This window comes from Epargyreus clarus, unplaced genomic scaffold (genome assembly GCF_041222505.1).
Source record: "Epargyreus clarus isolate Ecla_fem2 unplaced genomic scaffold, WU_Ecla_fem_2.2 ptg000021l, whole genome shotgun sequence".
Lineage (NCBI taxonomy): Eukaryota > Metazoa > Arthropoda > Insecta > Lepidoptera > Hesperiidae > Epargyreus > Epargyreus clarus.
In genome coordinates, this window is record NW_027332228.1 from 8,014,309 (window position 1) to 8,158,487 (window position 144,179).

The 144,179-nt window shown below is 34.0% G+C and overlaps 7 protein-coding genes and 1 long non-coding RNA gene across 11 annotated transcripts; 2 read left to right on the forward strand and 6 right to left on the reverse strand.

The window, feature by feature from the left end:
• Positions 1-3,117: 3,117 nt before the first annotated feature.
• Positions 3,118-62,076, reverse strand: LOC140750695 (uncharacterized). Its single transcript, XM_073084388.1, has 5 exons — positions 61,757-62,076; positions 53,648-53,707; positions 6,358-6,523; positions 5,733-5,854; positions 3,118-5,443 (listed from the first exon to the last, which is right to left on the reverse strand). Exons 2-5 carry the CDS (start codon positions 53,672-53,674, stop codon positions 4,727-4,729), a joined length of 1,032 nt encoding a protein of 343 aa, XP_072940489.1. The 5' UTR covers positions 53,675-53,707; positions 61,757-62,076; the 3' UTR covers positions 3,118-4,726.
• On the reverse strand, positions 26,478-32,376 carry LOC140750751 (uncharacterized). Its single transcript, XR_012103250.1, has 3 exons — positions 28,898-32,376; positions 27,024-28,804; positions 26,478-26,683 (listed from the first exon to the last, which is right to left on the reverse strand). It is a non-coding gene; the product is annotated as an uncharacterized LOC140750751 (long non-coding RNA).
• On the reverse strand, positions 51,144-53,412 carry LOC140750979 (uncharacterized). Its single transcript, XM_073084754.1, has 3 exons — positions 53,061-53,412; positions 52,920-52,955; positions 51,144-52,512 (listed from the first exon to the last, which is right to left on the reverse strand). The coding sequence occupies exons 1-3, from the start codon at positions 53,121-53,123 to the stop codon at positions 51,730-51,732; spliced, it is 882 nt and encodes a 293-aa protein (XP_072940855.1). The 5' UTR covers positions 53,124-53,412; the 3' UTR covers positions 51,144-51,729.
• A 2,298-nt stretch (positions 62,077-64,374) lies between the features above and the next one.
• Positions 64,375-71,057, reverse strand: l(3)mbn (lethal (3) malignant blood neoplasm). 2 transcript variants are annotated; one of them, XM_073084491.1, is made up of 4 exons: positions 71,004-71,057; positions 66,739-66,886; positions 65,885-66,016; positions 64,375-65,794 (listed from the first exon to the last, which is right to left on the reverse strand). In XM_073084491.1, the coding sequence occupies exons 2-4, from the start codon at positions 66,884-66,886 to the stop codon at positions 64,491-64,493; spliced, it is 1,584 nt and encodes a 527-aa protein (XP_072940592.1). In that variant the 5' UTR covers positions 71,004-71,057; the 3' UTR covers positions 64,375-64,490. The 2 variants fall into 2 exon arrangements, with proteins under 2 accessions (XP_072940592.1, XP_072940593.1); XM_073084492.1 differs by having other exon boundaries at positions 70,999-71,054.
• Positions 71,058-91,018: 19,961 nt separating this feature from the next.
• On the reverse strand, positions 91,019-95,926 carry CPR23 (cuticular protein RR-1 motif 23). 2 transcript variants are annotated; one of them, XM_073084751.1, is made up of 3 exons: positions 95,776-95,926; positions 94,646-94,758; positions 91,019-91,449 (listed from the first exon to the last, which is right to left on the reverse strand). In XM_073084751.1, the coding sequence occupies exons 1-3, from the start codon at positions 95,785-95,787 to the stop codon at positions 91,260-91,262; spliced, it is 315 nt and encodes a 104-aa protein (XP_072940852.1). In that variant the 5' UTR covers positions 95,788-95,926; the 3' UTR covers positions 91,019-91,259. The 2 variants fall into 2 exon arrangements, with proteins under 2 accessions (XP_072940852.1, XP_072940853.1); XM_073084752.1 differs by lacking the exon at positions 95,776-95,926 and adding an exon at positions 95,502-95,625.
• Positions 95,927-100,809: 4,883 nt separating this feature from the next.
• On the forward strand, positions 100,810-109,006 carry LOC140750737 (uncharacterized). 2 transcript variants are annotated; one of them, XM_073084437.1, is made up of 3 exons: positions 100,810-102,937; positions 103,027-103,896; positions 103,988-109,006. In XM_073084437.1, exons 2-3 carry the CDS (start codon positions 103,691-103,693, stop codon positions 107,667-107,669), a joined length of 3,888 nt encoding a protein of 1,295 aa, XP_072940538.1. In that variant the 5' UTR covers positions 100,810-102,937; positions 103,027-103,690; the 3' UTR covers positions 107,670-109,006. The 2 variants fall into 2 exon arrangements, with proteins under 2 accessions (XP_072940538.1, XP_072940537.1); XM_073084436.1 differs by having other exon boundaries at positions 100,810-103,896.
• An 8,057-nt stretch (positions 109,007-117,063) lies between these two features.
• On the forward strand, positions 117,064-118,703 carry CPR24 (cuticular protein RR-1 motif 24). The gene is made up of 3 exons (XM_073085007.1): positions 117,064-117,126; positions 117,779-117,903; positions 118,365-118,703. The coding sequence occupies exons 1-3, from the start codon at positions 117,115-117,117 to the stop codon at positions 118,552-118,554; spliced, it is 327 nt and encodes a 108-aa protein (XP_072941108.1). The 5' UTR covers positions 117,064-117,114; the 3' UTR covers positions 118,555-118,703.
• A 2,329-nt stretch (positions 118,704-121,032) lies between these two features.
• Positions 121,033-136,834, reverse strand: LOC140751086 (uncharacterized). The gene is made up of 5 exons (XM_073084919.1): positions 136,635-136,834; positions 135,917-136,041; positions 123,709-123,860; positions 121,849-121,933; positions 121,033-121,241 (listed from the first exon to the last, which is right to left on the reverse strand). Exons 1-5 carry the CDS (start codon positions 136,647-136,649, stop codon positions 121,052-121,054), a joined length of 567 nt encoding a protein of 188 aa, XP_072941020.1. The 5' UTR covers positions 136,650-136,834; the 3' UTR covers positions 121,033-121,051.
• Between the last annotated feature and the right edge of the window lie 7,345 nt (positions 136,835-144,179).

Below are 144,179 nucleotides of genomic sequence, written 5' to 3' on the forward strand. Positions count from 1 at the left end.
TAATAATACAACAATGATATATTGTTAGAGGATGTATTAATTAGTTATCACGTATGCAATTTACTGACATTAAATTAACAAGTAATAAGTATATTTGAAGTTTATCTTGCAAATGCCTTGCTATATCTGTAACCCTGAGAACTAAGTTAAGAACGTCTCTCGGAAGTCTGTCTTCAGTTCCTTGAAGTCAGTTCAAAAAAATTGAAATTTTATAATTAACTATTACAATATTGTCCAGAAAAATATGCCGAAGCCTATATTACTTACCATGATGTCACTTGTCCAAATGAAATTGAATTATAATTGCGATCTCAACGCCCTTATATAAAGTAATGCACTATGCATTGCAAGCAGACTAAACCTGTATTAGACTAATTATTTTGTAATAATTACGCAAATGTTGCTAAGGTCATTAGTGATTAGAAATTAACAATTAACAAAATTAAATGTAAGTATTTAGTAGAATTTTACTTTTTACTTTTTTTGGGTTGCGATTCCAAAACATGGATTTAGGAAATGACAGATAAAATTTATTTTATTTATATAAATTAAATTGTTAAATGTTAGTTAATATACTTATTTTTCGTTTACTGAGATGTTATCTAGTGTAGCATTATGTTTAATATGAATGTTTATTTCAAAATTTACAATGTAATTAAAATCAAGATCATTATAGCTATATTATAGGTAAACAAATACCTAAGTATATGAATATGATTAATGGTTATTTAATGATCCAGATAATTAGGTTAATATAAACTTAACATATGGAATGTGATAAGATTAGTAGAAAAAGTGCAAAAGATAGATTATCTTTGATTTGGCATTTGTTTATTAAAAGGTAATTATAATAATATAACATTATTATTTTCTAAACTAAAAATAATGCTATAACAGTTATTGAAACTAAAAAGCAATAATTATTTGCAATCTAGTAACTTGCGACGAACATTCTAGCGAATACTGTTCTATTTAAGATAGTTAACTATTTAAGATAGTTAAGATGTAACAAATGTCCGTTTGTTTGACCACTTAGGTACAATCAGGTGGACTCCATACTAGTTTGCTAGTTCAACTTCAAAAAAAACTACACATTTTATATAACATACCTGGCACTGAAGAGATATGAGAGAATAAGGACAAAGCAATCAAAATAGTAAATTAATATGTATCTTTACTCGATATTAGTGTAATCTGTCGGCATGACATATAAGTAAATAATTAAAGGATCACAAAATATAAATTAATATGGCCGCTAATTCAATTTTTATTACTTGAACGATTATGATAACAATGTGCAGTTTATATAAAATTCCAAACATCTCCGAATACGAAGTTATTTTCATTTATATCCGGGGTTAACAAGGTAATATATATATTTTTTGAATTTATGATAAAATAAAATAGATTGATTTCTTAAAAGGATTAAAGTATTCATTGTTGATGCTAGGTATTGTGTGGTAATGTTAAATTAAAAAAAAAACTAAAAAAAACTTATCAATAATATTATTCGAATTAAAACTGATAGTTCCAATAAGGATATTTTTTTTTAATTTGCTTATAAATTGGATTAAAGTATAAATAATTCGTTCCTTGATTTTGTAGATGATATTACTGGGCGTGCTTTGCTTGGCTGTCGCGGCTTCAGCTGTTCCGCTTCAGGCTCCAGAATCTGGACGAAACGTTATTTTCTCACCGAAGGGTGTCGAGGCCAATAAAAATGAAGTGACATTTACAATTACTCCTCAACAAGCTGGTTTTAAACCTAAATTTGAAAATGGGTTCTTTTCTGTTCCTAAAGCTCCACAGTTGCCGCCTTTGTACCTTTTTACATTTGAAAAGATGAAATCGAAACCCTCTGAAGGTAATAAAGATGGAACCAAGAAAGATGATGGAGAAGGTAATAAACCAGGAGAAGGGAAAGATACCGAAGATAAACTTATGTTAGTGAGGATTGATGTTTTTACAGACGTTCTTGAACCTTTAGCATCTCTCGTATTTAATGGTTTTAGTGATTTATTTTCTCTATTTTTTTCATCCGATGACGAAGAAGATCGTTCGTATTATATGGTAATGAAACAGTAAGTTCTTTTTAGAAAAATCACATTATATTTTGTGTACTTAATAATATTTTAAAAATGTATAAAGTACAAATAATAAGTATTCAACGATTTTCTCTTGTTTTTACAAGCTTTTTAATTTTTTAATGTAAAAAGCAGTGGCAATTGTATTATCTATTTTTATTTCTTGTCATATTTTAAGATATCAGTATCAATCAAATTATTAAAATACTAAGAAAATTATAAATACTATAAAAAGGAATACAATTGAGAAGATTTTTGTATAATTATTTATTTCCCGAATAGTAGGTGCACATGGCAACGTAAAGCTGAAAGTAATTGTTTGTAGTACGATCCATAGTTGTTTCCTTCACGTGCATAGAGTTAAATAGGTTATTTTTTTAAATTGGATTCGGGCATAGTTTTCTTTGCGTTTCCTTTGTCGTTCATATCTTTATTTTGTCTTTTTTTATAATAGAGGGGTATGACTAAGCTGGAACGCCTCGGATAACTATGTCTCCCTTACCACACCCTTCAAACCAGAACACAGTAGCGCTTAACACTGCTGTTATGAGGTAGAAATAGGTGTGTCGTTGGTGCAGCCGGAATCGAACCACAAAGGTTTATACAACTTTCACAGTCTGATTTGACAAGTTGTAGCCATTAATTTTTTGAACATTTTTTTGGCAAAATAGCTACATTAGACTTAAATAAGATAGATGATTGACCAACAGTATCTGCTTGTACGAGTCTCTTAGGTATTTTGAGTTCGTATCTTGGCTTTGATTTAAAATTGTAAATTACCTACCTACGACCTACCTGATTCCCGTACAGTAATCAAAATCGTAACTAAATGTAATGTCAATAATATCTTTTTAATAATTTACATATTTTAAAATATAACATAATAAATACGAACGTAAACGGAACGGAACGGAATCTTAATTGGTTTATTATGTTCATGTTATGTAATAAAAATACTTACTACTACTACTTACTTATCCTAATTATAATTAATGAGTGGGAATGGAATGATATCATAATAAAAATAACGATCTTTTAATATTTACATTTATTTTTCTATAGTATATCTACATAATATAATTTACAACATATATATTAGTTAAATTAATATATTTATTAATTACATTAATTCATAAGCGTGAACATTATAATCTACTTATTAACTTTATAAACGATTGATTTAAAATAATGACATGGGGTTCTTAAACGGACAAAATTATATTTTCTTTAAAGCCGGTGTTAAATTGACGATTTATCTAACATTGCAAATGTTTATTAAGCGACGGTGACTACTTTCCCATGAAGTTCCCCATTTGCAATACAACTAGGTTTAGGTCATAGATTAGTAAAGATTACTCACTCCTAACAAGAAATTGTACTCAGTTTTGAGAATTGAAATACATAGTTGCGTAAAAAAGTTTTGCCACGTCTCCGTGCTAAAATGTGCCTAAAATATTTGAAATAATTATTTGTTTATCATGTAAATTACGCAGTATTAGTTATTTATTCGTAAATTTTCTCTAAAAATGTTTTTATTTGTCAAGAATTCAAAAAAAGAACTTACTAATAAGCCGTTTGTGGCTTCATTCAATTTCAAGGCGGCGAAGTATCTTTAGTAATCTATGGTTTAGGTATAAAATAATTTAAGTCTCTCACACAAGTCACTGCAACAAGTTGTCATTGTGATACATACATATTTTAGCGACAAAATGTGTATCAACTTTAATGGCAAATTATTCGCAATAACTTGGTTCTTAAATAGAGCGTAACATACACCAAGTTTTAATAAACTATCACCATTAGACATGGTATATGCTACTAGAAAGTTTAAGACCATAAGTTAAGTGAAGTGACATTAAGTTAAACCTGTAATTAGTAAATTAGATAAATATCCTGCGTATAAATAATAATTTAACATTTTTCTTAGTTAATATTACATATTAACTATATAAATGGACTGCTTTTAACATTTCATTTAAGTGAAAGGTAATAATACCAGGGTGGTTCAAATAAATTTCAACAAACTACTTCTAAAACAAACTTACGTGTATGTAAAACATATACCACCGTATTTGGGTCGATAAAATAGTTAAGGAAAGAATTCCTTTCCAGCGCCTACACAAGTTAATTTGCAAGGAAATGGGCAAGTGACGAAGCCAAGTTCAATGTTCTGTAGTTATTTACTCATAGTAGTGGTCGCCATATTGTAGTAGTATTTCCTTTTAAGATATTTTATCGTATTTGATACGATCGACTAACGGTATTTAATACGTACCTAAGTTTAATTTTGCACCATGTTTTTCTTTAAGATAAGTAAATCAAGGAAAGTCATCATAAAAAGTAAATGGCACTGGTTTTATGAATATTATGATGTCGGTAATCATCCATGTATAAATAATATTTATAAAACTAAACGTGCATTGTTATCTGAATAAATTAGAATATAAGCATCAATTTTATTAATAACTTAAATATAAATTTGACTACTGCCTTAAATATAACTGCTAGACGATTATGGCTAAGTTTCGTTCGAAGATCAATCGTTTTGTTATCCCCAATTACATTAGGTGAGTTCGAATTATCTAGCAATACTGATAAATAGAAGGTAACTTCAACACATAACATTAGAGCACAAACGAATGTCAATTTACAGGTCTAGGATCATATGGAGTAGCGTCATGTCCAACGTATCTGTTGTTTTTACGAATTTGGAAACCATGTCCAGGCGCCGTGTTGTAATAAATAACTCTACGAATACCAAAAGGATCGACATATCCGAAGCTTCCAGTCCTTTCATTTGCATCTGTCTCTTCTTCGTGGTACTGTTTAGGAAGGTAATATCTGAATCCGTTTCTTCTAAATGCCACACCATCGTAACCAGGAAATTGGGGCGTGTATCCATCGCCGAGTCTCACACCAGCTTGCTGCCGTCTTGTCCAGTCATCAGCATGTCTATAGGAGTTAGGATTGTAAACATCGTAACGCCTGCTGTCACTGGCGTAGTAACCGTTGTCAATTGAATTAGTGTTAGATAAATCGTAATCGTAAGGATTGGGAGAGGGAGTCGCTTCGTCCGCTGTGATTGGAGGAACTGTAGGCTTAAAGTTAAATGTAGAAGAATCGATGGAGTTTGGCGAAACTTCAACAAATGGTGTCGATGATGGACTCGGATACGCCGACGGTGTATTTGAAGCTTCAGGGTAAGAATGAGGAGGTTCAAATGTTGTAGCAGGTCTCGGAGGCAGCGGCGCTTGTGTTGTGGTGCTCACTTTTGGCGTTCCACGACCATGTGACGCAGGTGCCGGAGTGATTCCGTAGCCAGAATCCGTAGGGGCTGTTTTTGCTATGTTCAAGGACTCCTGGAAAACACATATTTTTCACATTTATAAAAAAAGTCGCCGTAAATAAAATAATGGTAGACTAAGTCTTCATCTTATTGTCACGAACGTTTGTAATCAACTCAAGGAGGTACAAATTGTCATCTATTGTACTTTAAGTTAAGCTTATGTGGAAGAGTTACTTTTTGGTCATAACAAAAATCAGGAAATTGAAAAAGTCGTGCGAAATTGTGATCAAGTAATTTAAGGAATGATGTGAGTAGTTTTTTAGGTAGTAGAATTCTTTATGATTTGACAAAAGAAGACTTACTCCAATTGGTCGATTTTCACCAACGTAAACAGTCTTCGATTTGTAGATTCTGTAGCCTTGATCATCTGCTATGTAATCTTGTAACCTCAGGTACCCGTCTGCTCCCACCCAACCAGTTGTGCCTATAACGAATACAATAGAAATTGGTAATTAACGCACGATTGTTCGGTGTCGTTAATCAAGGAATTTATCAAAACATTATATGTAACTTAAGACTATTATAAACATTTACAGATTTCATATTTTGTACTTGTAAATATGCTCTGTTACATTTCTTCTTTTTTATACTTATTAAAATTTACAATTTATTGAAATGTATTTTTAGGGATATAGCCTTTACATCTTATGCGATGATAATAAGTGTATTAAAAGGTATTATGTTAAACTAAGTGCCTATCAAATTACTAAAGAGTAACTACTAGGTCTATGTGGGAACAAAAGGTGCAGTAATGCTTGTAAACTTGTATTCCCTTGATTTCAGGTGTTTGTGTACATCTATTGAACTGACACAAATTCAAACTATGTTAATATTCGTGTAAAAGAAATTTTATTTGTATTTTTTTCCTGAATGTACTAAATAGGTATACAGTTAGATAAATAATTGGTAAATATCATTTAAACTAACCGACAACAGAACCGTCTTTGAGCCTCCTCTCTTTCCTGTACTGGCCGTTGTGGGTCTGATAGAGGAAGTAGCGTTCATCATCTTCGTCTGTTTGTATGTGAAACTGGTCTGGGTCCTGCTGACTGTTGTACCCATCCAACACCGCCAGAGCCCCGCAAGCGAACATCTGCAAAAGCAAAAATAGACAAACTGAAAATTCTTCCTATATAAGTGTTTTTACTTTTACGGGAAGCTGAGTATAAATATCAAAAGTGCTATAATTAATATATTTTTTTTACTTTTAATTTTACTGGCATGACATATTTATTATTAATATTATTTTTATTATTGATGAAGTATGTAAACTGTTTTATTTAGATATATTATATTATACAAAGTAAGAAAAATATTTAGAAGTTAAATAAACAAAAAAAGTTATGTTACGATTTAAATACAACTAAGGATATGTGTTTAATGAGGACTTGGGTTTATTTAGGATTCACAAAAAATATATTAGTAAAACGGTTTTTGTTGTAAAATTTGCACATTATTCATAATTAAGCATCAAGCTTAATCACCTCCAATTGCTCGAAATGTTTAATGCTTCTGGGTTTTTCTGTTTTTCTGTGATTTTTTCACGTGTACATACTTACCTAATGTTAATGAGCCGTCTCAAATGATATTGTATTTTATTTTACACGAAATCCTACATACGGGGAACTAGCTTGGAGTTAAGGACTAATAATAGGCTCTCGGTAGGTACCTTAAATGTACTGGAACATATCATAAATATACGCCCGTGCTGGATTTGCGTGTAGCAATTAATCGTAGGTAAGACTTGCGTGGGAGTCAGGATTGTAGCAATAGCAACAACAGTTTATTATTGACGATGTCAAGGACTAGCAAAAACAAGTTGCTTCTAGTAACTAAATGGTAATGAAGTTGTGCCTAATTTGAAGCGCACAAAAACAAAGAATGTACATTTTTCATTGCACTGGCCATTATGTCTTTTTGTCGTGTCAAGGCTTCGAGTCGTGTAAGTAATCGTGTCGTGATGAGGTAGTCATGAATTGAACTTTTTTACAATTTTCTTATTAAAGCAGCCATTTTCCTATGACCACATTTTGACGTATTATGTCTTATATTTTAAACTTGTAAGGATAATGTCAAACTCATTGGATAACATCACAGTGTGAAACACAGTAAATATATTTAAAATTTTAAATTATAAACTTGTAAGAAACGTAAGGATTTACCACGAAAAAGACACAAAGATAAGTAGTAGTAAGGAGTTCCTATAGAACAGTAGGTAAATTAATAGAATATGACAAAATGTCTTTCATTTTTTTACTGTAATTCTTAAAACATTACCTATTTATTGTGTTGTGTCCCACGGCATCGCAGTTTTTTATATCTATCGATGTCAATTTACAGATTTGCCAATCCCACACGAATGTCATCTGAGGATGTGCATTACCCGTTAAGTCGGGCAGTGGATTGTGGGAAACAATGGGTATGGTACGAATTAGAGACGGAATCGCTAATTTATTGAACAATAGCTGGCAGTAACTGAACCACGAAGGTCACAGTGTGGCAACGTAACGCACGGAACACCCTACTCATTAGGGAAATGAACACTCAACAAAAAGTAATTAAAATAATGCTAATTGATTCGACGAATATTATTTTTACTAGAAATGATGATGCATTTGATTACAATTAAATTTGTTTGATGAATAAATTGCATTGTACAATGTAAATCGTCCGTTGTGTATACTATTCGTTATCTGATTAAGCATTCTTAATGATTTTCAATTAGTTTCAATATGTTAAGTAGTTAGCCGGACATTAGTGTTCCATTGTACAATTCTAGTTAAAACAAACACTATAAGGAAGAACTCAAGAATAATAGATGAAACTGTAAAGTATCATTTTGTAGTTGATAATCGCAAACCTCATAGAATAATAATATAGGTATACGATCTACGAGGCTGATGAACAACCTCGGGGACACATACGTGGGCTGGTAACTAAGGACCTACGCGGAAACACCTCACATGCATGTCTGATTAGGTATGGTGACTCTGCAATGGGAAAAACTTAGCTGATTCTCGCATTGATGTGTAAACTTAAATAATTAGCAATAGGTCTTCCGCAATGTGTGTTTGCTTTTGCAAAGTAAAAGGCGTAGGTAGGTAGGTATTGTTACGGCAAAAAAGTTGGTGAAGTATGACAATATTTGCGTAGTGAATTCGGAAAGTGAATCATGCCTGCATGACTATTAGTGTGTAAAACCTAAAGCGGGGACTGATTCATGATAATCTATATTTGGATATTCTAGGAAGCATAGTGTGGGTGTAAAAGGAAATTAAACTGGACCGCAAAAATATGGCTATTTTATTAGACCACAAAACTTTTTACGCTATACTTTATACTTTATATTCCTTCTTAAAGGTAGATTTCTTCAATATAGAATTAAATTATTCATACTGATTAATATATACTAGAGGCTAACACTAAATATATTTACCTTATATCTAGGTAGGTAATTTATTAGGTAGGTACTTATTACGATACTTTATTATTCTACGAAACTATGGTATTTCAGAAAATGAAAAAATATACCTAAATTTTTATCTGCTAGTTTTTATAATGACATTAAAGAAAGGTACTTACTATAGCTTATTTATAATACGCGACATTGATCACGTAGCTTCAAAGCAGATGATATGTTATGCCCGTAATCAGGTTGAAAGTTAAAATATTAAGTAGTTTAGACGTGGTTCACATACAAATAATAGTATGCTGATTCTAATGTAAATTCCAAGTCGTTTCATTCTATTTACATTTTTGTTATCTGATTAAGAATATTTGAAATAAATTTATTCCATATTTGAGCATTGTTTCCAGGAAAAGTTTAGTTTTTATAATGTTTCAAATAAATATCAAGTAAACTTTGGTAAGAGAGTTATTTAAAAAAAAATACTAATTGCGCGTGTGCGGTTAAAAAGACCCCTTAACACCTCCTTTTGTTCACCTTGTATGGTAAATAATCCTAATTCTATTATGATTTAAAATAGTTAAATGTATATATACATATTTGTATATGTAGGTCAACTTTTAAACATAATATTTACGCTATGTATCAAAACATATAGTGTGTTGTCAAATGTATATTTTGTATAAACTTAGAGTCTGTTATTATATTTATAAACGGAACAATAAATGTAAATTAGCTTGTCTAATTACGTTTCAGCATTAATATCATTAATTGTTTTTGTTTTCATAAATGGCAAAACTACTATTGTTGTTTTTAATGGTTTCAAGATGTTATCTTTACGCTTCTTAGCGAATTAATGATTCTGCCTTTTTTGTCAAATTATATTTTGAAGTGGTAGTAGTTAGGTATACTACAGGATACGTATTTTTTAGATGTCTTATATCACTTTTGAGTATAGAATTCAAATTTTATATGCGACAGTGGTACCACAATAATTCGCATACTTCTACAACTAAAACCATTTCTATGCGAGTTCCTAAACAATTGACGCGTGTAAGAATGTGAAGGAATACGCCTAAAGGCCTTATTTTTGCTCGCAGTGAAAGCTTTACATCCTTTATTGCAATACTAAATTTGCAACCGTCAACCTATAAAAGACATCAACGCGATATCTCTTATTTCAAATTATCTTTTTGCTTCCGATTAAAGAAATATTTACTTAAACCAATTAATGTGATCTTGTATAAGAAGTTATGAAATATTAAATATATACTAAATGTAGTAGGACCAGTGATGTTTTAATTTTGTAGAAATTGAATTTGAAAGATGTTTTCGTTACAGTTTTCTGTCTTATTCTGTGTTTTAAATTTCGATTACCGTAGCATTGCAAAATATTTTTATGTATTCGAAATAGTATTATCCAGCAGCGATAGATTACGTTGCATAAAGTTACCAGTTTAAAGATTTAAAAAAATGTTTTCGATGCAAAAACAGTTTTACAAACGATATTGTCGTAAACAGCGGCAATAGTATTAACTGTGTCGCCACCATTTACGCCCACCACGGACTACAAAAATAAAATGAAGTTTATTACATGAACTCTAATACCGATATTACGAACGTAAAAGTAGAACATTGATTCCGGAAATTATATCATAAGGGCCAGCGATGGATTATTACGACACCAATCGTTGCTAAGGTTTCGTACACATGTATCCAAGTTCTGCCCCATTTAAGGACCTCCTTACGGCATTGTCTTACGTAATCGCTTGATTAATGTATGAACAAGCACGATTATTTTTCGTGACTCATTTGGCGTTGGATAAACACGTAAAATGAGTGACACTTGTTACGCTTTGATAGTCATGCAAATCTAACAATTAGGGCTTATCATACTGGTAATATTAAACAGGTTAAGTATAAAGGTTTTTCTGTATTTTCTGAAAATACAGTAATACGGCTGGAAGCTTTATTTCATTGTAAGAATAGTAGTATTCGAAATTGTTATTTTTTATTTACCTTTTAAATGCTTACTATCTGTTATACTTATAAATAAATCCTAAAAGGCTTACTGACTTAACTTGTAGTTAGTAATAAAATACTTTGTACTTTTGAAGGTGGTAGAACCCTTTGTGGTTCGACTCCGGCGGCACCACCGCCACACCTGTTTCTACCTAATAACAGCAGTGTTAGGCGCTGCTGTGTTCCGGTTTGAAGGGTGTGGTAAGGGAGATAGGCTTTTCCGAGGCGTTCCAGCTTAGTCCTCAGGGGTAGCGGCGCATCTGTGGCCGACCTCAGGTAGGAATATCTAATCCTATCTGGGGTTGATTACAGATGTCCATGGGCGGCAGTAGCCACTTACCATCAGGTGGACTGCATGCTCGTCTGCTACTCTCATATTATAAAAAAAAAAAAAAAAAAAAAAACTTTGTAGATTGTAAATACATATGTAGGTATTTCTTGAGGGAAGACCAAGTTAAAGCTAAAACTATTAAAACCGAAACAGAAGTCCATCAAGTAGGTAATAAACGTTATAAGTTATAAGTTTCACATCAAAATTCAAATATTATATAATAATAATTAGAATGATATATAATTAAAGACGAAAATAATATTTTAACATTAAAACTACCACCCGTAATGTATTTTGCGTAATTCCGAAAATTTAGGGTCACGTAATAAATTGGGTACTTATGTAAAGAGGAGCCTTCTAATGAGAAGTGAAATTTTTGGAACTGGGAAATTTGACAAAGGTTAATAAAGAAATTATATAAGGCTAGGCTTGCCAAAATTTCTAAATTATGATGGTGTTTGAATGAGTAATTAACGAATTAGCGTGACGCTTACCTAATTGAAGATTATGCAAAGAGTTTAGGTATGTAGCTGAATATTTAATTGTGATAATAAATAGTTAAATTAATACTATTATAGCAACATGTGGTTTAACTGAAATGTTTTTATATTTCATATATCGTTTATGTATTTATTTATAATTATATATTTATTTTAAGTTATGACCTAAACGTCAGTTCTTCAGCTTCATGTTCAGCGTAGCAGAGTGGTAGCTTTACCGGTTTGACACGCAGATGGTTCTGGGTTCGATTCCCGACCAGACAGGTATCTAAATGAGAGTTTCGGTTTTGTGTTCTGGGTTTCGGGAGTTTACACACAGTGAAACAGAATAGTTGCTTTGTTATAAAGTATGGCAATAATTTCTAGGATTACGTATATAAGGGATTAGATATCTCAGGGTTTGTTTTGTTTGGAATTAATAACAGGATACCATTTCACTATCACGAGGATAGCATGTTGAATTCCAAACACTCTCTTACAATTGCAGCGTCTCTTTAATTAAAAGAAATATTCTGGTTTCTCGTTAGTATAGAATCAATCCAATTATATATCTTTAACATCCTTATGCATATAACATCAAAGTCATTAAAATATAAGTATTATCTCCTTTGAGTCGTCACATATAGCCTCCCACAATGTTATACACAAGGTAATGATAATTTCATTACCACGTGTCCATAATAATATTGTGTGGGATGACATGTCGTGCAATTTAATCTACTTGACATGTCATGATTTGACCGCCAATTAAAATATTCACGTGTGGTCACCTATTACTCATTTATTTCCGGTGACAAAATTTTGATAGGTTACTTATGTTCCTGCTGTTGTAAGACATATTTTATATTTTAAAAGTTGCTAACATAGATAAGTATAGATATCTCACCGCCTTGTAATTGAAGGAAGCCATTAAATGACTTAAACGGCTGACATTTCTGTCATGGTGTAATTTACACGGAACAAAACCGACATGCTCAGTTAAGACACGAAATCGAAGAAAAAGTGCGGAGAAATATCGTTTCATTCGTAAATGATCTAAAAACTATATTTTTTTAATATTTTTCAAACACGAAAATAGATGACAGTAACAATTGTCAAAAGTTACATTTTCTTGTTATTTGTGAGTAATCTTTACCAATCTATGGTTACTAATAAAAGACAAGGAAATGTGTGTATGCATATGTTATACAAATCGAATCGAATAATAGGACATTTACATGTCACTTGTTATTCACATATTTCCAGTGACAATGACAATTTGGTAGGTAGGTTACAAATATTTTTACAGGAAAAATAAGTATTTTCTTGTAAAAATATTTATAAAATGACAATGTTGAAATGATATAGAACTGATAGCAAACGCTCATCATGTCCAAAGTTTGAAGTGGAAATGATGAATCGTGGGAAAGTGGAAATTATACGATTAAAGCTTAAAACTGAAAAATTTACTGTTTTGGCGTTTTGTCAACCTAATTTTATGTTAATTTTATAAAAGGGAAATGTGTACTAAAACGATTCATATAAAAATCAACATTAAAATTGATTGAGAATAGAAATCCAAATTTTATTTTGCTTTTACATTATCTGACATAAACATTTATTTTTAGATGTTTTCTAACATGGTACGTACTATTACCGTATAATCAAATCTTCATCTAAATAAATTTCAAATGTTTATGAGCTACTGTAGGACATCCGGTTTAGGCAGGTAAAGCTTGATTTAAATTGATGTCTGCTGATCTTGATGTAGGATTGAAGTCCACTAATTCAAACTGCGATCACGACAAAACCCATAACAACGTTGATGTAAATAAATCGTGAGTTCCCATTGCATAAAAAATGTAAATTAGCCTTTGTGTTGCTTTTAACTTAATTTAGGCTTACATGTCGTTACGTCATTTAACATGCATTTATAATTAGTTAATTAGGTAACTTTCCTTCATATAATTCAAATATATTCAGTTCAAGCCCTTAGGCACTAGACTAGCCAATAGTGCTTACGTGCTTGTCATTATTTGACACGTTTCCTACATTCTAAAACTGGCAATGGTAATCTTACATCATTAGGCTTCCTTTGGAATTCATGCATGTTGAATACATACGTCTCTACGAGTAGCTATAGTTCTGAACTTTGAATTTAATATAATCATCAACCTATTATAGTCCAACGGTTTCCCATAACGAAAAGGGTTCCAGCCCTAATCCAGACAAGTCATGTGCATATTGATAGATTTTGCATATCTTTTAAGAAATATATATATACCTATAACAGGCATGTATTTTTTTCGATATTGAGTTGGGATCAGTTTTTATTCTTACCACCAAATTATTACATTTTTTTGTTAACGAGGATGAAACCTGTGGGATTCTTACCGCACTAACCCAACGGTGAACGTCCTCGACGCTACGTTGAGGACTCCGGTATCTCCAAAGCAACGCAACCGGAATCCTCTAAGCATCTTGCCCAGCCGGGCTCTACCCTGGTGAGTATAAAACCCGCCAAACCATGTAGTGTGTACGACGGTATGCGGCCACATATACTGCCGCCCATCCTAATAAATACTTCGAGCTCCCACCCTTGCCACCCACGACCCCAGAAGTCCCCTTTTAGTCGCCTCTTACGACTGTCAGGGGACACCGTAGTCCTATTCTGCTCCCGGAAATACAGGGACAAGGTTTCTGTTACCTACTCCTAAATTAACATACCCACTAATATTAATTTACGAATTCCTTTCTTACTTTTTGGGTAATAATGGAGTCACGAACAAGTACACTGTAACGTCCGTGATTCATACGCCGTCGCGACGATACCCTAAAATGGAGTTGAATTAGACCTGCTACTCGGTAGATAGCCTAACCAACGTAATGGGTTTTGTGCAACTGGACTACACGAGTGTACGCCTACGGGTGTATATTTAGCAATTTATTTTGTAACAGCAACATTGAATGTTAAATAACCGATCGTCAACTTTGATGAGTTATGCACGAAGATGATATTATCTATTTGATTTTTTTTAAGTTTAAGAAATTCAGTGTGGGCCGGTAGTATTAAGAATGGTAGTAGTATTAAGTTAAAATTGTCAATTGCCTAGAATGATAGAGTCCTAGTAGTTCCTACTACTAGGACTAGGTATCCTCCTGGATAGTGCCTTACTTTTCTCGTATGAAGGTTATGTTAAAGAAATAATTCCTATGTGACTAGTGCCAATATACTTTTTAGGGTATTAACAAGTCTGTGATCGGTCAATTATGGAAATTCTGCTCTTTTCGGAGTTGATTACAGATGTCAACTGATTGCATGATGACGTCATAAAAATTGGACTGAATCAAATTAAAAGTTAACTTAGTACTATTACAAAAAGGAACTAGTATTTGTACAGTGAAACTATTATCAATTATCGATTTACACTGACAAATATCACGATTTGCTAAACATGAAAACGCATTTTAGCGTAACATTTCCGCGTAGGCTTAAAATGTTTTACCAAATTTTATTCCAAACATGGTTTACGGAGTACGGCGTTATTACTATCAATTTACAATTAAAATACGAGACCAATGAATATTATTAGTGTGACGCGCGCGTCAAGATATGAGATCAGCGCGCAGTAAGCGGTGGGCGAAAAGAGTTATTTAACCGTGCGTATTGCAGGTTGAAAATATGCTTCGCGGCTTAGGCAGGTAACACACGAGCGATTTTTCAGTGCAGACATTGACTAAACAATATCACTAGTATAATCTTGTCGAATTATCGCAGAGATAAGCTTACAACATTGTAGCATTATTTGGTCAATTCTGTTGTATTATAAAGTCGTTTTTTAATTCGTAAAAATAGCGTTAATAATACCTTATATTTCTTATTCAGATTACATTTTATATAGCTTTACAAAACAACGTTCAAACTTTGACAGTTTTGTGTCGCGGCGATAAAAAAATCTAATAATCGCAGCGACTTATTTGCGACATCGACTCGAAATAATCGCTCGTGTGATAAGTACCTTAATGTACAGAGATTATTAAAGGTTGTAGTACTGGCTCATGTCCGTCGCGGCTGTGGGCGCCTCCCACGGCGCTGTGTGGGTTCCTAGGGAGCGTAAGTCCGCATTGCGAACTGCTCTAACCTTGGAAGCCATGCTTATCAATCTACATTCCGAAATGTATCATGTCATCTGGTATTATCTTCTTAATCGAGAATTAGGCATTACCTACTGACTGAATGACTCACAAATTATTATTTTGTACACTGCGATTAAAATCAGTAACATATATTACTGAAAGTCGGTAAATTCTTCGGTACGAGTATGATTTTACTGATACGTTTATTGTCTATCACACAAAACGGTATTTTTCGTTAAATTTCTAAAGACTTTATTTGAGTTTTGGTATTGTTGAAAGATACTTAAAAAGTCATTAAATCGTTTGTTCGTTAAAAAGCATCACAATCTTAACTAGTATTGTCGCGTCTTATTGTCGTTAAACCGAAAAGGCTTCTAAAGGGTAATGTTAAAGTATTTGTTCGTCTGACAACTGTCTAAAATATATACATAGGTAGGTTTATAGATACAATTTTTTAGAGTACTCCATATGCTACTGCATTTAAAATCATTTTTATTATAATTATTAAAAATATGTATTCCAATACTTCGTATTGCAATCCTGTATCCAAAGTCATGCAACTACCTATAGGTATAGCGCCAATAGACCGGAAGTGAAAAGGAAGACTGTTACCTACGAGATATTACTAAGGTATTTATAATTACTGTGCAATGTAAAAGTTTGTGTATAAAATTTCCAACAACAACATCCGCTCTAAATATTTTCTCAACCGAAATACCTTCGAAGTAACTACCAAAGTTACATATTGCAGTTAGGAAAACAATACTTTTTTTCACATATTAATTACTCTTAATCGCAACCCGCATAATGAAGACTCCGTAAAGATTACGTGTTTATGGATAAGATAACGTGATACGATTATTGTTCCCTACACTAGCTTCCCCGGAAGCTAGGAAAGCGACGCTCCACAATGCGCGAGGTTCTCACGCGATGAAAGCCATCTGACGTAATCGCTTGCGACGCGACAAGGTTACCAACCTTAAAATATAATAAAATAAATAAACTTAATAAAATAAGTATTACTTTTTTACAATTATTTTATTTATAATTAGTCTTATTAAGAATTTAATAAATGTGTAATATCTTTGCCTGTTTTGTAATATTAAGTTTTGTTACATTTTAATCTTGTGCTATTAGAGCTTAACCTTTAGATCTTCGTTACTTAAATAAATAATAAATTATTTACTTGTCTTGTATTTATATAAATAAGTGAGGACATATGTCTTTTTGATATGTTTCTATTTATACTCACATAACAGGTACTTGAATATCAACAGATATTATAATCGTATACATATGATCTGACAACTATATAAAACTGAAAAATAAAACTTGTTAATAAACATATTATCTGTAAATCATTAATATAACCTTCATACACAAGTATTTTATTAAAGATCAGGATCGTTAATTATAATTACTACCTACTGCACATGCAGAGCAAAAAAGTATTTATCCTACGTCCAACAATGAGTCAATGTAAATAAGATTTTGATTTACGTTAATTAAGGAAATAGGACGTGGAAATATTTTGCCTTGGGCCGGCATGTTGGAAAATAATTGGGTTATGATATGTCGTATTTATGAGACCGTAAATGTTCTTGCAATTATTAAATCTAATGTTCTCGGTATTTTAAGTTGTGTTGAAACTAGCTGAGAATTTTGCTAACATTCCTTCAACGAAATATTATGTTCTATAGAAATACTAAGAACAATTTATGTCAGAATTGGGTACGCAATCATAGCTATATTGATAAATAAAATAAGATATGGCATTGCGTATAATCTTACAGAATATAATTAATAACGTATAAATATTTGTACGAGTATGTCAAATATTAAGTACCTTTTTGTAAATAAACTTTTAAAGCGGTTTTTAGTCATAGATATACAAACTTTTCATAACACTTTGTTTAAGTTACACAATTACACATCTCGATTAATTCATTAAGGTACTTATACAGAATGGAAAGATAAAACATAACATACCTAAATAGGAAATATTTCTTTTAAATATGTAAATGGACTGTTCGCAGGTACAAACTGTTTAAATTGTGAGTGCGATATCGACGTTTTGGGGTCAACTTGAAACTCGAAACACATAACTAGGTACTACGTCCGGTTAGCCACTAACATTTGCACAAAATATTTTTTGTCCAAGCCATACGTGGACATTGGACAGTCTATTCCGTCCCAATTTGCAAATTTTGCAATTGCATTTTCGCATGACTTTCAAATCAGTAGGTACTTAAAATGATCTGTGTGATTCTCATGGCACTGGTTGTATAATAATCGATAAAGTACGAGTCGGTCTTGTAATCTTGTAATTGTAACGAGGGTTCCAACAACCATACCTTTATTTTTTACTTTTTATTTTTTTTGTAATCGTTGTTGTAATAGCGGCAGTTTGAATTGTATATCTATTGCGATTCAAGAGATAGAGTCCGTATGACAGAGATACATCATCATCATCATCATTATCATCAACCCATTACTGTCCCACTGCTGGGCATGGGTCTCTTCTCTGAAGGAGAAGGACAGATATGTTGTGTAAAGTAATAGGTTCGTTTTAACTTTGGATACGGAATCTCAAAAACCACAAAAGTTTGCTTTGGGTCACACAGTTTTGCATTCAGATGCATTTTACCAATTACCCAATTAGTGTAACATCATGTAACTATAATCTTGCGAATCTTTCATCATTAACACCACAAATATATTATAACGAGATATACCAAACATTATTATGACACGCAAACCTCAGCAGAGTTACTATTACTTAAATTTAGTCCGATTTTGTAAAGCCAAATGACTGTTTGAATTTTAATAAGTAGGTACCTAGTTACTATTCATGAAACCCTTTAGAAATAATGTGTAAGACCTAGTTTACTGTATTTCTAAATTTTACTAATTAAAGGAAATACCTATATATTATGCTCATAAGTAGGTACGTTACTGATCTATTTCTATTGCCAAAATTGATGTTGAAATAAAGTATGACTTAAAAAAAATGACTTAAATTTAAATAACATAAATCCTTCCACAAAAAGGATTATTATTTAAATTTAAGTCATATTTTTTTTAAATAATAAAAAAATAACACAAAGAGTTGCATTTTATGCATATTGTGTAGTTTTTACATACGTTATGATTATAAACGAATGAATTCTTGAAATACCGAAGCGTGCATAGCTCCGTGATCTGTAGATATAAGGCATAGTAAATACGAGTATTCTTTTTAAAAGTTTTTTCTTAGGTGTGTAAAAACTTTTAATTAGCACTTGGTCGGCGCGGTGGACTATGGCTTAAACCCCCTCTCTCACTCTGAAAGGAAATCAGTACCCAGTAGTGGCACAATAACGGGTTGACGATGGCGTCAAAGATTTTAATGGTTCACTACTGAAGGATACAATTTAAGCGGTTAAAAAATAACTATAAGGAGCAAGTCACTAATCCTTCATCGAAATACAAATAAAGCTTACATCAAATTTAATAACAGCCTAATTATAAAAAGCACAACAATAGATCTATAACGACGGGCCTATTGTAGCACCATATATTATTAGGCTAAGAATCCACGGCATTGTGCCATATGTAATACGAAGTCGTCAGCAAGGCTTGCACGCGACGTAATACATTCAAAATAAAAGTCACGAGCGTGCTCCAAAGAAAGAATGCGTGTGAGCGTTGTGTACGATAAATAAATACATGTCCGATCGGAAGTCCAATACGTAAACTGATGCATCAATGTTACACAATCCTGTTGTGCAACATTGTGACACCTCGGCACGCGCTGACCGCCGAAACAAACGCTTTCTAATTGGGTATTATTGTACTTAAGATATTAATCGGAATTGTTACTATCGTACTCGATAACTTTTACTTTTCAGTAAAAAGCGGAAGAGGTGTCTCTTACGACACGACACGACACGACACGACACGACACGACACGACACAACAGTTACGATACGACAGTTTTACTTTAAGTAACATAATTTTATTCGTGTACAAGTAGCTTGACTACAGTCTAGTTGATTTGCTCATTGGTGCCGATATATATGGATTATCAATTCCAAGTGGGACAATCTTGAAGATGAACCTAAGTGATGAATAAGTTGGATCCACTCACGTAAATGTCTTTCTATCGGACCACTCCTTTCTTCCAAAACTCTTTAGAGATCACTTCAGTTATGATACAAAAAGTAATCAGTGCCTTTGTCCAGCTTCACGTAAAGTGCAAGGAGTTCTATTACATTTATTGAATTTTGGCACATTTTCATAAGAATAGAAATTTAGTTACTATTCGCGCATTATAAAGATCATCTTAACGTCCAGCGTTGTAGGGTAGTGTAGATCCGACGCCCAGTCAAACTTAATCGAAAAATTAATATACTTATTTGAAGCAGGTTTTCCTTATTTGAAGCAGGCTAATAAAACTACACGTAGATGAAGGCATATATAGTAAATAAACATAAATTTTACCGACATTTCACCGTTTCCTATACGGCGTCCATCCGGCATTAGGAGGAATTGACGTTTAAATTTAACATGTATCTATACAGCATGCCTTAAGGAGTCGCATCGTAACTTTCCACGTGAACGAACCCTTGAATCTTGTTTTAGAAAATGAGAAGCGTTTGAATCATCTGACGAATGTGAAAATTTCCTAGTAACGGTAAATAGCGAAACGAGCCATGTCAGTGGACGCTTGGCATGACAGGACCAGTCGCGAAGGATGACTCCGATCACTTTCTAGAGAACCTTTCCAACACTGAGTTTAACGTCAGTTTTGCAAATAATTTCGTGCTCTGCTTACATTATTTTGAACCACACAAATACATGTACGTTTTAACTTTGTGTCTTCTGAGTTTGCGTGGAATTTTGTTACTTATTTTACTCTACCTTCTCGATGAGTTAGTTTTGAAATTTTAAAAATATCGCAGATTCCGAGAACAATGCAAAAAAGACAACACGAAATCAATTGATAAAATTACATAGCTACTGGTATTGTTCCCAAAACCTTATCGATACTATAATATAAGTTTAAAAATAATTCGATATTCAAGTAATTTAACTAGTGAGCAAACGTTTAATTTCCTTATAAAAATAACATTATTTAACTTTATAATATACGTATTAAATCGTACTAATTTATTATAATGAATTGAAATAAAAATATATAGCTATGTCATGTCAAAAATATTGGCAATTGGGAGAATAAAATGGTACAATTTGCAATATCCGTAAAGTTTATAGCCGTTACACTTTTCACAACAAGTCGTTTTGTTTTATTAGAGCAAATCACGTTACAGTATTAACAACAGCAACAGAGAGCAGATATTGCGATAACCCACCAACATAGTTGGTTAATAAATCAAGTGGTTGATGTAGCAACACATTAGATATAGCCGTTTATAAACGCAATGACAAATAGATTTGAACTCAATGTCGTAACAGGAAATACTATTAACTGTATGTTGATTTTTGAATTGTTAAGTGGACGTAGATTAATTAGATTAGTGATAGCAAAACATACATGTTTACTACTATTAAATACTTATTAATGCAGTTAGAGACGTAGTAGTAGTTAAGACTACATTTCTTAATCGTATTAGATTAAATTAATTCCTAATTTACATACTAGTGCTAAGCAGTACGGGCCGACATAAATAAAAGCGGTGCGGCGTTTTGCATTTCGTTTAGCATGCTGTGTTCGAAATCATTTTTCAAGCTAAGAGCTTTTTTTTTTCTTACCTCGGTCAACAAATAAGTTTGGCAATACAACGAGGTAATGCTGCTAGTGTCTTGGGTACACTACCGCGGGGCAGAGATATGGCTCATTTATTTTATTTATTATAATTTTAGTTATTTTCTGTTTACTGTAAATATTTTTATTTGTTTTCTTTTTTAATTAAGTTTAAGTTATATAATATTGTGATAAGGTTTAAAAGCTAAAGCCGGGATATGCGGCGCGTTGCACATCGCAACTTACTGCGTTGTGATAGGCAGCGTCGCCGATTTTGACGGCGCTGTAACGATTTCATGTATTAGTACCTATAATAATAATATAATCATATGAAATTCCAAGCCCAAATTTAAAATTTGTGATTCTCTGATGTTTCTAAGTATTGGAAATAAATTATCACTCGTATATACACTGTCGCGACACCTTGTTAGCGTCTAGCAATCAACACTTGCCTAGCGTGATAGACGGAAAGACGGTTGTGATGACGCCATAATGGAGGAATGCGAGGAGATAGATGCATTCTCAGCCTAAAATATCAATGAATTAAAGAATATATTTTAATTAGATATAAAGAATGAAATATACTTGATCTTGCTACGCTGTAAAATTTCATGTGACAATTGATTATACGCTGCTTAATATGTGCATATGTAATATGAATATTTGATTCTTGCACTGCATTATTGAGATGCGTGTGTTAGTCATTAGGTATGTGACATTGAGATTGTCGATAGTACCTAGTGATTTGTAAAGGCAGCCTTGAGGCCGGACACTCTTGGGTGAATTTATTAACAAGGCGAGATCTGCATTGTTTTTCGGTACTCGACCTCCAATTTGGTAAGCTTCGTGATACCATTGTATTTCTTGTAAGAATTGCTGTGAATTTAATGTTAACAAGATATAAAGCATAATTGATTCAAGCTTTAAATATTTTAATTATGTTTCAAATTATCAAGTTCTTATTATACACTTGTATCAAAAGATCATGCAGTACACCTGATGACAAGCAGCTGTTGCTAAGGGGCATTTATTATCAATATCAGATAGAAAATAATACTACCCGAATTATGAACCCGAACGGAGATGTATTGTTAGCTCTAAGAACTAAGTTGAAAAACCTCGTACGAGTGCCTCTCCACCACACTCTTCAAATTCAAAGACAGCAGCGATTACCACCTTGTTGTTGGCAAGACAGAAATAGATGTGGCGGTTGTATCCTTGAAGGGCTCTACATTGAACAGTATGACAGTGTAGTTTTGTAAGTTTTGAATTAATCATGACCTCAGATGGCAACGGACCCTTCGGCATTTGATTCAGTTAATATATTCGACAGGTATTTATACATAGTATCCCTAATACACTCAGGTAGAAGACCCCTCAGGTAGATTGGAGAGAAAATATTGCTCTTAGAATGTCTAAATATAATTTAGGTACACATCGTCCAAATTTAGATCGATTTGAAGGAAATCAACCTATTACAATGTCATCAATATGCCATATATTTGATCCATTTATGATCATATATTATCTTTGTTTTTCTATTCTGTTTTTGTTCCATATTGTGGGCGTAAAACAGACACATTGATAAATAACATTGCTTTATATTCCTAACTATATAAATATAGTGCGGTGAATTAATAGTAATTACAAAGATTGCATAATTGTATACATTGTAAATTATACAGACTGTATCTAAATAAAGGTAGGTACATCACTATTTACTACTCGTACGTAGGAGTAGTAAATAGTGGTGGAGTAGTGAAACATACTTGTCGTAGAAAAAATATAAACAAACATCAAAAAATATAAATTCATTAATTTAGTTTTTTCAATTCAAATTACAAATTGAGGTCTAAGATCGCCTCATACGTAAATTAGCCGACATTCATATTCTCAACGAAACGCAAGAAATACTTTACACTAGAAAAAGGTGTGCGGGAATGCCTCCCCTTTCAAACTATATTGGTTCTTCCAACTCTCAAATTATCAATTCATTCATTTTCATATTACGTGTTAATTCAATTTAGACTCATATGGAAATCCTGGACTTAATGTTATTATTATTGTATTATTATATTATTTAGTTTGTCTGAAGTAGAGTGGTCATGACAGTGCATTTAAAATCAACCTTTTGGGTAATCCTGTTTGAGGTCGATCAACTTTAAACACTCACGTAGGAATAGCTTTCCTCAAACCTCTAGTTTAAACCAGACTGGTTATCATGAATAAGTATAACATATATTTGTTCTGAAAGAAGTGTAAGTGGTACCCTAAACACTATTATTTTGTAGTATTAGTTGGTTATTAGCAGTTCCAGTCTAATGGTTTGAAACCCGGCCTCTCGATCAGAAGGTCCGAGGTTCGAATCACATGCACCCTTAATTTTTTTAATGTACATATGTCCCAATATACATTAATTTTCACTACCTGAAACAGTGAAGGATGACGTTGTGAGGAAATCTAAGCGCCTGAGAGTTTTAAGAAAAAAATCTTAAGGTTGAAATCTACCATTCTGAACTTAATTTCTCAATCCGAGAGGCCCGGCCTCTCGATCAGAAGTTCCGAGGTTCGAATCACATGCACCCTTGATTTTTTAGTGTATGTCCCAATATAACTTAATTTTCACTCCCTGAAACAGTGAAGGATGACATTGTGAGGAAATCTAAGCGCCTGAGAGTTTTAAGAAAAAAATCTTAAGGTTGAAATCTACCATTTTGAACTTAATTTCTCAATCTGAGAGGAGACAGCACTGAGACAATAATGGATCGACGACTTGACTCTTATTAACTAGTTATTACTTAATTAATGTAAGTAATATGACGGTACAAAAAATGCATCCGTGGTCGTAGGCGCATCTAAATTGCATCTGTCGTGTTTGAATGAACGTGGGTACTTTTGGCAGAGACCTCGCGTTAATAATCCATTGTTATCGTGGATAGGCGTTTACATACTGTAGGTATTGTGATCCAAGGCAACTTTACTAAATGGACTGGTGTAAAAATTTGTTATGCATATTCATTTGGTAATCTACAAAGAACAATAAACAAAGCCGGGATTTACTACGCGGAAGTCTTATTTATAAGTAATGTTTTGTTTTAATTAATATTATATGAAGCGCATGTTTAATGTAAAACATATAGGTGGTAGAATCCTTCGTGAAGAGTTGAGTGTGAATTGAATTGAGCACCACCGCCATACTTATTTCTGTTTAAAACAATAGTGTTAGCGCTGGTGTTTTTTGTTTGAGGGCGTGGTAAGGGAGGGAGTAGTAGCAATGCTTCTGTAGCCGACGAGGCGGTATACACAAGCAAGCCACTCTGTAAAAAGCATGAGATATCAAGCCTGCCTTCTTTATATATTACGGAAATTTGCTTACTGGTCCACAGATATCCGGAATATTTAAAATATCGGACCATTCCACTAGGACAGTACGATATCCAAATAAATTGCTTTTACCTAACTGTGCACTAAAACTGTATCGAAACCATTTACACTGCATGGCCATTAAATGTTATAATAAATTACCCGAAACCTTAAAACTTTTGACTTTTAACACTTTTAAGACAAAATTGACAAAATGGCTAGTAAATAAATGTTTTTATACCACGAATGAATATTTAGAAATAAGTAAAATTGACATACAAATTTAATATATATTTTTTAACTATTTGAACAATAATACATTTTAATAAATTAATTGTAATAATGGTATTATTTTGTAAGAATATAATGTTAATATGTACACCTTATAAAGGTAGAATAAGAGACAATGTAATTTATAAATTAAGATCATTTTATGTACCTTATCCTTATGCAAATAAAGAAATTGAATTGAATTGAAAGAAAAAGACAATCTAATTTTAAAAAAATGTATTCAATCAAGGAATGCCTAATTAAAATTGATACAAGAAACAATTTTATCCTTTGATTCGACCCCCTGAGGGGAGGCTCCGCTGGGTTGCTACTTTTATTTTGCCGCTAACGAGCAAAGGGACTGTATGCCCTTTTAACACTTCGCTTTCATTAAAACTTGTTCCAATTCCCGTTAGCGGTGATGATCTTGCGGTTGGTATACGTATGGTATGGTTTTTAGGTAACTAAATTATAGACTGTAGAGATACTCTTTGATCAAAATACTTGCCACTGTCTCACTGACTGGGCATAACATTATAATGCCATCAAAAACAATGCTTGTAAAAAAATCCAAGTCTCGCCATTCAATTCTTCTACCGTAAAAAGTCTTGAGATCTATGTAATACCAAGCCGGTAATGTATGCAGTCCCTACTTAAGAGACCTTCTGTCTTAAGGTATTATCTCACTATCTAACCTAACAACATCTCATGGGACCATACCAATTTTAAAAATATTTTATGTTCTAAATAAATTAACGTGGCAATCGTACTGCAAGTCACATTGTGTTTTCATCTTATCATATCGCATCACACAAGTACGATTGCCACGTCAATTTATTTAGAACATAAAATATTTTTAAAATTGGTATGGTCCCATAAGATGTTGTTAGGTTAGATAGTGAGATAATACCTTAAGACAGAAGGTCTCTTAAGTAGGGACTGCATACATTACCGGCTTGGTATTACATAGATCTCAAGACTTTTTACGGTAGAAGAATTGAATGGCGAGACTTGGATTTTTTTACAAGCATTGTTTTTGATGGCATCTCATTCCTTTTTGTAGATATTTCTACTCTTTTCCTTTCCGGTACCTTCCACTAGTTGAATCTCAACAACAGATTTTTTAAAGGCAATTAAATTGTTTAGGTAGTCTTTGTAGTTATGTAAATAATCTTGCCATTCATCATCACTTTCATTCGAACATGACAATAAATTAAATCTAAAAAAGTTACTATTTTGACAACTGAAATTATGCCCGTTATCCTCAGGAAAAACATTCTAAAACATCTCTACTGATTGTGATTTATTTATTTATTTATTTATTGGGATTTAACGTGTCTTCGTATTAAATAATCGACATCCCTTACTTTCTTCTGAATATCCGACAAAAATCATTGGTAATCTTTCACTGACTTCGTCGGACTCCGGTTTTTGATATAAACCACAGTATTTACTGCTCTTGCTCAAATTAGTTTCAATTTATAATAGACTTCTGACTTCTGAAATGAAATGAAATATTTATTTAATAATGATAACATCAGTTTTAGACTTGTCGCATATACAATAATAGTTCTGTTAGCTGTTTCAACCACAACAATTTGTTTAGGGGTATACAGTATCGCCTTCTAATGTAGAATTCCATTTGTTGATAAGAAAATATTGAAAGCTCTATTACAAAATGTCGTCCCACCATCTGATCTCATACATTTGTTCGACTTGCTAGTTCCTTTTTCAACACTTTATATTTTTTAAATTTCTTAAAGACTCACTCTTATGTTTTAGAAAATAAACATTCATCGTGTCATTCGAGAATAATAGTCGATAAATAATAACATGTACCTTGAACCGTTGAGTGAACTAGCTTCCATGGGACTACATAAATCTGTATGTACGATCTCCAGTATATCGTTCGTTCGCGTTCAGAGGTTTGGAAATGGTTTCTTACTAGTCGTCATATCCGTCGGTAATGTTCACATTATCAAGACCAGTCATAATATTCTTTAAAATTCGCATATATTCCGGATTAATATGGGCTAGTCTTCTATGCCAATATTTATTTGACATTGTCAAATTACATATCGGTGATTTGACAAATTGTTTAAATTTATATATACCATTTACGTTGTGGCCAGTTGCGATGATAATATCCATAGAGTTACTAATAGTGCAACCGTTTTTCAAAATTAACAGTAAATCCTTTTTCAGTAAGTTTACTCACCGCTAACAAATTCATACTTAAAATTATTTATATTAAAAAGGTTTCTTATAATAATTTCCACGTATTTTCCGGGTAGGTACTAACACAAAATAAAAACTAACAGAAGTAAATCTTCATACAAAGTGGGCTGAAGTAACGCACACGTAGACACCACTTACCGACTCGTTATCTCGGGGGGACTCGAGCGCATACGTGCGCGACTGTCAGTTCATTTCTGACACGCGTTTGTAACTGTTTTGTACAAGCAATGGAGCAAAATAAAATACCCTAATTGTGCAATGGACGGTTGTTTAAATTCAACGTTAAACTGTGGATTTTCGTTTTTTTATAGCTATCAATTATCAAGCCACTAGGAGCTGATATTTTTGGTGATCATGGCAAGAATATGTTATAAAGTGGATATCTAAGCTCGATTTATATAACAGTTTCCTATTTCGAATCATTTGAAACGAACTTAACTAAATTTTTGTAATATTGCGTTGAAATGTTACGTACCTAATATTACGTAAGTTGAAAACATGATTTTTTGTTCGTATATATATTGGTTTGTCTTTAATGCCATTTGGTAGGTTTATGTCTAAAACGGATAGGGCAAAAGGAATTGTGTAATTAGGGTAATCCGTTTAGAAGTTATTAGGGATTTTCTATTGTGAACATTATAATTTTTTATGTGCTTACATATAAAAAATATTTTCATAGACATTTATTTATGCTCAATAAGGCCGAAAGGAGATGTTTCAAAATGTATGGGCTCCCGGCCACCTTTTGTAGACTATATTAAAAATTAAGAAAACTTGCAAAGAAGGGGGTTAATTTTCTTCAAATCATGTTCGTTTAATTGTTAAAAAACAATGATTTACACTTAAACTTGCAACACAACAGTGGAAAAACATCATGGCGGTAGTGATTACCGTAATAATGTCATCTGTCATTCTATTTTAACTTACTATATACATTATATACTTTTTAATATATTTTTTTACGCGAATGGGCGTAGATATATAAACATTGTATTGTGTGAATTGAGAAACAAGGCCTATATTTGATAAACATTAATTATATTTACTTTCATAAATCTTGACTTAAAACAAACATACCAAAATATGTACTTCTATACCAATTTATTTTAGTTAAAACATTTAAGTGTGTAAATAAAACAACTTTAAGTACACATTTGATCATATTTTACTTACTCTTCACTTAAATACATTATTTATTCATTTTAAATATCTTCCCTTATCAATATTTTCATCCTGTGACGAGCTCAGCCCAAACATCAAACAATGGGCATAATGTGAGCGCAACTACCTACGAGTACGGTTCGTTGCCCAGCGATGCAGTTGCAATAATAACTGATTATTTTGTCATCCCAAGAATGTCCATGTCTTGCTAATGTAATTATCTAAAAAAGAGAAATGTAAAAAGATTAGCTTCTGTAGTTTAAAATTATTTACGATTATTTCACGATTAATACAACAACTGATGTATATTTTACCTGATGATATTGAATCCTTGTCAACACAATCCACAGCGATCGCACGAAAATCACAAGAGTCCATAAAACATAAGCTGGGTAAACAAGTAAGGTAGAATCACAATAATCGTAAGCAGCACAGAGCAGAAACATATTCAGGATTAAAATGGAATCTTCTCATCAGTACCTACATATTTATTCAACGTTTACATTGGAGTCCACTATTATAATATGTATATATCCACTTTTACGCATATCAAATTGACAACTTCTTCTTTTTTAATTTGACATGTCACTTACATCTATAAAACCAGATACTATTTAAAAGGTGGTTTTGTTATTATTATTATAAATAATTAATTAAGTTCAGAAATAATGAGGGGATACCCAAAACAAAAGCCAGGTTGTAAAGTACTAAGGTAACAATAACTTTACGACAAAAACAGCGAAATACAGAATTACCGACATCCAAAGAGTATAGTAACCTATGTGTGGGGTACACATAGGTTCCCGACATCGACAGTTTTGAAAACTTGACATTGACAGTATTCCGCCATATTTAATATTTCAATGAGGATTGCTTATTTTAAATATTTTTAAACACGAATACTTTAGGTTATCAAAATATATGTGTATTTTTCTTCAATTATGCAAATTATTCGTGTTTTTTAGTTATAATGTACATAAGATGGCCGAAAATGAAACATCTCCTTTGCCTAAACACTTGTTTCCTTGGAAACAAACTTATTATTATTTTATAATGCGGTGACAGTTGCTAAACCTCACGACAGTTATTGTATATTGTGTATGTTACCGTTAGATTGTAGAATACGTTAGCATACACATTAACTAGACTTAAGATTAGCTAGAAAATATGCAGATTAACTATGTAGTTAAAATTCGAAACATCTTTTCAGACTTGTTCTTAGGGCTAAAACACATGCCTTTTTACGACACGACGACGTATCGTGACACATAGCGACATCGTGCCGCAAAGCGATATTGTTTCGTGAAAATATACAATGTTTGTCGTAAATTCATGACACGACGACGCATCATGGCATGCACGGGTCGACGTCAAGGGGTGAAAATTGATACAATCTCGTTTTGTACTTTAGGTAATGGACAAGCTAATCTGCGTTTTAACTGATTTAGGCACATTAGCCGTAACATCTAGTTTTTTTCTCATGACATTTGTCAGAAATTCGGAATGTTTTTGATATTATATAACTTTTTAGGGTTCCATACCTAAAGTTTAAAACGGAACCCTATTTCTAAGCTGTCCGTTCGTTTGTCTGACATAGAGCTCTATTTCTGGAACCTTAATACATAGAAATTTATTTTTTTTACGGAATATGTATAATGGTGGCCGCTTTAACAATATGTACTAAAAGTAAAAAGAAAAACTTTCAAATAAAGGAGAGTTGCCATACAAGGACCTTCTTTTTCTTTATAAGGAGGAAATCTTGAAAAGGTACTCGACGACGTGGGAGTGACGCCGGGTTATGTGGGACTTTAGCCGCACTAAAATCCTCCGGTGGCCGTCCTCAACGTTTGTTGGAGAACTCCGGGATCTCCGACTGAACGTAACAGAAGTCCTTTAAGCGCGATGCCTCGATCGAGCTCTGCCCTGGGAGAACAGTTTTCGCTCCTCCTAAACTATCCGGTGTTCACGACGGTATGCGACTACACATACCGCCGTCCTTCCCGGGGACACTTATTGGACGGTTCGAGCTCCCTGTTGCCACTCCCAACTTCGGAAGCCCCCTTGTAGTCGCTTCTTACGACAGGCACGGGATATCGTAACCCTTTTTTAGTCCAGGAACTACAGAGACAAACATATAAGGACCTGCTATTTTTTAGCGTTTTTCATTTGAAATGTTCACAATGCATTATATGGCTGCTATAACATCAATTAGTAAAAATAAAAATAAAATAAACAAATATTTTTGTGGTACGGAACCCTCAGTGTACGTACGAGTTCGATTCGCACTTCACCCATTATTTGAATTGAATTTAAATTGAAGTTGGAATTGAAAACGTCTTTTATCTCGAGAATAAAAACAATTGACGTCGCCTATAATAGTAGGGGAGCCCAAGACGGGATTTCGAGAGTGACTCGAACGCGGCAGATTAAGATATGGGAGATACCTTACATCCTATAGAGTATCTTAAACTATCCATTTGGGGGGTTCAACCAGGGAAGTCCATCAGACTATTAATAAAAAATCGTATTATCTATAGTAGCTTAATTACATGCTGAAAACAATAAATTTATAATCTGATGGTTTGAGGGCGGCGTTAGGGAGTAATAAGGTTGCAAAAAATCTATACCTGGACATACTCGAGTGCGGTATTTTTTTTAATACAAAGGAAATAATGCTAGAAAATATGCACTATCTGATAGCGCCATTTATTAGCATGGATCCCTGGAAAGTAATGGTGTACAACAAACTAAAGGAAAAGGCAAATTTTATGGAAAATACATTATTCTTTATATATTCTCATTCTGTTTTTTTTTTCAAATCGTCAATATAAAAAACCCCTCCACTAAATCGTCAGCTGCAACATAAAACATCAGCTGGAATTTCCTGTATAATAATCTTACGCCCTCGAGTGTGTCAAGATAACGTTTTTTTTTGCATTTTCGAAGAGTCACTGACAGTCTTTCGAATCGAATCGTCAGTCTTTCGAATGGGGGACTCATCTGGGGTAACTTCATATCCCCTTTGAAAATCTAATGTGCTGGTTACTTTTTTTCCATTTTTACCTCTCGTATGGCTGTCCCCCTATGCAAACCAGCAGATAAACATATTTCCGGCATCAGAGATATATACTCTATCACTAACCTTCCGCGCCTTGAGTATGTCTGACTCTGCTTTTTACATTTTTCGAATCATCTAGAAGCTATTTCCACGGTGAATCGAAAAATATCACACAACCTTCTCTTCACTCTAACGTGTAATCTACACAATCGTATACGTCCTATTGACGCTCGAGTTTCTACCCATTTAACATCATGGGCTCCCCTACTACTCGTACATTTCGCGGACAGAAACACAGATTCATTAACTGCAAATGTAACTTTGTAATCCTATATAACTTATATAGGATACAAAGTTATTTAATGTAGTTGGTGTATCTAGATAACTGGACAGAAATTGCAAAATATTTTAGTTTTTCCATGAGTTATATACTAAACACTAATTGTACCCTCAATTTCAACGTTCTATGTCTGCTGGAAGTGCCTTAAACTTTTGATGATCGGTCAGTCAGTCAGTGAGTGAGTGACAAAATTACGAACTTTAACTACTTGTAATTCTTAAACTACTGGTTCAAATTGCATGAAATTTGAAATGTACCGTGTCTATACAATGCTTGCTTGGCTCCTGAAAATTCAGGCTTCTAGCTTCATATGCAACGAAGTTACAGGGGGTCAAAAATGGGCCGAATTGCTTCGGGAAAAGTATGGTACGGCCGTGCCGCTTCTTTTGGCTCGACTTGGCGGAGGCACTGCCGTGCCTCCAGATGTTGTCTCGCTGACTGATCAGTAAATAGCCTTCATTTGTGCTAATCCAAAATTTAATATTTTAAAAAGAATCAATCAATTGCACATTACTTGCTCTTTACTGCTTTGTTATAAATTGTATTATTATTTTATTGACGACCCGCGTGGCGGAGCGGCCACCATACCGGTCTGACGCGCAAAGGGTTCCGGGTTCGATCCCCGGCCAGACAGCTGTCTAAATGATGAATTTAGATTTCTGTTTATGGGTCTGGGTGTTTGTGTATTTGTCTATGTGTGTGTCCGTGGCACCCACGACGCAGGGAATCCTAGTGTGGGGCTGTGAGTGTAGAAAGCGTTTATTATTATTATTTTCGCACTATAATTATCGGTTATTTACACTCACGGGTGTAATGCTCGAAAACTGTTACATTACAAATATTTCTGGCGAAGTAGTATGGTTGACACCTACTTGTTTCGGGGAATATTCTGTGAGTAGTAACATTTTCCGTTAGAATCTTATCTAGCCTTCATAATGCAATACCGCGGATAAGTTACTACGTGAAATTAGACTTTTAGTACGTTATCATAAAATACGTTAACGGTCTGTTTTCTTCGTAGCCCCATAAAATGCATAAGTATCTGTAAGAGGATCGCATATTAAATACAAAAAGATTTTATGGTTTACTTTAATGGTGTCTTTGCGTAAGAGCTTATCTACTTCGCATCTACGCGTAACAGTTAGGAACTACAGTAAGTGCATTTTGTGAGGTTCTTACTACCATTATGTTACCTGCACCTGCACGACATTAGGCTAGCCGACGTTTTAAGGCCATTTGCACACAAACAAAACACCAAGTAGCATGGACAAAATGCACTCGCTTATGTAGTATCTATATTAGTACTTATTTTAAGTGAATCTAGCAAATATTGTTCCGTACCTTGTACCTGTTATCTCAAAAAATATAGGTAGATATGTTATTGCGTCAAATATGAATAAAAGAAATATAAGATAAACTCATAGTTGCCTCCTTTGGGAAAAGGTACTGTTTTTATTCAAAGTATAAATTAAAGTGACGTAACGTAAAAACTCCTTTGGCAAGAGGGACTGCTTCAAAGTATAAATTATTGTGACATAAAGTCAAAATAATGACAATAAAGGGTTATCCAATATCCATACCTAAGTGATACTTATTGCCGACTTTACTTCATTTCTGATAGGACTAATTTGCAACTAGGGGTATTATAATCTATCATGCCGCATTTCTGACTCACTTTTATGCTAAGCTTTTAACTTAGTTACTAAGCTTTAAACTTTCTTATTAAGCTTATAAACAGAGTTGGAAATGACGAAGTTACCTTATTCTAAAAGAAGGGACACAAATTTGAATGTTTAAATGATTTTAATAGGTAAAAAAGTATACCTAAATATATAGGACCAATTCTATGAAAGTAATATACATCATACACCGTAATACTATGGATTTAAAATACCATGTCATTATTACTTGGACTACATAATCGTATATGTTGACGTAACGTGCCAATCGAAGGATTAAGGAAAATAACAAATAATACTAGAACAATTAATTAGCGTCCTTTAGGCTTCATATATTGTAATTAATACGCGATATACTATTTATAAATACGCTTTAATTATCCCGTTAATTGTTTTGCAAACATATTTACAATACCATATCTATGTTTCTGGAATATATTTATAATGTATGTATTTATCGGAAATAATATACCTGGGTTTCCTTCCTTGCCTATATAAATTCAGTGAGTCAGCGATATAGTATGTTGTTTGCATTGCTTAAACAATATGTGGTTACAAATTACTAATTAGTTTTCCAATGTGGTCCCAGCTACATTACTGATCTCGTTCACGTAGAACCTTAGTACGTGATACGTGCATGTGATCTTGAAAAGAGCAAATTCTACCGTTAGAAATATAAATTCCAAGTAAATAGCTATTGATATATTTTATTGATGATTATTTCTAACGAGATAACCTTAATATTTAAATTGAAAGTTTACAGAAACTGAATACAAATTACTGAATACAAATATCGTAACCTTCAATTTTAAAATAGAGTACATAATTTTGAATTTTTTTAAATCGATTCCAGTAGTAACTATAACCCTTCCACCTTAGTCTTCGGGAGTAGCGCATTAGTGGCCGATCTAAGGTCGGATTCAAATGCAATCTGGGATTTTAGATGTTCATAGGCGGCAACTATCACGTTTTATCAAGATAACTAAATATATGTAGTGCTACTTCTTTAAAATAAAATAATAAAAGATCACGATCCTAAATATGAACCTCTTACATACAATGTTATTAATATGGTAGCGTATTTCATATCTGTAATCTCATCACCCACATGAGCAAACCACCCACATACGAAGCCAAAATAGTATGTGGTACGATAGGGAAACATGTAAGAAGCCAGGTTGTTGGCCTTGTTGGTAATAAGCTCCTAACTTGTCTAATAACAATATCTGTTACACCGATTCGCTTGCAAAATCTCCGGATGTGGTGCAAGTCACAAGCGCTGAATGATTTGTATGTATTCATTATCTTTATATATATATAAAGATAATGAATACATACATATATATATATATATATATATATATATATATATATATATATATATTTCTTATGTGCGTGTGTATGTCACTGAACACCTCCTTAACGACTGGACTGATTTTGATGAAATTTGTTGTGTGTGTTCATGAGAATGGTTTAGATTCACAATTTAGTCCGTGGGAAAACGATTTTTAATTAATATTTAATTCGTAAGCAGTTGTTGATTTTGGAATGTTTCACATTGGATTGCGGGCAAAGCCGCGGGCACCACTAGTGTTCTTATAAAAATGTGCGATTGACTCCTAATGCATGTTACTGTTAAATGTTTGCTACTGAAATAGTTAAATGTAAAATAAAATTATAAAAACAACGAAATCAATATGGAGAAGGTACTAAGACACATAATAAATTCATCGAACGGGGACGGGGATATAAACATTCGGTCTTGATCAGTGAGCTTTTATGTTATTTTTGAGGTATACAATAGTCATAAAAATAACCTTTACCTACGGCTAATAAGTAACGTTATCAATTAACTGTTATTGGTAACGTTATTTTTAATAAATCGTCATTGATAACGTAAGTTCTCTTTAATATTTTGCTCTGAGATGACTACCTAAATAGCTAAAAAGAATTTTCAAACATTTTTAAAATATATATTATTTTTTAATTTCCGTGTATGTCTATACACGCTACTGCTTAAATCTTTCATTCTGTTATGATTTGACCTAGACCGAGATGCGACGGTCATCGCTTTCAATTTATATAGGGACGACAACTCGATTTCAAGTGCAAGTTTAGTTTGACCGTCGATGCCCTCAGGTGGAACGACTACCAATTATCCTCGTCAATGCTCATGGCATAACATAACAAGCTACAATGACATGATGTAAACCTCTAAATATTTTATGTATGAAATCATAAAATGTATGTTTTGGTTTACTTGTTGTAATGCATAGCCGAAATAGGTTTAAAAATGTATTAATTTTAATTTCGTACATATTAAATTGTACATATTATTTGGATGTTTTTAAATGGTTAAAAATAGTCGACTACCACAAAAGTATTTATACTAAGTAGCCTTCTTAAAAGGTTAATGTAACTTGAGGATATTTGTGATTAAAATTTTAATGTCAGTTGGTCAGACAACTTTTATCTATCTTGTTCCTGTCTTGTCAATCAATTGCAATTGCAAAATCGGCGATTTCTTAAGTAATTACCAAATAGGGATTCCATTAAGGTGTTATAGGTATTACATAACTCAATGATTTTGTAATCGGGTCACTATAATATCATAGATTCAGGTTTCTCGTAAATTAGTGGGTGTATCCTAATGACCAGCGTGAGAGTGGAAGCCGTAAGCTATTGTCTAGGGCTGAGACAATTCAATTATAATTTCTTAAATTTCAAATTATTGACTACTGAAAAAATATAAGTACTATATTTATTACATTGAAGATACACGACCGTTATTTCCGGTAGGAATGTTATTGATGCATATGTCATATTCAGCTATAATTTAGGATGTAAAATATTAATGACTGATATCATGATATCCTGTATTGAACAATAGTAATACTTGAAGTTATATTAAGTTATTAAAAGATTGGAGATGGTGGTAGGGTAAGTGAAACTGTTTTTTTTACAAAATGCTAACGAGCATGTTCATTTCTCGTATTTGACATAAGTAAATAAATAAGAACTATTAATTCTAATTTAGAAAGACGTTGGATTAGTTTTAGATTAGTAGAATGTAATTTCAACATTTTTTCCCACCTTATTTCAATATCCAAATAACCTTAGTATATAACTTGTTCGGTTATTTACTTATAGTGCATACATGTAGAAACCCATTTTTATAATCATAACAAAATAATATATATGTACAATCAATTAATGAAATACACAACCCTAACTTAAGCGTTAGAGAGTTGCGCAACGCAGTTTAGTGGCTCGATAACTCGCTCCACATTTATTTATCGTCGAACTCCGTGCCACTGCAAGCCAGCCACTTGCTACTTTGTACCTACTCGTGCGCTACTGTAAAGTACTAAACGATATTAAATCAGGTTTTCTATCATTAATAATTTCTACAGTATTCTACAGCATTTTCTAAAGTGATTGAAGTAAAATTCCTAGTAAAAATAACACTAACGTATACACAGTTAATAGTGCTTCGCTAAAGTTAAAGCTCGTGTGATTACGGAGGGTCAATTTCGTTTATGTATTTTCTATGTAGACTTTACGATGATGTCATCTATGAACACTTTCGCACTACATACATAGATACTAGTTAACTATGTATAACGTCTGGTCTCAGCATAATTCTTTTTCTCACGTATTAAGTAAATTATAGTGAACTGCTCAATTCTTGGCGAATCGACACACCACACCATCCTTTTACTGTATTTTTACCTAACTGCAAGGAAGTGTTATGTTATTCAAATACATTTACTCTAAAAAGAGGGGCTCGGAGCACTGGCTAGGTGGCCCAACCGTAGTACCTATTGCTAATTCATTGCTAATATATATTATGGTTTTGACATACATAATTCTATTTATAGCTTAAGCATTTCAGAAATAATATTTTTTGCAAATGTAGGCGGACAAAAGAATCATACCAAAAATGTATTGTTATCATGTCATATTATGAAGGTGTCAATTTTTTATTGCATTATCTAAAATAGGAGTGACATCAATAAATATTAATGCCATCAAAAACAATGCTTGTAAAAAGATCCAAGTCTCGCCATTCAGTTCTTCTACCGTAAAAAGTTTTGAGATCTATGTAAAACCAAGCCGGTAAATGTATGCAGTCCCTACTTAAGGGACCTTCTGTCTTAAGGTATTATCTCACTATCTAACCTAACAACATCTCATGGGACCATACCAATATTAAAAATCTTTTATGTTCTAAATAAATTAACGTGGCAATCGTACTGCAAGTCACATTGTGTTTTCATCTTATCATATCGCATCACACAGGTAACATTAGTACGATTGCCACGTCGATTTATTTAGAACATAAAAGATTTTTAATATTGGTATGGTCCCATGAGATGTTGTTAGGTTAGATAGTGAGATAATACCTTAAGACAGAAGGTCCCTTAAGTAGGGACTGCATACATTTACCGGCTTGGTTTTACATAGATCTCAAAACTTTTTACGGTAGAAGAACTGAATGGCGAGACTTGGATCTTTTTACAAGCATTGTTTTTGATGGCATCTCATTCCTTTTTGTAGATATTTCTACTCTTTTCCTTTCCGGTACCTTCTACTAGTTGAATCTCAACAACAGATTTTTTAAAGCCAATTAAATTTTTGTAGTTAGTCTTTGTAGTTATGTAAATAATCTTGCCATTCATCATCACTTTCATTCGAACATGACAATAAATTAAATCAAAAAAAGTTACTATTTTGACAACTGAAATTATTCCCATTGTCCTCAGGAAAAAACATCTCTACTGATTGTGATTTATTTATTTATTTATTTATAGTGATTTAACGTGTCTTCGTATTAAATAATCGACATCCCTTACTTTCTTCTGAATATCCGACAAAAATCATTGGTAATCTTTCACTGACTTCGTCGGACTCCGGTTTTTTATATAAACCACAGTATTTACTGCTCTTGCTCAAATTCGGTTCAATTTATAATATACTTCTGACTTCTGAAATGAAATTAAATGAAATGTTTATTTAATAATGATAACATTCGTTTTAAACTTCTCGCATTTACAATAATAGTTCTGTTAGCTGTTTCAACCACAACAATTTGTTTAGGGGTATATAGCATCGCCTTCTGATGTAGAATTCCATTTGTTGATAAGAAAATATTGAAAGCTCTATTACAAAATTTCGTTCATCCATCTGATCTCATACCTACATTTGTTCGACTTGCTAGTTCCCATTTCAACACTTTATATTTTTGAAATTTCGTAAATACTCACTCTTATATTTGAGAAAATAAACATGTGTCATTCGTGAATAATAGTCGATAAATAATAACATGTACCTTGAACCGTTGAGTGAAGTAGCTTCCATGGGACCACATGAATCTGTATGTACGATCTCCAGTATATCGTTCGTTCGCGTTCAGAGGTTTGGAAATGGTTTCTTACTAGTCGTCATATCCGTCGTAATGTTCACATCATCAAGCCCGGTCATAATATTCTTATATTCCGGATTAATATGGGCTAGTCTTCTATGCCAATATTTATTTGACATTGTCAAATATCATATCGGTGATTTGACAAATTGTTTAAATTTATATATACCATGTACGTTGTGGCCAGTTGCGATGATGTTATCCATAGAGTTACTAATAGTGCAACCGTTTTTCAAGAAATTAACAGTAAATCCTTTTTCAATAAGTTTACTCACCGCTAACAAATTCATACTAAAATTATTAGTCTGCATTTGTCTTTTGCATTCAACTGTAGTTATTTTTAGAATTATTATTTGCAGAGTATATTAATAATACATATTTTCAGCTAGACTATATTTTTATTCACTTCTATTTAAAACTTAACTCACCGTACAATATAATTTTATATATAGCTATTATAGATTACAAATAATTTATATTAAAAAGGTTTCTTATAATAGTTTCCACGTTTTTTCCGGGTAGGTATTACCACAAAATAAAAACTAACAGAAGTCAATCTTCATACAAAGTGGGCTGGAGTAACGCACACATAGACACCACTTACCGACTAGTTATCTCGGGGGGACTCGACTCGACTCGTCAGTTCATTTTTACACGCATTTGTAACTGTTTTGTGCAAGCAATGGAGCAAAAAAATACCCTAATTGTGCAATGGACGGTTGTTTAAATTCAACATTAAACTGTGGATTTTCGTTTTTTTTATAGCTATCAATTATCAAGCCACTAGGAGCTGATATTTTTGGTGATCATGGCAAGAATATGTTATAAAGTGGCTATCTAAGCTCGATTTATATAACAGTTTCCTATTTCGAATCACTTGAAATGAATATAACTAAATTTTTGTAATATTGCGTTGAAATGTTAGGTACCTAATATTACGTAAGTTGAAAACATGATTTTTTGTTCGTATATATATTGGTTTGTCTTTAATGCCATTTGGTAGGTTTAGGTCTAAAACGGATAGGGCAAAAGGAATTGTGTAATTAGGGTAATCCTTTTAGAAGTTATTAGGGATTTTCCATTGTGAACATTGTAAATTTTTATATGTAAGCTTATTTTCATAGACATTTATTTATGCGCAATAAGGCCGAAATTTGCCTAAACACTTGTTTCCTTGGAAACAAACTTATTATTATTTTATAATACGGTGACAGTTGCTTTACCTCACGACAGTTATTGTATTTTGTGTATGTTGCCGTTAGATTGTAGAATACGTTAGCATACACATTAACTAGGCAGTCTTAAGATTAGCTAGAAAATATGCAGATTAACTATGTAGTTAAAATTTGAAACATCTTTTCAGACTTGTTCTTAGGACTAAAACACATGCCTTTTTACGACACGACGACGTAGTGTGATACATAGCGACATCGTGCCGCAAAGCGATATTGTTTCGTGAAAATATACAAAGTTTGTCGTAAATTCATGACACGACGACGCATCATAGCATGCATGGGTCGACGTCAAGGGGTAAAAATTGATACAATCTTCGTTTTGTACTTTAGGTAATGGACAAGCTAATCTGCGTTTTAACTGATTTAGGCACATTAGCCGTAACATCTAGTTTTCTTCTTATGACATTTGTCAGAAATTCGGAATGTTTTTGATATTATATAACTTTTTAGGGTTCCATACCCAAAGAGTAAAAACGGAACCCTATTTCTAAGCTGTCCGTTTGTCTGTCTGACATAGAGCTCTATTTCTGGATCCTTAATAGATAGAAACTTAAATTTTTTTACGGCATATTTATAATGGTGGCCGCTTTAACAACAAGTAATAAAAGTAAAAAGAAAAACTTTCAAATAAAGGAGAGTTGCCATACAAAGACCTTCTTTTTCTTTATGAAGAGGAGGAAACCTTCAAAAGGTACTCAACGACGTGGGAGTGACGCCGGGTTATGTGGGACTTTAGCCGCACTAAAATCCTTCGGTGGCCGTCCTCAACGTTTGTCGGAGAACTCCGGGATCTCCGACTGAACGCAACCGAAGTCCTCTAAGCGCGATGCCTCGATCGAGCTCTGCGTTGGGAGAACAGTTTTCGCTCCTCCTAAACTATCCGGTGTTTTTTTTTTTTTTTATAATGTAAGAGTAGCAGACGAGCATGCAGTCCACCTGATGGTAAGTGGCTACTGCCGCCCATGGACATCTGTAATCAACCCCAGATAAGATAAAATATTCCTACCTGAGGTCGGCCACGGATGCGCCGCTACCCCTGAGGACTAAGCTGAAACGCCTCGGAAAAGTCTGTCTCCCTTACCACACCCTTCAACCGGAACACAGCAACTCCTAACACTGCTGTTATTAGGTAGAAATAGGTGTGGCGTTGGTGCCACCGGAGTCGAACCACAAAGGGTTCTATCACCTTCAAACACTTTGTTCACGACGGTATGCGACTACACATACCGCCGTCCTTCCCGCGGACACTTATTGGACGGTTCGAGCTCCCTCTTGCCACTCCCAACTCCGGAAGCCCCCTTTTAGTCGCTTTTTACGACAGGCACGGGATATCGAAGCCCTTTTTTAGTCCAGGAACTACAGGGACAAATATATAAGGACCTGCTATTTTTTGGCGTTTTTCATTTTATCTATTGAACCGTAATAGATGTTACAGTTGAAATGTTCACAATGCATTATATGGCTGCTATAATATCAATTAGTAAAAATAAAAATAAAATAAACAAATGTTTTTGTGGTACGGAACCCTCAGTGTACGAGTTCGATTCGCACTTCACCCATTATTTGAATTGAATTTAAATTGAAGTTGGAATTGAAAACGTCTTTTGTCTCGAGAATAAAAACAATTGACGTCGCCTATAATAGTAGGGGAGCCCAAGACGGGATTTCGAGAGTGACTCGAACGCGGCAGATTAAGATATGGGAGATACCTTACATCCTATAGAGTATCTTAAACTATCCATTTGGGGGGTTCAACCAGGGAAGTCCATCAGACTATTAATAAAAAAATGTATTATCTATAGTAGCTTAATTACATTCTGAAAACAATAAATTTATAATCTGATGATTTGAGGGCGGCGTTAGGGAGTAATAAGGTTGCAAAAAAATCTATACCTGGACATACTCGAGTGCGGTAATTTTTTTAATATAAAGGAAATAATGCTAGAAAATATGCACTATCTGATAGCGCCATTTATTAGCTTGGATCCCTGGAAAGTAATGGTGTATAACAAACTAAAGGAAAAGGCAAATTTTATGGAAAATACATTATTCTTCATACATTCTCATTCTATTTTTTTTTCAAATCGTCAGTATAGAAAACCCCTCCACTAAATCGTCAGATGAAGGGTTATGATAAGTAAAACATCAGTTGGAATTTCCTGTATAATAATCTTATCCTGTATAATAATCTTCGAAGAGTCACTGACAGTCTTTCGAATCGAATCGTCAGTTTTTCGAATGGGCGACTCATCTGAGGTAGCTTCATATCCCCTTTGAAAATCTAATGCGCTGGTTACTTTTTTTTCCATTTTTACCTCTCGTATGACTATCCCAAACCAGCAGATAAACATATTTCCGGCATCAGAGATATATACTCTATCACTAACCTGCCGCGCCTTGAGTATGTCTGACTCTGCTTTTAACATCTTTCGAATCATCTAGACACTATTCCCACGGTGAATCGAAAAATATCACACAACCTTTTCTTCACTCTAACGTGTAATCTACACAATCGTATAGGACCTATCGGCGCTCGAGTTTCTACCCATTTAACATCATCGGCTCCCCTACTACTCTTACATTTCGCGGACAGAAACACAGATTCATTAACGGCAAATGTAACTTTGTCATCCTATATAACTTATATAGGATACAAAGTTATTTAATGTAGTTGGTGTATCTAGATAACTGGACAGAAATTGCAAAATATTTTAGTTTTCCCATGAGTTATATACTAAACACTAATTGTATTCTCAATTTCAACCTTCTATGTCTGCTAGAAGTGCCTTAAAGTTTTGATGATCGGTCAGTCAGTCAGTGAGTGAGTGACAAAATTACGAACTTTGACTACTTGTAATTCTTAAACTACTGGTTCAAATTTAATGAAATTTGAAATATACCGTGTCTACACAATGCTTGCTTGGCTCCTGAAAATTCAAGCTTCTAGCTTCATATGCAACGAAGTTACAGGGGGTCGAAAATGGGCCGAATTGCTTCGAGAAAAGTATGCTACGGCCGTGCCGCTTTTTTTGGCTTTGGCTCGACTTGGCGGAGGCACTGCCGTGCCTCCAGATATCAAACGAGACTTTTTTTGTGATTTAGTCGTGTTTATAAGTAGCCTACGTATAATCCCAGTGTTACGTTCACCCACGCTTTAATTACGTATATCACTAAATAATTATAGAATGACTCATAATAATATTTACGTGATCAGTTTAATTAAATGTATATTTAAATAAGAATGTTTGTTTTTGTCAATCCACTTAGTTAAGTTCAAGTACTCTCAAGAATTTTTTGAGAACGGGCTTAAAAGTTTAAAAAAATGATTTAAAAATAGACGTGTTTTTATACTTTTTAGATGCATTCGTTTTAAGAGAATTTATAGCTTAAGATACGATAAATCCGTATAAGTAAATAAATAAAAAGCCTTCTATTTCTTATATTATTACATACATGGGTTGTACTAACTTATTGTAGTTTTTGACCACCTGTATTCACTCCTAAGTACCTACTATGGTGTGTATGGAACATCTTGATTCGGTTTTTATCAAAATGTAAAATAGTATATAACAAAAAGTTATGACATTGAATTAGAGAAAGGTTATGGATTTACGATTCAGTCCGGTTTTTGAGAACCAAAAAAACTAGGACAATAAACATGTAATTTTGAATATTAACCGTCTTTATGTCTTTTCTTTATTTTAATCTATTTTATTTTAATCCTATTGTTAATGTTTACTAGCTAACGCTTCAGACTTTGTTTGCATTTAATCAGGAATATAATGTTTTAAGTTTAGACTAAGTTTTAAGTTAAGTATCGACTTTTACACTGTGTAAATATAGCGTTTGGTTTACTGTCTTTCGAAGTCTTTTTAAGTTACTTGAAATATAACACAAAAGTATATGAAGTTCACATTTGAGATTTAAAGACGTGTGACTGTGTTAGTATTGGGTGTAGTAAGGTAGAGGTATCTGAGGTTGATTACGGTCCATGGGCGACGATAGTCAGTTACTATCAAGTATACTGTATGCTAATTTGCTTCATCTGTAGTATAAAGTAAAAATTGAATTACTGCAAATTAAAATTTATTGGTATAAGATAGCGTTATTAATTTAGCATTAATACGATATTTACAAACATTGATTCACAGGAGCCTGTAAAGTATCGTCAATAAAACTGGTCATTCTTCAAATGATTACAACATTATCAGTCTTAGTTTTATTTTAAGTAGGTGTGTATTGATTATCTAATGTTGCCCCTGTTAATCTATTTGTATTAATATTTATGTGTTTAGAACACGTGCTATTTTTATATAAATATGCATTCTGTTTTTATTTCATTATAAACATTACGCCCGCGGTTTTACTTGCGTCCTTGGATTTGTATATTATTTGAGTGTATGAGCAGAGTGCAATCAATGAAGAAAATTCAATCAATTTATCTAATTTGGATCAGCAAGACTTAAGAGATGTGTATTTGAATACGTATTTATTAAAGAATAATATTGAAATTTTATTAACTCATTACATATTTATAATGAACTCTAATAATTCATTATTGTTTTGTTCAATAGTTGTAGTGGGGTCCTTAATGTGATTCGTTGACTTCATACACTTTTGATAACATTAAAAAAAACTTCGACGTGTACTTTTTCTCTCAAAACAGTACTTCATATGTTTTTCGAATTTTATGCATTCATAAGATTTTTCCATATCAAAGGCTTTAGTATTTTGTAACGCCTAAGGGCCGCTTTTTAATAATAAGCATTCATATCTTGTGCACACAAATGAAATTAATGTTCCTACATATGTATTATTAATGAGATTTATCGATTTGTATAAACGATAAATATATTTTGATGATGGTTTTAAGCTGTTGCATGAGATCACGCTTTGATGTAAATTTTGTATTATTATAATCTATTTGCTATTTTATAGTAGGTACAGACTTGTAGAAATATCCAGTGGTGTGGTTTTGATATTACTATGTTTAATAAAATGATGTACTATAATCTGTATTTGTTTCAATCAATAATTGTAGGTTTATAGACTTAATAGACTATTTGTAACTTTTCATGAATTGTGGTACACTACATTACATATGAATAATGTAAGTTAAAAAAATATTTTTCGTCATACTTCTAAACATTGGCAATAGTCATTTATTTAAAGGTAAGGTTTAGTCGGTTTTATCTTCATACTTCAGACTGTGAACGTACAATTAAATTGAAGTCCATTTATATTACTAATGGTGCGAGCCGAGACAGTGCAACTGATATGATAAATTAAACAACATTGAGCTCAGTCGGTCTTATTGAATGTTAGTGGCAAATTTTCATAAGCCTTAAGGTGCCTGGGTATGTTAATAAGTCAGTTCCGGTTGTTCTACTAAGGTAACAGTGATTAATCCTTGTCGGCGACCTTTTGTGAAATGTTAAAACTTTTAAAAGACCAGTAAGGTACTAATTTGTATATATCTAAACTTTACTTGAAGGTCAATAAAAGTGCGTAATCATACATATTAGACTATTTGATATATTCATATTAAAAAGTAAGAATATTGGCTAAGCAAAATTATTTATTAAAAGTTACCGTAGTCCTCCGAAACGGCTTTACCGATTTTTACTAAATTTTATATGCATATTCAGTAGGTCTGAGAATCGGCTACTATCTATTTTTCATAACCCTAAGTGATAAGGGTTGTTCACCCTTAACATTTTTCTATTTATATGGCAACACAACGATTGCCGAGTCAGCTAGTAATCCTCTATTATTACCGGACTGCGGAGGGTATCGCTTTTCCAGCGCATGTATAATTGCATGAATGTATGTCACATATACATATTTTTTCGGTTTACCGGATTTCAAAGTATGAGGTCGTAAATTCGTTTAAATTATGGAAATGACGGGAGCTGCCTTTTTAAACAGTCGATTTTTTATTTTTATAACAATTCTCTAGTTATATAATGACCCTATCTAGTATTTTTTTAATCCACAATACGATGACTGAATTAGGCAACACTAGATTGAAATATTGTAATTATAACGACCACTTATTATGCTCTACGGCGTCGCTTAAATCAGTATGCAATATCAATGTATAATACATGTTCCCAGTAGTAATAGTGACAAGAATGCGCATTGTATTAAAGTTACGAGCTCCCAATTGGACTTCCGAATGCAAGCCAGCTACCGGCGCAAGGTTCTTGTGTATTGTTACTCGAGTTATGGTCTAAGAGACAACCTATTAAAGGGATTAGGACGGCTAAATATATACGTATTTGAGATGGTTGTTTATTTGTATAGGTTTTTATGTTTACTAAGAGGAGATATCCCGCCTGGCAAGGTATCATGCCCTGGGAGCAACCGTGCACCAACAGTCTCATTTTGTAGTTTCATATGTAGCATATGCAAGATGTTGAGAACACTGGGATAGCGTCATTCAGAAATACTAGTGGCTTCATTTCTCAACGAGTTGTCGAAAGTCACCACATATGTACTTTGAAATTTATTTTCAAATATACTGTATTGAGTCGACGGAAGGGACGTATTAGAAGAAAATAGATTTAAAAGTTTCTTTAGATAACACGAATGAAAGCAGTAAATACCTTATAAATGCTGCAATTTCATACAAAACCAAATATTGCAAGGGGAAATAAAGTGATTTGTTGCCATAAGTTTTATTGAAATTTACAATTCATATACCTTGTGCATTATAAGGGTGCCAATTTTATGATTCTATGTTTTTTTTTTTTTTTTTTTTTTTTATAATATAGGAGTAGCAGACGAGCATGCAGTCCACCTGATGGTAAGTGGCTACTGCCGCCCATGGACATTTGTAATCAACCCCAGATAGGATTAGATATTCCTAACTGAGGTCGGCCACAGATGCGCCGCTACCCCTGAGGACTAAGCTGGAACGCCTCAGAAAAGTCTGTCTCCCTTACCACACCCTTCAAACCGGAACACAGCAGCGCTTAACACTGCTGTTATTAGGTTGAAATAGGTGTGGCGGTGGTGCCGCCGGAGTCGAACCACAAAGGGTTCTACCACCTTCAAAGCTTCAAATTAATTTTATTATGACCGGTTATCATAATAATAGGATATTTACTGATTTATTCTTCTGAAACTGACTCAGATTTTCTGGCGTAAGCCCTCGGCTTATCACCGAATCTCTACGTCAATTTCTTTGTAAATACAATGTAAGTGAATACAAGCACCGTTGCAAAATTACCTTGCTTAACTAATTAAACATTCGTGGTCTCGGCCAGAAACCTTATGAATTAAGTGCTTACACATAATAATTTCAAGAATAAATCGCTGTAGGCAATCAGGGTTGCTTTTTTTCTCATTCTTAAGAATTTATACTAAGGTCAATAAAATCGAGTTGTCGTTCAAAACTATCTTGGGAGTGGCATAGTTTATCGCGTCGATAAATTTCGGAATTGTTCAAGTTTCTGTTACTCCTATCGAAAATCAACGCACTGAGTTTATTAGGTCGTAAATCAAGAGTGTCGTAAATCGGTGAGTAAGACTAAAGTGGTACTATTACACGTTGTGTATAGCCAGCAACGTTGTATATTACAGGTAGGTCTTCACATGATACATTCCAGAGTCTATACATGTAGTGTGGCTGTTGAGAGTTGAAGTTTACGTAAAAACGTTCTTGAAATACGGATGTCGGCTTTTTAAAATTGATCGACTTTGAAATCCATATAAGCCAGTCTGAAGAAGTAACCCACAAAGATATCGAAAAGTGGAAGGTAGATTTCAAGAAAACGATCTTCGATTTATTTTATCGCTCTATGAATATGAACTAATTTATATTTCAGGGAATAAAAGTCACTCGAAATCAATTTTTCAATTAATAAAAAATGATCTCAGATCGACATGCCTAAAAACCCGGCCACCCCACGGACAAGGTTTTTTGGAAGAATTGAAATGATCTGAGACAAATTTGATGCAGGAAATTTTTTGCATTTTATATGGCTTCATTACGTGTTGTTTTCAAAGGTTATTCCACTCTTTGCGCAAAAATAAAGTATGTCTATTGTATGAGATCACTAACCATAACGACTGGATTGAATTCATGATAAATTGTAACCGAGTCTGATATATTTTTGACTTAATCTGATTGTAATATTTCACAGTACTTTTTCGTGGGAACTTTTTTTTTATAATATAGGAGTAGCAGACGAGCATGCATTCCACCTGATAGTAAGTGTCACTGCCACCCATCTGTAATCAACCCCAGATTAGATATTCCTACCTGAGATCAGCGACAGATGCGCCGCTACCCCTGAGGACTTAGCTGGAATGCCTCGGAAGGGTATGTCTCCCTTGCCACACTCTTCAAAACGGAACACAGCAGCGCCTAACACTGCTGTTATTAGGTAGAAATAGGCGTGGCGATGGTGCCGCCGGAGTCGAACCACAAAGAGTTCTACCATCTTCAAACTATTTATCTTTGACTCGATTTTATGTTGGTCTCTTTCCGTATAAGTTGTAAGTATGACACATTCAAGTTATTACGGTAATATAAGTTACTTGGCCGTTCGGAATTGATATAATGATTGCGCAATTAAGTTTATCGTCTGGCCAGTATGTGGGTAACTGTGGTTGGAACTATGTCCACTTTCACTCGCCAGCCGATTGTATCGACAGTAAGTGTAACGCAGAATCGTATTTCGAGACCCGAATGTAGGTTTTATGTATGCGACGAAGCTACGCGAATTTCAAGTACCTACAAACCTAAAAGTTACGCTTACCAAGCCACAATTCACGATAAAAATACATATGGAACTTCTTTCTCCTTTTCTAAAATTATCGTGACATCGTATCGTAAAGTATCGTGTATCATATCACCAAATATCGTTTTAAAAAATTTGATAATTGGTAGTATGTATCTAGCTTCGGTCATTTTACGGGTACATCAATTAATTTAACTTAGTCTCGGCCGCAGGTGCTAGAACATTTTTGGCTTGGACTATTTACCAAGTTTGGTACGCATAGCTTTGGAGACCATCACTACATTCCACACTGCTGCATTAATGAAACTTAATCTTTAATGAGATAAACTATATGCTGTAAAAAAATTACCACAAACATAACACGTAAGTAACATTAAGTAACACAAACTTGATATACTTGGTATACTAACTAAACTCGTAGAAACAAAAATAATTTTTTTTTGCAATTTTGAATCAATAAAATAATCCAACAAAATTTTAAATTTAGAGAGTTTTTTTAATAACCCCAAATAATTATGAAGCTTTAGCTATATTTAACGACTTGAACTAGTTCTATAATTAAGGCAAAATTAATTGCAATTGAAACTGAACTCTTCATAGAACCTCCACCAACCACTAGGGATAGTGATTGGTGGAGGTGGAGGGAGGGAACCACCAACAACCAATATATTTTAACCGATCGCTTCTGATAAGGACGTTGTTTTCCGGGCTGTATCCTTACCTTTACGATACATATGAAGGTGGTAGAACCCTTTGTGGTTCGACTCCGGCGGCACCACCGCCACACCTATTTCTACCTAATAACAGCAGTATTAGGCGCTGCTGTGTTCTGGTTTGAAGGGTGTGGTAAGGGAGACAGACTTTTCCGAGGCGTTCCAGCTTAGTCCTCAGGGGTAGTAGCGCATCTGTGGCTGACCTCAGGTAGGAATATCTAATCCTATCTGGGGTTGATTATAAATGTCCATGGGCGGCAGTAGCCACTTACCATCAGGTGGACTGCATGCTCGTCTGCTACTCCTATAATATAAAAAAAAAACATATATCGTACCCCTATACGGAATTTTTCCACCCAGATAGGCTACAATCTTGTCAGACGGGTTTACACGGCATGTCTTTAACCACGGCGATGAGTCACGTACCTATGTCATAATTTCTGTTCTAAATAAAAGTTGGCGTTCTCAATAAAGGTGTCCAAATATCCGTACTATATTGCTCTCTTTAAGCCAAATTACTTAATATGTAATAAGTTAATGTGGTTACGATCACTGGTAAGATAAATGTCTGTTGCATAATTATGAGATTGCATTATTCAGTAAAGGTAAATTTCCTGTATATAGTGGGTAAGGTTGGATTTTTATGTTACACTTCTGAAGTGTTCCGTGTGCTGCCCTAGAGGTTAAATTGGGTTGCCATCTCAGTATTGTTGCCCTATCCCATCCTTCAAATCAGAACATAACACTTTATCACTTGCCACTGTCTTCTTGTTTACCCTAATCTTCTTAACCATTCAACCGAGTTCAAAAATTTTTTTATTTGACTTCGGAGAGCAATGTTTTATATGGCTGTAGTGTATATATTTGTCTTAATTTTTGGAGTGCCCTATGGCCCAAAGATTTTAAATAATGCAGTGTTAGATTTGTCCTAAATGTGGGGGTGACATAAGTGACCTTATTTCACTTCTCAATTTATTATTAAAAGCAGGGTATTTGTTTGGTTAATAATTATTGTTGTGCGTGTGTTTGATTATTTCCAGACCGAAAAACAGGATAATATTGCCCTTGATGGGTAAGGGTCGAGATCAATTTTTTTTGTAAGTAAGACCCACAAACTCATAGGTATGCTATTTGCATGAATATTGACATAGTTGTCCGCAACCAATAATGATGAACTACAGTTCATTAAAGAAATGACACCATGTTTGTAGTGACACTTGTTACTCAAAATACTTAGTCAGGCTTACAAAACTGTAAGGAGGTGCATGCGTTATTATTTGAAAACAAAAGTCATGTACTGATTACCAAATGTGGGACAATGAAGATGAGCTCGTCGATGACAATGCTTGTCGAAAAGATTCTTTATTTGTTGAATGATTAACTGTTCTTTTTCTTATTTAAAATAAATAGTATTAAGTAAATACTGAATTATGCTTTATGTCAATATGTTATCACAGAAAGTAAAACTTCGTTGATATTTTGTGATTACAATTATATTATATTTTTATAAAATACGGCCTAAAGCTTTAGAATTTCAGCGTGTTCTGTTAAACGATATATGTACAGTAAATAAGGCTGTCCTGTCCTTATTTTTTATTAAGGACATCTTCGTTTCATATTGATCACAACGTGACTGGTTAAGCCATTAACTTTTCTGATCTTTTTAGGATGCTTTTTGGTTTGACATAAACATGGTTTTAAAATTTATTTTTATTCTTATTTATAAAAGTTCACAACAGATTTCCACTTCTATAAAGTAGTATTAGTTACAATGTTGTTATTGTTATATATTACTTGTATGCCTAAGAGCCATTACTTTTAACGAGGCAGAATACCTATTATTTAAAAAAAGATTAATATTACTTAATATCCGGCGATATTTTAAAGAAGGTTTTACTTTCAAATGTATCGTTACGTCAATTTAAATCATTTCTCAACTGGTATTGCTACGAGCTCAGCCATTCCCGTTCATTGTACAGTTGCCGGTAAGATCCGTATAACTTTTTGCAAATTTGTTGCTGTTTCGCGTAGTAGCAGCGGTAGACGCTGCCGCCTGGTGGTTCATACGATTCCCTTCGTAACATGACTCTTCGGGTTGGCGATACTCCCCCACTATATCCACACCAACTATTTTTACACGTAAATCTCAAAGAAATCAAATACGAACCGGTCTTCAGTAGTATTTTACCATTAATCTTCAACGCATCCTTAAGAGCAACACCACTTAAATAAGGGACGTAACGATTCAATTCGCAGTTGACCTGCTTGGCATCAGTCTCTTCGCATATTAGCTCGTCCTGCGACAGAATGGCATCCTCATTCGGTCTCGCTATGGTTCCGATGTCTACCAGTTTGGCGTGTGAATTGACATTGTCTTTCTTATGACAAATATGTTGACCGCCCGAGAACACTAAGCAATCAGCCAAGTAAAATGATTTTTTCGGTATATTGTTTGCTAGGAATAGTAACTTGTCAATATCTTTGTAATTATTATATTTTAAAGGCTCACAAGCATAATTGTCTGGTGTCTCAGGGAAGCAGTATTTTAAATTCGGTTGTGATAGTTGACTTAAAGAAATTAGTCTATGAGGTTTACATTCAATCCCTGTACAATTGAAAAAAACTGCATTTGTTCTCGGGATATAGGGTTCAAATGATGGCATGTTCAAATTCAAATGACTCTCCTGTGGAAAGTTTGTTGCGACTGTCTTACATATAGGAAAATTGTCCTGCAATAATTAAATTCGATTAGCGTAATTATACAATTGTATGTATTATTTGCTATTTTTAACTAAAAAAAATTCAAAAAACACGTCATTTAATTAATACGATGAATTATTTCTCTCATGGGATCAGACTCAGCAATTTTAAAATTCGTGACTTTACGGTCATGATTTAAGGCATATAATCAATTTGCATAGAAATTCGTTTCGCTGTAACAATAACGTTTAAAACTGCGTATAATAGTTCATTTCTTATGGAAATATGTATGAATTATTTGAAGATTCTAACCAGGAAATAATTCACATGAATATTAATCCAAAGAGAATCACTTATATATAAATAGTCTTGAGGGCGAAGGTTTAACGAACTGTTTGTTGCGTAAAGCGAAAATGAAATCAAGTTACTTTCGTACCTTATCAATGATGCATTCTACATTTTTATTGTACAGCTGAAATTGATAATAAACTTTAATGTTTCAAAAGGCATTTTAAAAATTAAAAATATTTTTCGAGATGCGGTAACAAACAATAAATGTATAACAAATGTTTCTCACCGCTTTTACGTCGAACAATAAAATACTCTGAATGATGAGTAAACATAAAAAAGTGAAACTCATGTCTCCAATATTACGTCACACACGTTAAACAAATCTTCATATCCACGAGGAAGTGCGTATGTATGTGTAATAAAAATTTAATATTCATTTCTCAAACGGCAGTTTAATTGAAATAGCAACGTTTTAATATTTTCCTATGGAACGGTCAGTTATAATTCCTTGGTTAATTTATTTTCTAAGTTTATTGCGACTCTATAGGTTTCTTCAATTGTTACGACCTTTTCAGACTTTCTACATTTATATTGTTTTTTGCATGTCAAACGTACACCTACGAGTACTGTTGAAGTGTCTTTGCAAAGACGTATTAGTGGACCATATTACGAGTATATGTTGTATAAACCTACTTATTAAAGCGGACAATTTTAGAACAATTTGCATTAAATAATGGAATGATCGTAATCACAAATTATTCAAAATTAGCGTAGTTTTATAATATAGTAATTAATTGACTTATTTATAATTTAATGTTAGAAATATTTAAATATACTATATGGTGTATTTGTGTTACTGTTGCAATGACTTACCAACAATAAAAGGTGTTGACTAAACATTGTTCATTACAAGGCGGCAACTCGAGGGTGATTCTGAAAAGAAAAGAATATTGGTTACTTTTTTATAGAAGAAGAAGTAGTTCGAATTTCCACTGCCCACTGACTTTTTCTAATAATGCAGGAGTACTACAGGCTACTGCCGCCTATGAACATCTGTGATCAGATAATATTAATGACTTATCTGTGGTCGGGAAAAGATGCGTTGCTACCCCTGAGAACTAAGTTGGAACCAATCGGATAAGTATGTCTTTCTCACCACACCCTTCTTACAGCTGAAATTTGTGGTGTCTTGCGCATAGAACCACAAAGCGTTCTATCACCTTCGACAAATGTATTAACAAAATGTGTAAATTATGCGACCGCTATCAGGTATCCTAAACAGCGTTTACAACACCAAGGCTAAAATGTAAAAAAAACATAAAATACCAAGTTAGTTGCCTGTAAACACATACTAGCATTGTGACATGGGAACCTAATGAGCTTACTGTAATCACAAGATAATAAAGCGCTATTATTTGTCATATCTGTCATTACTATTTGCCATGGAAAACGAGGTCACGACCGTAACATTGTACAATATGACAGCACGATGGTGACTTATTAGAGCAATCAGCTCTGTTTATTAGACTTGAGATCATTATTTTGTACGCCGCTATAGATTACATTTTAATGTTACGTTGTAAGGATAATAAATTCTAATTAAACTAGCATCAAATGACTAAATTAATGCTCTTCACAACTCTTGGTCATTATTACTGCTAGTGAGAAATAGAAGTGAAGTACAATTTTTTTCATGTTTTTTTTATTTAATTCCTTCTTTGTTGAAACTTTTGGTTTCTTAAAATGTTATTTTTGTTCTCTTTATTATTAATTTGATAATCATTTATAGATCTTTAAAACGACCCGCAACGGCATAGTGGTTACCATACCCTTTACCCAAGCGTAGGGTTTTAAGTTTGACCTCAGACAAACGTATAACGTAACGTAACGTTTTCGAAGGTGGTAGAACCCTTTGTGGTTCGACTCCGGCGGCACCACCGCCACACCTATTTCTGCCTAATAACAGCAGTGCTAAGCGCTGCTGTGTTCCGTTTTGAAGGGTGTGGTAAGGGAGACATACTTTTCCGAGGCATTCCAGCTTAGTCCTCAGGGGTAGCAGCGCATCTGAGACCGACCTCAGGTAGGTATATCTAATCGTATCTGGGGTTGATTACAGATGTCCATGGGCGGCAGTAGCCACTTACCATCAGGTGGACTGCATGCTCGTCTGCTACTCCTATATTATAAACAAAAAAGTATAATTTTCTATTTTTTGTATTTTGAAGTTAATCGGGTTGTAAACAAAAACGCCTACGGGGGCGCTATAAATGCAGAAAGTAATGTATTCTATGAATTATTTAGCGACACCAATATCTAGTCAAAGTCAAGTGAACAACAATGGGTTGGGCGCGAAGCATGTAGCTGTTCTTTGCACTGCTGCTCTACTTCTGATAAGACAAGGTTGCGACTGGGTGTAGGCGTATACCACGTTAAGCCACACTTCCACGAAACACGCTTGCGACTGCGATTGACGACCAAGGATTTTAATTCAAATATTTTTAATTAAATCATGACATCATGCAAGGCTGGCTATGAATCTATGCTTAAGAGATATTCTACATTAAACGAAACATTTTTATTAAGTGGTCTAACATTCTATCTGGCAGTAAAGTATATGATATATAATGTAGTATTTTTAAGTAAATAGAGCATTTTTATTTCACTTAGAAGTCCGACAATTTGTTTTGTAAGTCTTTGTATTTTTTCATGTTATATTTACATTCAATATAAAAATAAAAAAGTAAGTGACGGTTCTCACTACTAAAAATCGAGATCAATTAAGACAGTGACAGACATTATATCTCGTTAACATTCATGAGTAATTCTTAAATATTTCTCTTTAAATAAACTTAAGTATGTGATGATTTTGACTGTTATCTTATTTCTGAAAACGGGACCTTAAATGTTTCATGGCATACGGTATCGTCATGAAACTATTATAACATTGAAAATGTTGTTAAGTTTGACGAGTGACGGTCCGTAACCCAACAATTAATACTGTGCCATTTATGTTGCGTCATGCGTATTGTGTTCAGACTTATTTGTTTATGTCAGTATGTATTATGAATTCCAATGAAGTGCGGATAGTTTTTTATTTGATAGAAGTAGCAAATGAGCCTCATCTCTATTAGATGTCAAGTCGTCACTGTGACCCATTGATACATATCAATATTTTTTGAAAATTTTCGTGTTTGATAGCAAATGACGAGCTTGATTTAAAAATCCGATGAATCTAATAATTATTTTAGTCGAATTTTGACCACTGGGTTTGCCCATATGCAATTTATTGCATAGTTACTGTTATTAACCTATTTTTGACTAGAGTTCTAGACTCAGATCTGGTCTACGACGGGTCTTCTTAGAAAGAGACAAAAACAAAATGTTAATGTGGCAATTAATAGCCGTCCCCAATAATCTTTGGTAGAATTCACACGCTTGAGAATACTATTCAGAATTTTAGAAGGTGTTTTCTTATAACATTTGCTCATTATTATAGGAAATGATCATTAATTTCAATATGGTGCAAATGGACAATATGGTGCAAACAATACAAAACCACGAAAGCTCAAATTACTCTACCAATTTTTATATAGAAAGTGAAGCACAATAAGACATTGAATGATAGTGAAACTGCATCGATCCCTGCATATCAAACAGTTTGTATTGTGGCTGGATCGGGCACGGCATGACTCGTAGATGACAGCAATTGACATACCAAATAGAAATGTAATTGCGGCGCCATATTTATATACGCACTTGTTTATTTGAATAAAGAATGTTGTTTTTTGTCAATATTTTGCATTTATAAAAAGCTATGGTTCTATGGTTAAAATGCCTCTAGTTGATTCTAAGTAAAAAATATTAAAATAATAATGATATAATAATAACATTATTTCAGACGTTGGTACATCCATATGTAGTTAGTGTGTTAGTAACAATTGTACTTATATTATGTTAGGATTGTTAGTTATTATATTTCTCTTATACCAGTTACTATACATTTATCTTAGACCAATGGCTATCTCCATACAGTGCCTTTGAATGAAGTAGTTCGGTCTAGCGGCAATCATCTTTTAAATAAACAGCCCTTGCAAAAAAAGTTATATATCTACAATTGTGTTTTAGTGTGTGGTTCCGTGTATTGTTTTAGTTAGTGTCATAATAGAATCAAGAAACAATATTTGTATTTTTTACCCAATAAAAACTGTGTACTAACATACTTATATCGTACACATAATATCGATTTTAACATCACTTTTTATGCGTGAGATATAAAATAATTGGTTATAACTTTATATTATTTATATTATTAGTCAAGCATTCAAGCGCACTTTCGTCGCATTATGCGTGTGCTCTGTTACACAATTTATATATTTTATTCAGGTCCTTAAATAATTTCGCATAAAAAATAAATGTCTAAGATTGCCTGTACAGAACTTTCTAAAAATTCCGTTAAAAAATAAAAACTGATTTAGGGGTTTTCCACATTAACCCAAGCACATAAACAGACAACAGTTAACAGCGGATTTTTGTATTTTATATAATTTAAATAATCCAAATAGTAGCATAAAAGAGTCAGTTATTTTAAAACTACTTCTGAATGTATATTAATGAATTTTGTTTGTTTATTTTTATAAATAAACTATAAATGAACCCAAGAAACGCGGATAAGTAACTCGATAGACGATGTTAGATTACCGGTAGCTGTGGTTTACTAGCAGCAGCATACCTACGTGTGGGGCTTTGTACTCGATCAGAGATCGCTACCCTTTTGTTTTAAATTAATTATCACTTGCTTTAAAGACAAAGAAACATATCCTACACATTCAAAGTCTACTAATCTAACGCACTTCCCTAGAGGGGGGTTACCTTAACCCTCTCAATCTGAGAGGACACCTGTACCTCGTAGACTGTAATAATTTGACAACGATCTTTTTGTTGAAATTTAGCGTATTAATTTATAGGTATGGAGGCGGATTAATATAGGAGACCCTCGAATATTTCAAATGATTCTATATTAAATAATAATAAAATATGCAGGAATTTGGTCCCATGAAACACATAATATGTATTACATTTTACTTATCCACTTATCGTAATCGTCACATCATAAAACAGTCATCAGTTCATTCTGGTTATGATATTTAAAATTTATTTAACAGAAAATGTTAGCTCATAGGTATAATTTAACTACAAGGTATAAATATTGTGTTGTTCATTTAATTTTGATGGGAAAATAATGAAAAAAAAAAGAAAATGTGTAAGTACAATGAAAACCTACTACAATGAAAACTGGTATTTCCCACCTTTAAAACTCTGCTTATTATTTTGTTCATAAGTTTCATCGTTTTATGCACATCCGACTCTGTATACCCATATGTTTTGAAATATATTTTTCATGTAAATAAGACATAGAACAAATCATCTATTTATTAATATAATATCTCACAGGTGGTCGTTAATCGAAAATGTAAAATCAAAATGTAAATTTACAATTCACACATTAATTAGTAAAATTAAGATTTATGTTGTAAACAAAGTCAATGATGAGTTGAATGAACAAGAACATTTTAATATTTAACTCATCTAAATAAATCTTTATGTCCAATTTAATATGAATAAATGTTTATATAGATGGCAATTATATGTGTCTAAATAAATCGGAAGTAGAGTAGGCGATGAACAGTTATTTAAATACTCGGCAGATGATCTTGTTTTGCCTTTTAGAATATATTTAATGTGTTCGTTGAACCGTGGTATTTCTGTAAAACTAGTGTTATTGTAATTGTATTTCTGTTCTGTAAAGAACGGCCTAGTAGTGCAAAACACCTTTTTGCATGATAATTATTTGCCTGTGTTAGAACATCCACATCTACGTTCGTACGTTATGGTACATGTTAATGATATTTTTAAATTGTAAATTAGTTTATAAAATAGGAAATGGCTTCGATTGCGATTGCTTGATTATACCTTTGTTTTCATTTGTTACTTAAAATCGAATGATTCTTTAGAAGTTATTTTAAATGGATGGATACTTATGTATAGTACACGAACATTAAAATTTAATTTATTTTTGAGTTGCAAAAAAAGTAATATTTAGCCACAACAATTTAATTGCATTTAATATTATGGAGTTGTTTTAATAATTATTATTTCCTCCAAACCCAGCGGTAAAATTGAAAACTAAAAAATAGATCGGTTCCTTGTATTATGTGCGCTATTAAATAACCTAGCTTGTTTACTTCCGAGCGGACGCGTTACAAAAACGCAATCATTCACATGCACTTATTAGCACGAACAGCTAAATAATGACTTTATAGACACCTAAACGGAATATTAAAAGTGTATTAACGTATGATATATTGCTTTAATAGTAAACAAAAAGCATTGTAATAAAATAGATTAGATAATGATGATGATATTTCCTTGTTGTTAATAATCAATCTATCCATTAGTGCCTACCAAAGATCGAGCGATGGCATTGTATACCTACTATGAAGAAATTGTCAAAAATTTATCTTTAGTAGGCACATTTGATACATTGATTTTTAATAACGGGAGTATACGATTATAATACATGTTGAATGACATTATTTTAATTAGCCGTTACCTATTCAAATATCGATTGTTAATAAATATATGTTTATTTTAAATATTATTTTTATTTCAGTTATGAAATAACGAAGGGATTTTTGATATGCATCCTTACGTTATTTGATTCCATAATATTTTTCCAAGCAGAGTTTGTGTGTCCGCAATTTAATGAGTGAATATTATTTTATATTTGTTAACGCGAATCGTGAAACAAATTCAATTTGTATGTAAATAAATACAATACAACCGACTTTGCTTCAAGGTTTGTATTTGTTTTGTAGCTTATTAACAACTTCTGAAGTTATCGTAATAAGGCATTGTTGTTTGACATCTATTCTTTCACAGTTTTCATGGTCAGCTGTGATACATACGGGTATTTTATGTTTAAACATAGTGTTTCACGAAATGTGATTAAACATCGTGATATGAATGACAAGATAATATACATATTTTATTCATTGCCGATATATCTTATATTAAACCAAATTTAAATGAAATATCAATTTTTAAACTGAAATGAAATTATATAGTTTTATTTATAAAACAAAGAATTAAATTAAAATTTATAGGTATCGTATGTATATTGTATACGTACATAAAATACTCCATTTAGTAGGGAAAAGTTACTTAAATCGTATCAAGCGTCTAAGTCGTACCGAATGTACTTTTTGTAAAAACGTTAAAATCACTATTAAATAAAAAATATATTTTAAAATGTTTATGATACTTTAATAAGTAAAGATTTAATTTATGCAAAATATTTTGCCTAATTTCAATTATATTAGGGGGTACGACTTACGCAACCCCTACGTACCTCTAGAATTTAAGATAAGGCTTTTGGTATTTGCAAATTTTTGACTAGACATTAATTTAAAACGTTGAACAGCTCGTTGACTATTTTGAGTTTTAATTCGTTTTTTTTAAATAAAGGATTGATGAAAACTATAAATATCCTCATCAAATTCTGATTCGATTGCTGGACAAGGGTCTCTTGTTACAGCAGTCATTGTTTAGGCTTTGGTGACCGACCTTCGCAAGGTGCAAATTGATAAACAGATGTTGGAGTTAAACTAAGATCTCGGGACTGGTAGGCTGAAATTCTTGGGAATATCCTAGTTTTATACAATCGAGAAAGGTAAATTACTTTTTTAAAAGTTACTTTTTACAAAATACTTTTTTTAAAGTTAGAATATAAAATATTCATCATCATGGCCGTGCATGCATGAGGAGCACCCGTGCCCAGCAGTGGGACAATAATGGGTTGATGACCAGAATATAAAATATTAGTAACAAGTTATTTATTAGATTGAGACAATTGAGTTTTAGAGGCGGTGGACCCATTCGTAGTTTGTCTTAAGCAGAACAGGGGTAGATCTGTTAGCAGCTCGAAATATGAAGTACTGCAGTGTTCTGATTTGAAAAGCGTTAGCAAAACAGGAGTAGTTCTGCTAATAATAGCAATATGAAGTAATTAAGTACAATGTTCTGGATTGAAGGGCATAGTAAGGACTTACACGAGAGGGTCCAACATAGCTCTTAGGGTTTGCAATGTTTCTTTGGCTGACCATAAACCTGTTTAATTTTTATTCTAGAAGTGTCTACTTTGAATCAGGTTGGCAGAATCCTCGTTTGCTGATATACTTTTGTGAATAACAATAGTGCTTACGATGTTATTATACATCATCTGCAATTAGTAACACATGGAAAACGAACATGTAGTCGAATTTATATGTGGATATAGCCCATCTACATGTGGCAAACTTTTTTTTTATATAATATAGGAGTAGCAGACGAGAATGCAGTTCACCTGATGGTAAGTGGCTACTGCCGCCCATGGACATCAGTAATCCACCCTAAATAGGATTAGATATTTCTACCTGAGGTCGGTCACAGATGTGCCGCTACCCCTGAGGACTAAGCTGGAACGCCTCGGAAAAGTATGTGCTAACTTCCAATATTGCATTTATAAGTTGAGACTGTATTCTTCTCCACCCCCAAAGAAAACAGCAGCACATGCCCTGCAGTTATCAGACCAAAATGGTGATATACGGAGAGTTCGACTACTTTAAAAATATCGTGTTACTTATCAAAGATTTCGGTAATTTTATAATTATAATAAATGGGTTCGAGTTCAGCTAGATATATTGTTATGTTATCTTTAATAAGAAGCATTGTCTACTAATATTATTCTAAATTAATTGTATGTTATAATAATGTGAATGTGACATGATAATGAATGAATACATCAATTATGTTAGATTTGATTTCAATAATACAGGAAACGCAATTAGTTAAAACTCTAGATAGATAGCTATCGTTATGGCATGTTAGTTGCGTGTATTTTAATTACTTTTGCGGCAGAACATGAATATATTATTATATACCAACCTCCTAAGCTTCCTGTTATATATTTCGTGTGTGTAATGGCACAAAAATAAAACTGTACGCGAATTTAAATTCACCGGTGCTAGTTTATTTAAATTTTACGAAAGTAGAACTAACACTGCTATTGTAGACTAACAAAGGCTATTCACAGCGTGTTAGAGAATCGCTACAAAGGAAAATGAGGTTTGTCCTCAATACTTCCATTTAAAATTTAAACAAAAAGATTAGGAGACAAAACGTCGCGTTCGCGATCGCATCGGGTTTGGAGTTTTAAATACGGACGCGTGTTGCGCACGCGCCGGCTCTCTCAGAACTGGTGGAGGTTTCCCGCCAAAACCACGCGCGGATAACCCATGCATGTACTTCATTCACCGTTTCATATTATGCAATTATTCGGCTAATCGGGCTTATTATTTAATTATGTGCTGCACCGTGACCGGGTTACTAAATCTATGTTTCAAAGGCTTGTGTTATACATACTCATGACCATTTAAGTAGACCGGTAAGAGTATACGAAGAATGTAGAGCTGATCTAAACCAACTAATAGCTAGTTCAGTAACAATGTATGCAACTTGATTATATTACACATCAAATGTACCGTGGCAAAGATAAATCAAGATAATTATAAGCTTCATTTAGCAGTTACAAACTAAGTCAGACTTCTGAAGTACGCACTATTTGTCTCTGTATAAGTATTCGTATAATGGGATTATGGGTAGGTTACTAAAGCAGCCGAGTTGTATAATATGAAATTCAGTTTACCTGTTTAGGGGTCCAGTGTCCAATCTTCGACATACATAAGATATGTATAGGATGTGTGTAAAACGTGTATTTTTTTAGTAATCGTTTGAAAAAATACAAATGAGTGGGGAACAAATAAGCAGGTTTAATCAGGTTACACCATTTAATTTTTTGCAACTGGTTGAAAGATGATACTTTGTTGCTATAAGATATTATGCCTAAAAAGGCAAGGCAAGAACTAGGAGTTTACTCACTGTATGAGCTTAGGGGGCACCTTAAAAGTATAAATTAGATACATATTGTTAAAATAACGTACAAATAATTAGTATTTTGTTATACTCATTCAATACATAATATATATTTTTGTTATTATTAAATATTTACTCTATGCTACAAAATATTTTTGTAAAAGCTAAGCATTATAAACATTATATTACAAACAAACTCTTGGCACATTTGGGAAAGCCTACATTGAATGTTCTGATGATTTAGTATTAAGTATTTAATATAACTTCTGAAATATAATAAATAAAGGTATAAAAACAGACCTCTAACTCTATTTAGAAATCGTAGAGACTTTGAAGATCGCCGAAGTTATATATAAGTTATATGTTCCTTGCAGTTAAAGTTTTCAACTAAACAAGAAAGCACATCAGGGAGAAGTGGTAAAAAGCGATACAGCTACCAGTACTATCGATATTACATAATGATACACAACACACATTTTTCTGATATGCACAGGTGAAGACGCCATCTGGTAACATGTTAAGGCTTTATCACGTAACTACAGCTTTCATATCCAAAGCACGATTGTTGTGTTGCATACATACATCATACACGTAGTTCGGAATAAGTTGTATAGATGGCGTTACGTGTATCTTTATTAAAACTTATTACAGGCAAAGCAATATAAAAGACATTTGTCTTTTATATTGCTTTGCCTGTATTATATTATATTCTTATTTATATTCAAATAAAGGTATACTTAACAACAAAATAATACATTATTTATTGTGGCTAATAATCGTTACTGTTTCGCCTTACTATTTGCCTTACCTTTTCAAATCAAATCAAATAAAATCTAATCTCTTTATTTGTGAATGCAGGTATCAAAAACACAGATATTAAAAGGGACATATAGTGCGCTATATTCCACCTTTTCAGATATACAAATATTTTCGAATTTATATGTATATGTATATACTTATTTGTATTTAGGTCGTAGTGGCCACTTCGCATATCTTATCTTAAGTAAAACACAAAGTATTATTCAAAGCTTTTTAATATTTCGAATTCGTTATTTATTTACAATAGTTTTATTAACTTATTACATATTTACTTAAAACTAATTAAGTGGCAGTGTATATGGCAGTGAGTATTGTGTACATTTTACGTAATACAACTATAAAGACCTATAAGTAATTTGCTAGTGCAAGAAAAACATTAAGTGTATTTATTATATTAAGAATACGGGTCAAATGCTTCTTACGGATATTCAATTCTGTATTTTTAACTCAATTAAAGCTGTTGTAATCTGAATGAAAATTTCTTAAAATGTTATTGATTTCGTCGATTACCAAAATTATTATTTTTACCAATAAAATTAATCTTTCATTCAGCCTTTTTAGTATTAGCTCATGTTAATATGTATCAATTATTGTCAATAGAGTATACAATTTTGATACAGTGAATTATTTATGTATATGTGCGATAAACATGAGCACGGAGACGTAGATGAACTGTAACCCTTAGTACGACTTTTTACGTTTTGACAAAAATGACTGTTTTTGTTTTTATTTACGTATTTCTCATACTATTCTAATCAGTTCTGATACAACTGATTGGAAATGCATGGGCAAATGGGCGTATAAAACTCATACTAAGGGTACTGCTTATACGGTGTATACAGTCAAATAAAGTTCTTTTTTATAATAATATTGACAGCTGTGCTCAACCTATTCTTAGGCATTTTATAATTTGGCCTATATGGATTTGTTATTGCTTTTTCGCTTCGGTGGGATAGTAAAGCCATTTAAATTCGTAACCTTTAAGACCAAACCTTTCTTCTTTTTCTGTTTCTGGCTTTGGAACGTCATCCGATAGTAGGTCAAGTACTTCTTGACTAATTTTAGGCCTAAATCCCTTTTCATCAGCTACATAGTCTACACGTGTTCTGATGCCATTTCTTCCAGTTACATAATAGTAGCCTTGCTTAGCGCCATTTATATAGCCCTCTTCGTGGTGTCCATGGAAACCAACTGTATAATTGAAAGTGTAAAGAAGTTGACTCATATCCGATTCAGACAATCCGTTTGGTAAGCCATCCTTCTCACCAGGACGTTTGTGGTAGATGTCTGTGTCTTTGGGCACAATTTGCATTTGAGCTGCTACTAGGGTAGGTTTATTAGAAACCGGTCGATCAGTTTGGGATGCTAGAATAGCTCCAAATCCTTGTGACTGGGTATCTCCATAGTTGGAAGGAGAAATATCACTATACTGTTTAGGATTTCTCAATGTTCCTCCCTGGGGTGGTTGTGAATTGTCGACGCCTGTTTTGCCAAAAGAGTTATGTTGCTCAAACGAATTTTGCTCAGGTTGTGCCTGAATAATAGAGCCTTGTGGCACATAAACGTTATCACTGTGTTGTTGTGGATAATTTTGATTTGCGTTAGGAATATCTTGTCCCGTTACTTTAGGGAGTTCTTGAGGATAATATTGATTAGCATTGTTTCTACTTGGAGTAGAACTTTGACTTCCACCATCATTATTTGCAATGTTTCCATTTTGGGGGTAGTATTGATTATTTCCTTGTTCAGGAAGATTAGGACTGGCGTTATTAATGTTACTCTCTTGCGAAGGATAATTTGGTTGTCCAGAGAAACCTTGCTGTTGGTAATTTTTACCGGAATCTTGTTCTTGTTGAGCATAATTTTGTTGACCTCCGAATGTGTCACGTTGAGCATTTGGTTGACCGAAGTTTTGACTTGCCGGGACATTTTGACGCTGTAAACCAGATGCAGGAGAAACTTGTCCAACGTTACCCCCTTGGGGACCAAAATTGCCTTGTGGTGGACGATCTCTTGAAACAACGGCTATATTGGTTAATTGAGGAGCTTTCGTAGTTGTAGTAGGAATACTGCAGTGAGAACAGGACTTTGCTGAAGATGAAATTTGTTTATTTGTTTGCATTGGTTTTGATTCCTGTTGTGGCGTAGAAGGTGAAGGTCCTTGTAAAACTGGAGCATTTTCTGACGGTGGAAATGGAAGTGAATGACCTTTTTTCACTCCAGCTGTTGGATCTGCAATCACAAAAGAGAATAACACTGTAAAATGTCATTTAAATAAAATATCTTAATTTTTAATCAGTAGATTTTTAGTATAACACTTACAAGGTTTCACTCGAATGTTTTTCATAGACAATATTTTAAATCTTCCCTGTTCGTCGGTTGCATAAACTGTTACGTGATATACCCCATCAGCAGTGATGAAGCCAAATTCACCCATGATGATTCCATTTTCATCTGTAATACAGAAAATGTAAATCTTCATTATAATTATATTCTTAAACAGTATTATTGATAAACTTAAGTTATTTTTCTTATATTTATCCAATGATGCGTAACCTATTGACGTGATTGAATCAAATAAATATTTGTATAGTCAAAAACGATTTATTAGCCGCTCACTTTATAACATCGATGGCATTGCTGCAGGTAATAAGCATATATGTTCAATTCATTTTCCTTTAATTATTTGATGATGTCATTATTTGTTGAATATAATGATATGCTTTTAAATAAACTTTATTTGACGTAAGATTTGGCGTCAGTGTTGATTTATAAAATTTCTCATCCTATTCACGTAAGATTGTTTTACAAATTTGGATTCAATTATGTACATACTACTTACATCGATATATACAATACTACTATAATTTAAAGTTCAAACATAAAATACCTTGGTAGTAAAAATAGAAGGCCTTGTAAATTATTTGTACTGAAAAGTTGAATTCGTTCTATTTCTAACCAAGTATCCATGTATGTTTTTCATGAATCGTTAATGTTTTTATTGGTTAATGTTGAGAAACATTAAATTTAATTTTATCTTAATTTTATATTTAGTCATATTTTCATAATTTTTATAAAATCAATTCTGCTAATGAAAGTTTTCTTTTATACTGCCTTTATATTTGCATAATTATTATATATTTCCCGGTTTGTTAACTTCAGGAGCAAATTATTACCTTTTTTCTCGTGTCGATGTTGTTCGCCTTCAATAGTAAATCCGAATTCGTATGGTCGATTTTCGTCTGTGTATTTGTCAGCTCCATATATGCAAACAATAAGTGGGAGACAACAAATAGCTAAACTAATAAATTTTATCCGGAACATCTGAAAACGAAAAGTTGAAAAATTATATATTTGTTTAAAGTCAATATGTTATTTTGATGGCTCTATCAACACTAAATTTTCGATTCCGAAACCATTTGAATTAATCGTGCGATTAATAACGTTGTGAACATTAATCGTTTTTATGCCAAACGATCTATTAATCTAAATTCACATGTTATTTGATGTGATTTTAGTATATTAAAGATGTGACGAAGTATTTCGGCGCTTCGTCGAGACGGATATTTGCTTTGAATAAGACTTGCTAAAATACACGCTTGATGGACCCACGTGGACGATATAATGTATTCAGTGACGTATAGGCTTTTTTGCTCGATAGACGAACCACTTTACTAACTCCAAAGAAATCAAAAGTGAACAAAGTTATTGGTAGTTACTTTGTTCACTTTTGATTTTAAGCGATTTGGTATGATTTTTGAATATTTTTTCATGATATTTTAGTGTTGTATGAAGAATGTTCATATTCGAACATTCAAATGTGCTTCAAAATAGACTAATGATTATAATTTAGGTTATAGTATAATATTCAAGTTAAATTTATATATAGTTATTCGCAAGAAACACACACGCTGTCAACTTTAAGCGTGATTGAACATCTTTATTAACTAAAAATGATATATACGTGAATATATTATGTACCGGCACAGCCGTCGTCTCTCGTGTTACCTGTTTGTCCGGATTAACATTAGGTGTGTGAAAGTATGCTTTTGTATTTTTTTAACAATATGATATATAATATACTATGATTTTGAGCTCTTTCAAAGTTCAAATAAATATAATAATTTCTATCACGACGTAAGATTATTATGAACATATCAATGCTAGCCATTCTATAGCTTACTTTGGCTTAAGTGAAATGTGACATTTAAGTTAACATCCTTATTCCAGTTACAGTTGGCTCTCTCTTTATAATTGGGATCCTTTATGGAGTATTATTTAAGAATCATATTTGGATAGGCTAGTTATAAGTTTTAGCTATAAAGTAGCTCTAAAACCAAAGAGGCCCAGTCATTGCAACCATAGGCAAATATTTGAAATATCGAAGTCGGAGGGATAAAATACATGTGATTTCTCCGAGATCGTACAGTGTAAACACATATTTTGTAAAATTATTCATGAACTTTGTAGCAAGTTAGTAGGAAGAAGGCCATTAAGAACATAAAACTATTAATGTATTGTACGTAAAATTTGTATGATATTATCTTTGTCCGAAATTTAATATTGTATTGTTATTAATAGCGGCGTGTTAAAAGCGCTGTTCATAAAACTACAGAATTAAAATTCGAGGCAAGATTAGACAATATATTTATTCTCTGTATATTTTTCGCTATTGATTTTGAATTGCAGATTATTTTTAAAGCGCCTTGAGTGTTGTAAAAATAATATGTTTTGAGTATACTTGTACTTAGCAGTGGTTTAACTCTTGACCCTTGAATTATTAGCAATAGTATTTCCGTGGCACACAAGGTGATATACATGTCCGTATTTGATTTCTTAAGTACGATCGTCACAATCATGAGTTTAGTAAGTATCTTTTTTATTAATATAAGTAGCAGACGAGTATGTCGTCCACCTGATGGTGACTACTGCCGCCCATCGACATTTGTAATCCACCTCAGATAGGATTATTTTCCTACCTGATGTCGGCCATAGATGCGCATCTACCTATGAATACTAAACTGGAACACTTTGGAAAAATATGTCTCCTTACTACACCCTTCTAACCAGAACACAGCAGCGCTTATCACAGTTGTTATTAGGTAGAAATTGGTATAGCGGGGGTGCCGCCGGAATCGAACCACAAGGGGTTCTACCCCCTTTAGTATCTGAGCTGGCGTTGCCATGAATTGATATAAAGGGTTTGCTAAAGTTCTGACATCGTAGTAGGTATGTACTTTGGTATGACTTTATTCAAGTATAAACTCTATTTCAGATTGAAGACATAAGTCAATAGCATCTATCAATTAACTTTGAATGTATTGCGCAGAGCATTTGTACACTACTGGGGCGTTACTACCGTCTTTTAAAACAATATTATTTTAATCATACATTGAATTTTCGTACCACGACCTCGTTAAAGTAAGATTGTTTTTATAACATTACAATAAGCAGTTTTGTATTATGTCGGTCGAAATTACGCATTCTTTTTTGAAAATCAACTTTTTAAGCAATATATGACAATTTCAGTTGGTTTTATACAATGGATAAGCAAAAAATGAATAAGGGCTTAAGTTTGTTCAACTGCATATGTCTGAATATTTTACTGTTTTAAGGAGGTCGTGGTACGAAACAAAATAATGCTATATTGAAATAAAACTTTCCTGAACTATGATGGTTTTTAAAAGATGATGGTAGGTCCCCTGTACTGCTGTACATTCTTGTAATTTCGAACTTAAATTAAGGGAAATAATGAGGGGAGTAGCACTTAATTATTTACTTAGTGATATTAACAAAATACAGAAAACAGCGGCTACAAGGTTAAAATGTGTGTGTTACAGTATGTGTAATAGGATGGTACAACATGCTCAAGTTGTGGTTGGCCGATGCCAACCTTTTTTTATGAGATTGAAGTGGTAAACAAACATGCAGTTCTATCAAATGGTAACCGGTCACTGTCATCCATGGACATAGAAGCTATAGAGCAGGGTTCCAGCTTAAGCTGATTAAAAATGTATTGCCACTCCTGAGGACTCCAGGTGGTTCCCCTATACGTAAATTAGCCCCATGTGGCATTAATACATCGTCATAGGTACTATTTTTGATGGTATCATTAATAATAATAGCATTATGCGGATATGTATATAATGTATATTTGAAAACGATGATAAAAAGTAGAAGTCCTTAAATCTTAAGATTCCTTATCTTTATCCTTACTAATATTATAAATCCGAAAGTTACTCTGTCTGTCTGGTTGTCTCTTCTTCACGCCTAAACCATTGAATCGATTTTAATGAAATTTTGTACAAAGATAGTCTGAGACCCGAGAAAGGACATAGGATAGTTTTTATCCCGGAAATCCTACGGGAACTAGGCATGGCGATCTAAGATCGATTAATCGGAGAATCGATCTTTTGGACAAAAAAACGATTATTTAAATCGATATTAGTAAGGATTGAATCGTAAACTATGTATTTGATCAAGTGATTATCTTTAGCAAAGTTGTTGTCCACGAAGGTTCCAGAGTTGGTACGACCAATTTTCGCGAGATGGCGCCACTGTCATTTCAATGAAGGTACGAATTTTCAGTTTTATGTATGTTAGTATGTCATATTATTTTCTTTTAAACGCGCGCGAAGCCGCGGGCAAAAACTAGTTATTTATATAAAGTAAACACAACCTTCATAATATCTATTGATAAAAATTGATTTCCTTCTTCTACGCGAAGTCAGCAGTTAATACCAGTTTAAATACTGTTTGGTTAAAAGCTTTTACAAATACATTAGGTCAAAACATCAAGCCGGCTACGTGCCTGAAATATTCAGTGCAATGATGTAATGTAATGATGCACTCACTCAATGGGCACCCATCCATTATTTATGCAAATGTTAGATAATGTTTGGTTTAGATTTGCGATCTTATGTTATTTATGCATGCAAGGTTAAGATTATCAAGATTACTATTTACGGATTTACTTATTTTGGAAAATCAATAGTTTTTAAATTGCTACCGATGCCACTTGTAAAAATATTTAAACAATAAACATTAGAGCTTATGTCTATATGTCTATGAAGTTAACAGCGGAATTTTAAGCAAACACGGGTTGGCATAAAAATATTAAATAATATGTTTCAACATTTGCATTATTTTATATAACTATTTTTTGAGGGATACATACCCAACAGATACAGTAAATGTACATTAGATTTTTTTGATAAATTACCTAACCTAACAAATCATTAATCTCTATGTTTTAATTATGAAAATTATTTTAACATTTTAAGACTTTAATAGAATCCACATTTGTATAAAAATATCCTGATATAAACACTATAACCTATTTTTCACATAGTTAATATTGAGTTAACATTCACAATAACAATACACTGGGTTCTAATAATCACAGTTCGTTTAAAAAAAAAGTTTTAAGTTATTACCTTACCTTGTCTATTCCTCTTGCATGTGAAGGGTGTGGCGCGGCTGTTGCGCAAGAGATGGCACGAGACTGTGCCGATTCTTTGGACAACGTAATTTATTAATACGTCTACAATATATGGTCATAGATCAGTTAAAATAACAGAACAGTTCTTACTACTCGGATTCAAATCGTAAGTGTTAAAGAGGATATATGGAGATGGCCTTCAGAATACAGCGTCAGTAATGATTGCTTGAAGATAGATAGTACTTTTCTTAAGTCTGATATTTTTTTAAATGCAACAAAAAATGGTGATGTATAATTAAAAATACTTACTAATGATTTGCTTACTTCAAAATATGAATTGATATGTTTACGGTTTAATTCTATGTATATGTATGTAATTCTGTTTCCTATTGAAGAATAATTTTTACAAATGGACGATATACTGTCAATGTTTCGGATGAATATGTTTTGTCTTTGTAGAGCTATGCAAAAACACCTCATAGAAATTCTTTGAACGTAAAGCAAACCTCAGACTCGTAGGTACCTAGGTACTCCTATGTACATGCCAATGTGCCTCCATGTTTTTTTATGAAATACAAAAGCAAATGAGTATGCACTCCGCCTAATACAATCACTACTGTCCACTAATATATGTAACAAAATACCAATAGCACTTAGTAAAAAGTAGAGTAATACCACCCAACGCCATCATTAAATCCTGGATCCTGAAAACGGATCAAATGAACCCAAGCTCGCTGGGGATGCAACATTTAATTACAGTAACTCAATGTTATTACATTATCATTCGATTTGCATAACCATGCAAAGTTTCAGCTTAATCGAATATCGGGATGTGGGTGAAATTTTTCTTGTAAAATTTGTCCCGAATTGCAAGTTAACATTGCATTGTAAAACGGCAGAATTAAGATTTGCAGAAATTTAGAAATACAACTACCAAGAAATTTTGCGAGTTGTATTAAATATCATTAATTAACAAAATTTATTATTTTACTTAAGTCTCAGAAAGACAATGTTACAGTAGGCATTCAATAAAAGATCTTTTGATGTGTTTTTCTGGGAAATATAATCATTGATGACCATAAACAACTCTTTCAATTGTTTACTCTTTGATTTTGAATAAATCATATCGCACGCATGTATCTTATAATACTTATAAATAAATGTAATTAAAAGTCGACAGTTATAAAGGACGATATATCGTAATTAAATGATTTAATTATAATAAATAACATGAATAGGCATTTCTTGTTATTCACATAAATACGAGATAGACAAAAGCTTAACAAATTAAGAAACGTGGTGTTAATTAATTCTCTTTTATTTATAAGATCTTTGTTTATAATCAGATAAGCTTTAAAATATTTTATGTCTTCAGATACTATCCGGTTGCTGTTGGCCAGTTACCACCCATAGTTTTACGCCGCTATACACAGTAGGAAATTATTTAATACCACTTAACTCAATTTCATTAAAAATAAGCTACTAATAACCATTTATAATCGTTATTTAGATGATAATAAGTTTGGCTTGTATGTTACGTAAACTTAATTGTATGTATGTTACCTCGGAACATGTACCAAATATTTATATCTGTTAATTTAGGAGTCAGTGCACATTATAACAGTTTACCGTACAAAAACTTCGCAGGCTATTAATTTTTATAAAAAAATATACCCTATGTCACTTGAAAGAGGGTTTTGACGAATCTAAGAACACCGAATTAGTATGTTAAAATGCGTCAAGATGAATCATGATGCGTCAAGATTAAGCAATGATGAACGGGTCCGAGCGTACATACGCTCGGACGTTACCCTCCGCAGGAGGGTAAGAAATCTCTTACTTAGTTTGGAATTGGCCGATTATATTTTTGTAAGTAAAACGTACTTCAAGCTTACACTATAACCACAGTAAACCTGAGCCTACGCTACTGTTTTTATGATAGAGCAAATTAGAATAAATAAATAGAGAAAAGCATCTTCCGAAAGTCGACTATCCTAAATTCTGGATTAACTTTCACAGTATTAGTTTATATAACGTAAAATAAATGTATTAATATAATATATACGATAAAGCACTGATAGCCTAGTGGTTAAGAAACTTGGCCTCTCAATCGAGGGGTCCGAGGTTCAAATCCTAGGCACGCACCTCTTATTTTTCAAAGCTATGTGCCTATTAGAAATCAATTATCACTTGCTAAACGGTGAAGTAAAACATCGTGAGGAAACCTGCATACCTGAGAGATTTATAAAAAAAAATCTCAAAGGTAACTGAAAAAAAGGATGAATGACTTCAGGACAAAGGCCCAGTAACTTATCGTATAAAATGTGTCGAAAAATTAAATACAGTCAAAAAAGATATTTAATTTTAATATACAGCAGTATGAATATTAATTTAGAAAGCAACAATTAGTTTTAAAGCGCAAAAGCGCTTAATTTATTTTAATTTGTCGTGTAGATTTTAAATATTATGTAGATTGTTTTAGACTATTTTTTTATACCTACGTTGTTTTGAACAATTCATTCTAATACTATATTCTAACTAATTGACAAAGGTCAGCGCTGAGTGTTCAATGTTTATTTTACAATTACCGATATAATCAAGGTTCCACGGTATGATAAATTGATAGTACCTGCATACCAAAATCATTTTTACACTCTGGGTATATTTTGTTAACGGTTAATTACCCGTAGTAAATATATTTGTTCGTCTAAAACAAGAAATATTCATCTATAACCCTTTCACACCTGTTAATATTATTTATCTATTGCTTTTACATTTTTTGCTGTAGAACGTAAGAATAACAAGAAATTGTAAGGTTGATGTTTTTATATTTTTGTTTACTTGTTTGTCATTGATTACAAAAGATTGATAAGTAAAATAACTATGTAGATAGGGAACCAACTGTCTACATTTTTTCATGTTGACTATTATCTATATCTATTGTTGTGACTATTGTATTAAATCTATATATTAACACGTGAGGCAAAAACTTCGTACTTATTATTACGAAAATTACATTTGAAATTTGCCACAGTTAGTTTATATAGAGAAGAAGTGCAGAATGCTTATATTTTTGTAAATAATGCATAGAAAGTACATTAAATCAATGAAAAAACATTACAGTAGGTGGCAGTGGGAGTACATTACTACGTATTAAGAAAACAAATTAGTAATTACGAAGCAATAATAATTGTTAGTAGGCAATTTTAACGCATTTCGAAAATTATAAACCGTTTGTAACATTGCAAGAATGCAAGGATGGGCATTTTATGTGCTGTTGTAAACGTAGATGTAAGCTTAATGACCTGAAAATAAATATTTAGTACCAGTATTCATACATTTTGTAAGCAAAGTTTCATACATTTTGTTTTATATCGACGCAATTCCGAAATAGTAGTTTCCCTGTAGTCTCTGGACGAGGATAGAATTATGGTATCCTGTGCCTATCCCAAAAGGCAACTAAAGGAAGTAGGGATAGTATAGTAGTAATAGTAATGGATCCTAGATTCCTCGACAATTACATACAATCCAGGGATTCTCTAACGATATCGGGGCTTTTTGAAGATTCCCTCTCTCACAAAAAAGACCCACTGAAAACCAAGATATTAACTACATGAGCCGTAATACATAAGTACAGTAAAAAGTACGATGTAAACCCAAGTTATTCATATTTCAATCGATTGAAATCAATACGTGACTCCATCTTGCTATTTATTGCATGTTTCATATGAACTTTGAATATTACCTGTTTAATGTGTAAAGTGAATGACTCGTAATACGTAATTAGATTCTATACATACATATAAAATGATATTGAATGGCGTTTGTACTTTAAAAAATATATAAATCGGTAAAACCGTTTCGCAGGAGTACGGTCACTAACATTGTGACACGAGAATTTTATATATAAGATTAATTTAGTAATATTTTTTGTAATTGGTTTCTGTATTGAAATGAATAAGGAATATTTCAAAAACGGATTATCGTTTTTTAGTTTTTAGTTTATTTCCAGTGATATCTACATACCTAATAATATAATACCTACGTTGTTTGAAATTAATGTTCGATGAAAATCAACCATTTAATATATCACTATTAAGTGAGTAAATATATTTGTATTGTAACATAATGAACGGTCGATAATAAATTTTGTTCTATTTTAATTTCATAGGTAACAGAAATACAAAAGACCCAAGCTTATAATTTATTATTCGTAATATGTGTGGAATATGTTCGTGCCAAGAGGCTATTATTTAGAGGCAAAAACGTTATAACGTAACGTAAAACGTAGAATCCAAAAATTGGCGAGTATAAAGGGTCAGTGACACTTGGAATAGTTGTGTGCTATTTTATATTACAAATCTGTTGGAAGCTGCTAATACATTCTGTTGATTTTTTATTGTTTTATCGTATAACAAAATTCCCTTTACGAGGATAAATGACAAATATAAAATTATTTGTAATGCTTACATTAAATGTAGCTTAAACGTAGCTCTTAGCAACAGATTTAGCGATTCATTTTTATATTATATAGAAAGTAGAGAATAATCTGTATTTTTGTTTTATTATGACGACACCGAGCAAAGCTCGGTCATTCTGATACTGTAGCTTAAACGTATAAAAAATATATAGACCTACTACATTTTTTTTATAATATAGGAGTAGCGGACGACTATGCAGTCCACCTGATGGTAAGTGGCTACTGCCGCCCATGGACATCTGTAATCAACCCCAGATGGGATTAGATATACCTACCTGAGGTCGGCCACAGATGCGCCGCTACCCCTGAGGACTAAGCTGGAACGCCTCGGAAAAGTATATCTCCCTTACCACACTCTTCAAAACGGAACACAGCAGCTCCTAACACTGCTGTTATTAGGCAGAAATAGGTGTGGCGGTGATGCCGCCGGAGTCGAACCACAAAGGGTTCTACCACCTTCAATAGTACCCCCTTCCACCTTCATAGTAGTCTTCATGTTGTTGTTTACAATCAAATCGGTGAATAAGTGTGAAAAGGCGCGTCACAAGTCGTAATTTATTTTACCTTTCAAAAATAGTAACAATTGCGTTTCTCGGTAACATGCATTACTAATATTAATATTTGCAAGCGGCTCGAACCAAAATATAAGCTGATGTCATAATGGTATTGCGTTTTTTATTAGTAGCGTAGAGCTAATGTACGAATCCGATAAACAACATTAGGTGTGTAAACACTGCCATACAAGTGAATGATTTATTCATCTATTTATTATCTCATGACATAGGTGTGCAGGAATCGATGCAGTGCAGGAACTCATGGCGGTCACGAACATTTCTGGTGTCATCACGTTTATGTGTAATTTACTCTGTAATCCTTCATCTACATTGATACTAAAAGCCTATTGTATTGTAATAAAGTTTTGTTAATTTATCTTGAAATGCTACTGTTATTGTGTTTTAGAGTCGATTCCTGGTAGAGGTAAATGTTTGCAATGTGTGATGTTTCGCGACAACTTTCTGCTACCTTATTTAAATACTGGTTTACTTTACTAAGATTTAATTATTATTGATTGACAAATAGTCCATTTTGTAGAGAATTTACACTTTTGAGAAAAGGACTTTGGCACTATTTATTTTATACGCATTTCTTAGTGTTACCTAATATCTTTAAAAAACGACTGAAATTGATGTTTTCTACATGTGACAGAGTGTTGAATAATATTGTCTTAATTCTTCTAAAATATATCAAGCTCTTTTATTAGCCTTTTAGGTCATTAGCCAAATCCTAGGAGGTCTAAATTATTTAATAAAAGTTGTATGTTTATGTAAATTTATAGATCTCTGCGCCTTTGATTATTGGTCAAGAAACCCAATAATGTTTTTTAAAAATGCTCTACGTTGATTTACTTACTACTTAACATAAGCGACGACAATTGTGTGTACCTAATTATTATATAATGCAATACTTTATAAATAAAAGCCTATTTTAAACATTATTTTGTATGTTAATTAAAATATACCATTAATATTAAAACTCTTCGTGGTTCAATTTCGTAGGTACCTCTCCACCCCCTCCGAAGAGCTACCACCTTGTCGTGGTGGGGGGGCTTGAGTGACCCTATGATCCCCAAGGCTATACCGGCAGGAATACCCATACCGGGCAGGCTTGGTGGGGAGGGTCCAGACTAAGAGTGGCTCACCCCTCGTCGGGACTTGTTACGAGTCTGTCAGGCGGGGGAGGTGTACGGGAATACCCTGCACTGGGCGTTTCTCCCACAGTGGAGAAACCGGGACGGGCTCGGTGTGCACTTACCCTGCCGCCGGGCGGGTTAGGTACTGATTGTACCTAGTCACCGTCGTATATCGTAATCCCACCCACCAGAGGTGTCGTGGTCATGTCTCGCGGCCTCGGGTGGGACCGAGGGTCTTGCCTTAATTGGCCGGACCGTGAGGAAGAAAACCTCTATAAAAAATTACCCCAATCCCAAGCGGCAGCGCACCGCGAGGGGATGCATGGCTGGCGGGTGGCCAGTCATTAGTGCGACTCCCGTCACGGTAAAGGCCGACACCGTGGCGGGTTACACCTAGGCTTACCCGGGTACAGGGGGCACTGCCCGGGCGGACCTTCTTTTCCCCCATACTCGTGGGATCAATTATGGCGTCTTTAAATAAAAATTTGAATAAAAAAGGGGACGAGGAAAAGACACCGGCATTACGCACTACATCGCCGGTAGTAAGAAAAACCAGATTGTCAGAACGTCAATCTGAGAGGTGCACATCAGAGGCGGAAGAATTTTCGGACTGCTCAGTGATGTCCGCTATATCTGGGCAGTCCACGGCCACGCTGGCTTCGCGAAAGCGAATGCCGGTTGGAAGCGGCAGTAGCGAGGGTGACAAGCCGAAGAGGAAGACCGCAAAGCCTCCGGCTCAGCAGTCAGCAGTCGAGGACTGCTTCGTGGACCCAGCCGTCCCTGTGGCGAGGACGAGGTCCAAAATAGCCCTGCCTAGTGCTGAGGACTTAGGCCAAGAGATGGTGGCGAAGCCAACGCCCGATCTTGGTTCTCGTATTTTCGAGAACCTCGAAATAATCGAGAAGGCGACCGACAAGTCCCGCAACATCAAGGGCAGTCTGGTGCAAACCATGAGGTTGGCCGTCCGCCACATCCAAGCCGCTGCCACAGAAGTAATGCAGCGGGCTTCATCGATCTCTCTTGAAAGGGAGAACGAAATGCTGCGGGCACAGCTTTCCGAGCTCAACAGTAAAATAGATCTACTGACGGTCGAACTGGCTGAGCTCCGCCGAGGCAGTAGTCAATCCCGGCCTACGGCAAGTCAACCCCAGCCCAGAGAGCAGGATTGCTCTGAGGTGCTCCTCATGGAGCGGATTGGAAACCTCATTGAGGGCAAATTGGCCGCCTTTAAGGACGAGCTGTTCCCAGGGAGGGCAATCAGGCCTCCTTTAGGCCAAAAGGTGGCCCCCGCTACAGCTCCGCAGCGTCCCTCCAAGGGTAAAAAGAAGTCGGGGACTGAGACCTCAGGTCAAGTGGCCAAAGCGTCACCTTTGGCATCGGTCGGATCGGCGCCGGCAGTACGGTCAGAAGGTCTACACGAGGAGGCCTGGAGCACCGTCGTTGGCCGAAAGACGAGAGCCAAGGCTCGGGCAGCTGCTCGTCCCGAATCGGATCGCCGACGAGAAGTACAAAGTCGAGAACCGATAAAGGAATCCCCGGCCGTTCTGGGAACCCAAAGGTCCAAGGCGGCCCCTAAGGCACCAGCCCTGGATAAGAAGGGTAAGAGGAAGGCGAAAGCAGGCCGGCTACCCAAAGTGCCAAAGACCGCGGCAGTTACGATCACAGTACCCGAAGGGAGTACTGTGACCTATGCGCAAGCAATGGCGGCTGCTAAAGAGCGCGTCAACCTCTCCGAGGTAGGAATCGCCGATGTTAGGCAGAGGAGGGCTCTAAATGGCGGGCTTTTATTGGAGGTTGCCGGGGAAGAATGTTCCGAGAAGGCTAATCTCCTTGCGGCAAAAATTCAAGAGGCCGTTTCGGACATGGGCATTCGAGTGGCGCGGCCAATGAAGCTGGGTGAAGCTAGGGTGATGGACTTAGACGACTCCGTCACCCAAGCAGACGTGGCCAGCGCCATCGCCAGTTCTGGCGGCTGCAATGTCTCCGACGTGAAAGTGGGAGAAATAAGAAGGGGACGCACGTCATTGGGAACGGTCTGGGTGCGCTGCCCGCTCGTCGTCATCAGGAAATTGGCGGCTGAGAAGCGAGTCCGAGTCGGTTGGGTGTCTGCACGAGTGGAAGTACTCAGTGCCAGGCCTCTGCAATGCTTCCGGTGCCTAGAAATGGGTCATGCTAGGCACCAATGCACGAACACGGTCGATAGGAGTGCTCTGTGCTATGTCTGCGGCGAAGCCAACCATAAGGCTAGCCAATGCGTGGCACAGACACCTAAGTGCATAGTGTGCGCAGAGTTTGGCCGCAAAGCAGACCACCGGTTGGGTGGTAAGCATTGCAGACCCCCGACAAGAAAGGGTAAGAGAATGGCTGCCAAACCCGTACGGGCAGATGGGCTTGCGCAGGCGGAAGCCAGCGCATCGGCCCATCGCCCGTCTGAGGAAATGATGGAGCAAGCATAATGAACGCTGCTCCATCATTCAAGCTGCTACAGGGGAACCTGAACCACTGCAGTCGAGCCCAGGATTTGCTCCTGCAGTGCCTCACGGAATGTTCAGTCTCGTTGGCAGTGGTGGCAGAACCATACCGGGTACCGGACCATCCGCGCTGGTTCGGTGATAACGCCCAATTGGTCGCCGTATATTGGGCTGGCGGAGAAACCGACCCTCCATGTTCGAGGCGACATACGGGGCAGGGCATAGTTGCTGTGGACTGGGGCCCCCTGGCGGTTATAGGGTGCTACATCTCCCCCAACTGCAGTCTGGCGGCGTACGAGGCGTTCCTGGGCCGGGTAGGAGACTGCATTCGCGGTTGCCTGCCCCGCCCAGTGTTCGTCCTCGGCGACTTCAACGCCCATTCCAGGGCCTGGGGGAGCAAAAGGGACAACGCCAGGGGAAACGCGGTACTCGAATGGGCGGCGGAACTGGACCTACGCCTATTGAACCGGGGCTCGGTTAGCACGTGTGTGCGTTGGCAGGGGGAGTCGATCGTGGACCTTTCATGGGCGACTGCCTCTGCCGAGCGTTTGGTGACGGGCTGGCGGGTGGCGGAGGAAATTGTCACGCTATCCGACCACCGTCACATAACGCTGGATGTGGCCTTACAGCTCCCGGTTCACAATGGTCGGCTGGGAGAAGCTCCCCCGCGACGTTGGGCTCTGAAGCGGCTCGATCGAGACATGCTCATTGCCGCCGCCCACGTCGTGGATTGGTCCGGTACCGCCGCCGAGGGCGCGACCCCAGACTTCGAGCAACGGGCTGTTCGGCTCCGAGCAGATATGGCCGCTATCTGCGACGCCGCCATGCCGCGGGTCAGATCCGGCAGAAGGGGACCGGCATACTGGTGGTCCGATTACATCGCACAGTTGCGTGCAGCTTGCTTGCGATCCCGACGCAAGTACACGCGCGCCCGCAGACGTCGGACTGCCGGTGCCGAAGAGACGGAAAAAAGGTACAGGGAGTACCGCAACGCGACCGTGGCGCTTCAGACTGCCATCTCTGATAGCAAGTCTCGAAGCTGGTCGGGACTCCTGGACGGGCTGGATAGGGACCCATGGGGGCGCCCTTATAGGATGGTGCTTGGAAAGCTGCGTCCATGGGTCCCGCCGTTAACGGAGACCATGGATCCCGACTTTGTCACGGTCGTTATGGGAAACCTGTTTCCTTTCACTCCCGATAGCCCCGATGCCGCGACAGAGCCATCGGTGCTGCCCGAGTGGACGGAGGAGTTGACAGTCAGTGAAACAGAACTAGGATGGGCCGTGAAACGGTTGGCCGCGCGAAACACCGCACCAGGCCCTGACGGAATCCCGGGTCGGGCCTGGGTGTTGGCCCTGACCGTCCTAGGAGAGAGAGTGCGGTCTCTGTTCACTGACTGCCTACGTGCCGGTCGCTTCCCAATGGAATGGAGGCAGGCGAAGGTGGTACTCCTCCACAAACCGGGTAGACCTTCAGACTCACCCTCGGCCTACAGGCCGATATGTCTGCTGAACGAGTTGGGAAAGCTTTTCGAGCGGATTATTTCCGCCCGTATCAGCGGACATTTGGCGTGCAGCGGCCCGGATCTATCCGACAGTCAGTACGGATTCCGAAAGGAACGCTCGACTGTCGATGCTATACTCCGTGTTCGCGCAGTGAGAGAGCAGGCCGTATCCAGTGGCAGAGTGGTTTTGGCTATAAGCCTGGACATTGTTAACGCTTTTAACACTCTGCCCTGGAAAGCGATAAGGGAGGCCCTCGTATACCATCGGGTGCCTCCTTATTTGCGTGATGTGCTGACGGCCTATCTGTCGAACCGGAGTATAAGCTATCCGGGCCGTTACGGGAGTGTCGGGGAGAGGCGTGTCGTGTGCGGGGTTCCGCAGGGGTCGGTCTTGGGGCCACTCCTGTGGAATCTCGCATACGATGTCGTACTGCGGACGGAACTCCCTCCTGGTGTAAGCGTTATTTGCTATGCCGACGACACTCTCGTACTGGCCGAGGGTGAGTCTTTTGAGAGGACGGCGAGGTTGGCCGAACTAGGGGTGGCACGCGTTGTCGCGAAGATACGTGAAATAGGCCTTAGCATTGCCGGCAATAAGACCGAAGCGCTATGGTTCCACGGCCTGCGGCGGGGCGTGGAACCACCCTGCATGTCAGTGCGGGTGAGTGACGCGGATGTCGAAGTGGGCAGGTGCATGAGATACTTGGGACTCGTGTTGGACAGCCGCTGGCGCTTCGACGAGCATTTCGACCGCCTGGTCCCCCGGATTCACAAGGTAGCGGGTGCTTTGCACAAACTGCTGCCAAATCTAGGGGGACCGAGGGAGGAAGTCCGCCGTCTCTACGCAGGCGTCGTGCGCTCTGTCGCGCTCTACGGTGCGCCCGTATGGTCTGATAGACTGTCGGGCTGCCGGCGCCGCGCGGCCAAACTGAATGCCGCGCAGCGTATGATCGCGATCAGAGTCGCACGAGGATACCGGACGATATCGTATGAGGCGGCCACAGTCCTGGCGCGATTTCCGCCCCTGGACATCCTGGCGGATATGACCGCAGAGATCTTTTTTAAGATCCGCGGTCTCCGCCAGAGGGCCCACCCTCCTAGCGATGAGACGGTCGAAGTGCTCCGGACGAGAGCCAGCTGGCGCGCCCTAAGACGCTGGCGTGATAGGCTCCAGGAGCCACGGGGCGCACGCCAACGCGTGGTCAGTGCGATCCTGCCCAACTTCCGAGCCTGGCTAAAGAGGAAGAAACGCGTCACTTACCGACTGACACAGGTGCTCACCGGACATGGCTGCTTCGGTGAGTACCTGCACAGGATAGGCAGGGAGGCCTCAGCGCGGTGCCACCATTGTGGACATGCCCAGGATTCTGCGCAGCACACGCTCGAGGAGTGCCCAGCGTGGCAACCCGAGCGGCAGATCCTGGTGCAGCACATAGGGCCGGACCTCTCCCCGGAGAATGTTGTTGCGGCGATGGTCCGTTCTGACGAAGCGTGGGATAGCGTGGTTGCGTTCTGCGACCACGTTATGCTCGCTAAAGAGGACGCCGAACGGGCCAGGGAGCGCGCCGATCCCGCGCGGAGAAGGAGACGCCGTAGGCGTCGATAGCACTGGCGCGGTGTCCCTGTAGTTCCGGGACTAGAATAGGGCTACGGTATCCCCTGCCTGTCGTAGGAGGCGACTAAAAGGGGGCTTCCGGGGTTGCGGACGGCAAGAGTGGGAGCTCGAACCGCCCAGCAAGTGACCCCGGGAAGGACGGCGGTATGTGTGGTCGCATACCGTCGTAAACATACATGGTGTGGGAGGAGCGAAAACTGCTCCCCCAGGGTAGAGCCCGTTGGGCATCGCGCTTGGAGGGCTCCGGTTGTGTTCCGTTGGAGATCCCGGAGTTCTCCAACAAGCGTTGAGGACGGCCACCGGGGGGGTTTTAGTGCGGTAAAAATCCCACATAACCCGGCGTTGCTCCCACGTCGTCGGGTACCTTTTGAAGGTTTCCCCCTCGAGAAAAAAAAAAAAAAAAAAAAAAAAAAAAAAAGGTACCTCTCCACATCTGTTTCTATGACGGCAACAAAGATGCGGCAAGTAAGTAACTATTGTATGAGGCATGTCCATTTAGTTCTGAGGGTTGCTACGCATCTGTGACAGACCTCAGGTAGGGCTCTAGTTCTAACTAGGGTTAATAAGAATTTCCCACAAGCATCAGCGGCCACTATCAGATTGCATGCACATTTGCTACTTATATTATAAAAGTTATTTTAACCCTTTTATTTATTTAAAAAGATGCCGTTAGATAAGAACCATATTTATAATGTTAAAAATGTTCCAATAGAGTCAACGTTGCTAGTAATGCAAGTATCTTTATATTGTACATTTGCGATTCTTTTTTCCTAGGCGTACCGTCTTGAAAACATTAATAAGAAATGGAAATTGTATATATTTTTCATCTTATAAACATCATAGGAAAAATTGAAGCCATTTGTAAGTTTTTCCTTTCATTTAGAAAGACAAATATTAACATTACCTTAATTTTGAATTTTAACGCCTTTACGCTACTATTAGCAACCTAACAATGTGTTTTATGCCATTGAATTTAACAGTCCCATCTTCTCACAAGAATTTATAAGAACTAATAATTCCAAAAATAAAGAAAGTCGTCTACACTTGAATGTTTGCTTTATGGAAGAAAGTAGAGTTTTCTTCAGAAAAAAGGTTCCTAATTTGCCCTTTTATGGTATGGCTAAATTATTGCATAAACAAATCAATTATTTTTAGTATAAATTATTTTAGGTGATTAGGAAACAATTTCAATTCTTATAATTTAACTTGTTACTTAATAGAGTTAATGATAATTAGATCAATTTATTAAGCAGGTCGTTAAGTGTAGTATAAAACACTGGGGGTTGTCATTTTTATATCATTTCACCGAGGTTCAAAATTTGAGTAACATCGTATCATCATCACCATCATCATCATCACCATGAATACCGTAAGTTTATTTTATTGTATAAATATTATTTACTTTAATTAATATTATGTGTGGTTGCCAATGACTTTCTGTGTATACAGCAATATTATCTTATGCATAAAATTCTCGTGTGACAATGTTAGTTGCCGTACTCCTCCGAAACGGCTTTACCGATTTTCACCAAATTTTATATGCATATTCAGCAGGTCTGAAAATCGGCCACTATCTATTTTCCATACCCCTAAGTGATAAGGGTTGTTCACCCTTAATATTTTTTTTTATTTATATGGCAACTTAACATATGCCGGGTCAGCTAGTTATTTTTATTAAAAACATGTATTAATCTATAAATATATGTATCTTACCAAAGATTACGGGAAATATAGACAAGATAAAATTCTTTTCTCTATAATAATCATTTTGATTATATCTTTTTCTATAGTTATGTGAAATAAGTATATTATTTGTAGTACATAAAACAGTATCATTCTCAAAAGAGATTAAATAAAAGTAGGTACTACATCGTCACACCCCTTTCGTGTAATAAGTGGAATAATACTGTTTTCTTATACGTCCCAGTCTGGAAGTATGATAGGTTACTAACACAAAAAATAATCAGACAACCATAATCTAACTGATTTATTTCCTCTATCACAAAGTTTTAATTTTAACAAACATTTTACAGGCTATTGTTGTATGCATGTGCGTCGTGGCTGCGTTCGCCGCACCTAGTAAGACATCGGAGGATTTAGCGATTGCGGCGCGGCGCGCTCTCCCCGCCATCATCCACGAAGAGGTCCATGACCAGCTGGGCCAGTATTCCTTGCGATACGTCACAGCTGAAGGAACCATCGTGATAGAAACCGGTGAACTCGTACCCACTCCGGATGGTACCGGCCTCGTGCTCGTCACTAAAGGGGAAGTCACTTACATTAGTGACGACGGAAAGAAATACGTCACTAAATACAGTGCCGGCCTCGATGGCTACAAGGTCGAAGGTGACCATCTACCGAAGGCCCCACAAGTACCTGCAATTCCAGCACCCAGCGCGTAATGTTATGTAACAGCGAATTAATATAATTTAAGTAGTACAAGTAGAAACGAGTAGAAGTCAATCTGCCTTTTAAGGTAGCGATAAATACCATCAGTAGTGTTTAGTATTTCGCCGCAAAGATTTAAACTTCGACTTGTTTTAAAAGCTTTAATGCGTATCATAATTTAATATAGTGAAATCAGGTATAGCGTAATGAGATATAGAAAAAAATAAATGCTTAAATAATTTAATACTTCTTTCATTGAATTATTTCATAATACTCGTTAGTGTACTTATAAAAGGTATGCAATTAGATAAAGACGGGACATCATGATATATGCGTAAATATTAAATACTTAAAAAACATTAAACTCATAATGAATGTTAAATACTTTTTAATGGGTACCAAAATGCATTTTAAAACCTTGTACATGCACTTAACGTAAGTACTTCTTGTGTGCCAATTGACAAGTATCTTAAATATTACGAATATATAGGTAAGATTTTTAGATATTTTTAAGTTATTGACCCTGTTTATAAATTCTATAGACACTGAAGTAGTCTATAAAAACAATATTTTTCCTTACAATGTGAATCTAGGGTTTGTATATCTGCCACTGTTCAAGTTTGGACTGTAATATTTTTGTTGATATTATTGTCAACAAAAATAATCTTCTTTTTTGGTTTTTGTTTTTGTTGACGAGGGGGAAACCTTCAAAAGCTACCCAACGTCGTGGGCGCGACGACGAGTTATGTTGGACTTTTACCGCGCTAAAGCCGAGTGGTTAGAGCTCCCACTCTTATCACCCGCAACCCCGCAAGCCCCTTCTTAGTCGCCTCTTACGACAGGCAGAGGATACCGTAGCCCTATTCAACGAAAATAATCCCAAGGTTGATTTATAATTTATATAAGACTTAAGATTCTTTAATTTGCATTGGATGCATTATTTTGTCAGCAACGGCACGTGTCTGGCACGTCCAATGTCTGTGGATACAAACGAACCTTTACACGTGAGCCTACGAGGTGTTGTCGAAGTAATGTAATCATTACGTTGGTGTTTATTACAATGTGCAAATCCCTGTTACCGTCAATGTATTTGACATTTCGTTTTAAAAGACTTACTTCGCTTGGGCGTTCAAGAGGTCGTACGTTTCGTCAATGATTTTGCAACTATTTAAATAAATCTGACATTATGAAGGTTCCTAAACACTCAGTTGACAGTACTTAATATTACACAATGTAACAAAAAGACTCGAGATGAACCTTGTAGACGTTAGCAAGAGTTATACAAGGCCGTTCAAATTATTTGTACATTTTTGACGGAAATAGGTATAAGCATAGATTAGTAAAGATAACTCACTCCATACAAGTAAATGAAGCCAGTTTTGACAGTTGGAATTGTGTGCGTAATAATTAAGTGTTGCCACGTCTCCGTTCTAGTCTCCCTAAAATGTTTGAAATACGTATTTATTTATTATGTAAATTACGTAGTATTCGTTATTTATACGTAAACTTTCTCTAAAAAGGTTCTATTTGTCAAGAATTCAAACGATAAAATAACCAATCCCGTCGTCTGTATCTACACCACATTACGAATTGTTTTCTTAGTAGTATAATTTAGTAGGCGCTTAGAGTAGCAAGGGAAAAGGGACTAAATTAAATGTGTATTACGAAAGTAATGTTTATTTATGAAATATACTCAACGCACACCATAACTAATAAGCAATAAAAAGTAAAATATATTAAAAATTTACTAAAAATATACAGAACTAATAAGCAATAGAAAGTAAAATATATTAAAAATTAACAAAATATATACAGAAGAAAATATATGACAGTGACAACAACAAACATAAAATATACAATTGCTATAACAACGATTAACTAAATCCGTAAATGTACAAATTAAACAAAAAAAAAATAATAAATAAACAAGTTTCATGGAATCACAAATCACAAGTAAATGAGGAGATATTATTGTTTCATTATTTTTCGTGTTTGGTCCGCCATGATTAAGTTACTGACAAGAAAGAGACAATGTATTCCTTCCAAAAGTAAACTGACGCAAAAGTTACGTCGATATTTACGTATGAATATTTTGAAGGAGATTATTATTATTATTTACCCCTTATGATTCGACTGAAAAAAATATTTCAAAAATTTAATAATATTATAATATTTCAATTTAATGTTACTCGTACGTAGCTATTATTTCTGTTAAATTTAAATAAAACACATAATCAATATCTAATTTTACTTGCAAGTTATTTCCCACATGTAAAGTAATTCACAATGAGGTACTGGCAACACTTAGTACTGTCAATGTTATCTATTTTCGTGTTTGTGAAATATTAAAAATATGTAGTTTTTAGACCACTTACGAATGAAATGATACTTCTCCGCGCTTTTTCTTAGATTCCGTGCTGTGTTTGCACCATTTAACTGCACATGTCGGCATTTTTCCGCGTTAATTACACCACGACGGTCGGAAACGTTATGGGAAAAACCGTAAACTGTTTTACGTGAGTGTGTGCGTAATTTCGTGTACATGCATGAAACCCGTAAGCTGTTTGATTTTTTTTTGACTTCGTCAATTACAAGGCGGTGAGATATCTTTACTTATCTATGGGTATAAGTGACATCTTTATAATTCACACAGTCGAAGAGACTTGCATATAAAATTATTCAAATTATTGTTCTCTATAAACTTACACCAAAAGTATTTTTAATACAAAAAAATACCGAGAACTATCGCAATATTTAACAGTTTTACGATACAATGAGTATTTATAATTCATGTTTGGGCCTTTAAATAGCTTGGTGTTAATAAAACGTCACATAAAAATAGAGTCCTGAGGAAAGTATAGCTATATATCATGTGGGTTGGTTTGAGTCTGATTTGATATCTGAGATATATCAGAGAAATTTTACCACCGCGCTCTACTAAAATCATTAGTCACAATCTTAACAACAAATTAACTCTTCAGTATATTACGGGCGAACAATTTTTTCAGTGTAAAGTTGAAAACGCTTAGTCTATAATAGTCTATACAATTGGTTTAATATAATAGAGAATTCACATAAGTTTCCGTTTTTTGGTCGTGGCAAGAAGATTTCGTAGTCTTCAGAAACAATCTTCACTTTCTTTTTTATAATATAGGACTAGCAGACGAGCATGCAGTCCACCTGATGGTAAGTGGCTACTGCCGCCCATTGACATCTGTAATCAACCCCAGATAGGATTTGATATTCCTACCTGAGGTCGGCCACAGATGCGCCGCTACCCCTGAAGATTGAGCTGGAACGCCTCGGAAAAGTCTGTCTCCCTTACCACACCCTTCAAACCGGAACACAGCAGCGCCTAACACTGCTGTTATTAGGAAGAAACAGGTGTGGCGGTGGTGCCACCGGAGTCGAACCACAAAGGGTTCTACCAACATAAACATCTCTTGGTTAAGGCAGGATCAATAGTTTTTGGAAATTTACCTGCTGGCAGGAGGCAGGTCATTATTTCCTTACACGCAAAGAATGCGAAGTTTGATACAATTCTAAACTTCACATAACGTTCAGGACGTAAATATGTAGGTATCTTTAACTGACATCTCCTATCAAAGAAAGTAATAACTAAATTTATTCATACACTAATGTACACATGCTTAATTTGTTTAATATATGTCTGTAATATAAAGCTACTGTTATTTAAACAAAAAAATACCATTAGTAATTTAATAACAAAAGCGGGAATAAGAATTTAGAATTTAGAATAAGGAAAAGTAAGATAAAAACGTCGTAATGCCGCGCTAAGTGGAGCTGATTGTGCCCACAGACAAGTCTACGGATATTTACGACACACGTATGTTGGCATTTAGCTCTTTACGAAATACATATAATTTCAGACTAAAAACAAAGATAGACAGAATCTCTTGAGTAAACTGTAGTAGCGTAGTATACCAAATTCTATCGTTGTGTTTAGAACACATGAATTACATCGATCTATATTTTTTTTAATTTGCGACTTATTTTTATATGACTTTAATATTATTTAATAAATGCAAGACGTGCTTCAGTGACATGTTTTGCGAGACTTTGTCTTCCTTTTTTGTGGCCGGAGGATAGTATAGAAAGCTTCCTTACTGTTTAGAAATATCGCTAAAATTATCGTGTTATGGTCAAAACAATAAATTTAGAGTCCCGTAGTAAAGTAACGGATACTCTGAGAAAATTGGAAATCAACATTGATCTATAGTCCTAGTAATTTTCGTTATCGTATCGTATCGTTCATTAGTTATTTTCTTATCTGTATACACATTAAGCATTGTGGGCTTTATTATTGTTTTATCCAAATTATTATGCAAATTCAATATTTTATAAATATTATTGGCATCAGCCGTTTTAATGAATAATAGTTTAAAAAAACTAACCTGTTTGTAAAATTTGTAAAAGGCGACGAAGCACGTTTTTTGGTATTTTTATACTTATTCATTAAAAATATTCATAGAAATCCACATGTTGGGGAGTTGTCACAGTTCCTATATTAACTTATTTTCCATCAAGTACATCATGAGTAAATAAAGGTTGTAACGTGCTTGCAAAAATAGAAACAAACAAATAAGGTTAGCAATTTAAAGTTCACAATAGAGTAAAGTTCAGGTAAATTTCAATCATGATTACGCTCAAGAAGCGTCACGATTTTGGTCAAACACCGGTTGTCCTTGCCTCATGGAGGCTTTATTGTCATTGGATAACAATAGACGATATATACCTACGCAAAACCTGACTACATAAGTAACCTTAGTATGACTGTTTTTATGTTTTTACAAAATGACTGTTTTTGTTTTTCTTTACGTATTTCCCATATATTTCCAATCAGTTCTGATACATTCCGCTAGGGGCGCTGATTGGAAATGTATGGAAGAATGCGTAAACAAATACCAGAATAGTCATTTTTGTTAAAACGTAAAAACACAGTCTTTACAATATGGTTATCTTAACCTATAAATAAATAGCGAAGACAAAATAGTTAAGTACATTTTGCTCATTGGTTTGTCAATCGATTTTTTGTTCCGTAGCAGTTAATAAAAACTTTTGAAATTGTAATTGTTTGTGGGAGTGACGTAGGCTACGTTAGTTCGCTTTACAGTTAAATATTTTAAAGCAGAGGGTTGTTTTTTATTATTATAGTAATTACTGCTTCGGATGTTTGGTTAATGATTTTTCATCATTTTATACTTATATATGTTCATAAATTATACAGAATAAGAAAATATACCCATATTGTGCAAACCACAAACCAACCTATTATGCTATCAACCATCTGTATTGCTAATTCATAAAACAGGAAACGGAGACAACAAAAAGGCTATTTTAATCTTCATTTCAAGTGATCTAGGGTTTGCGTTGTGAAAAGTCCTCTCTAAAAGTTATGAAACTTTGCAGACAATTAGCAATAAGTTAACTTTGTCATGGACGTCTAGTCTTGAGGGCCCTTTGATTGTTTAAGCAAATAAATGACTTGACTATTGCTGGTCGTACTGACGACCCGAGTATGATATTTATCGCTATGTCTTCAAACCGCAAAGAGTTCCGCGATCTTTATCCAGGCAGATATGTTAAAGATGAGTTTGTGTAATCATCGTCATCAACCTGTTGTTTTTCCACTGCTAGGCACGATTCTCCTCTCCGACTTTATACTATAGTCTACCACACTGGCGTAGTGCAGATTGATAGACTTTACTCGCCATTCTTTGAGATTATTTTTACGATTCCCAAACGCATAGTTTTCCACACAATGTTTTCCTTTACTGATAAAGTGATAAGAGTATTTGTAATTGAATTAATTTGTGTCTGAATATGGAATTAAAATAAATCAACGGTATTGTTATAAAAGCTTTAATGTTACATGTAAAATAAAAAAGTACAAAACGTTCTTATGGCACAATAATTTAGATACTTATACGGGATTGAAGCTTACGGAAGCTGAGATCTTAGATTGCGTTTAGAAATTATGTATTTCTAATGAAACTGTTTAAGTATATGGACCGAATCAGGTTTTAACACCTCAGTCGTAGAGAAGCGGCGACCGTTTACGTATTTACATTATCGGTCAGTTGTTTTTTATTTCTTCTGTCCGAGGGAGGTTTTGGGTTGGAAGCCGTTGGGGCCAGCTGTGAAGGTGACGGTATAGTGTTTGCCATCAGGTGCTACGTAGCTGTATTCGCCGGTGACTGTGAGAGCAGCTTCGTCGGATTGTGGGTTGTCTAGCTTACCCTCTTCTTGCCTCTTGGTACCGTCGCTTGTTTCATACCTGGTGATGGAAAAATATTTTATTTGTTATTAAAGGAGAAAAGGTCTGTTGTTAAGCGTAACAACAAGCAATTATTTGAATGCCTATCATAAGGCAATTAGCATATAAGGTTTTTTGATATTAGGTACATGTTGCCTAATAAATGGTTGACGCCTACGATCTAACTACACAGATACATAGGTACAACTTTTAACAAACTACTTTTGTAGTAATAGTACTAAACTACTTTTGATCTACTATTTCTAAATAGTGCAACTAAATATCGATTATATTTTTGTAGCGTAAATAAGAAATATACATATCAGAACAAAATATATCGTCATAGCAAATATTATGCACAGGATAAGTTGTTTAATATGTGTGTAAAGATATAATATTGGCTTTTCATGCGAGATTAACTGCGAACAAATTATATGTTATCACACAACAAAAACAGGAACTTTACAACTACTATGAATAAACAAATACATTTGAATGATTACGTCTTTTTTTACCTAAATCCGAGGCAAATAAAATATAATGGCAATTAAGCGTGTCTAAATGACTAAAATAAAATGAATATTGACACGCCGCAGGTGTTTTATTATTGCCAATTAATGATTATGTTTGTTTTATTCCTTAAATATAATATTTTAAAATGAATAATATGATTAGTACACAACTCATACAATAATTTACAAATAAAATGTTTTGTTCTCATTATGTGTGTATTTACGAGAATTTACAAGTATCCTTAATGATAGTAAGAGTTTGAAGCAATTTTTCACTATACTTAAATTCAGCTAAATTTCTTAACAGAGAAATTAAAAATACGTGAAATAAGTAATGATCTAACTTTTTACCTCATTAGAAAAATTAAAAAAGCTTATAAAAATCAATCTCGTATGATGGATCTTCACATGAAGTAACGTTTAGTTTTTATCTTAGTCATGTGTGATTCAACCTTTAATAAGATAAGAATCTTATCTGTGGTATCACAGATGTATTGGCATCTCTGAAGATCATCTTCGTACCGTGAGCCTTATTGGAACCCATCTCATGACCTTACCTCTGATGACCCAAACAAACGTAATAAATTGAAGTGTTCGTTTAATGAGAAAAGATGATAGAAGCTTCTGTACTTTGACTCCGGAGGTATCTATTGCTTAATGTTAACGTTGCATTGTTATTGTTTGAAAAATTTTGCACAATTAAACTTATACGAGCGTTTTAACTAAGGTCTTCTTATAATGTGGTCGATCTTAGGCAGGACTTTAATCCTATCTTGGGTTAACTATTATATATATCATCGTGTTAGAGCTCTATTCAAATTATTTTATGATAGTATTATTTTAATTATGTAAATATAGTGTGTTATTTTCACGAAGCGTTTAAAAAAAATTAAGCGAAATAAAAAAAATAAGTTCTCATTTATATAGTTACTGGCTGGTACGATTGTAAGAGCAAAAATAAAGAAAAAGAACGCTCTTGACGTTAGAGTTTAATCTTGCGCGGGAAAGTTGTAAATTGGCTCAAGAAATAGTTTTATTCTTTTAATCAATAATCATCATCAATTTTATAAAACTCAAAACGATGAGCAGCGTGGATTCTACTGTTACCTACTGGTTTTTATTATATGTGCCACGAGAGCAGTATGTCAATTATGTTCAAAAATTACCTATTCCAAAACACAAGGTACGTATGGAGACATTTAATGTTACTAGTATTTAAGTGGCCATGACTTTAGCGAATATTCATTGAGGCTCGCATCTGGATAATTGACACCAATTTGAGTTTGTCAATTAATTCTGTCGTTAATATGGTTATCGCTGCATGTTAATGCTTAACTTTATACGAATAACATCATTATTAGTGTTTATAAAAAATCTTAATCAATATAAGGGCATTAATACAGTGGCGCTTGCGAGTTTATTCCTGGCGAAGTGATTTGATAATGTGTACGCTGCTGCCGCAGTGCGTCTTCGACAAGACAAGATAGAACGTGGTTTTTATGCCACACTATTGGACACTGAATTTTCATTACAATTTGAAGACTTGGAACTTACTTCACCATGACCATGAGGAATGGATGAAAGCAGTGGCAGCACTGTTAGGAACATAATATCACAACTTTTGACAGTTTAACTTAAACAAGAGTTTGGCGAATCTCTTAAAATCGCCAAAAAGCAATCGAGAAGAAAAACAGCAGCTGTCGGGCAGCAGAGGATGAAGTATAGTCTCGTATAGTTACGAGAAGTCGCGACCGTGAAAAAGCCTTACAAGTGTTTTTCATCCTTTGTATGTGCTTCATATCCATATTGAAATAGATATAAATGCCAGTCGTTGTGGAGTATTAAGGATTCGTTATTTTCCTAGATATTATGAATTATTGTTGTTTTACTTTTATGATGCTGTGAAGTATGTTCAATTATCGTGAAGTGGTTGTTACAATGTGTCATACTGTTCTTATATAAATATAAATAGACATACAAATAATAAAATTTATATCCTGACCATAATTTACTATATGTATATCTGTTTATTACCATACTAGTTTTTATCAGCGGTTCTCTCATCATATGATAGGTTAAAGGACCAATGCTATCCAGTAGCTGATGTTTTCTCGTTTAAGATATTACTTTAGCTGTTTTAGGGAATAAATGGTACGTCCCGCCTTGTTATACCTCCAGTACAATAATCTTTGTAGTGCATGAATTAAAGTTCTCGAGGTTTATGTGGAAATGTATTATGTAAGCTAAACATATAATATATAAACATAAGATAAATATATTATGATGACGTTGATGATGATAAATTACGAGTTGAAAGCTTCGTCTTTTATTTTCTTTATAAGATTGGAGCAACAACAGAGTTTGAAATCCACCTGATGGTAAGTGGGCACCGACCATGAACATCTGTAACATACTCCAAATAGAAGAGTGGTTCTGTCTGAACCCGATCACAGATGCGTTGCCATTTCAGAGGACTAAAATAGTCGCCTCCTCTGTCATCATCATCATCATCAACTGATTATTGTCCCCATAACAGCACGGGTCACCTCTTAGAACGAGAAGGATTAGGTCATCCTTCACCTCGCTGGCTAAGTGCGAACCTCGGACCCCTCGATCAAGAGGCCGAGTTTCTTAACCACTACGCTATCACTGCTGCGATGCCTCTTATGGAGCCGAATTTGTATCTTCGTAACAATAAAACTCACGCAAAACTGTATCCATCGGGCTGCACGTCACTGTCAAAACGTAAGATCTGCACGTCTTGCGGATTTTGGGGAGCGCCGGCGCACAGAGCGGCCAGAACGGCTAGTACTGTCACCTGTGAAAAAATATTTATAAAATGAATACCTTATTAGAATCCTCTGTGACATTTTATAGACACAATCAAGTATGGATTTAAACCTAGCAAATAAATGTGAAGTTATAATATACTATTAGGTACACATTAATTTGTATGATCGCACTTTGAACTTGGAGTCGTCCACTATGCACAGCCACTATGTTTTTCTGTCTATGATTACAATGATTGATTAGTACGACGACGGAGTTGTTATTTTGTTAGTGAATTTATTTTTCTAAAATATATATAAAACTTTTCATATATTCGTCTGCCTATTGTGCAAGGGATGATCCTGACAAATCCTAAACGGATTTTGTCGTAATTATGATAGGAAAGCAGATTTCAACTTCATAAAGCTTTGGAAGGCTTAGGGCATTTTTGAAATGAATGTTTGTTAGAGGGCATTTATTATATGTTTTAGGGTAGAGCCGACAAAGGATACTTACTTTCACAATATATTACTTTTTTGAGGGCATTTTTACCTTTAACGAGAGTTATATCTAGATTTTTATTATCATATATAGAGCCTGCTGCTTCATAGTCTGTCGTATTATGTGTCTGTTATTGCAACAGAAACATAATGGGTGAGAAGTTTTAAATATTTTCTTTATATTCGGATTAATAATAAGATAAACAGATTTTTAAAAATAAAGTACGATATTTTAAAATAGAAAAAACATCATATTTTGAGACTTTGCTTCTAACAAGATGTTTCGTATTACCAGATTTTGCATCGTGTAATGTTAATTTATTGGTTGTATTTCGTAACCCACATATTCGCGATTCCTTAACTTATTGATTTTATGCAACAAACCTATTGTTTAACTCAATCCAAAGACTATAAAACTTTACGGCCAACGGGACACTTTCACAGTTATCGCTCAAAGCAACAATAACAGACTTAACCAAACCTTAAATACCGGTGATGAGCAAGGCTCGACACAACCTTAAACTATGCACCGCTTATTTTTATTTTAGGAAAAAAATTCGACTCACGTATTTAAGCATGATGTTTAGTTTTCGTCTTGAGCACAAACTAACGAATGAGTAACTAGCCTAAGTTCGTTCATTTTATATGTGTTTCGAGATGCAGCACTTGCAGGCTGACATCATGGAAGATGCGCAGTGGCTACGAAAAGTACACTCTACGCAACACCTTTAATTCTAATGTCATTTTTAACGTACAGATAATATGTCCGACGAATAAATTTAGTATAAGGCGAAAAATATCTATTTTAGTATAGCACACTAAATTGAACACTGTACTAAAATATGACTTACCCTATCATGTGTTCGTAAAAAAAAAATAACAGGTATAAATAAGCACGTAAAGTAAAGATAATATGCACCACTGCTGTCTTTTTTGGGATAAGTTTTAAAAGTACAGATTTTCAATTTTTCAAACCTTGTGAACTTAATTAAAACCTAACTTAAAGTGCACGGCATTTGGCTTTTATGTATGTGTATAGATTTATATTCAACCCTGGTAAGGTAGTATATAAATCTGCATTATTGGTCACATTATTACATTATAGTGTGTCTATTATTACCTTTTATATAAACAAAAGAATATCAAAACAATTTGAGAACATTTTTTTCTTTTGGTTGTCAACTGTTTTTCGTACATAAGTGTTATTTTAGAAACATACAAATTAAAATTTTTACCTTTTTTCAACAATGATTATTTGTCGAGTGTTGATTGATCTCTGGGCGGAAACTACTTACCTAATTATCATTACCTCAACATTAGCAACTAAACTAAAAGAGGTGACTTTCAAATTAAATTTTATAGTTTGATAGTCGATTAGTTATAGGGCGATAAAATTATTATGTTATACTTAATTAATGGTAGAAGCACAATGTATATTTAGAAAACGTTTCACTTTATTTTGTATGATCAATGTTTTTCTGGAAGTATATTATATTATGTGAGTAATTTACAAACTCGTAAATGTAAACATATATTACAACAATAAATTATCATGTTTGATAGTTACGTAAGTATTGTAAACCTCGCTAATTGATTTCTTTGTAGGTAGACCACAATGGAATTAATATTATAAATGCGAATATGAGTGTTTGTTTATTGATGATTGTTTGTTTGCTTCATGTGAAATAATATGTACCAAAAGAGGTTAACTACATAACCGATAACTACACTCATAATAATACATACTCGTACACTACCTATAATCCCGAAAAAAGTACTGTTTCTCAGGGATAGATGAAATCATCTGAATGCAAGCCAAACCGTGGGTAAAAGCTACTTATATTTTTATTTGATATAACTATACTTAAATAAAAATTTTGCCTAATATCGTGCTTTGATATGGTCAAAAGTTAAGAAATAGCACGTGAGTGAAAACACAATGCATTCGTTTGAAAGTTCATATCACTGTCGCGATGACACGTTTATCAAAGCATGCTCATTTTGCTGAGATCCGAACCATTGTCAAAAAAGCGTTTCATCTTATTTTGATGGTGTAATGAATTTAATTGCTTTGTTATTAGAATTGGTAACAATCAAAGTATTATTTAATCAAGTTTAAATATTTTTCTTTATGAAATCCAACTTGCAATTTTTCAACGTGAGTGATAACGTGATGTTCAAGGGAATCCATAGATATTAGATATTATTATATAATTTACAACGTAGTTAACGTGCTAATTTATTAATTATATCATATGTAAAATTAATTTACTAATAGCTTTGTTAAAAAACTACCTTATCCATTAATGATTCAAAACTGAATTTTAATTTATTTATAAACTTAGGTACATATTACCCCTCGATTACAATTAAGTATTCAAGTATAAAGAGAAGTAGATATTATCGAAGATAAACATATATTTTGTATGACCATAAAACCGTACATTATACATTAAGGCAGTTAGGTATAGGACTAATATGACGAGACAAATATAAATAAATAAATGGCAGTGTGTGCAGTCCTAATCACGCGGCGGCTCGTGCCCTTTGGCCTGTTATGTAAGGTATAGTCGTATAGACAGCTGGCATTATGTTTTACTGCCTTTGGCATGCTTGTGCCGATTTGAAGTATTGCGGTTGGTATTATATTTTAAACATAGTTTATGATGTACAATGACATATTAGTTTTTTTATTTCTTGACACTTTAATCAAGTCTTTATTTACATGTTCGCCTGTACCCTTAGTATGATATTTACATTTTGACAAAAATGACTGTTTTTGTTTATGTTTACGCATTTCCCATATATTTCAGTCAGTTCGGATACAATTCGCTAGGGGCGCTGATTAGAAATACCAAAACAGTCATTTTTGTTAAAACGTAAAAACTCATACTAACGGTACTGGTTATACAGTTTTTGATATGTCCTACATTTTTATACTTTCGTATTAAAAATTACCTTATACAAATGGTAAATCCTTTTATAAAATATATGGACCCTTTTATAAATGAACGAAACTGTAAATAAATGATGTTCTTGGTTCGGTATCGTGCAAATAATAGATAAACAATTGCATAGATTACGAAATTATGGACATACACGCGATGACGCTCATAAATACAGAAATTATATAGATAAAATCGATAAAACATTTTTTTCAGGGCTTATTGTGAAGTAAAACTAAATAAATTTATTCCGTATCTTCTAATCCTATATTTTTACCTAGAAAATAGTGATAATTCATATTTTTAACCTACTTATATGTACAAGTAATAATTGTGAGATGTGACGGTTATGTACAGTCAGACAGTATAACCCTTAGTAAATATTCTAGGAAAAACCCAATACAGTGTCAATATATCAAAAAGCGTTACGGCTCTATTGACGATTATAAATATACTTATGAGCAATAACCACCCAACATGAGGTTTCCACTTCCATAATATAAAAAGCCAGGCGTGAGTTTATTTACATAATGTTAATATAATAATGTTTATATCCGGTTGTCTACACATCGAATATGCATATATGATAAACATTACATACGACATCATAAAGTAATGAGTTATTTTAATCCGAATTGCGACATACAATGTGGTAAGGGAGGCAACATTGTCAGTTTTAACCATAGATAAGTATAGATATCTCACCGCCTTGTAATTGAAGGAAGCCATTAAATGACTTAAACGGCTGACAATTCCGTCAGCCGTTTAACAGTTGTCATGGTGTAATTTACGCGGAACAATGACGACATGCGCAGTTAAGCCACGAAAACGAAGAAAAAGTGCGAAGAAATATCGTTTTATTCGTAAATGATCTAAATACTACATTTTTTTTAAATTTTTCAAACACGAAAATAGATGACAGTGACAATTGTCAAAAGGTTACATTTTCTTGTTAAGAGCGAGTAATCTTTACTCTTCTATGGTATTAACTTTAACTTAACGATCTTAGGTAGGAATCTATGTAATCTTATCTGGGGTTGATTACATTTATCCATAAGTGGCAGTGCCCACTTACACTTACTTAGTGTAAAAAGTGATAATCTACTATTTTTAATTAACATACCTGTGATTTTTCAAAGTTAGGAACGTATTTAAATTTACTCATCGTTTGCTATGAAGGAAAACATAATGACGAAACTTACAAGCCTAAGAGTTTCCTAAAGTAAGTTCTTAAAGGTGTGTGAAGTCTACCAGTTCGCACTTACATCAATTCATCGACATTGTCATTCCAAGAGAGTCCCGTGCCCATCAGTGGGACAGTAATGGTTTGACAACAACGTCGAGATGCCTTTTGACCTATTATGTATAAGGAATAACGATTTCCATTACTTTTATGACTTATGGCACACTTCTACTTAAAATAGCTAATACAATTTGTATTTAAATGTTCTTTGGAATTCTGTAAAAACAAGTGCCAACTTTATTTTTTATTGCATGTGTTTGCAAAGGGACCTTGAATTTATGTATTCTTAAACATTACGCACTCCTCATGTCGCACTTGGTTTTGTTACCATCCTGGTATGCGTTTTATTTTAATAAGTACTTATTTACGAAAATGTTCATTTTGCCCATACAAATTCCAATCAGCGCCCCTAGCGGATTGTGTCAGAACTTGCAAATAGTATGGGTCAATACGTAAACAAATACCAAAAAACGTCATATTTGTCAAAACTTGAAAACCTGGTAAGGGTACAGGTATGCGTTTTATTTTAATAAGTACTTATTTACGAAAATGTTCATTAAATTTAATTTTAGGTTAGTCGTTTCGGGATACCTAAAATTACTTTTCTTTAAAAAGATATATATGACACAAACGAAGTTCATATATGAAGCAATTAATATAACCTTATATGTTTACACTATACATAATGCCGGGTAGACTATATAGTACGTCAAAGAAATAGATATACATAATACATAAGGAATAATTACATATACGAAATGAAAAAGACCATATCCTTTCAGGTGAAAGACCTTATGGGTAAGGCTAATATATTTTCAAGTACAGGACTATTTTATTGACATACGTATTCATGGTTCAAAGCTCATGGCAGTCCATTAATCAAGGGATCCGAGATGCGAATTGAAGGCACGCATCTCAAATTTTTCTGTTTCTCAAATCTGCGTAATAAAAATTAATGATCAGTTAATCATCTACGTATGTTGAAGGAAACATCGTAAAGAAATCTGCACACCTAAAAGTTCTTTTAAAAAAGGCGTTTTCAAGGGAGTGTGAAATCTATCAACTCGCACTAGGCCAGCACCGTGAAATACGGTCTAAACCCTTAACACTTTGAGAGGAGACCCGCGCGCAGAAGTGGAACAGTAGTGGGTTGACGATGTATTTTAGTGTAATTAACAACAGATAATTGCTATAGACCTTTCTAGTATTATGAAATAATTATTACGAATATGCTGATAATTAAACATCATCATAGTACTGTCATTAACTTTATGTTATTGGCTGTCGAAAAACTTATAAACAAAACTCATTTTTTATCTCTTGAACCTCGTAATCAAATAATTACGGGTCTGCTTACACACGGTCAAGTATCGGTTTCACGTTAGTTTGAATACTCTACTAGCCTTGACAGTAGTAGGGATTCACCGGTTCTGGGGCACCGATTTTCCCCCCTCCCCTCTCTATTCACCGGTTGTGGGGCACCGACTTTTCCCCCTCGCTTCCCCGTCCCCCCGCTGCCCTGTTTGCCACGATCGAGGGGCGAGCCCGGCTAAAAAAAAAAAAAAAAAAAAAAAAAAAAAAAAAAGTTTGGTGTCAAAATGGGGGTTTCCGACCACGCCCGATCGATTGCACGCATTTATTTTACGCTATCTCCTTTGCTTACGAAGTTAGCTTTTATGAATAACGACCTCTAATTCATTATCTAATCACCTCCTTATCTCATTAAGCTCGCTATGTCCATATAACAATACGGACCTTACTTATCTAATCACCACTCGCTGTCCTCACAACATAATAGGGTCATTATCACTGTGTCGTTAATGATGGGGGTATGCGCATGGTAATGCAATAAAAAAAAACTTCGTATTGACATTGTTTATTATTTCCAAAACAACCTTTTGAACAATTGCGATACTACAATATCGTTTATCAATTTATCCTCACAAAACAGGCTTAAAAAATCTCTGAGTGTATTTCCATAATACATGTAATGCAAGTATGTAAGACTATATTCTCCACAAACTGAAGACCAATCAAGTTGTATTCTATATCTATTAAAATCCCAATGCTTTGCGTTCCTTCTGAAAAAGGCTTTGTGATGGCCTGTTGGTGGTCGGCCATATGAATCAAAATACCCACCGATGCCATTTCTGTCTATGTACATGCCTACCCAGTGAGAGCCTGGTTCACTGTCAGGGTCCAAATTACTTATCAAGTACATTGGAGTCTTAACGTATAGCGGTAATCGGTTTGCTGCATAGACATTGTTTTTCAAGCTACAATGAATTTTACTTAAATGCTTCTGAATCTCGATTGTATCCATTGTGCATGCCTACTTATCGATACCTCTGATAGGTACAATACACTATTTACAAATGCAGAGCAAAATTATCCAAACCTTATATTTAAAGGGACGCAATATGGTTTAACTCGAATGAAAGACTTCAAATAGGTATAATATATTACATTTATTAGGCTTTTACTTACATCTAAGTATATAAATTTATCTTAACTACTGTAGTCGACGGTTACATTTCGGTTCTTATCAATTTCAATAACGTTATCAAACTCTGCATACACTATACAGTTAATAGTTTCGGTTAGAGTTGATTCAAACCGAACTTCTACCCTTACACTGCCATGCTTTATAAGATTCCAATGAGTCATGGAATTTGATGACAAATCAGGAGTTAGGTCAAACGCTAATAGGCAGTAACCTTTTGCATATTGCTCCCTAGATATTCCATTACCTTCATTTAGAAAATGTATACCAGTCCCCGAAAATAAAGTGTGATAGGCTGCAGTAAAAATATCATTCTCGAATGATGGTTGCAATGCTTTTGAAGGTATTTGTTGGCCATCAATATATAAACAAAATGTGTTCATAGCATAGTTTTCAAAATTGAATGGATTTTTAGTAAGACTTCCATTGAATGCTGTGTTGTTTACAAATCCAACTATACATCTTTTAGGTACTTGCCCCAGAAAAATGTTGTCAAGAGTCTTTCCCTGAACCCCTGATGGTATAGTTAAAACTTTGACTTCAGCTCGAGTAATAGGATATTTTGCTGTAGTAGAGGCTAAGACTTTTTGATGTGCGAGGAGTACAGTTGGATTTATTCGTGCTCTACGAACAATAAGAGTTGCATCCGTAATGCATACTTTACATTTTATATCACTTCGTAAGTTGGATTTATTCGTGCTCTACGAACAATAAGAGTTGCATCCGTAATGCATAATTCACATTTTAAATAACTCCGGGCACTGATAAGGTACTTATCATAATGAAAGGAAACTTGTTCGTACTTGTTTGTTGGCCCATTAGGATATGGTGAATCAATAGCATTGGAACTTTGACCGATGATAAGGTAATAGGATGTAGTTATCTCGGGTGGTTACAATAACCAAATATATTTAGACGCTGATAAGTGAGTGCTTATAAGCAGGAAGGGAGGAGTATGCTCTCATAGTTCGTTTGGTGAAGTAACAGTGAACAGTTTGGTTTGTGAAGTGTAGTGCATCCAAGTGTCAACAATGGAGGTAAGTAAGTCTTGATAATATTGAATTGATTTGTGTCACTTTCCAATATCATTTCATTTGACACTAACTTTGCCTTTGTGTTGTTTTAGAATATATATGAAGCAAATACATTTAAACAATATTATTGCACGCTATCTGACGAGGAAGACATATCTCAAGAAACAAAGAAATCAAAAATTTTAAAAAGAAATAATTCGAATGATAACTTGGACTCAATATTCGAATTGCCAAAGACAAAAATTAGAAAACTTTCATCAACCGTATCTAGAGCTCAACGAGATGGTGGAACAGTGTATATAACTACTAACAGAGATGATGAAGCACATTCGTCACATTTAATAAAAATAGATATTTATGATTTAAATAAATTATCCAACGTGCCACAGTCTCAACATTGGAAACATGCATCCCTAAGAATCAAATATTACACAGACGAAAACAGTTCAACATATAAAGAAATGAATAATGTTATATACAAAATGTGCACAGATATTTCGAAAACAGAGAGTAGTAAGAAATACTCATTTAACAATAAATAATTAGTTAATGACCTAATCATACTTTTAAAATATTTATTTATGGTATAATAACTATTAAGTGAGGGTTGATTGTCATGCTAATTATTTTGTTTTGATGTATAATTACTTGCTAAGTATATAAGAAGAAAGTGCCATTTTCATATCATTACCAGTTGGTTTACAACTTCATACACGTATAAACGACCTCCTCTGTAACCCTGTTCTACACATCATAATGGATAGTTTCCAAAAAATTTATACAACTGTTTTCGTCGATGAAAGTCAAATTGAAGAAGAACTTGCAAAAGTTTGTGAAGAAATAGAAATTAACAATGAACTCATCGATATATGCAGACAAGTCGAAAGTGCAATCATAAATCAAAGTAGTCAACACGATAAAGAATCGCTTCAGACTTCCTGCTTGCTTGAAAATCCTACTAAGTATGTATATTTTTTTTTTTCTACATGCATTTCTTTCTATATTACATTATTTAAATCTTGAAATATAAATACATTTTTTTTTTTTTCATAGTCAACACCAACAAGTCGGAGGTGCAATGAAGAGAAGCAGCTATGACATCGACAGTCCGAAGGCCAAGAGGATAAAAGTTAATGAAGGTGCTTCAACGTCATCTGATATCAACCTCACAGACAATGGAAAGGTTATGTGTGATGTTTGTCAACGACTTGTAAGTAAAAGATATTTTGCCAACCACATAAAAAGTAACATTCACAAAAATAATATTTTTAAATCTCATAGTACTCAAGCTAATGTTTCAGTAATCGAATCAGCTTTCGGTCAGCGAATAATTTCATACAGAATCAAAAGTAAATTAAATGAATCAGTAGATACACTTAAAACGCCCGAATTATTTTTTAATTCAATAAAAGATAATATTTGTTCATTGATCGAAGAGTCCATTAAAATGCACATTTTGTTTAAGATCAATTTTATACTACATGCAAATTTTACACAGCAAACCAAAGATCTTACAAACACATTCGATTTTCAAACATGTAATTATACTGTTTCTCAAGGTGATGACTTAAATATTTTTTTTTCATCATTAATTGAGACGTTATCAAATAAAATCAGTTCATTCGAGAAAAAAGATAGCGGTTGGAGTTTAACGCAAATCAAACATTTAGAAATGAATATAAATAAATTCAACCCACTACGTGGCACTTCGTATATAGACCTACCTCATGACATTAAAGTAAGAAAAGCCGTTATTAATGTGCAAAACGCTGACAATATGTGTTTTAAATGGGCATTGCTTTCCGCCTTATATCCTACTACTAGTAAAAGTAATAGAGTTTCATCGTACAGCATGCATTCAAACAAACTAAACTTCAATGGCATCTCCTTTCCAGTAAAGCTTTCGGATGTACCAAAAATTGAAAAATTGAATAATATAAGTATTAACATATTTGGATTAGAATATAATCGGGAGAAAAAAATTCATGATGTAATTGGACCATTAATAATGACTAAATTTCGTAAAAGTGTACATATTAATTTGTTATACCTTAAGAAAGGTTTAAACGCTCATTTTTGTTATATCAAAAATATGTCGCGATTGGTGAGTAAACAAATTTCTAACCAAGAGCATGCAATTTTCTTATGTGATGGATGTTTATTACATTTTCCAACTCAACAGCGATTAGATGATCATCAGGAAAATGATTGCGCTCATATTAAAACCAATATACCAGATGGTACTAAAACATTGAAAGACTGGTTCGGAAAACCAGCGGCAAATAATAAAATAAAATTTGAGAATTTTAACAACAAACTAAAATTACCCTTTGTTATATATGCTGACTTTGAAGCATTTTTAAAACCAATAAATGTATGTTCTAATGATCCGTCTAGGTCTTACACAGAAAATATTCAAAAGCATGATGTGTATAGTTTCGGTTATTATATAAAATGTTCGTATGATGATACTTTATCAAAATTCGAAACATATAGTGGGCCAGATTGCGCAACAGAGTTTATGAAACGTTTATATGAAGATTTAAAATTAATATGTACAAAAAATATTTTTCAAATGAGGCCTAAGCCTTTATCTAGTGATGATGAAAATAATTTATTATCGGAATCTAAAATTTGTCATGTATGTGAAACGAATTTGAACGAAGATAAACATTTCGATTTTGACTTTCATACTGGCACTATTAGAGGTGTAGTTCATGAAATCTGTTTAAAAAAATTTAAGACTCCGCGTTATATTCCAGTATTCCTACATAATCTGAGTCATTATGATGCACATTTTATTGTTCATGCCCTAAATTTTGTCGATGGAGAAGTAAAAATAATTCCGCAAAATAAAGAGAGGTACATTTCTTTTTCAAAAACATTAACAGTAAATAATAATCAGATAAGTCTAAGATTTGTAGATTCATATAAATTTTTATCTTGCAGTCTAGATCAATTAGCTAAAAATCTTAGTGATGAACAATTTCATGATTTAAAAAGAAACTTCCCTTGCAATGACGACTTTACCAAATTAAGGAGAAAAGGAATTTATCCCTACGAATTCATGACTTCTTATGATTCATTAAAACTCAAGTCACTTCCAACTCAAAGTGAGTTCTATAGCTCGTTAACAGATTCAAATGTCTCCGATGATGATTATAATCGTGCAAATGAAATTTGGAAACATTTTCGTTGTCAAAATATGTTAGATTACTCAAACTTATATCTTAAAACTGATGTATTGCTCTTGACTGACGTTTTTGAAAACTTCAGAGAGCTTTGTATTAAGACTTATGGGTTAGATCCCGCTCACTACTACACTGCTCCAGGGTTAAGTTGGGATGCAATGTTGAAGTATACAAAAATTGAATTAGATCTATTGATGGATTACGAACAAATAGCATTTTTTAAGGCCGGTATCAGAGGTGGTGTATCTCAATGCAGCAATCGTTATGCAAAAGCAAACAATCAATTCATGGAAGATTACGATAAAAATGAACCTCAATCATATTTAATATACTTGGATGCTAATAATTTGTATGGTTGGGCTATGTCTCAATATCTACCCACTGGAGACTTTGAATGGGTAAACCCTGAAACAAACTTTAATGTATCCGATACATCAAATATTGGTTACGTTTTGGAAGTTGATTTAAAATATCCTGATGATCTCCACGACTTGCATTCTGACTTACCACTATGTCCTGAAAATATATGCATTGGTAATTCAAAAGATATAAAATTAATTTCAAATCTAAACGATAAAATTAAATATAAAATACATTACAAAAACCTTAAACAATGTCTTAGTATGGGAATGAAGGTAACTAAAATACACAGGATACTAAAGTTTAAACAAAGTCCTTGGTTAGAGAAATATATAGATTTAAACACAAACATGCGGACATTAGCAAAGTCTGTTTTTGAAAAAGATTTCTATAAATTAATGAATAATTCAGTATTTGGAAAAACTATGGAGAATATAGAAAAAAGAGTAAATGTTAAGTTGTTAACACATTGGGAAAATAGAGGTAAAATTTTAGGTGTCAACGACTACATTGCAAGGCCAGATTTTAAAAATTTAAGTATATTCACATCAGACCTAGTGGCAGTACAAATGCTAAAGTGTAAACTTAATTATAATAAACCAATATATTTAGGATTTTGTATTTTAGATATTTCAAAGACCCTTATGTATGAATTCCATTACAACTACATGATTCCTAAGTTTCAAAACAAAAATAAATTATTGTATACGGATACAGACAGTTTAATTTACCAAATATTTACAAACAACTTTTATGAAGATATAAAACCTGACCTTAAGATGCATTTCGATTCTTCTGATTATCCATCTGACAATATTTATGGGTATCCACAAGTTAACAAAAAGAAAATAGGTTTTTTCAAAGACGAAAATAATGGAAAAATATTTAGAGAATTTGTGGGTCTAAGATCTAAAATGTATGCAATAGATGTTGAAAACAAATTTGTTGCAAAGGCTAAAGGCGTTAATAAAAGTGTTACAAAAAATATGCAAATGCATAACTATAAGGCATGTCTTTTCGAGAAAAATATTCAATTCGGAGCAATGTTAAGATTTAAATCAATCAAACATAAAATTTATACACAAAAAATAAATAAAAAATGTTTATCATACAGCGACACTAAGAGGCATATTTTGCCTAATGGTATTGACACATTAGCTTGGGGTCATTACAAACTTAGATAACAACGGTGAAATATTGGTTTACTTGCAAATATGTTTAATGTAATTCTTTGAACTATATATTATCTTAATTGTGTTTATAAATGTGTATGTCTAGTTTATAATTGTTAGTTTGGTAATGTATTTCAATGTTTGTTCCTGTAAACCATTTCATGTATGTGTTCTAGTTTTAAGACAAATTATACTTGATTATTATAAATGTATATTGTTCATTAAATTATCTTCATTGTTAAATAAAACGTTGTGCAGTCAACTTGTTTTAAAAATGTTTCATTTCATTCATCCCTTTACTGCAATAGTTGCTGGTCCAAGTGGATGTGGAAAGTCACAATTCGTTACAAACTTCTTGAAATATGTAAAAGATATTTGTAGTACAAGTTTCGATCAAGTTACATGGTGTTTTGATGAAATGCAACCTTTATACAACTTGAAACTTGTTAATTACCATCAAGGTATGCCAGATCTTAGTATGTTTGATGGGAAAGGTCCCCAGCTTGTTATCATCGATGATCTTATGAGAGAATCGGATGGCCGCATCGTTGACATTTTTACAAAAGGAAGTCATCATAGAAATTTGAGTGTGTTTTATATAACTCAAAATTTGTTTCATCAAGGTAGAGGTCAGAGGGACATTTCCTTAAACTCGAGTTATATAATATATTTTAAAAATCCACGTGATAAAACACAGATTCGACACTTAGCGAGACAAGTATCACCTGAAAATACTAAATTCATGGAAGATTCTTATAAAGATGCAACGACAGAACCTCATGGATATTTAATGATAGATTTAAAACAAAATACTAGTGATATATGTAGATTAAAAACAAAAATATTCCCTTCTGACTGTTACTGTACTGTATACTTACCTACAAAGGGGTTTAAATATGCAAAGCAACAAGAAATTTCCGTCATTTATTAATAATGTCTCGAACCTTGAAGACACATAAAAAGTTTTTAGAAGCTCTTCATATTCTTAAACCAAAATACCAAAAAGCACTCTTAAAATCCTGCAACGAACAAGAGATAAATTGTATTTGTGAATGTATCTATAACGTTTTACAAGGTAAAGTACAACTCCCAGAAAATGAGAAGAATAAATTAAAGAAATACAAACACTTACTTCGACAACTGGTGCGTAAAACTACAAACAAAGTCCGTAAAAATATTATAATTCAAAAAGGGGGATCATTTTTACCAATAATATTAGGTTCAGTTCTGAGTGCACTAGTAAATACCCTAACATGAACATGGAACACGCTAAGAAAATGTTACTTATAGATCCAGGTATAATAGAAAAAATTAATCAACAAACAATGTTAGACAGTCCCATGTCTAGACTGGATGCTGAAATGCAAAATATATTAAAAAGTAATATTGAAGATAGAGAAAAGTGTATTCTCTATTTACAAATTTTACAAAGGTACCTACACCATACTCAAGAAGACCGAAAACCTTATGAGTTACCTATTGTTACTAATTTTTCTGATGTTAATACTGGTGATACAGATAATATCAAAATGAAAATTGATAATAATAAACTGGAATTAGATACGAATAATAAATTTAATTTAAAGAAAGATTTTAGTGATATAAAACTACAGGAAGAAGCTAAGACTAATATAGTTGCTGAACAGACTCCAAAGCGAACAACAGTTGATATAAATGAACACGAAAAGGTTAACTCACCAACGTATACACCGAAACAAATATTGAGAGTGATACCTAAAACATATTTAAAGAAAGGTGAGCTGTTGCTAGGTCTCTTGTCTGATCACAAGGATAAAATTAATTGGGATGGCGAGGGTACTGTATTCATAGACAAAGTTAAAATTCCTGGAAGTAACATCATAGACTTGGTGAGTGATTTTATTAGACCAAGTAGAAAAATTGATCCAGTAGGATGGCAACAATTTGCAACTTTATTGAAAGATATCAATACACCAGTTACCTACCTTGGTAATACTAAAAGAACTGGCTTTATAACTCAGCTAATATTAGATGAGCATAAGAACTTTACACCTCGAAAAGATCCGAATTCAACACCAACTAGTACTGAAAGAGAAAAAGTAAAACCCAAGAAAAAATTAGTCTGGGAGAAATGGAGCCCTTATTAGAAATAAATAGTATTTATTATAACCCTTCTCATCCTGCTGCATTCGGTAGTATTAATAAATTAGCCAAAGCTATGAAAGGTAAAATGAAAAGAGAAGATGTAAAAGATTGGCTACGCTCACAAGAAACATACACATTACATAAACCTGTAACAAGAAGGTTTTCCCGTAACAAATACATACTGTCAAATTTCAATATTCTTTGGCAAGCGGATTTAAGTGATTTGAGAACATATTCTAAGTACAATGATGGATTTAACTTTATTCTTTGTGTAATTGATGTATTTAGCAAATATGCATTTGTAAGAGCTATGAAAAATAAAAATTCATTTAATATTAAAGAATGTTTTGAAAGTATTTTCATTGAAGCTAATGCAACACCCATACATATTCAGTCTGATAAGGGTACAGAATTTATTTCCAAAGATGTGCAAAGTTATTTAAAAAGTAAAAATATAAATTACTATACTACTAATAATCCCGATATTAAAGCAAGTATTGTTGAAAGATTTCAAAGAACCCTCAAAATGAAGATGTGGCGTTATTTTACACACAATAATACTTATAAATATATTGATGTTTTACAAGACTTGGTATATGCATATAATCATAGTTATCATTCAAGTATTAAAATGTGCCCCTGTGATGTTAACTCACATAATATTATGACTGTATGGAATAATTTATATGATAGAGATAAGAAACAAACAGAAGCAACAACACAATTACCTAACTTCCACATCGGTGACTATGTAAGAATAACCAAGTATAAGCATATATTTCAAAAAGGATATGAATCTAATTGGAGTGATGAAATATTTATTATATCCTCAATTATAGATCGGTCTCCATGGGTTGTATACACTTTGAAAGACTTACAAAATGAAACAATAAGTGGGACTTTCTATGAAAAGGAGTTACAAAAGGTATCTTATAATCCTACCTCAAGTTATAAAATAGATAAAATAATCAGTACGCGATATTCTGGTGTCAGAAAGCAAGTGTTGGTGAAGTGGAAAGGTTATCCAGATAAATTTAATAGCTGGGTGTTGGCCTCTGAATTAGAAAAAATATGATGAAAGAAAGTTTCTATTTAACATTGCTAAGTAACAGTTCTATGGAGTACTTTCCTGATAACAAAACAACGAAGTTTTCAACAAAATTACCAAAATCCTTAACGCTAGATGGGGAATGGTCAGTTGGAGTTGCCGAATTTCAATATCCATGTACCATGTTTACTGTACAAGAACATGAAAATATTATATATATTACAAAATCCATGACCATGCCAGGCGATCAAATACCATCCTTAGTATATTACAAGACTCATATTCCAGCGACGAATTATGACAACATAGATCATATTTTGGTAGCTTTAAATAATACAAAGGAAAATATAAAATTTCGTTATGATGAAGTATCAAAATTAGTTTGTGTTTCTGTTACCGATAAATCAATAAGATCAGTGAAGCTATCTCCTAAGCTGTCGTTTCAACTTGGGTTTGAACCTGACAGGAATCTCATTGAAAGAAACACAGGAAAGTGTCCTGCAAATTTACATTTAGGTCTACCATCACAATTATTTGTATATTGCGATATAGTTGAACCACAGATAGTAGGTGACGTCATGACTCCTTTACTAAGAATTATACCATTAGATCCAATGAAATATATTTATGGGGCGAATAAAATGCATGTTTTTTCACCTCCTCACTATTTACCAATCATGCGACGAGAATTTGACACTATTGAAATAGATATAAGGTCAACCACTGGTCAAAAGATACCATTTCAATTTGGAACTGTGTGTATCAAACTTCACTTTAAAAAACACAACAATGTTTTCTCATAATAATAATAATAATAATAATAATATGACTTGCCCCTACGAACATTATTATTCCCATCAAGCTGGTTCTGGTATTGGAGTAATATATAAAGGAGCCGCGTTTCAACGTGGTCATGGCATTGGCAGTTTTTTAGGAGGCTTGTTTAGATCAGTTTTACCTTTGCTTTCAAGGGGTGCTAGAGTTATAGGAAAAGAAGCACTAGGCGCTGGAGTTGGTATTTTGTCGGACTTAGTGAATGCACGACCCATGGAGGATTCAATAAAATCTCGCCTCAAGGACGCTAGTTCCAATTTAAAACGAAAAGTTGATGAAAAAATTGATAGAATAAACATGTCTGGATCGGGGTATATAACGAAGAGAAAGCGTCTTTCCTCACTCAGTGCACGCTCAGCTGCTAAAGTGAAAGCTATTAAAAAATTGGCAGTTTCTCGTGCCAACATAAAAGATATTTTTTCATAACTAATAAATTTAAGGAATTATGTCTTTCTTACATAGTCATTCTTGTGAATGTATAAAGTCTGAACTAGATTTATTTGCATTGCCATCAACACAAACAAGTATTGAAAATGGTATTTGGATTCATTACAAACCAATTTCGTCTCTTGCTGATGATGGACCAATAGAATTTCAAGTACCAGGATCTGGTGACGATTACCTAGATTTATCGCATACGTTAATACATATTAAAGCAAAGATAGTTAACCTAGATTCATCAAAAGTGAGCACACCCACAGTAATAGCACCAATAAATAACTGGTTACACTCACTATTCAGCCAGTTAGATGTATATTTAAATCAAAAACTTGTGTCACCACCTAATAATACATATGCTTACCGTGCTTATTTGGAAACTCTGCTGAACTACTCTCCTGCCGCAAAGAAATCTCATTTGACTTGTGGTCTTTGGTATGAAGATGCAGCTGGTCAAATGAACTCAACAGACAACACAAATCCTGGATTTCTGAAACGACAAAAACTAGCATCTGAAAGTAAAGAAATAGAAATGATTGGACATCTACATGGTGATATATTTAACCAAGAAAAGTTTTTAATTAATGGGGTTCAAATGAGTGTCAAATTAATTCGCTCAAGAGAATCGTTTAATCTGATGGGTTCTTCTACTGATATAAAATGTAAAGTATGCATTACGGATGCAACTCTTATTGTTCGTAGAGCACGAATAAATCCAACTGTACTCCTCGCACATCAAAAAGTCTTAGCCTCTACTACAGCAAAATATCCTATTACTCGAGCTGAAGTCAAAGTTTTAACTATACCATCAGGGGTTCAGGGAAAGACTCTTGACAACATTTTTCTGGGGCAAGTACCTAAAAGATGTATAGTTGGATTTGTAAACAACACAGCATTCAATGGAAGTCTTACTAAAAATCCATTCAATTTTGAAAACTATGCTATGAACACATTTTGTTTATATATTGATGGCCAACAAATACCTTCAAAAGCATTGCAACCATCATTCGAGAATGATATTTTTACTGCAGCCTATCACACTTTATTTTCGGGGACTGGTATACATTTTCTAAATGAAGGTAATGGAATATCTAGGGAGCAATATGCAAAAGGTTACTGCCTATTAGCGTTTGACCTAACTCCTGATTTGTCATCAAATTCCATGACTCATTGGAATCTTATAAAGCATGGCAGTGTAAGGGTAGAAGTTCGGTTTGAATCAACTCTAACCGAAACTATTAACTGTATAGTGTATGCAGAGTTTGATAACGTTATTGAAATTGATAAGAACCGAAATGTAACCGTCGACTACAGTAGTTAAGATAAATTTATATACTTAGATGTAAGTAAAAGCCTAATAAATGTAATATATTATACCTATTTGAAGTCTTTCATTCGAGTTAAACCATATTGCGTCCCTTTAAATATAAGGTTTGGATAATTTTGCTCTGCATTTGTAAATAGTGTATTGTACCTATCAGAGGTATCGATAAGTAGGCATGCACAATGGATACAATCGAGATTCAGAAGCATTTAAGTAAAATTCATTGTAGCTTGAAAAACAATGTCTATGCAGCAAACCGATTACCGCTATACGTTAAGACTCCAATGTACTTGATAAGTAATTTGGACCCTGACAGTGAACCAGGCTCTCACTGGGTAGGCATGTACATAGACAGAAATGGCATCGGTGGGTATTTTGATTCATATGGCCGACCACCAACAGGCCATCACAAAGCCTTTTTCAGAAGGAACGCAAAGCATTGGGATTTTAATAGATATAGAATACAACTTGATTGGTCTTCAGTTTGTGGAGAATATAGTCTTACATACTTGCATTACATGTATTATGGAAATACACTCAGAGATTTTTTAAGCCTGTTTTGTGAGGATAAATTGATAAACGATATTGTAGTATCGCAATTGTTCAAAAGGTTGTTTTGGAAATAATAAACAATGTCAATACGAAGTTTTTTTTTATTGCATTACCATGCGCATACCCCCATCATTAACGACACAGTGATAATGACCCTATTATGTTGTGAGGACAGCGAGTGGTGATTAGATAAGTAAGGTCCGTATTGTTATATGGACATAGCGAGCTTAATGAGATAAGGAGGTGATTAGATAATGAATTAGAGGTCGTTATTCATAAAAGCTAACTTCGTAAGCAAAGGAGATAGCGTAAAATAAATGCGTGCAATCGATCGGGCGTGGTCGGAAACCCCCATTTTGACACCAAACTTTTTTTTTTTTTTTTTTTTTTTTTTTTTTTTTAGCCGGGCTCGCCCCTCGATCGTGGCAAACAGGGCAGCGGGGGGACGGGGAAGCGAGGGGGAAAAGTCGGTGCCCCACAACCGGTGAATAGAGAGGGGAGGGGGGAAAATCGGTGCCCCAGAACCGGTGAATCCCTACTACTCTTGACCTTTATGTCCATCATCATGTAATTATAGTTTGTGAGAAGCTTAATTTTTGATCGTCATTCAATGATTAGAAGTTCCTGTTTTATTACGTTGAATTTTCCAATAACAGTTGTTTTACTCTTTTGTTTACGATCGTTGAGATTTTTTGTACATCTGTAACCAATTCTATTTAGAAAATTGGTTCTACTAACGGATTTGAACCCTATGTGGTTCGACTCCGGTGGCACCACCGCAACAGCAGTGTTAGGCGCTGGTGAGTTCCGTTTTGAAGGGTGTGGTAAGGGAGACATACTTTTTCGAGGCGTTCCAGCTTAGTCCTCAGGGGTAGCGGCGCATCTGTGGGCGACCTCAGGTAGGAATATGTTATCCTATCTGGGGTTGATTACAGATGTCCATGGGCGGCAGTGGCCACTTACCATTAGGTGGACTGCATGCTCATCTGTTACTCCAATATTATAAAAAAATACTAAAGCCAGTCATAGATGTGTTGTTACTCTTGAGAACTATGAGAGTAGGAACTAAAAATTCCAATACATTTTTTACTTAGATTTTTTTTCAATACTCAAAAATATGCAAATATTAAGATGCAATCAAGGAGTTTCTAATTACAGGTAATTAATATGAGTGACATTAAAAATAGTATATCACTATTATTTTTAATGAAATTAGTAACTGTCTTGTCTACCATTACATCTGATTAAAACTAAGTTTTTCTTTCAAAGTAATATTTCACAAATCGATCAAAATATTCTGGATAAACGGTAAAAATGAAAATTGACTACGAAACATACGATACGTTTTATAGTAAGTCTCAAGGGTGGTTACGTATTATAATGTATAAGTTTCATAGTCATAAATGGGTTATATTTACTCTAAGTAGAGATGACTATGGGCACTGCTTAATTGGGACGACAACGGCACGGCACGGCACCGATGCCTTCAGAGTTTCCGTGAATATTGTCAGTGTCGTATAAAGACAGTAATTAAAACAGAAAGAACGTGTACCAACATCTGTATGTAACTAAGCGTGCCACTTGCTTACTTACTGTGACATTTTTATAATATAGAAGTATGCAGTCAACCCGATGGTAAGTGGCTACTGCCGACTCACGTGTAATCAACAATACTGGACATCTGTAATCAATCCCATATAGGACTACATATTCCTACGTGATTTCGGCCGCAGATGCACTGCTACCCCTGAGAACTAAGCTGGAACGCCACGAAAAAGTATGTCTCCCTTACCACACCCCTCAAAACTTAAAAGAAAGGGATTTAATTTATCTAGTGAACAGTTCTCTGGTCCTGTTCTGATAGCTACATTAAAAAAACACAATAACAAACTGTAAAATTTGTTATTTATAAGAGCTTTGTTCTTCCTTTTGATACGCGGAATTCCTTTGGTACACGCAGTACTTACACTTGGGTCGCCTATTTAGATATTAAGACTGGTGCCGTTGCCGTGCCGTGCCGTATTCGTCGCAATAAAGAAGAGCTCAATGAAAACACAATACAACTTCAATTTTTCGCAAGAATGTATGTACATTAAACAAACATCGACGACAAATCGATATGCATACAACGTTAGAAAGGTCAAAGTTGTACTTGGATTTTGAATTATTGATGATCGTATCAAATTTAAATAACCGAATATTTACAATTTATAAGTTGCGGGAGCGGATGCAAAATTTCATTTTATAATGTAATGTTTTAATTCATTACAATTGCAACTTATACAGTGGGCGTTTAAGTTACGCCTATTTTACTCTACTGATTAATTGAAATACTTATTTGTACATATGTACTCGTTACATCATTTGATAACGGTCGTTGTCTATAATCAATCTTTACAATGTTTTGTCAACGAAAGATCGCAATCTGGTAATACGAACATATTAGATATGGTCAAACGATCCTTGGTAGGCAACATTTGCATTGATTGAGTATTAATTACGAGTGTTCGTGGAAAATAATAAAGGTACCTAATGATGGTTCAGTTTACTATTTACTCTAGTTTAATAGAATCTCATAGCTTTGGTAGCTCCATGTTATTACGAGTGGTCCGCATGCACATGAGTGAGTTTCACCCACCTCTTGAAATAAATACCTATGCACAAGCGTATAATTTCAAAGTATGTGTGATTCTTGAGATTTACATATATCCTATATTACTCGGTATGGTAAACATTCGTCTTTGTCTGAATATTTGAATTAATTGATATTAGCTATGGAGAGAATAAGTCTGAAAATTTAATTTTATTTCGGAGTAACGCAAATACTTAAGTACCTTTTTTTGGAAGGATGTTTCCAAAACAACAGATCACGTATGTAGGTTAAGTGATGCACGCTTCACGCGACTGCTCGCAAACAATATATTTACACAATTGACAAATCCCAGTAACGTTTTCTTGGATCACCTTAAATAAACTGTTTGCATGATTGTTATTAACACCTCTGGTCGGCAATGAAACACCTCATTGCCAATACATTGGCATGATATTTATAGCACAAGTGTGAGCTTCAGACCATAGACGTTCAGGACTCGTCCAGCCATCCACATCCACTTCTTGTGTTCAACATTTTTATCAACATGATGAAAATCGTAAGTGTTTTAGTTTTTTTAATCATCTGCATCAAAGGTTGTAAAACCCTTTAAACGCACCGCACCGCTTATATCAAAGACTGAAGTGGTGTCAAAAGTGTAGTAAGGGTGAAAAAAGATAGAGTTGTCCTTGTCCTCAGGTACTACACCTGTACTATAATAATTAACAATTTTAGGAATGTTGTTAATTCTTAAGTATTACTATCGAGTTCAGTAAGAAAAGAGTAATTCTTTGTTCACATAGGCTTTTATCTAAAGGCCTCATAGAACAAAAAATTGGTATCTACCAGCTAAACCGTTCTCGTACATATCTTTTGTAGTCATTAACAGACAACGTATGGAAAATTTCAATAAACAACAATGTCATAAACTCAAATACAAATATGTCAAAAACTAACATTCAGAAATCGATTTTCATTTATTGTTTAGACCGCCCGCGGATTGAACCCAGATCTCTTTGTATATAAAATCAGTGATGGAGGTATCAATTTTATTAACAATGTCAAGTTCCGACATAAGATCTTATATTAAAAGTATTTATTTCGGTTTAATAGTTCTGCCATTTACACAACAACAACAAATACGCATTTGTAAACCAAAAGTTAGAGTATGTTAACTTATAATATTTTTAACTAATTTATTTATTTTTCAGACACTTTTCGCCCTGGCCGCGTTGGCGGTGGTTTGCGCGTTGCCGCAAGACACGGCGCAGGCGCAACCCCCAGTGCAGATTGTCAAGCAGGATTCTGTAGTCGATGTTGATGGCTATAACTTTGAGTAAGTGAATTGCTTAATATATTCAGACAAGGACATGAAATATTATGTTTCGATATTGATTTTATTGAATATCTAATCAGATATATGTATTACTTCAGTACCATTTTGTAATTTAATAAGGGATTTTTTAAAAACATGTAAATATGGATTAAAATCTCGTTCATGTAAATTAAAAATAATTAATTAATTAATTAATAATTAATTCATCAAGAGCTAAATGTAAATTAAAAATGAATGAATAAAGAACTAGACATAAAAGTAAAATTATCCTCTTGCATAAACATTAAAAATAGGTGTTGTTATTAAAAACGTTAACAGGGAGAACTTATAAAAAGACGGTACTATTTCATCTATGATAATTAAGAATAAATCTAACTATGTAATTGATTACAAGAAAAATAAATATGATAATCATAAATGTAAGAAATAAGGTCATGATTGTAACAAGAATTTAATTTTAGGTTCGAGACAAGCGACGGCACTTCAAGACAAGAGCAGGGAGAATACAAGAACACAACCGACCAGCAGGGCCTGTCTGTTAAGGGCAGTTACAAGTACACCGCACCTGATGGCCAGCAGATCTCAGTAACCTTCGTCGCTGACAAGAACGGCTACCAGCCCACCGAAAACAAGGATGCACCAGCACAATAAACGGCAATAAATGTATAATACTCGCTTTGTAAAATGCTAAAACCAAATAAGTACCTAATCTTAATCTAGATTCCTAATCTAGTCTTATCAATTGTAACCAGAAGCCCATAAGTACAAACTTGTTATCCAATGTACAGTTAAGTACATTACTATATGCGAAATAAAATAATGTTCTCAAATATATCTAATTTTTTGAAAAATTGAAAATTACGATTGAAATAATTGCAACCTGCAATTGTTTCGATGAGCTACCATATCCCATTATGAACTGTAACAGTAAATTAAACATCACTTTTAACTATTTGAGTTTATAACTATGTAATTAATAAATAAGTTATGATTGTGTCTAGGAAAACATACTTTAAATCTGATTACATTAATGAAAAGTTTTCTGCTAGATAAACTGGTGATTCCGCAGCAATAAACGAGTATGTAGACTACTATTCTTCGTATAAGAAATAAAAATGCCAATTTACCTCTTCTGTCAAATATAAAAAGTTACATTACTCACATATCGTTAGTCATACAAAATCTTGAACGTAACGAAGAATATCACGATCGTGCACTTAAGTGATCTCCCAAGATGATAGATAAGATGTTGTTATTTTATTATACAGTTTACGATCTGGGAAGAATGGATCTCTTTACTTTTATACTTTATCACATTAATTTAGTTACAAAGAATAAGCATCTGCAATTTTATAGCTCGTAGTATTGACATGAGACTAAAATAGTAGCAAACTACTTTTGTATAAAAATAAACATCTTTTTAAATAAACATATTTAACTATCCATTAGCTGAATCCAGGATTTTTATGCAGACTTTATATGATTGTGAAGAAAGGGTGGGAAATATGTGCCTCACTGGTATCTGTGTTTGGAAAGTTATTAAGGGGGTTAATCAAACCCTTGTATGATAGAAAGAGATGAAATAATAGATTTAGTCATCATCATCATCAACCCATTACTGTCTCACTGCTGGGCACGGGTCTCTTCTCAGAATGAGAAGGATTAGGCCATAGTCCACCGCGCTGGCCAAGTGCGTATTGGTAGACTTCACATACCTTTAAGATTTTTTATTTCTAATACGCACATAAATTTGAAAATCAGAGGTGCGTGCCTGAGATTTGAACCTCGGACCCCTCGATCGAGAAGCCGCGTTTCTTAACCACTAGGCTTTCACTGCTGCCCACTAGGCTATCACTGCTGCTATCATAGATTTAGTATGGTCATAAATACTTAGAATAAGTTATGCCACTCTGCAAATTATAAACTTGGTAGTGGCATACCTTATAGTGACGCAACACTTATGTGTTTGGCGATGTATTCAAAATCCACAGGATCCGATTCTGCTGATGATGAAGACTTGCGCGCAGCTATCATATGTCCGTGCTTAGAATGCTGGCCAACCGACGCTTTATTATCTTTTGTTAATTATCCTAGTGATGTGGCAGTTGATGAAAAGTAGTCACCGATGTCTTTAGGCACTTGTAAAACGAGAGGACTCGCCAATGCATCGTCATTTATGAAGAGCATTTTTCCTTAAGAATCCTATGTCATAATCCTATGTATAAGTATCATGACATCATATATAATAATTTGTTTAATTTAAAAATAATTAAAATATTAGTATGTCTATTAAAAATGAGATTTTTGTGTTACTTTTATGCATATTAAAATAAAGAATTATCAAAAATAATATTTTCTTGAATATCTTGTATGCGGGTATTGTTTTAAAAATCTTTGCTTTTTGTTATATTTCTCCAAAATTGTACACTTACTCTTTTAACTGATTGTTTTCCTTCTGATCATTGTTTTTCGTTTAAAACACGGATTGCTGAGTGGCCTAAAATTGATTAATTACTTTATGAATAATCCAAGAAGTTTTTCAATAGTTAATTAAATTGGTTGTTAGTAGCTAGTGTAATCGTAGTTTATTATTAATGAACCTTGAGGTCTCTCGTCAAAATTGAAGAACAATTGATCTAAATGAACTGTTGAGTCAAAAGCGTTGATATACAATCAACCTTTAATTCTATAAACAAGTAGATAAAAACTTATAGCATAAGTACTTTAAAATTGTATTTTTAAACTAACATGATGATATGATGTAATGAATTTATTTAAGTACCTATGCCTCAGAAATTTATGAAAAATAAGTAAACGTGATTGTCTATTTAAATTAAATTGATTCAGCTTTGTTTGGTAATTAATAATGAATTTAATGTAATAATAATATTGGTTGTTTCAATATTAACGAATTGTGAGATAATACATAGGAAAACTCATAAGTTTTGTAACTTTTAAGAAACATAATTTCACTGAATAATGTTGCTTATTTCATGGTTTTATGCTCTACCTCAATTCCATTAGTATTATTTAATTTTAATTACTCAATATACTTATTCTCTATTAATTTCATAATTTGATTCAAGGTGTGCGTTTTTACTTCAACAAAAAAGGAGAAAAAATATTAAGTTGTACAGATATTCAATGTTTATTGACTAGCAGGTGCAACGCGAATTTCAGGCCTGTAGCCTTTGTCGTCAGCAGTGAAGTTCACGATGTACTCCTGACCGTCGGGGGCGATGTACGAATAGGATCCCTTCACCCCGATACCCTGGTGCTCTCCCACTGTGATGAGCTGGGCTTCCTCCTTGCGTGATACGCCATCACTGGTCTTGAACCTGGTAAATGCAATAACAATATTAATTTTCTATGCTACGTTCACCTTAATTTATATTAACACCACACCACATTATTATATTTTATTTCTGTTATTGTAACGTTTACAATCTATTAACCTTTTTCATATCTGGAAAAAGATCTAATTTAAGATAACTACATAGGTGGTGTTATTTTTGAAAGTTTATTGAGAATTTATAATTATGCAGATAATATCGATTTCTGGTTGTTCGAGAGGTTATATTGGCTAACGCATATATTGGTAAATTCAAAGACATATCTCATTTATTCAAAATTGTTTCATGTAGAGCACTTTTTGCAAGTCAACAAACTACCACCGTTTCGGACGGTGTTTCGCTATGGAGAAGAAGCGGCGCAAGAAACTCCATCGCATGTAATGAATGGCAGGTAATATGCCAGGTAAACATTATAAGTATAATTTCTAGTGATGCCTATGTAAGGCATCAGATCTTCGAATTGGGACAGAAGGACGCCGCACACTTCCGTAAAGTAGAAATATTTAATAAAGTTAGTTAAGCCAATTACTAAGTACTGGAATTACGAAGACTTCTGCAATATTCAAGTGTCGAAGGTGGTATATGTACTTACTCGAACTTATATCCATCTGTGTTGACAAAAGTTTTCTCAGTCAGAATTTCCACTGGGGGCTGGGCTTCCTGGGCGGACAAAGCCGCTACACACAGGGAAAAGAGGAAGAACTTCTGTAAAATATAAAATTTTATTTAAACTACTTACTTTTGGGAAGTTATGATGAATACATTGCTGATGATTTATTGCTTTCATCTGAGATTTTTTAACATTTAATATGGAAAGGTGAAAACAATGCTATTGTATTTTTGTCAAAAGTACAAAGAATATAATTCAGATTGTTTTCTTGCTTTATTATGTTGAATTGCAAGAAAGTATTCCTAATTGTTGGTTGCATTTGCACTATAATATTCGTAATATCAATCGTCTGTGACTAGAAGATGATCAAAATCCACAGATAAATAATCAAACGAAGATATTAAAAAATCGAATAAGGGTTCCAAAACCATTAAAAAGCACACTTACCAAAGCTACCATGGTTGATTTCACTTTAGCTACTGATGTATGACTGATTGTAAATAGAAAAAAACCTTCTTAAATACACAGTTTGCTCGCTGAATTTACAGTGATGTCAAAATAGATCGGACGCCCATGTAACAGGTGATAACTGTGATCAAGTGCCGCAACAGGTCACAGTACGCGAATTTCTATCATCTTAATTGTACTAACAAGTATAACCACAAAATATGCACAGAAGGTACATTTCGATACCTTAATTCGCAAATCGTCAAATCCACTTTTTTCAAAATATTTATTTATTTATTTTGATTTCGTTCAACGCCATTTACTTTCAAAATAAATAAAAAAAACATTTTGACAAAAAGTGGAGTTGGCTGATTTGAATTAAGGTATCGATTTATAAAATGTATGTATATAAATACTATGGTCTTAAATATTTTAAACATATATAAGCATTTCTAAAACTATAGCCATGTTAAAATTCAAAAAATATTTAAAAATATATAAATGATAAAACCATTTTTACGCCTGTCTGTTCGTATAGGCTAATCTGGTTGGTTGGTTGAATTTACTTTATTTTACGAAGACGGTATTTAGTAGAGTTGTAATGTTAGCATTATAATCTTAAAGAATATGTACAAAACCGATCAAAATATAGTGCTCTATATTGAGCTGTTCAAATAATTCTCTGTTCAATGATTTCCTACCAGACAAATAACTATTTTTGTGGTAATACTAATTTTGACACTAAATGTGATTTGTTATAATTTGCCGTGTTTAGTTTAGTATTTGCCTGTTAAATCGTTCTCTATATTTATTGCACGCCTCATAAGCGAAGCGTTGAGGTTGTGCTCTACTCTCGACATTTAATTTTGTACTCGTAAATTCGTTTTCTATTAACTAAATTCTGGTGCTTAAGTACATACACTAAATAAATCTTAATAACATCCTAATAATGTAGAGTTCGTTTAAAGTTTGTCCAAAATAGGTTCTTAAATTAAGTATTATAATACTTTCTTGATTTTGTAGCAAAAAATATTTTCTTACATTGTTTGTCTCATAAATCCTTTGAAGATCTTTGCTAATTTATAAGTAAATTCCTATCCATTAGCATAGTCGTTAGGAATTTATTCTACTTGTTTCTATGATCGCATCTTATGCTCATGATGTCATTTTTACACGTTACCTTAGGATTAATAACAGTGACTTTAAATTTTAATAATATAAATGTATACTCAAGTTTCTTAAAAATACCATTTAATAATTTAGTTAAATTAGTTAATAAATACGAAAACAAAATAAATAAGTAACGAAATTTGCCAGTCTCGTTCAATTTCAAGATCTAAAAGTTTTGGCTTCCTTTATAATTTTATGAGATTTTCTTGATGATGGTCCTAAAGCCTCTCTTCCCCGCTTTATAGGTCATCTCGTAGAGGTCTCCCTTGTCGTCGTACCAGCGGACAGAGCCCAACACATCGAGGGCGGCGTCGCTCGTGCCTGCGTTAATGATGCCTCCTTCTTCCGTACGGGACGATCCGTCGCTTGCGTCGTAACTGAAATAGTAAAATTACCATGTTATAAGTGGCTATACTATACTATATTACACTATACAGGTTTCACATGCGTGGGGTTTCAGGACGGTCCTGTTGAGGAAAATAGCTTAATGATAAAATATATTGTTTCATAATCGTAGATAAGTGAAATGTTGCTCCAGTATCATTTAATATAGAAATGCGTATTCAGTTTTAAAAAAATAGATGAAATTTTGCAGTATACTACGGTAAATAAAATTAACGACCGGATACTCATAACTAAATGAAAAATAGTTATAACAATTTCATCCATTAAGGTAAACAAAATTAAGGATACATATAAATAAAGGAAAAATATTTATTACAATTTCATGCACAAAAAGGTATTTTTTATTTTTATTCTATATCATAATTGGAAAAGAAAATAAGCTCTGCTTGAGCTCATTTATCTTAGTTTATTGAATATTTTATCATATGTTATGGCTAAAACTGTCTATGTAAATTATTTCTTAATTTACAGGTGCCAGTTTTGACAAATGTATTTTAGATATAAAATACAGCAGAATAATATTGGAGAGCGAGATTAGAAGTTTATGCGGCTTTGGTCAACTGTATATTATTAAATAGAGAAATGAACAAAATGTCATAGACCTCATCAGTTTTAATTAAAAAATGTATATGGTACTCTGATAGCTTATAACTTTTTAGTGTTTCTGTAAATATAAGGTACGAGCTTTTGCCCGCGGCTTCGCTCGCGTTACAATGTAATATTTTCATCCCCTATTTTATCCCCTTGGAGGTAGAATTGATCAAAATCCTTTCTTAGCGGATGCCTACGTCATAACATCTATCTGCATGCCAAATTTCAGCCCGATCCGTCCAGTGGTTTGGGCTGTCCGTTGAGTTATATATAGAAGTTATATTTAGATACTATTTATAGGATTGGACCTATTGGTAAGTGATCATTTCCGCCTCTGGATATCAAGAACAGGGGTTCTACCTGAAGGCTGTCACAGACTAAAATGACTATTTTAGTCTGTGACAGCCTTCAGGACTTAATAAGTGACTACTTATTAAGTCGATAAGTTCTTACATCGAAACCTAATAACTCATAATGTAATTATATTTTATGTATCTAAAGTTCAGTTCGTCTTATTTCTCATAACTATAATCAGTATTTAAATTCTATAAGACAAAAGATAATCATAATACTTCGATTCAGAAATTACATTGGTCACCTTAAGTATTCCCGGAGTCGTAAGTACTTATTGCTGTGCTAAGTGGTGATCGTGATGCAATTATTTAGGGCTCAATCACACTTGCTATTATTAACATCGGCGTTTGACGATATAGCTACTTTTTACACACCTTTTCGTTTCGGTTGCAACTACTTTTGGACACTCAATGTGAACGTGAAAAATGCGATTCTGAAGAACTGCAGCTAAAACGTGCGTTTTCGATGCCACGATCAAATGCAGCAAGACATAACGTGAGGCAGTCTCGATGTGATCGCCAAATCGCGAAGTACTGATACTAAAAGTAGCATGTCTGTTAGAGTCGTAAGTGGTAATCGTGACGCAACTATTTAGCTGATGCCAAGTCGGACGGTCGTTACTCGACACTAAAACGTACATACAAATTACAATGCAATCCTAAACATGTACTTGTTATTAAACTAATCTTATCTTCAAGGGTTTAGCAACAAGAAATACCTATTAGCTCCTTTATCCTATTAGGCAAGTTCTTCACATCAAGACTCAATAGGATTTATCGTTAAATTTAAATAATGTATTACTATTACATACTAAATTCCATTTATTCAACATGTTTGACGATAAAATATTAAATTATCTTTTTGGAAGCACCTAAGTGATATTGAAATAATTTTGAAATTTGATCCTTGATTATTATTAAAATACTTTGATGTAGCAATACAACCATTAGGTAAATTCAAAGTGCAGTGATAATATTATGGCCGCATAAAAAGTAATTTTATAAAAGGTTTTTGCTTGTAGAATTCGTTACGATGAGCACAGTCCTTTTGGAAATATCTTTTGAGAGCCATTTGGTGTGTTCATTAACATCATTTATTCTTTCTTTTACTTTTTACACGGTGTCAGTTATCCCAAATTTATCTGGAGTAAGAATCGTGTATCGTGTCTGATTTAAATAAAGGAGAGCGTAGTACCTCATTTAAATAAAATTCCGAGCTTAAAATAAAAAGCTGGACGTTGTGGGGCCCGAGTATCGGTTTTCTTATGCTTGGACTTTAAATTACAACGATGCGTGACACTATTTATCTGTAAGACCCTTATACTTAAAGCCGGAACGATAAGCCCCAGATTTATCGATGTAACATGTCTGAAAATTCCGAACACTTGTAAACAAGGATGTCAGGCTTATAAACCATATTACACTTATGTACAGTTACAATGATAAACAATCGTAGTGAACTTCAAATACCCAATGTTGGGAAATTTAAAATTTAAATACTTATGAAAAATATTAAATTTATGTATGTCTTTTGTATATGTTCTTAAAAATAAATTATGAAGGTTTATGAGGAACGCCTACGCTTAAATTTATGATTTTTATTAATTTTTATAAATAAAAAAACATAAAGATATTGAAATATTTATCTTCAAGGATTTTTATCTGAACACTAAGTTTAGCAAGGAACAAATAATGAAGATATAACTGTATAATATGGCAGTAAACCAAAACATTAAATAGAGACTTATGATTATTGTAATATGACATGCATAATGTAACACTTTACAAAACATTTGACACAGGTGCATTGGGTTTTACGGATGTAACATTTGTATTGTAGTTGTAATAAATGTAAATATTCAGGTCACTGCGGTATTGTTTGAAGGAGTGTCCATTTATGTGATTTTTATTACCTTGTTCTAATAATACTAAGATTATATTATACCAGCTTTGACCCGCGACTTTGGTTGCGGTCAGAAGTCGATGACGACAGTTGTTTTTATTTATCCTTCTGGAACCGGGTAGGGTAAAGTAACGTTTGTCTTTCCTGGACCCCTAACAACGTGTGTACAAAATTTCATGACAATCGGGTTGGTAGTTGGAAGGTGGTAGAACCCTTTGTGGTTCGACTCCGGCGGCACCACCGTCACACCTATTTCTACCTCATAGCAGCAGTGTGAAGCGCTGCGGTGTTCTGGTTTGAAGGGTGTGATAAGGGAGACATACTTTTCCGAGGAGTTCCAGCTCAGTCCTTAAGGGTAGTGGCACCTCTGGGGTTGACTTCATGTAGGAAGATCTAATCCTACCTGGGGTTGATTACAGATATCCATGGGAGGCATTAGCCTTAGCCTTACCATCAGATGGACTGAATGCTCGTCTATTTCTCCTATATTATAAAAAAGTTACTATTTTTCAAACTATCACTTAGATTTAAGATTTTAAACAATAATTAATAATTAAATTAGTTTGGGAACTACTGAACCTACTATTTGCGTAATAATATTAATTAATGACAGCATATTGTATAAAAATAAGCATTGTAAATTAATACAATGCTACGTTTCTAAGAACTACAACTATAGAGATATGCTATCTCTATTCATTCACCTATGAATAGATGTGATGACGATCCTATGACAACTGACATCTACGTAAATCTAGACAAATGTTGCCCTGTTAAATATGTTACGCATACTTTTCTACATTTATTTCTGTGGTACCGAAATAGAAAACTTTGTTGGTAAGTGGCACTGCACCCCTCTCCTTCTTCCAGATGTCAAAAAGGCATTAATAGTAGAAAAGTACTTGTACTTGAAAGTACTTGGCATTTCACCTGTATCAAGTGGACACTATTGTCCTCAGACATTTGTGAACAAATCCAAATTGATCAAATTGAATCATATCTGATTTGACACCTCCTGTACTATATTTTTAAATTTAAAATATACTAGCTATACTATTGCTCTGAGACGGATATAGGTGTGGCTATGGTGCCATGAATTCCATCGTTTTGGAATGCTAGCCAGATTTAAAAATTACAAGTTTATGTCGAAAAAAAATATGTGACAAATTTCTTCTCTGCGCTTGTGACGTCATCCCTATAACCCAAGATGACCTTCGCTCACCTGAGTTTCAAAATATAGGATCAATGATATAGGATATCATACAAAAAATGGTTTTTGTCTCTGTCATCTATATACAAGCCATTCTTGACTCCGTATACTTTTTTGATGTAATTATTATTTTATTATTAGGTGTCTGAAAGGCACCTACTAATAAAATCATCGTAAATGATGAGGATGGTGGTACTTAGGCACTTATATTTTCAATATAATACACTACAATTTGTTTTCCTAATGATATTATGATTTTTGGTACGTTTATTTAATTTCAGCTGAAATTCGGCGAATATCGGGAAAAATGCTTGTAAATACAAAGAAAACATTAATTATAACTATACATTACGTTTATAAAACTTTATAATATGACAGATGCATTTACTAAAAAAAAACAATATTTATTTTTATGTCCTATAATACGTTACAAATATTAATTTGCCACAGGACATTATAACATTATAATAAAATTGTGTAACGCGGGTGAAGCCGTGCGGGGAAGCCTTTATAAATAACTTATCAAACAACTTTGAACAATAACATCAACCTTGAACTGAGTAAAACTTCTACCACCTGCTTTGATAAGTAAAATAGAAAGATACCTCACCGCCTTGAAATTGGATGAAGCCACGAAAGACTGATTAGTCAGTTATTTTTTGAATTCTTGACAAATAAAAAACATTTTTAAAGAAAATGTACCTACGTTTAAATAACTAATACTACGTAATTTACGCAATAGATAAATAAGTATTTCAAACATTTTAGTGACATTTTAGCACGGGGACGTGGTACTTTATTTACGCAAGAATTACAATTCTCAAAACTGGTTATACTTTCTTGTTAGGAGTGATCTATCTATGTATTTTACTCATCTAAGACCATGTGGTTCATATATCTAGCATACTATATATAATTCAAATCCAAGCTTTACCAAATGCTACAAACTTTTTGCTGGTGTATTAAATCTATTTAAAGACTCTAATTAATTCACTTAACAGGTGAAATATTTTGCTGCTGCAAACGTAACTTTATACGTTAGATACATTAGATCTTAAACAGGTTTGTGGGAGATACCTTTGAAAATCGGTTCTAGTTGTCGGGTAATATAAGAGAGTATGTGTAATATAAAGTAAGAATATATAAGGACAGTGCGTGTCATACTAAATACAGAAAAGAGTTCCTTAGTGGGTTGACCAATAATTTTATAGGTAAGAAAATAAATTGTAATTATGATAAATTTAGGTGTTTTCAAAGTTTCATTCGTTTATATTATTTATTTTTTTCTAAATGTTTCTTTTCATAATTTCAGGGTTTATATGATTTTACAGATTCGCGAAACTTATCTATTAAGAATTAACTAAAATATCGTAAAAAGTGTAAATATCATGGAATTTCTATATTATTTGTCTATTCTAAAGTCATAGAGTTACCCTGTATAGTTATGTGCTTTTGAATTTATTTTTCATCCCCTTTATTTTTTTCTAACGCAGCAACTTTCCAAGAATCCACATGATTACTATGAAGCCTCCGTAAAAACTAATACATACAGACAAGCGGACAAGTGATCAGACGAACATGCCATTTGGTTACGGAACGTTATAACAATCAGATACTCATTTCCTCATATTTACATACTTCTGAAATGCGTGCAATTAAATTATGAACGAGGGCACACAAAAAATAACGGCGCTCTATAAGGATATTCGGCCGTTCAACTTGGGTAAGGCGTAACACATTATTCAGAACCAACTTTTTGTTCCCTACACGATGCGGTGTTCGTTCTACTTTTTATAGCGCCATTGTCGCATGACGCGGATTCATTAAGCCATATATGGCTGATGAATATTCGGTGACATTTTAAGTTTGACATGACAATCATAAGACAGTGGCCCTCTTGTTTGACAATTTAACGGTACTGTAAGCGATTTGTCATTTAAGAGAAAGCAAACAGTACGAGTGAATAAATTGAAATGGCGTGTATGATTTTCTGATCATGTGTACACAATATAAAAAAATTTTAACAAAAAAATAAAACCGACTTCTATGTCACTACAAAGTAAAAAATAATTGAAATAAGTGTTGGTTTAATACATATTTCTGAAGTTGGCGCTCAATATATTTCGTTTGATAATGGCGTAAACAGCGTGTGTAATATGAGCGCCGACTTCAGAAATATGTATTAAACCAACACTTATTTCAATTATTTTTTACTTTGTAGTGACATAGAAGTCGGTTTTATTTTTTTGTTAAAATTTTTTTTTCACCCTTTTTAGTGATGATATGTTAATGTTTGTATTAATATTATGTAAAATTGTATAAAGGTGATCATGAATAAAGGTAAGGTCTGAATTCATACGAATTGGACCCACCCGCTCGCAGGGCGCTTCCGCGCTCTGCTCGCTTAGTTTTATATTGCCTTATATGTTTCAACCTAACCTAACCAATTCAATACAAAACACTATAGGCGAGGCTACATGCAATTCTATATTGTTTGCTAGGTTAGGTTGGAACAGAAAAGTAAATAAATCAAACTAGGTGGTAAAACTCTGCGAGTGAGTCGGTCCAATTTACCTTAATTCAATCGTTAAGGAAAACTACAACGTATTCATTAATCATATTTTATATTTGTAAGAAGTGATTGTCAAGTTACTGTTGTTTAGGCCAGCAGTGTCCCTGCGTCACTAGGATTGAAGACTTTACGGTCAAAGTTATCAGGGTTAAGACCTTGAATTTTCATCATATGTGTCTGCTTAGTGACGTTAATACATATATGAAAGCACAAAATGGCTAACTCCTGTGGTTTAACTTGGAAGCACACCAGCATTATCAGAGTGAAAGAGTTGAAGGTCATGTTTTTCATTACATGTACCTGCTTAGGACCTGTAAAATATGTGTGAAAGCACTTAATGGCTTATTCATGAGGTTTAGGCTGGAGGTACCTCTGCATCATCAGATCTAAGGAGTTGAAGGTCAAAATTTTCATCATATATCTCTGTCTACCAACTTCATTACAACAAATGTATAATCTATATACTTTACATTGGAGGCACCTCTGCATCATCAGGATTGAAGAATTGAAGTTCATATCTTCCATCAAATGTCTCTACTCAAAGACCTTATCATATATTCGTAAGCTCCAAATGCCTAACTTGTATGGTTTAGGCAGGAGGCACCTCTGCATTATCAGAGTTGAAGAGTTGAAGGCCAAATTTTCCATCATATATCTCTACCTATCAACCTTGTTAAATATCCATAAGTTCCAAATGCCTTACTTGTATGGTTGAGGGAGGAAGCACTTCTGCATTACCAGGGTTGAAGAGTTGAAGGTCGAATTTTCCATCATATCATGTTAATCTAGATACTCAATGTTCATTTAAAGTTTCATGAGAATTGAGTGGGCAGAAGGAAAGTTGTCATAAAATATGTAAAAAGCAGGGGTAGTGATGATGAGTTCCACCCCATTACTTAAATTCTAATCATCAGAGCATACTAATGTTATAGTAGGAAAGTACCGCAACAAAACACCCTTTCATATGAAAAAAAGAAAATTGAAATTGGTTAAGAAATACTCGAGTTATTGAAGTTTATATTGGGAAAGAAAAGAAAGAAATCGGGTTTTTCCAATTTCCCGGGAAAACTGGCGAAAATTTTCAAATTTCCTCGAAATGGGACCCCCTGTGAAACTAGCCGCATACAATGGTGTATGAATCATGTTGATCGGTCGCGGCATCGTGAAAAAATCGCCGAACAAACATAAAAAAAAAAAAAAATATATACGGTCGAATTGAATAACCTCCTCCTTTTTGGAAGTCGGTTAAAAATGTGGTGATAGAATAGAAATTTGAATTTGTTTGCCTTTCTATCTGAATGTACGGAATCGATTTGAACGCAAATAGATTTTTGGACAAACTCGTCACTAAAAAAGCTTCGTAAAACTTCATTCTATTTTGTATTTTTTCTTCGCTAGTAATTAAAGTAAATTAAAATGACACACCCGTATAGCCACGGGTAAACGCTAGTATTATTTAAAAAGGTAACCGCAATTAACGGGTGTAAACATCATATAAATTTTAGCGGCAGATTCAAGTGGCAACGAAAATAATCTTCACAAATTAGTCAGGCTACAATAAATCGTAAAACACTATCAAGATTACACTCGTAACTAAAAGCACCGATAAAAGGGTTTATAAATTCGTGAAAGTTATCCAGAACAACGGAACTGTTGCGGAAGGCCAGTACTAAAGTAGGTATTTACTTTCGCCAAAACATTGTTGGGTCACGTTTTCGGATAATCGGGCTATAACCAATTGTTCACGTAAGGACAGCGAGTAAATTTACATAAATTCGGCATTCGCAGCTATTTGTTCCGTCAATATATTCCTTGGTCGCTCAGCAGTATCACAATAGATGAGTCATCGTTTTGCTTTCCTTTATTTGAACTTGTCTCATGTGGTGATCTGAAGTACGGTGAAGTATTTATTTATAGTTGGTACAGACAGTTAAAATAATATTTGATTATCTTAGAATATTCGCTACCAATCCTTCGTGTATACGGTGGACATTTCTCTAGGTCTCTATGTACCCGTGTTAAGGTTTGCAGCGTAAGACTAATATGGTAATAATTGAAAATATACGACAAATTACTCAAACTTGTATCTACATATCTGAAATACCGGTACGCGGTACAATGTGTTTCCGGCCATTTGTTTTTATAATGTATAGCTCGACGAATAGGACTTTTCAGTTGTACATGAAAATTGATATTATATTTGAAAATGATTTACTCGTATAAGGAAAATAACGAAGAAGATTTTCGGAATAGTATAAGGAAAAAGCAAATAACTAAAATACCATACGTCAAAATAATATCAATAAGATAGCAAGAATTGCATGATATCTGTAACTGACGTATATTTTATCTAAAACCTACTCTTTCCTAGGAAACAAAGCACAGAATAGGAGCTGTCTACATTAAATAGATATGGAGGCTTCCAGAGCAGTTGAACAAAATAAAAAATACATTCTTTGAACATACCCACGCACATTAGACAATGGTGGGAGGACAGGTTGATGTACCTAAAATATCTCAACAAAAACTGTATAAGCAGGTAATTAAAGCAAAAAACAGTGATAAAATTATCTACTTTAGCTCTAGTTATTGCAGAAATTCCGAATTGTGTTTTAATGAAGTCGTTAGGTGTCTACTTTTTGTTGTTTATTGGAATGCTTTGTTTGCCTCAAAATTTGCTCTTTTATTTTGGATTACGTCACGCAAAATCTGAATTTTATGACCAGAATTAATTATGGTCATAGAATTCATTGTTCATTGTAGTGTCTCTCAGACTCTATAATATCTGGTATTTTATGGCCTCCGTGTTGTGCCAAACAATTTAATGTAAATGAAATTGTATATTTATCGCCAGCTTAGAGATAATAGGTTCATATAAAAATTACCTATTCTTGTTTTCTATATGTCGCCGAAACTATATTGTTAACGTGCCTGAGAACATTGACATGGTCAAGGTTAGAATAGAGTACAGTCGCGCAGGAATATCTTTATTTTGTTTATGAATCTGTTATTTTCAAAAGGGTTATAAAACTAGTTTTATTTGATTACTTTTTATTACATTAAGAATAGTAAATAGGTATTATTATTATTTCACACTTTTAAACTTGACTTTCATTAAATTATAAAATTTATAATACATACTTAGGTTATGTAATATTTGCCCGATTCACTTAATTAAAAATAAGCCCTGATTATAAATGGAATTACTTATGTTGAATAATTATAATAGGTTATGATATAGATTGATATAATTATGATGATCCTTGACTCAATTAAAAATGTAAAATCACTTGTTAATTTACTTATTAATTATTATATTGATTCACAAATGTTGCACTGAACCTAAAATAGCTTAAGAGTTCAAATGTTCAAGGGCTTGGGATCTATTTGCATCTAATCTTCACTGGCATTTACAGCCAAAATACAGTTGTGGCAACGTAACGGAATAACGATGGTCTAAAATCGACACAAGGATATAACTTTTTACATGTATCTTTTTTCATTTTCATGTATATTTTATTTTTATTTATTCATAATTCAAGTCATGGTAGAAGATCTCGATATAAGACCGAGCTGCTTAATGGATTGAACGTTTCTTATATCAAATTAAATATGTCAAAAAATGTATTGTAATTTTTCTATTAACGAAAAAAGTGTTTTTTTTAAGAAAAAAAAAAACTATTCTATACTGAATTTTTGTAGACATGCCATTTGCAATATACTTTTTGCCATATTTTCTTTTTTTTTTTTTTAATATGGGTTTAAAGTACCTAAACATTATCCATTTTTTGTGTCTTGATTGCTCTTTTATTAGCTGCATTTCCGACTATTCTTTTAGCCTATGTATGTATTTAATACGTAGGTCTCATGTTTTGTCATACCTTGCAGCAAAACGACTTGACAGATTCTGACTGAACATATGAGATGTCGTTGGATTCGTTTACTCATCTATTTGATATAGCGGGATGTGGGAATAGCATTGACTCTATGCTATAGTGGGTACGATATAGTGGTCTATGCTATTCCCACAACCCACTATAGTCTATGCCATAGACTATAGTTTTAATCACTGCGTTTTTTGTTTTGTTTTTATTTAACCGATTTTATAATAAAAACTTTTTTACCAACTGTACCGGTATATCTTCATGCACATACATATACATAATATGTTGTTATTTATATTTGTTTTTGAATCCGCATATGAAGTCACTAACTTGAAAGTTTTAAACTTGTTTTCTCTTAAATGAAAATATAAAGTATATTTATCTTTCTGTATAACATAATCAATAAACTTTAAATTTGAAGTTTTAAATTAATCAGACATTTTTTGCTTGAAAAGGAACTTACTTTACTATGAGTAGTTGGTTTTTGTAACATATTTATAGATGGATAAAAATAAGTATAATATTGAGGTGTTGATGGTGATGAAATAAGTATAATATAAGTAAGCAAGTTAAGTAAGTATTAAGGTAAGTATGTACATATATCGTGTATACACATTACACATGTCATACAAAATTTCATTAAATATCGTTCTTGTTTGTTCTTGTATAGGCTTAAACAATTTATATTTATGCATAAACTGATTGATATATTGTATGATTTTATCAATTATGGATTATCATTTTGTACGATTTTCTCCTAACTTTCCTCCCGATTGCACCTCTATTTTTATTAACTCTACGTAATACCCTAAATTTAAATAAAAAAGAAATTAAGACATGCCGTTTAAAAGCTCTGTATGAATTGTCATTACTTCAATGAAAACGATTAAAGATTTTGTCCATTTAAAGATTGGCACAAACAGATAAACAAACAAATAATTTAAGAAAAGATTGTTTTTGTACTGTATAAACTGTCACACGAGCGTAGGCAATTGTAGTTATTATTGTCAGATAGATTATATTAAAATTATACTTCTTATGACACTAGTAAGTAAGCATGCAGTTCATCTGATGTTAAGTGACAGACAGATGTTTATAGACATCCACATCCATAATTATAATCCAACTCGCATATGATCATAACACCACCGAAGGTTGGCCAAAGCAGCATTGGTAGTGGAGAAGACTAAGTTAGAACAACCTTACAACTTTAAAATCAGAACACAGTAGCGCTCAATACTGTTATAACGCAGGAATTTCTATGGCTATGATACTTTCGGATTTTTACCTTTAAAACGTATAAGTATCATATGATACTATATAGTTTAGAAGCTAATTTATGACGTATACGTGTCTCTACCTCAAAAATCAAACACAGCAGCGCTTAACCCTGTAGCTTTAACTGTGATGTTTTTGGAATACCTCTGTTTGTTCTACCTACTACTAATACCTTTAAAACGTATTAGTATCATATAAATTAGAAACCAATCTATTAGATAATTTATGTGTACTTACTGGAATTTGTAAGAGTTTGGCATGTTGGCGGTGTCCATTTCATACCGCACTACTTGTGGTCTCGGTTTGCTCTCGATCGCCGGACTCGCTCCATATGTGTTTACTAATAACGAAAGTCCCAATACCTGAAAATAAAAAAAAATAAAACTTTTAGTGTTATAAAAGAAAATTTAATTCAAACGAAAATAAACGAAACATTCGTAGGTATAATAACAGTTTACAAAACTAAATAAAAGTGTTTAAGGCTTTTTTGTGCAAAGGTGTGCACATGTTATATCAACGTAAACAATTCAAATAGAAAACCAGTTAGATTATAGAAAAAATACCTAAAAAATTGACCTTAGATGCCTTTTAGGAGCGACTCCACTAGGCAGCGTGTGGTGGCAGTACCCAACATCTATACATTGTTTTGTTTATTTTTTGAAAAATGAATGGAGATTGCAATGTATTGCAACGGCAAAGGCTGTATTAAAGAAGGTCGCTGGTACTTAAGAGTTAACGACACTTTCATTATACTTACGTGAAGATTTAACACTAGACACAACTTGAGATTTTGCAACATCTATCTTTGCCGTCATGGCTTAGTCACTACGAAGGTCATACTTAACGGATATGAAGTTCAAAACATTGTCACGTTAAGTAATTAATAAGTACCCGATACCATGTTGAATTAAAATAACACTGTCGATTATGATTTAAAACATAAGGTGATAATTACCAATATAAGCAGCATGTTGTACGTTTACAGGTAAGAGCAGCAACAGGTGACTTCCTGGAGAAGCTTTAGTCCGAATGTGCTAACGGTTTCGTAAGATGTCCTTATATATATGGAGTCCCCGATGTGCGCGTGGTCGGCGGCTAGCGGACCGCGTGCCGAGCTCCGCTTGCTCTGAAACTGAGCCAATTCTAGCTGACCAGTGGTTTATAGATCGACATATGAATGGGCAGAGGATTTACCTAGGAATTACGTCACACCGCCGCGTTATGAGCGTTACTGTTACGCTCCTCCTCAAGACAATTGACCAGGGAAATCTAAAGTCTTATGTACTGGTGTAAGTAATTTGCATTGAACAATCTAACCATCCGTGTGATTGGCATACACCAGACTGCAAGAAACAAGTTTTAGGATTAAATTTTAATATTAGTCAAACCACAAGCGACTGTTTTGTAAGCATGTTGCGTTTTATGACTACAGTAAACGTAGGAGTTCTAAACGTGGATAGATATTTGTAAATCATGTACAGATTTACATTTGTATTTAGTAATTACAGTTTGTTAATATTTATGATAGTTTTGTTCATATTTAAGTATTTAGAAGGTGTAAACAGCGGAAGGAAGTAAATGTGAGACGTAGTTACACCACGTAATCTAGAACAGAACTGATTTACATAAAATTAGAATTATTTCAACGTACTATGCGTACGAGCTTCAGAACTAAATACAAGTTGTGTAATAAAATACAATACAAGAATCAAGACTGTTTATATCATTAAATATTAATGATTTACAGCAAGATTTACATGTAAACACGATAAGGTACGATTACCACTAAAAGGGTGTTTTAGACTTCAATAAAGTTTATTTTAATTTATGATTTACAGTAAATATTCAAGCATCATAAAATACTAATATGGCTGTTAACACATATTGTACGTGCTATCGCATTTTTAATTTCATCATATGCGGCCGTACATAAAATATAAATACCAACTACACGTAAAATTAGTCGGTTTTGTACTGAGAGTCGCTAATAAATTTAATATAAGTTTTTATACAAGTTTGATACCTCTTAGGGTCAAAATTCGAACTCTCCATAGCCTAGTTCTGTATAATTTCATTATTTAACATTAAAGGAAAAGGTGATGAAAATCTTTGTGATTAGAATAGATTATTGCATATTTAAATAATTGATTGATTGTTTTTGTTGAAATAAACATAGAATTATAGTTCTTTCAATAAAAGCTTTAAGATCATTTATTTTTTATGCGATCGAAATCCAATTCACTTTCCTAGAATAAGATTTCCTACAGACTATGAAAGTAGTGTTATACAAATTATGGAAATTCTACATCAAATTCTTCTCTACAAATGCCTTGAAGGATTATTCTCAGATGGATTCTTATTTTACGGCGGGATCGTGCTATGAATCTTAAGGACAACTTTCTTAACGTATATTAAGGATATTCTCAGATATTCACGATAGAAAGGTTCGAGAATGTAGGTCATACACCGTTTGTCATGTTATAAAGAAAACAAAAATTTGGCAAAAACATGCCTGTCGTTAACCTGTTCTCGACTTTTACTTTATATGAAACGAATAAAACGAATTTAGCAGATAACCATTTAGATTACAAAACATCCTAAAACATAGACTGTTGCCGTTTTTTATGTGGCATAATTTGACCACTAACTGTAAGTCAATTAACCAATTATAAGATTAGTTCGCATTGCATTACACATAGCGGGATGATCAATTTAGATAGATTTATGAATATAAAATAATAATTACGGATAACAGTTTATAAAGTTGTTGTTATTGAGAATGTTGCTTTTTCCATAACCCAAAAGTCGAATGACTTCATTACAAGGATCGCTGTCCTGCTGGGGCAATATTTTTGAATTTAAGCTTTACAAATATTTGAGTGCAAATTAATGATTTAAGTCTTTTGCATGAATTTGTGATTTTTAATCATATTATTATGTACCGTTGTGCAGATTTAGTATATTTAATTTTATTGGTTCATTTATATCACAGTGACATGAATTTCGCATGCAAGGTCCATCCCAAAAAATATCTCTGATTTTTTCTAATAGATTGCTTATTAAAATTGCCATTTGTACTACTTAGTGTACAAAGACAAGTTAGGTCTTTGTACAGTAAGGGCTCTATAAAACTCTCACAGACGTGTGTACTACCAGTTTGCCTCGGGCCAGTATCATGACCCATTATCTAATATTTTTAGTTCTGAGAGGAGACCCGTGCCCAGCGTTGGGAACGTACTGGTGACGATAACTATAGAATCGTACCACCCATGGACAATGCGAGTTTTGCCATATTTAACAAATTGACTGACTAAAAATTTAGTTTCTTTAGTCAGGGACTCACAAATGTGGACTTACAATTCCGTTACTTATATGTGTTGTGTGTATGCGCTGTGCATATAATTGATATTTAGTAAATACGATTAAGATAACTCGAGAAATTATTGTATATCTACATATGTAAATATATAAATCTCTAACAAGTACCTACTTAGTTATGTGTTAAATGAACGTCATGATCTGCTACTTGAAAATAATTAAAACCTGAAATGAATTAAAACGGTCGGCTATTTCTGATCACTAAGTTACTCGCACATTTCATCACGTAAATATGTCATCGTCATTTGCCATAACACACGGAACTTACACGAGAAACTACAGTTCCACATGCCTTTTGCTATAAGATAAAATTGTGTGTATATTTGTCGCCATGATGAGTTCTACCACCTCAAGAACTCCTTTTTAGTGTTAAGTAAGGTGTTTAATATACGAGCGAGATCCAATGCCGCCATTCGGAAGGTGTTAGTGATAGCCGGCGACTAACATCGGCGGTCGCAAGCCATAGCCAGCAACTCCTGTCGTCGACTATCGCAGTCTGTCGTCAGTCGTCGACGACTGGTGGCGACTGCCAACTACCGTCGCTGATGGTCATAGATTGTCGCGAGGTGTCGCCAGCGACCACTGAAGTCTGCTGTCGTCTCGCCGACAGGCCAAACCATCTCCAACAGTCGTCAGCGCGGCCTGTTCTCTAAGATACTGAAGAAACTTAGATGCAGTTTTACAAAAAATAAATCAAAGTTAGGTCAATTAGATACATTTTATCTATATTCCCAAGAATTAATTACAGACCTTATGACTTAACATTAATGCTCTGTAGATTGGGGTTATAAAGTTAATCGATTTACTATCGTAAGCTTATAAAGATAAACATGCATATTATTATGCTTATTAATAGAACTTTGTTCTCAGGTATCTCTTTTATAAGATTAATATAACCAACGAGCATGCAATACGCCTGATGGTAAGTGGAAATCTTTACTTGAATTAATATAGGACAGGTGTATTAACTGAAGCCGACTATTAAGATGGGTTGCCTACTATTAGTTGGCATCCACATCTTCACGCTAGCAATAGGCATACCTAATGGTGGAATATCCTTGGTCGAACTACACTGATCCTTTAAATTATACTGACTCTACGAACTATACTGATCTCAAAAAATAATCAAATTTATCACTCTGATGACTCCATTATTGTAAGTTTGAACGACTAATTGGAGAGCATAATTGCTTTTCCTGTTTGATTCTGGGGCAGGTGAAGGTTCAAATTTGCATGGACTGATATAAGTCTTATCTGAATCAAATTATATTTGGAGCTAATTATAGATTTCGTTGACCGGCAGTGGCAAGTCACTATCGAGTGGACTATAATCACAAAATAAAAACCAACAGAAGTCAATCTCATATATGTACCTCATTTCTTATACCTACGCTCGGCGATCGCGCTAGGGTTGCATACTTATCTGATGCACTCGTACTCCAAACCCACACTAGCCCGCATGGCAAAAAACGTATTCTACAATATTAAAATAAAGTAATAAACAATACAAATAGTTTACACAACGAAATCAAGACACACAAAATTTTACATTTTACAATGTTCACAATGGAAAAAACACCACAATATCTACACAAATAAAAAATCATGTTCCGTTTTTTTGTTGCTCCAATTCTTGCACAAAACAATTCAAAATGTGTGTCAGAAGCGGACTAACAGTCGCGCACGTACGCGCCCGAGTCCGCCCGAGTTAATGTGTCGGTGAGCAGTGTCTATGTGTGCGTGGCTGAAGCCCACTTTGTATAAAGATTGACTTCTGTTCGTTTTTATTTTGTGCTATAATGTGTTCGCTTGCTACTTCTACATTATGATAACGGTATTATTATGTCATTGGACTGCATAACTTAATTAATTAAATTTTAAGCAAATGCTTTGTGATAAATCAATTATTTACGAATAACGGGTGTCATAACATCGGTCATCAACATCGAAATCATCAATACTTGCTAATTAGTGATTTGTACTTCGATCATTAATAAGAACTAGATACACAATCAGCGACAAAAAAATGCCGCGACGAAAAGAGCACCCAAATAGACATTTGGGTGCGCTATTAGGTTAGGTCAGAATGTATAAACCATTTAAATTGTAAAGTCTGTTACTAAACGTACAATTCTTACTATTGCATGCCCACTTGATTTGTTCGGGTAACATGGTGACTCTGTTCTAACTTGAATGGAGACGCTATTGTTTTATATTTTTTTATTTAATTTAATTATATTTTTTCTTTTTTTTGTTATATATAAATATTTGTTTTGTATAATAATTAAACATATGCCCGTATTACCTAAAAGGTTAGGCAATGAATAAATAGTAAATGAGTGAAATTAAATTATTAAGTAAATTATTATTTAATATATTTTATGATGTCTTTTCATCCAACTGCCGCGGCAATAGTCATAGAATTTTTATAATAAAGTCTATTGACGAACGATACACTAAAATAAGATTGCTTAACATAGCCAAAAAAATACGGAAAAAAATAAAAATCCATTGAAAATACTGTTTTCCAATAAACTCACTTTATTCAAGGGAATTAATGGCACCCTGTTGATTCCGTATTTTTATTTTTACTCGACTGCCAAGGAAGGGTTATGTTTTTTGCACGTATCATGTATGTATCTTTATAAGAAGACTTTAGCTGCACTGCATTTTATTCCCTCGGATCTAACATACGGCTGGGTGAATTTCGACAGTTAAGGTGTCATTATATTCGTCTCAAATATCCAAATGTCCTTACATAGGTGTTGGAAAAAAAACTAAATTTAAGAAAAAATATACAACGGATTTTTGTCACTACAAAGTAAGCAAGTAATTTAATTAAAAAATCAAAAACCCGACTGGCTAAAACTACTACTGCTATAAAGGCTGAAGTAGAATTTTCAAAAACAGTGAAATAGGCGTTTCATTATTTTTATCAAGAAATCCAAATAAAAGTTTCATAATAGGTATCTGCTTCAAAAACAAATGTCCAAACAATATTATCCTATTTTATCCTCGTAGTGCTCATTCACGCTATATAAAGAACCTATGTGTAAAATTCCAGCACGCTAAAGTTCAGCGGTTTCCCTTTACGTTGGTGTCTGGCGCAGCAACTTACGCATTTAGTCAGACAGTCACCTCGATGTGTTATATATATGTATACATCATATAATATGTGTGAAATCTCCTTTTAATTTCCTTTATTTGATACCCCACTCCATAGGTTTGGTTAACTTTTTTTGAAATATTACTATTTCGCGCCAAAAATCCGCCATTTTGATTTTTTTTCTAACACCTATCTAAGGACACTCGGGTCATTGAGACGAATATAATGACACCTTACTTGTCGACATTCATCCATCCGTTTGTTAGATCCGATCAAATAAATAAAGACAAACATACGCGCGAAAAACATAACTCTTCCTTGGCAGTCGGGTAAAAATAATTGAAATAAATGTTGGTTTACTACATATTTCTTTAGTCGTCGGCAATATATTTCGTTGGGTAACGGCGTAAACAGCTTGTTGATTTTTTAATTAAATTACTTGTATTTGGTTATATTTTAATTTTAAACTTATATTTGCATTATAATAAATTGTGTCTTCACATTACTTTCATTGATAAATTATTATCATGTTCATTAAAATTAATTACTTCGACCTAATAAAAATATTAAGTTATAATTTATAATAACCGTATAAAGTAATGACAGTTCGTCTCCACTAATTCCTAGTCCAAGTGACAAACCTGTCAAAGTGATAGCTTATGACAGCTAGCTTGTCGTAAAAATTTATTGCTTTTGGTAAGCAGTTTTTGAAAAACACCGTTAAATAATAGTGATAAGGTTGATTTTTCATTAATTTTAGATTCTGTCGCTTAGAATTTTATAAACACGTTTGACGCCACTTTTTAAGTTCATTTTTTTATGGGATTGTGTATCTAGTTCTTATTAGTGATCGAAGGATTTGTAGTTTTAATTGATTTCGGTTTTATTGCTATTTTATACTGTAAAATAATTTACGAGTATGTGAACACATAATTATTAACATTAGTTAATTATATTTTTTGGAGGAACGTAATGTAAAAATACTCTATATTTAGAAACCTGAATATGAATTAAAATAAGAACCAAATGGAAAAATTATCTTTTGATAATGAAATTATTAGACATTTTAGGGTTCCTCAAGTTATGGATATGCCAAATATAAATATTGTATTGTATAAATCTTAATGAAATGAAATGAAATGAAATGAAATATATTTATTTTTTTTGTATAGGCCAACGGTGGCACTTACAAATTGTCAGTTACAATATTTTCTTAAACTACTACCGGATCGGAACGCGACCTCTACTGAGAAGATCCGGTAAGAAACTCAGTGGGTTTGTCTTTTTTAATTTTAAAAATAATTATTCTCTTTTTAATTTTTTTTTAATGCCATTATTTTTACATATAATTAATAAAGCATTAGCTCCAGTATCTTGCTTTACATTTATCTAAAAAAAAAGAAGTTTGTTAATGTTATATGTGTCCTGGTTTGAAGGGTGTGGTAAGGGAGACATACTTTTCCACTGCGTTCCAACTTAGTCCTTAGGAGTAGTGGCGCACCTGTGGCCGACTTCAGGTAGGAATATCTAATCCTATCTGGGGTTGATTACAGCTGTCCATGGGCGGCAGTAGCCACTTACTATCAAGTGGACTGTATGCTCGACTTTAACTCCTATAGGTATTGAAAACAATATTACTTCAATCATTGGTTCTGTATCATGTTTAAGTGGAATCTCTCTCTAAAAAGGGCGTACCCCGTTATGAAACTTGCACCTTATCTCAAAACAAACTGTTTGGTGCAAAAAATGAGAAAGGCTGCTTAAGAAATTGTACCACTCTGTTTCTACTGAGTAATACTTATATACATAATGTTTTTGACCTAAATATAATATATTCGGTGAATTGAGCATTTAAATATTATAATTAGATGTGTGTTCATTTGTGATATTATAGGACTTGCGAATATCAAATGAACGTGTCTATTGTAACATATGAAATTACTTAGCATTATTTTTCATTAGTTTAAATATTTATTTATTATTTGTTCATTAATTATCTTTGTTGTTATATCATTA

Excerpts from the sequence above, each read along its gene's own strand:
- LOC140750979 (XM_073084754.1), bottom strand. The coding sequence starts at position 53,123 with ATGAGTTTCACTTTTTTATGTTTACTCATCATTCAGAGTATTTTATTG. Across the intron at positions 52,956-53,060 it reads TATTGTTCGACGTAAAAGCG|CTGTACAATAAAAATGTAGA; the intron begins GTGAGAAACATT and ends TATCAATTTCAG. Across the intron at positions 52,513-52,919 it reads TAGAATGCATCATTGATAAG|GACAATTTTCCTATATGTAA; the intron begins GTACGAAAGTAA and ends TAATTATTGCAG.
- LOC140750695 (XM_073084388.1), bottom strand. The coding sequence starts at position 53,674 with ATGTTTAGTCAACACCTTTTATTGTTG. Across the intron at positions 6,524-53,647 it reads GTCAACACCTTTTATTGTTG|ATGTTCGCTTGCGGGGCTCT; the intron begins GTAAGTCATTGC and ends TTGCTTTTGCAG. Across the intron at positions 5,444-5,732 it reads GTGAAAATCGACCAATTGGA|GAGTCCTTGAACATAGCAAA; the intron begins GTAAGTCTTCTT and ends TGTGTTTTCCAG.
- CPR23 (XM_073084751.1), bottom strand. Across the intron at positions 91,450-94,645 it reads CCCGATGGATACAGTTTTGC|GTATGAAACAAGCGACGGTA; the intron begins GTGAGTTTTATT and ends TTCCATCACCAG.
- LOC140750737 (XM_073084436.1), top strand. The coding sequence starts at position 103,691 with ATGGATAGTTTCCAAAAAATTTATACAACTGTTTTCGTCGATGAAAGT. Across the intron at positions 103,897-103,987 it reads TTGCTTGAAAATCCTACTAA|TCAACACCAACAAGTCGGAG; the intron begins GTATGTATATTT and ends TTTTTTTCATAG.
- CPR24 (XM_073085007.1), top strand. Across the intron at positions 117,904-118,364 it reads GTTGATGGCTATAACTTTGA|GTTCGAGACAAGCGACGGCA; the intron begins GTAAGTGAATTG and ends ATTTAATTTTAG.
- LOC140751086 (XM_073084919.1), bottom strand. Across the intron at positions 123,861-135,916 it reads CCAAACTCTTACAAATTCCA|TTACGACGCAAGCGACGGAT; the intron begins GTAAGTACACAT and ends TTACTATTTCAG. Across the intron at positions 121,242-121,848 it reads ACAGATGGATATAAGTTCGA|GTTCAAGACCAGTGATGGCG; the intron begins GTAAGTACATAT and ends TGCATTTACCAG.